This window comes from Vitis vinifera, chromosome 7, assembly GCF_030704535.1.
Source record: "Vitis vinifera cultivar Pinot Noir 40024 chromosome 7, ASM3070453v1".
NCBI lineage: Eukaryota > Viridiplantae > Streptophyta > Magnoliopsida > Vitales > Vitaceae > Vitis > Vitis vinifera.
In genome coordinates, this window is record NC_081811.1 from 20,259,162 (window position 1) to 20,372,147 (window position 112,986).

At 33.9% G+C, this 112,986-nt stretch overlaps 8 protein-coding genes and 1 long non-coding RNA gene across 18 annotated transcripts; 4 read left to right on the forward strand and 5 right to left on the reverse strand.

The window, feature by feature from the left end:
- The first annotated feature begins 1,695 nt into the window (after nt 1-1,695).
- LOC100853542 (FRIGIDA-like protein 3) lies at nt 1,696-8,216 on the forward strand. Its single transcript, XM_003634798.4, has 4 exons — nt 1,696-2,053; nt 4,377-5,436; nt 6,256-6,428; nt 7,539-8,216. Exons 2-4 carry the CDS (start codon nt 4,389-4,391, stop codon nt 7,953-7,955), a joined length of 1,638 nt encoding a protein of 545 aa, XP_003634846.1. The 5' UTR covers nt 1,696-2,053; nt 4,377-4,388; the 3' UTR covers nt 7,956-8,216.
- A 1,792-nt stretch (nt 8,217-10,008) lies between these two features.
- LOC100242929 (TPR repeat-containing protein ZIP4) lies at nt 10,009-15,655 on the forward strand. The gene is made up of 5 exons (XM_010647005.3): nt 10,009-11,422; nt 13,604-13,793; nt 13,921-13,953; nt 14,113-14,733; nt 14,832-15,655. The coding sequence occupies exons 1-5, from the start codon at nt 10,110-10,112 to the stop codon at nt 15,498-15,500; spliced, it is 2,826 nt and encodes a 941-aa protein (XP_010645307.3). The 5' UTR covers nt 10,009-10,109; the 3' UTR covers nt 15,501-15,655.
- A 1,339-nt stretch (nt 15,656-16,994) lies between these two features.
- Nucleotides 16,995-23,389, reverse strand: LOC100265221 (ubiquitin-like-conjugating enzyme ATG10). 9 transcript variants are annotated; one of them, XM_059738279.1, is made up of 9 exons: nt 23,283-23,389; nt 22,417-22,517; nt 22,276-22,319; nt 21,579-21,745; nt 21,428-21,478; nt 21,262-21,345; nt 21,032-21,131; nt 19,802-19,899; nt 16,995-17,533 (listed from the first exon to the last, which is right to left on the reverse strand). In XM_059738279.1, the coding sequence occupies exons 4-9, from the start codon at nt 21,729-21,731 to the stop codon at nt 17,327-17,329; spliced, it is 693 nt and encodes a 230-aa protein (XP_059594262.1). In that variant the 5' UTR covers nt 21,732-21,745; nt 22,276-22,319; nt 22,417-22,517; nt 23,283-23,389; the 3' UTR covers nt 16,995-17,326. The 9 variants fall into 9 exon arrangements, with proteins under 9 accessions (XP_059594262.1, XP_059594261.1, XP_059594260.1 ...); XM_059738278.1 differs by having other exon boundaries at nt 21,579-21,775; XM_059738277.1 differs by lacking the exon at nt 22,276-22,319.
- A 2,801-nt stretch (nt 23,390-26,190) lies between these two features.
- On the reverse strand, nt 26,191-31,906 carry LOC100260014 (rhodanese-like domain-containing protein 4A, chloroplastic). Its single transcript, XM_002270984.5, has 5 exons — nt 31,169-31,906; nt 28,898-29,000; nt 27,333-27,578; nt 26,607-26,693; nt 26,191-26,513 (listed from the first exon to the last, which is right to left on the reverse strand). The coding sequence occupies exons 1-4, from the start codon at nt 31,825-31,827 to the stop codon at nt 26,640-26,642; spliced, it is 1,062 nt and encodes a 353-aa protein (XP_002271020.4). The 5' UTR covers nt 31,828-31,906; the 3' UTR covers nt 26,191-26,513; nt 26,607-26,639.
- Nucleotides 31,907-36,013: 4,107 nt separating this feature from the next.
- LOC100254915 (uncharacterized) lies at nt 36,014-55,239 on the reverse strand. Its single transcript, XM_002271021.5, has 9 exons — nt 54,995-55,239; nt 54,798-54,879; nt 53,657-53,736; nt 39,836-39,938; nt 39,552-39,708; nt 38,673-38,801; nt 38,233-38,319; nt 37,802-37,846; nt 36,014-36,384 (listed from the first exon to the last, which is right to left on the reverse strand). Exons 1-9 carry the CDS (start codon nt 55,083-55,085, stop codon nt 36,256-36,258), a joined length of 903 nt encoding a protein of 300 aa, XP_002271057.2. The 5' UTR covers nt 55,086-55,239; the 3' UTR covers nt 36,014-36,255.
- A 10,061-nt stretch (nt 55,240-65,300) lies between these two features.
- LOC109121890 (uncharacterized) lies at nt 65,301-66,659 on the forward strand. The gene is made up of 4 exons (XR_002029168.2): nt 65,301-65,567; nt 65,676-65,704; nt 66,351-66,375; nt 66,583-66,659. It is a non-coding gene; the product is annotated as an uncharacterized LOC109121890 (long non-coding RNA).
- Nucleotides 66,660-71,228: 4,569 nt separating this feature from the next.
- Nucleotides 71,229-79,028, forward strand: LOC100244633 (uncharacterized). Its single transcript, XM_002271088.5, has 13 exons — nt 71,229-71,407; nt 72,776-72,830; nt 72,912-72,967; nt 74,006-74,106; nt 74,272-74,341; nt 74,994-75,063; nt 75,580-75,636; nt 75,765-75,832; nt 75,904-75,984; nt 76,487-76,564; nt 76,750-76,905; nt 77,731-77,883; nt 78,744-79,028. Exons 1-13 carry the CDS (start codon nt 71,258-71,260, stop codon nt 78,825-78,827), a joined length of 1,179 nt encoding a protein of 392 aa, XP_002271124.1. The 5' UTR covers nt 71,229-71,257; the 3' UTR covers nt 78,828-79,028.
- A 327-nt stretch (nt 79,029-79,355) lies between these two features.
- On the reverse strand, nt 79,356-84,886 carry LOC100266956 (uncharacterized). 2 transcript variants are annotated; one of them, XM_059738285.1, is made up of 14 exons: nt 84,692-84,886; nt 84,171-84,293; nt 83,965-84,024; nt 83,770-83,871; nt 82,982-83,065; nt 82,760-82,878; nt 82,561-82,662; nt 81,443-81,559; nt 81,129-81,194; nt 80,969-81,035; nt 80,482-80,703; nt 79,966-80,028; nt 79,849-79,887; nt 79,356-79,687 (listed from the first exon to the last, which is right to left on the reverse strand). In XM_059738285.1, the coding sequence occupies exons 1-11, from the start codon at nt 84,806-84,808 to the stop codon at nt 80,575-80,577; spliced, it is 1,086 nt and encodes a 361-aa protein (XP_059594268.1). In that variant the 5' UTR covers nt 84,809-84,886; the 3' UTR covers nt 79,356-79,687; nt 79,849-79,887; nt 79,966-80,028; nt 80,482-80,574. The 2 variants fall into 2 exon arrangements, with proteins under 2 accessions (XP_059594268.1, XP_059594267.1); XM_059738284.1 differs by lacking the exons at nt 79,356-79,687; nt 79,849-79,887; nt 79,966-80,028 and having other exon boundaries at nt 80,620-81,035.
- Nucleotides 84,887-96,231: 11,345 nt separating this feature from the next.
- LOC109121889 (uncharacterized) lies at nt 96,232-98,001 on the reverse strand. The gene is made up of 3 exons (XM_019217581.2): nt 97,642-98,001; nt 97,019-97,061; nt 96,232-96,768 (listed from the first exon to the last, which is right to left on the reverse strand). Exons 1-3 carry the CDS (start codon nt 97,781-97,783, stop codon nt 96,624-96,626), a joined length of 330 nt encoding a protein of 109 aa, XP_019073126.1. The 5' UTR covers nt 97,784-98,001; the 3' UTR covers nt 96,232-96,623.
- Between the last annotated feature and the right edge of the window lie 14,985 nt (nt 98,002-112,986).

The following is a 112,986-nucleotide window of genomic DNA, read 5'->3' on the forward strand; positions in this document are numbered from 1 at the left end:
ATCTTTCTATTTCTGAAGGGAAGAATGTCTTTCTATTTCTTTAAAGAGAAGAACGTCTTTCTTATTTCTTTGAATATATAAAAGCTCATAACGTGTTGTAAAATTATAAAGTGAAAGGAGAAGAAAACAAGAAAGAGATTAGAATGTAGAAAGAGAATAAAATAAATTTTCATTAAAGGTATCTCCCTTTTATAGGGAGTCGCAAAGAGATATACATCAATGTAGATGGTCATCCACAAGTTCTCATAATCCTGACAAAATCTCATATTTTATAACAAAACAAATATTTAAAGTCTAAAAACAAATTGCATTTAGCATTAAGTTAAACAAACAAACACCACTTAATTGGATAAGTCAAAATATAACCTTTACAAAAAGTAATATTTTCTTCTTTCTTTCTTTTCATTTTTTTTACGTTATAAGAAAAAATTCTATATGAAATAAAAAATTTATAAAAATAGCTTTTAATCCCTCAACAATAAATCTAGATATATAGAGTTTTAATAATATAATTACTTTTTAATATACTCATTCATAATCTCCCAACAAATATCATCATTTGTCTCTTCTAAGCATTATAGTTTAAATCAACATTAAGGGTGTGTTTGGTAAAACTTAATATTTGTTACTTAAATTGACTTTAAGTTAAATTATAATTAGGTGGTATTTGTTTTTTTGGTTTTTTACTGAAAGCAATTTGTTTTCAGAATTTAGGTTATTTGTTTTTCTATTTTTTCATGATTTATTATAAACTTTTTACTAAATAGATTAAACCAAAATATGTAACTTTTTCTAAATAGAAAAAATAACATATTGGTTTTTCTTTACTTTTTAATACTTAATAGAAATAAAATACTATAAAAACAAACAACCTAATATTTAATACTATTAAGCATTAAGATTCTATTTAGAATTAAGTAAAAAAACAAACACCATCTTAAGTTATTGACTTAAAACTTATTACTTAATTCTTACTTTATGTATTAAGGTTGTTTAATAAAATTAACTTAAAAAAATTTATAATAGATAATCAAATTGACATATTTATAGTCATAAATCATAATTAGAATAAAAGATGTTAAGTAATAACGAAAATTATGGAATAACAACAAAGATTAGGGAGGTAATTATGATAAATGAATGTAAAAATGTAAAATAAAGATGTGCACTTAAAAATAAGTTAATTATTTTTACTTATTACTTAAAATTGATTCTAACTTTAAGTTATACCATTAAGTTATTTTACAAAACATATTTAATGACTTAAATTAAGTTATTAAATCAATTTTAAGTTAAGTTGATTTATCAAATACTTACTAACTAAAATATTATATCAAACTTATTAAATTAAATATTCTAGGATTTAATTTACCTTTAATTGTGAAGATATTTTACAATTATATAATCATGCCAAAATAAATTCATATTTTCTAAAATTTAACAAGCAGTTATATAACAATAATCAATCAAATTCAACCATACAAAAATTAGTCAAAATGAAATAATAAAAAGGTACCTCAAAATCAAAATAATAATGATTATTTTATAATTATAATAATTAATATGCTTACAATTTTGAAAAGAATGAAAATAAAAATTTTAACATTTTTAATTAATGTATTTTTATGGTTTTTTTTCCATTTGTCTTATTTTTGATACCAAGGATATTCAAATAATTTTCCCTCATTTTCCAACATTTTCTTGGCTTCCTAACAAGATATTTGGCTCCATCCAATCCAATAACCTTAGTCCACTTTTCTTGGTCCAAACTCTATCGAGACCTCACGAGCGCCCCACATTCCGCTACTACCACTCCCATCGCTCTATCGATAAGAACGTAGGGAGAGTGCATTTCTGTGGTAGACCATGATCTGGCGGTAGCAGGAACAGGAGTGGCCGACAAAAAGCAAAAGACAGAGAGCCGTGTCTGAGTGCTGCGATATCACTTTCCTCTTTCGCTCCCCTTCATTGAGATCGCAACTGCGAACCCACAAACCCCTCTCTGCAAGATGGCTTGATTTTCACTCTATTTCCCCTTTTCCTCTTCGATCCGGTGAGTTTTCTTCCGAATTATGACTAATTTTGCTGGTTCTGTGTTTTTTTCCTGTTTTTCTCGTGGTTGTTTTGAGATCGGACGCGATTTTCCGGAGAAAATGATACGTTCTAGGGGAATTTTTTTGGGGGTTGTGCTATGGGTTTTTTCTGGTTTTGTTCTTGGATTGTGTGTCTTTTTGGTGTGATATCCTTGTTTTCTGAGTGTTTGCAGCTCAATTTTTTTGTGTCTTCTGCGAAAGTTGAAGATTGAAAACATCCCCAAGAAAAAGGGGTCTTTTTGGGGGTTATTTTGGGTTTGCTGGTTTTTTTCTTGGATTGTGCTTGTTTTGTTGTGGTTTGTCTGTTTGTTGATTCTTTTCTGCTGAATTCTCTTTGGGCCTTGAACAAAATTGAAGATTACAATGCCACTCACTAGTATGCTTTTGGGGCTTGTCTCTCTTTTTCCTTTTCTTTTTTTTTTTTTTCTTTTTTTTTTTCAGTTTCATTTGTAAGTTGATTGTTGAGTTGCATAAGTAGGAAAATAGGTTTGGAGTGTTGAGAATTTAGGGTTAGAAATTTGTTGGGAGTTTAAAGCGCTGAGCTCTTGAATGAGACCATATAGTCGCTAGCCTTGTGGATTTTCGCCGGTTCTAACTATGTAATTAAGTACCCGTATGTCAGTGATTGTTCAGGGTTAGAAATTTGTTTGGGAATTTGAAGGGTTGAGTTCTTTTTATGTCTTTATAGATGCTCAATCTCGGATCTTTGAGCTCGGCTCTGGCTAGAATGAGATTTTTTCTAGGGTTAACTAGTGTGATTGATTCCCATGTGAATATAACTGTTAACATTGAAAATGGGTTTGAAGCCTTGAGAATTTAAGGTTAGAAATTTAGTTGGGGATTTGAAGAGCTGAGCTTTTGAATTAGACTATCTAGTTGCTAACCCTTGTGGGTTTTTACTAGGTTTAAATATGTGATTGAGTTCTTATGTGTCTGAGATTGTTAGATTGTATTGGTGGGAAAATGGTTTTGGAATGTTGATAATTTCTGTTTAGAAATTGTTTGAGGATTTGGAGGGTTGAGTTCATAAATAAGACTATATGGATGCTCAATCTCAACCTCTTTGTGCTCCACTCAAACACTAATGAGATTTTTGCTGGGTTTAACTATTGTGATTGATTGCTAGTTAATCAACTAATGCGATTTCTAGGGTTAGAAATTTGTCTGGTTATATGGTAGCTCATTCTTAGTGTGTTTGAGCTTGGCTCAAGCTCTAATGAGATTTTGATTATGTTTAACTCATGTGATTGAAGGAAGTATTCAATATTAGAAGTTATTTTCTTAACAAAACAACTTATTGAAATGTGATAGATTAAGTAGAAAAAAGGAACCAATGCCCCACAAGGTGAACAAAGAGAGGGAAACCAAACAGAAATACCCTAAATCATACAGTGGCAAGTACAACCTTTTTTTTTTTTTGATAAGCACACAGAAAAATATTATAGATAGAATACAGTGGCAAGTACAACTGAGGAGGGTAGAAATGCCCCATGAAGTACTCTAGTTCAGTGGTCCCTTGGTTTTGCTAGGAAATCCACCCTTTCTTTTGCAAACCTTATAGTATACTTGAATTGACTTCCATCATGGAGCAATAAGCTCAATCTTTCTCATAAGGTGGATGATGTTCCAAGAGCCAATGATGATAACAGAATGCCCTTGTACCATTAATATGCAGTCACCAGTTGACATCTTCCCTTATGGCCTTCTCAAAGAACCTTGGCTATAATAGTACTTTGAATTCTTGCTGGTTTGGAGTAAGCCCAATTCCACCCAAGTGATCACTGAGAATTCCTCATTCGTCTAACCTCAAGTAGGAGAGACCACTTAGAGATTCTCTTTACCTATCAAAAAAAAAAAAAAAAAAAAGAAAAAAAAAGGGAAAAGAAAAAAAGACCACTTAAAGATAGGTGGTGAGGAATCTATACTTTAGAGGTTCCAATCTCTCATAATGTATCAAAGCGAAACTCCTATAAACATTTCCTAAACAAAATCCAAGGCTAACTAAACTGTTTTCTTCATCATTAACTACCCTTCATTATGGTTATCCTACAAATTCTGTAATAGTTGAAGCTGTAGGCCCTCCTTTCTTAATTTTAGTTCTTTAATTATCTCCTACTTGTTGCCTTTCATTTGATTCTTGACACTCCCATAAGTAAATAAGTAAACGAGTAAACAAACAAACAAACAATTAAATAAATAAAAGACAAGTGGCCTAGCTGCATTCAGTCTGGATTACCACTTTTATTGTGCTTACTCTCTTTTTTTTTTTTGTCTTTCTCCAAGGTCTTCTTTGCAATGGAAGGTAATCAATCAGTTGCTACCCTCATAGACTCAACAACCTGTAAGATTCAACAGCTTCAGAAAGCATTTGCTGAACTTGAAAGTCACCGGGCTTTAACACTTAACCTGAAATGGAAACAACTTGAAGAACACTTTCATGGTCTTGAGAAGTCCTTAAAGAGACGTTTTAATGAGTTGGAAGACCAGGAAAAGGAGTTTGAAATGAAAACGATGGAAGCCCAACAACTGCTGGAGAAGCGGGAAGCTGCAGTTGTGGCCAAGGAGCAAGATTCATTGAGGAGGCTTCAAGAGAAGAGAGATGCTGCAGTCTTTGCAATTGTTAATGCTTTGGGGAAGCACGACAAATTGTCATCTTCTGGGCATGCTGTTGTTGCAAGTGAGAACCGAGCTGGTGTGCCAATTATGGAAGAGAAACCACTTGATGCCATGGCTGCTGAAAGTAACTTGGAAGATGTAAAAGGGTCTTCTGAAATTGAAAATGTGGAGTTGAAGTCTTATCCCCAGCTCATCAAATTATGTGAAGATATGGACTCAGAAGGGCTTCACAAATTCATATCTGATAACCGTAAGAACCTTGCTGCCATGAGGGAGGAAATTCCACAGGCATTAAAGGCTGCAATGGACCCAGCCCGTTTTGTGTTGGATTCGCTGGAGGACTTTTACCGAATTGAAATACCTAATTTGGATGGAAAGAAGGATGCTAACCTATTAGGTCTCCGTCGAACCTGTATCATGCTGATGGAATGCCTTAGCATTTTGCTAACAAACCCAGATCTGGGACCTGTTTCTGAAGTCTCAGATGATGTTAAGGAAATAGCAAAAGCAATTGCTGAGGAATGGAAGCCCAAGTTGGATGCTCTTGACATTGATGCCAGCAATGGGAACTCCTTGGAGGCTCATGCATTCTTGCAGCTTCTGGCCACCTTTGGTATTGCTTCTGATTTTGATCAGGAAGAAATATCCAGGTTAATACCAATGGTTTCTCGCCGTCGCCAAACAGCTGATTTATGTCGCTCCCTTGGGCTGTCAGAGAAAATGCCAGGTTAGTCTTTCTTTTGTTTGTAAAACTAGCATGGCCACACGTTTATGGTGAGACATCTGGTCAATATCACCTTATTATAGGAACTTTACTGAACTGAACATTGATGCCCTCAACTAGTTTTTTCCCCATTTATTTCTCTGCTGGTGATCCTGTATTTGGTGTATTTCCATTTGACTAATGCTTTAGGTATTTTGTTTACCTCCTGGGATTATTCTGATTCTTTTCCCTTATGCATCTTCTGGAAAAAGTGCTGAAGTGACCAATATTTTGAGTCCAACTGCATTTCTATGTTCATCATTCTCTTTTACTAGTGTTGTATCGTGTAAGGTTACCCAATTGTTGAAACATTAAAATGACTAGAAACCCCTATTGGTGTTGTGGGGTATGGAGGGGGAGGTGTTGACATGTTATGGAGATTTGGAATGCCAAAGGAGGATCCAAATCATGGTAGGATATTATAAAAACATAGGGGATATCTGGAAAATACACCAAAAATACAGAGGTACCATTTTTCCAAAAAGAAAAGCACATAAGGATATAGAGATTGAAATCTTCTTAGTATCATCTTTCATCTTATATAAGTAGTGAGCCCGTAGATTTCTATTTCTTTGGACAATGCATTTATATCACAGAATAGAGATGAATGACATCAATCAAATCTTTTTTGGCCTCCACTAAACAATCACAGTGGATTTCCTATATTTTTTATGAGTGGTTCAACTTTTCACGTGGAATTTGGAAGTGATAGAAATGGATATTCCTTCTGTGTTAGATTTGGTCATTTTTTACTGTTTATTGTGCTTTGTTTTGACTCTTTAGGTGTAATCGAGATACTGATAAACAGTGGAAGGCAAATTGATGCTGTTAACCTGGCTTTTGCATTTGAGCTCACAGAGCAGTTCTCACCTGTGCCTTTGCTGAAGTCCTACTTGAAGGAGGCAAGAAAAGCTTCATCGCCACTTAAACCTGGAAATGCATCTCCCACTGCACAGGTGTGCTCCTAATACAGCACTATATCAAAATGAGATATGCTGTTTCCCAGTAATTCTCTCTTAAAATTTCAAATAAAGAACTATATAATTTATTTATAAATTCTTAATATGCAACCATCTAAGTAGGTCCTACTGAAATATGGCCATCAGGCTGTGATTTTATATACTGTGGGATCTAGTAAAGGGTCGATAATCTACCTTTTATTTGATAGGTAACGGTTCTTTCCTTCTTTTGGGAATCAAAACTGGGACATCTGACATCCCTACACCACTGCTTGCTACTTGAGCTAAGTTCAAGGCAAAGGGTCAACAATCAAGACTGACACAATATTAATAAAAATGGCCTACAAATCTGGTGAACCTTGTTTGGGTGTTAAATACACCAAAACTCATCAAATATAAAAAATTATTCCTTGTGCACACACAATTTTTAAACATACACAAATCACAGTCAGATTCACTTCATTTCTTTTGGAGCTCCAGAATTCATGCCTGGACTACTGTGGGATGTCATTCATTTAGGCTGGGTTTAATTAATCCAAGAGCAGATTGGGAAAATGGCGATGGTATTTTCTCTGTTCATTTTCTAATTTGAAATTAAGCATTAAAAAAAATCTTATATTACAAAATCAAATTCTCTTTAGTCTTTTCTCCAATAATCAGTAATTTCTTTCTTTTGATGTGGGAAGCTGCTTGCGAGGGCTAAAGCTGGCTATTTTCCCTATTTTTGTCATATTTTCCAGTATTTAAATATTTAATACTAACAGAAATTTGGCACTGTATTAATGTTGAATTGTTTCTGGAATTTACTTTTACTAAATACACAAATGCAATATAAATGATGATGTTTTTCTTTCCACCATCAAATTGATATGGGGTTGGCTTATGGGAATCTTTGTGTTTTGGTATATGTAGTTTGTATTTTAACTTCATTATCATATTAGTAACAGAAGTTTGCACTTGGGGTTCCAGCAGCAATATTGAAGTGTTTGGATCTGAATTCTACAATGTGGCCTGATGCTGGATGTTCGATGGGGTTTGCAAAAGACTGAAAAAAATTATCTTTTTAAAAATTTGATTCACCTAAGTGATTTTCTTTTTATTTTTCAGAATGAAGTCAATGAACGGGAGTTGACTGCCCTTAAGGCTGTGATCAAGTGCATTGAAGACCACAAGCTTGAGGAGGAGTATCCCTTGGACCCACTCCAGAAACGGGTTGTGCAGCTAGAGAAAGCCAAGGCAGACAAGAAAAGAGCTACTGAAGCTGCAAAGCCCCAACCCAAGAGGCCCCGTGCCAATGGTGTAGGATATGGACCCCGAGCCACTAACGTTGCCGCTGACAAAACCTTCTATGCTAGAGTGACTGATAGGTACCCACAGTACATATATGACAGACCCTATGTTTACCCCGTATCCACTGACAACCATGGCCCTTCACTTCTGGGTTCTGCTACTTACAACCTATCTCCCAGTCATGGCAACTACTTTGGAAATGGCTACCAGTACCAGGCCCCATATCTTCACTAGCTCTGTAGAGATGGCCAAATGATGATAATGATCCTCGCCTGTTAACTGTTAGTGTTAACCCTTAAGTTTGTTGGATGTTGCAGTTTATGAACAACTTTAGTATGTTTAAAAAAACCCGAAAAACAACAAAAAAACAAAAAACCAAAAAAAAAAGCAAAAAACCAAAAAAACAAAAAAAATAACTAGCCCTGTTGATTATTAATTTGGTGTAAAAGCAGATGTTTTGATCCTCTAATATATGCACTATGCTTTTCATGTTTATATGTTTAGATGGTCTTTGTGATTGATATGCATTTTCATTTTTGTTTCTCCTCTTCCTTGTCTACTTGATTCTTTGCTTCACTTTTGCTTTATTCACTGTTGTGTTGAGATCATGAGAAGGTATTTTGTGCTTCTGAGGAAAGTAGTTTGTCCATATGGAAGATGAAAACCCTTCTGCTAGAGAGGCTAGTTGTAGATTGTTAGGTCTTTTGTACACAACTGAGGCACATCACTTCTCAGACTGGGTTTTGCCTTGATGATTGCATTTGGGTAAAAGAGTAGTATATGAATATATTTGGAGTTAATTATTACAGGAAGATGATTGTATTGTCAGATGTATTTGGTTGTTTTTCCAAACCATTTTTTTCATGCGCATCTTTTTTGAGCAGTTTAAGAGTAATTCATTTAGTTGAAATTGCATGCATGAGGCACTCTTGTGATACAAGGTATTGGGGAGCTTAAAGGAAGGTTTGGAAAGAAGCTCTTCGATAGGTGTGGATCTTAGGGTGTCAAAAGGGTTTTATTCAATGGTTTTGTTTTTATTTTTATTTTTTTGTTTTTTAATAAGAAAAATTAATTGAACTCCATGGATGAGATATAAGAATGACAATGAGATGGGTTTTTTTTGGGTGTTTGTTTTGTTTCCCTTATCTCTAATAGGAAGGATTTGAGATAAAAATAGGTTTGAAATTGGGTTTGAGAAGTTTTTAAAAATATGGGATTTGGGTACAATTTTGTCTTAATTATAATATGTGATTTAAAATTATTTTAGTTGATTTTTTTTTTGAACTTATTAACCATAAATAAAATACTGTTTTTCATAAAAATATATTTTAAATATTTATAATATTTTTTATTTATAAATTATATTTATTTTTAATAAAATTTAAATCTTGAAAAAGATTTAAACTAAGTGAATATGAGAATTTTTTATATTAGTCTTGTCTCGTTCTATTTAATTTAATTTAATTTATTATTATTTTTTACATAGATGAGAATATATATAAATAAATAGGATGAGATTAGATGGAAGCTATTAATCTAGAACCTACCTTGTTGTCATCCCTATTCAGATATGAGTTTCTAAAGGTGGAAATTTTAATTAAATAAATGTTTTTTTAAGGTGAAATTGGTTTTTATTAGATGCATTTAAAAATTAATTTGATATTATAATGAAATTCGTATAATATGTCATTCCATATCAAGTAAGTTACAAATTATAAAAAATATAAGTTTTACAATAAAAGAAATTTAAAATCTAAACTAATTGATTTGAATTATTTAAGTAATTATATTTTCTAGACTTTTTTAAAAAATATGATTTATTGATTTTTCAAAAAATGCTCCCTTTTTTTGTAAGATAATTTTAAAAATATGTTTTTATGCATTATAAATGAATTCTAAAAATTTATAATTTGTTCATTATATTATACGATATATGTTAAAAATGAGAATAAATGATTTGTTACACCCTAAAAACCTACTTCAATGAAAACGACATAAACATTCTTGTTGTAATTTCTTATTACTAAATTCAAGTAGTAAAATATATAAATTCTATATCCTTAATTCTCAATTTTAAAACTAACACATTAGTTGGAATTGAGAAAACGATAAAAAGTATTTTCTAGATGATTTTCATTTAATATCCACGGGTAAATGAAAATCATAAATCATCTTTAATTAGTACTTAATAATGTGATGGATATTCACCGGTTCATTTACAATAATATAAACCTTTAAATTTTATTTTTTATTTTTTATTTTTTATTATTTGAAAAATTAAAATTTGTGTTTCGGAAATTAAAAAAACTCCAAATTAATTAAAAGAGCTTCAAATTTTATTCAAATGCCTTCAACGCCTACTTCGCCGGCAAGGTTCTCCCGCCAAAAATGAGAATAGCCGAGCTCACATCGCCGGAGATCCGGCCGAGCCACCACGACTCTCTGTCTCAACTTCTCTCGCAACTAGAAGCTTCAATCAATCAATGCGAACTCCTATCGCCGGAAAAACCCTTGCCGACGAACCTCTCATCCGATCTCCGGTCGACTCTCTCTCAATTGAGCTCTCTCGTCCCGTTCTCTAACTCCATCAAGCTTCAGATCTGGAAACTCAGTTACCGTCTCTGGAACGCCTGCGTCGACCTGTCCAATGTCGCCGGAGTCCGGTCCTCCGGCGATAAGGTTGGTGAGGAAGTGGTCAAGCTCCGGCAGGTCTCCGCCGACATGCTTCTCCTCGCCGGGAATGTCGCTGGAGTTCCCTCGCCGGCACTGAAGTCCGCATCTTTCTACTACAAGACCGGCTTGATCTGGCTCGAACTTCGCCGATTCGATCTCGCCGCGTCTTGCTTTGAGAAAGCCACCGATCTCACCTCGAAGCTCGACGCCGCTACAATCTCCGATGCCGGGGAGCGAAAACTGCTATTGGATCTCAACATTGCGAGATCTCGGACAGCGTGGGACGTTTCGGACCGAAATCTCGCGGTTACGTTGCTGAACCGCGCGAAAAATTTACTTTTCGGATCTGCGGAGCACTACAAAGCGCTCGCGAACCAATATTTGGTTTTTGGGAAGAGTGCATTGTCGAAAATTGAAGGCTGTGGTGTGAAGGAGGCTCTGAAGCTCATGAACGAAGCGTTGGATCTGTTCGAGAAGGGATTGAGTACAGCGAGAACACGAAACGGAACCGAAGATCTCAAGGCTTTGAGATCGAAGTGTCTCCGCTTCATCGCAGCTGTTCATTTGCAGGGAGAAGAGTTCGAGAGTGTTCTGAAGTGCATTAGGGTTTTGAGAGAAGGCGATGGCGATCGGCATCCGTGCTTGCCTGTGCTGGCGATGAAGGCGTGGCTAGGTTTAGGAAGGTATGGAGAGGCAGAGAAGGAGCTGAGGGGTATGGTTGTGAACAAGGGTGTTCCGGAGGGCATTTGGGTGTCGGCGATAGAGGCATACTTTGAGGCTGCGGGGACGGCGGGGGCGGAGACAGCCAAGGGCTTGTTTTTGGGTCTTTTAGGGCGGTGCCATGTCAGTGCCGGAGCTGCAGTGAGAATAGCGCATAGAGTCGTGGGTGAAGGCGGTAGCGGTGAGGGGCCTCGGGCGAGAGCCAAGGTGGTGGCCGAGCTAGTGTCGGATGAGAGGGTGGTGGCACTGTTTGCTGGCGAGGCAGCGGCCAAGGATAGGACTGCAATGCATGCTGTTCTGTGGAACTGGTATATGTTCTAATCCTTTGTCTGGAGCCAAACGATATTTGATTTTTAGATAAATTCTATACTTGTTAGAAACGTAACTGAAAATTATTGAAAATAATGGCATTATTCCGTTACAATGTATGGATCTTAACACTGTCAGATGGTTGCAGTAACTGGTTGGGGCGTCTTGGTACTCGATTGTATTCCTTGTATATGTTTCAGAATGACAAATTGTTAATGATTTAGTGTATTGTAAGAGGATGCATGCTGTTCAGTGGAACTGTTAAGTTCCTCATCTTTATAGTTGGAACAAATGATACAAGGTCTTTTGATGAATGCTTGAAAGTATTAATTTTGATCAACATGATGCAGGCCTTCACGATTTTCATTTAAAAATAAGAGCATTTATATATTGCTTGTTGTCAGAAAATTCCTCTGGATATAATAGCATTACCATTTAGAATATATGGATTATTGCAAGCTAGATAGTTGCAGTAACTAGCAGCAGGGTTTCGTGGTACTTGATCATGTTTCCTCCATATGCTACAGTTAAGTTCAGGGTTTCTTTGCTCCTGTGTCCTCCTTAGGGTTGCTTGATCGGCAGGTTGGAGGCCCCAGTATCATCTGCCATTTGTTTTCTAGAACCATAGGGCCTCAAAGGATAGGTCCCCGCTCCACCCTGGAGTTATTCTCACCATGCCTTTTTAGAACCTGCAATCATTTTAGGATTTTCCCTGCTGCCATCTCTAGAATGAGTACTTGGTGAACTTTGCTATTGGATGATTGCTTCTTGTCTTCTACTTGACGCGTCTACTTTATTCCACATTTGGCCAAAGCTTCATCCTCCTGGATTTATTGGTGTGGCAATGTATGCAGAACTTTTAGCAGGGTCATAGGGCCTCAAAGAAAGTTCAATCTAAGTATTCCTTATGGATAGCTGTGGAGGAATATGTGAACAGCATAATAAGAAGGGCAAACTAGATTCTAGTGATCCTTGGAGTGTTGTCACTAGATTAGAGAGGTAACTGCAGCTAGTAGGTCCACTTAGCTTCCCTGAGCAGTCAGCACTGAAGTGGACTTCTTGCTGGAAGAGGAGTTTCTTTTTGAAACTTTTAGTAGGACTCCTGCAGTGCCTTTCTAGTGGAAGTTTCATCTGCTATACCTTCTCTCTACTTTTCCCTGTTCTAACACATTTCATTTCCTCCAAAAATGCTGAATAAATTTCACAAAACATAGTATTTGATTCCTAAGATATCATAGCCTATAGGCCTGATTTATGTATCATTTCAGAAGCTAACCAGTATACTGGAAATGCGTTAAATCACAACCATGGTTTATAGCAACTGAACATCAAATTTTATTTTTCAGCTAGTGTTATTGTTGTTTCATGAGTTAGTCTCATATGTTGCTATATAGCAACTTGTAGTTGATTAAATTTTTTTCTTTTTTCTTCAAGGAATTAGCTAAATACGGCTTCTTTTTGGTAGGATAAACACTTCTAATTCTCTTTATATTAAGCTATGTGATTTGATAAAGCAACAAAATGCTGACACTCCCTTGTCAAAGGTTTATTGCTATTGAGTTTATTTTCATGGCACTGAACTGAGAACCTATCTTTTTCATTTTTCTTTGAAATAAGTCTTCCCAAAATACATATTGTTCTCGGGGTTTTGGATTCAACTTGAGGGATTTTTTTTTTTTCTTACATAAACTATTTTACGCTCTCAAGGGTTTTTCACAGGAAACATTTAATATGAAAGTTCAGTATTTTCCTTGTTTTCTGGTGTATGGCTGCAATTCTGAAAATCGTCTAGAAATACTTTTCAGTTGGTTAGCAAAAGGCCAAAATCTAACTGAATGAGCATGGTTTAGAAGTCCATAAGGTATTTTTGACTGGGTTACACTCTCAGACCTGCCAACTTGAGTTTGAACTGATTTGTAATTACTAGTTATTGTATATTTTATCTTTTGTATAATTTTATGATTTGATACTACTGTAATCTTATTTAAAATTATGATAAGAATTTTTAACTATTAGCAGGTTGGATTCAGGTTATCCACACTAATGATTAATCAAATTTATCATTTTAAATGTAGCTGTAGAAAAAAACCTATCTTGAAGGAAACAATAATTTAGGCGCAAAGTATCAACACTTGATGCTTTTTTCTGACTAAAAAGTTTGATTGTTCTGTTTGTTTCAGTGCTGCAGATCACTTTCTCTTGAAGGACTACGTAACAAGCGCAGAGATGTTTGAAAAGTCCATGCTTTATGTCCCTTATAACATAGAAAATAGAATTCTCCGAGCAAAGGGCTTTAGAGTTTTGTGCCTATGCCACCTTGGCCTATCCCAGTTAGATCAAGCTCAAGAATACATCAATGAGGCAGAAAAGGTGTTTTGAATTTTGGCTGTAGGTTGATGAAAATAATTCTTTATACAATAAATCAGTATTTAAGAACCTGAAAGCCACGCTCAGCTGACTAATATCTCAATCTGTTTATGCTTTTCCCTTATTGCAGCTTGAGCCCAACATAGCCTGTGCTTTCCTTAAGGTGTTCTCTCTCTCTCTCTCTCATCCCTTGTTTTCCTATAGAGCCATTAAATCAATGTACCTTTAACTTCATTGCTCAACTACAACATAGTCATATCACTTGTAAGACCATTTGATGAATAGGTTTAATCTAGCTTGCCATTTTTTCTGCCTTACACAGTTCAAGATCTATCTTCAAAAGAGTGACCATAATGCTGCTATTAGTCAGATGCAAGGAATGACAACCTGCATTGACTTCACTCCGGATTTCCTCTCACTTTCAGCCCATGAAGCCATTGCTTGTCGTGCTATTCCTGTTGCTGTTGCCTCTCTTGCCAATCTTCTAAACTTCTACTCCTCAGGAAAACCCATGCCCACGACAGAAGTTGCAGTGCTACGCACCCTAGTCACAATCCTCACTCAGGACTCTGGCTACGAGCAGGAGATCCTCAAATTCATGAAACGAGCTCATTTGCGGATATCTGAGCTTGGGCCTGACTGCTTCTTTGGAAAAGGGGAGGTTGGAAGACGAGAGCGGAATTGGTTTGCTGTGAATGCATGGAATTTTGGGACAAATACAGGGAAGGAGAAGAACTATGAGGTATGTGCAGAATTCTTGAGATTGGCATCAGAATTTTATAGTGTTGTGCTTGATGGGGAAATGGAGGAAAACAATGTCATGGTATGCAAATCATTGACATTGACTGTCTCCGCCATGCTGGCTGCTGAGAAACAAAAGCAGGCTCGATTGCTGGACACTGAAGTAAAACAAGCCATTAAACTGCTAGAACGGGCTGGCAAGGTATGAATGACAAGCTCTTGTTATTTGCTTTAACTTGTGGTGGAACCTGATTCAATTACCATAACCAAAGCTGGAACTTGCATTCCTGTTGGACACAGATTTTGTCCTCTATCTCATCTGGGACCCAACTAGACGATGAGCAAGTTACCATCATTAAGCCCAACCTCTTTTTCATATACACCTTCAATGCCTACGATCTTCACGGAAGGCTTAATGACCTGGGATCCCAACAGCTCCTGCTTGTAAAGAGCTTTGCCTCCTCAAAGTTCTGCAATCCCAACCATCTCCTTCAGATAGGCCTCAATGCCTCAGAAGGCCCCCAATCCAACCATGAAGTAGCCACATTTGCCTTAACTGAGTGCCTCTCAGCCTTTGTCTCTTCTCCCTCACCAGACTACCAAAACATAGCTCTAGTTGTCCGGAGGCTAATCTCAGTAGCCAGCATTCACAGGGGTGACACAGATGACGATGCTGTGTATGCTATGTACAAGCAAGCGTATCGAATCATGGTTGGTCTCAAAGACGGTGAGTATCCCACGGATGAAGGGAAATGGCTCGCCATTACGGCATGGAACCGAGCAGCCATGCCAGTGTGTCTGGGACAGGCTGATGCTGCTAAGAAATGGATGAATATGGGATTGGAAGTGGCATCCAAGGTGGCAGGAATGGACACATACAGGGCATGCATGGAGGATTTTGTGGCTGCCTTTGCAAAGAAATATGCTCAGATTGATGATGGTGAAAGCAAGTCTCAGCAAGTGGTATGATTGTATGTACAGAAGATTATTGGCATTTTCTCAACTTCTTTTTCTAGTATAGGCTTTCTCCTTTACTACTTGTATGTAGGAGGTTGAAGAACATTCAAGCTAAGTAGCCACTCATTGATTTGCTTCATCACTAACTTCATTCTAGTTTGCTGACACACTTTTTGGACAGTTGGCAGCTTCTGATTGTTGGATATTTTCAGCTTGAAGATTATTGACACAAATCATGATTAGGTTTTAAAAACCTGGATTGGTCGTACGATTAAAAAACAATTTTATATTTTTATCTTATACATAAATATATAATCTGTCTGGTCATCTAATTAAAAAAACAGTTTTCTGATTTTAAAAATTCATAATACCAATTTTAGTTTTTAAAAATAAAGTGAAATTAATAATAGTTTTTTTTTTTGAAGTACAAGTTGTTTCTATTTTATTTTAAAAATAAAAGGAAAATATATAGACATTTAAAAAAAAAATCATAAAAACAAATAAAATTAAACATGATATCATTCTTTTTTTTTTTTTCATGATCTAATATCAATATCAAAAATCTTTAAATATAATTTTTCTTTTAAATTATATATATGTTTTTCTAAATTTATTTTAATTTTTCTAAAATTTTTTATGAAGCAAATTAATTGTAAAACAAAGTATACTTGATACATAAAATTTATTAATTCTAAAAAATAATTTAAAACTCAAAAATTGATTTAATTAGTATTAAAAAGTCGTAGAACTCAATAACATTACAAAATCATACACTAAAATTTATTTCAAATTATTTGGTTAGTTACTTATTTACATATATCATATTTTTACAATTTTTTTCACCAGGCCAATAAGCTCTAAATTAAACAAGACTTATAAATCAAATAATACTTTTTGCATTGAATTTATTAATGAGTTTAATTTTTTTTATAAATAATTTGGAATTCAAAAAATATATTTAATCACAAAAAAAATAATTGATTAAAGTTAATATAATGTAAATCATGACTTCAATGTTTCTCCAATACACACAACTATATTTTTTGAATTTATTATTAGATGAATAGATTAGAAATTAGGTAAGACATAATTAATAACTTAAATTCTTTAAGGAGTCTTTTAATTTTTAAGAATAATTTTAAATTTAAAAAATCGATCTAATTACATATTAAATATTAACATTTTCAAATATTATATTCATAATCGGATACTAAATTGTAAATACACATATGTAATGAGAAATTTGACTCATTCATATGTTCAAAAGGTTAAACTTTATTCATTATTTACTTTAGATAAAATATTATTAATAATTATTATCCATTTAAAAAAAATACCAGAATTTTAATAACCCTAGGTTTCTAACATGTACTAAAATATTATTATTTTATAAAAAAAATATAATTTATGATTTTATTATAATATTACTATTCATGTTTTCTTAAAAGCTATCTATTTTTTAAATTTATTTATAATTATAAAACTCTTTTTAATTTTTAATAAGACTTGAATTAAAATTAATTAATATTATATAAATTGAATTTACAAAAGTGTCATTATCACTGATTCAAATTCATTGCTGATCCTACAGAACAATTCTACATACACACCTACAACTCTGGCTCAAGGAGAAAACCCTGAGACCCATAACTCTACTCTATACCACAATAAACCCTTTTGTCTTTTCTAGATTGCCTGTCATTTGAAAGAGTGAATCACTTCAGCCATACTATTGAAACGCTCACTACTTTCACTTTCACTGGATCATCAGAAGAAATGCCTTGTTAACCCCTGTCTGGAAGATTTAGGGCAAACCATTCTCATACAACTCGCCTCCTTCACTCTGTTCTTTTGTTGAACATTTCCAAGGGGACCTTAAGGCCAACCGCCTGCCCAACCATCGAGATCCATGATGAGAGATATAGCTCAACTGGCACCCCTTGGCTACCACCAAGGGAAGGGTCTGTGAGAAAAAGCAGCTTCATCCACTCACTGGTTCCACAAGGATGTAATTTGTACCATGGTCTGTTCAAGTATGGGTGCTCCTACAATCGAGGACATTGAAACATCAAAAACTTGATCATAATATTTTTTTTCTCCCTAACCAAACATGGATTTTCTGAAATTTTTGCAAGTAATATTTCTTTCCAGACAACACCTAGCATGCATAAACAAGCTTGGAAGGGAACTAAACATGCAAAGATGCAAGATGAAGGATATCTATGCAAGGTAAGAATGGACTATGAATGCTTGGTAGCACCAAGCACCTTTTACCATGCTTGATCATTTAATCAAAGGAAGAAACATTGGGAAGGCATATTTTTTCACAAGAAGACATCATAAGTTAATTTAATTTGGTCTCACTTCTGAATTCTACAATATGCTGCAAGATCTCCATTGTTAGATCACTTCTATTTTCCCTGTTTTTTTTTTTTTTTTCTCTCTTCTTGATATACAAATTAAGACCTGTTTTTTGTTTGTGATTTTAGCTAAAAGTTGATGCAGAAGGCAAAGCTTTAGTTTTCAAAGGAAATATTGATGTTCATCAAACACAAAATAACTTATTTCATAAGCTAAAATAGAGCAATTCCAGAACTCCTATGTTTTTAAAGTTCCAAGCTATTTTAATAAACTTAATAAAATGGTACATGAGCTTTTGTTGAGCTTAAAAAAGAGTTTTTAGCCTCTTAAAAGCCAATCTAAACAAAGACTTAAAAGTAAGAATATACATATGCACCTAATAAAGGGGGACACAACCCATGTACTCAAGGGATATAAGAGATTCACATAAAACAGTAAGAAAAAAAAAAGGAAAAAGACACCAAAAAGAAAAGGAAAATGTTTAAAGCAACCTTGGCTGTCTAAAAATCCCCAAAAGTGAAGTTGACATCTCATACAGAACCTTTAGACTACAAAAACAAATAATTTAGAAACTGATTCTCAATTACCAAAATTAAATCTCCAAGTCTTGAAAGGTTCATCTCTTCCCTCTTTTTCCAAACTATCCAAAACAAACATAATAGAGCAATTTTCCAACCCAATTTATGAATCGTTTCCTTGAAGCTACTATGATAGGCTAGAAAAACATTCCAAGAAAAGACAACACCAAAGATGACAGGCAAGAAATCCAGTTGCAAATGAATTAAAAATATAATCAACATATCCTCCTTCTGATTGCAAAGGCTACACCAATTAACATAAACCCCCCCTCATCTCATTAGCTGGTTTATGTTTAAGATTTTTGTCTATACCACCATCCAAAGAAAAAAAGGCAGCCTTGGAAGACACTTTTGGATCCCAAATCTGTTCAGCAGCAAAAGGAAGGGTTAAGTCTTGCAGAAAAATCTAACTGTGAACATGCCATTGCATGAAGCCTTAGAAACTAAGATACCCTCAACTCCACTACACCACAATCTCCAATTCCCAATCAAAGAAACTACTTCTATGATGGAACTTCAACTTCCCTGATGCCCACCTCCCTAGCATCCCAAATATCCCCCATCCAAGATGGTTATGATCTACAAGAATAAACAACCTGCGGAAACAATCTTTCGGAGAACACAACCCACCTTTTTTATCTTTTGTACTACATTTGACCTCAGTGAATTGTAGCCAGATTTGACCTTTTGAACTAGCATCCACTTATCCACCTTTTTTATTAGATGGTGTATAGGGATTGTGTACTTTGATGAAGGATTTTTCCTCCTTCCTTTTACTTAATAATTCGATATTAAGAGAAAATATTAATACTTATCATAATGCACTTAATACAACAAAATAAAATATTTAAAAAAATTAAATTAAATTAAAAGGAAAAAAAAAAAAGGATGCCCCACCCATCATATTAGTGAAAACACTAATTCCACTTGATCAAATTCAAAATCCAAAATTTTGGGAAATCATTTTTTATCAAGAGCAAGTTTTAAAACTTGGATCAAGGTAATGAACGCACAAGCTTTCCTAAGAGCTTGGGGTTATACAGTTGGATGAGACCAAGATCCACAGCTATTTTTTCAAGTAATTTATATTAAGCTTCATCTCCCAGCATTAGGTGGATCAAAAAATCAAAATCAGGCTGTGAGAGAGGGACTAAAACCCTGGCCTAGATGTTCTACGTCCAGAGACAAAGCGATGCACAGTAGCAGACACGTATTGTCAACTCCCAGTTAATAACTAGCATATGTATCATACAATCACTTTAATTAACAGTCACTTTCTTGTCAAATTAATAATCATTAATCAAGATTGAGAGGCAAAAGAAAAACCAAAATAAATAAAAAAATGATAACAAGAGGAAAATAAGAAATATGTACCTCCTGAGTTATGAATGTCCATTTTGATTCCATTAGTACATTTGTAGAGTTTCCAGGAAGTTCCTTTTCAACATCTTCCAACAGCAAAGGTTGGCCATCTACAAACTTACAATGATTAGTAAATTATTTAACTCAGAATGAACTCAAGGTTTGTTATGTTAGTGGCATTTTTCTGTTTCATAATCAAATAAATAAACAAACTTAAAACTAATCAGTATGCATAGGGAAAATAGAGGTGCTTTGTGTAACTATGGAAAATACAACTTGATTATTATTATTATTTTGATAGGAAATAACAAAGAGATATATTGATAGAAATAAGAAGTACAAAAGAAGGACGAGGAATCCTCCCACCAAAGAAATAACTAAACAACAAGAATACAAAAACAAGAAGCTACAATGTAAAAACAACGAACAATCTCTCTTGGCTAGACCATCCCGTTGGAGCTACACACTGCTAGCCAATCTAATTGTAACACATTAAGGGGAGTGCCCTTAAAAACCATGGAACAAAAAGCCCAAAGAGAAGCAAGGAAGTGAATGGAATTCTATAGATTCTCTGAATTCCTAGCTTTATCCTCAAATATCCTAGCATTTCTTTCCCGCCACACAACTCAAATTAAAGCAATGCACGCAGTTTGCCACAAAACTATCCCTCTCTTGGATATTTCAAAACCTTTATAATTGATGGCCATCATGTCGGAAAAATACAACTTGATTATCAACTGCAATTTATGTAAGGTCAATCGCTATAAGAATGGTTCAGAACCTAGACATAGCAAAAGCAATTTTGATACATTGAAACAAGAACTTGGATCAAGGTAGTCAGAAAAGACACATTGTACTTTGATTTAACAAGGACCTGGTCCTAGATAGAGCTACACAACAAACAAGGATTGCACATCCAACTTTCTAACCCAACAGTAGATTTATAACTCCCTGTGGTTGTACATGGGTAGGTTCATACTTATTATTGGGCTTTGGACAATCCCTGAATTGAATTACGATGGGTTAGAAAATCTAAAAAGAAGCAGCACAGAATCAACTCTAACATATTGTCATAATCAATTACTGGATAAATTATCAGAGCAGTGCCTAATGTAATAAAATTTGAATTTTTAATGTTGTAAACAAATGTCTGCTTGTAAAAAAACAATTAGAAAGGTATATTTGTCCTTTTGTGGGATCATCACCCCAATACAAATAATGGCTACATAGAGACGAACATACCACTAGAAAATGTGCGGAAATATAGCACTGGAACCCTATATGAAGCACTGTGCACTATATGGAAGTCAAAGTAACGTACATCGTGACTATAACTCTGGACCTGGCAAAATGAAACAAGAACATGGTCAATCTATTGTTCAGGAGTATTATCCATGTCTATTCAACTACCCTTCAAGGCTTCTACAAGAGAATGTAAACTAAGAGCAGAATATAGATAATGACATACTTACCAAAGTAGCATTATCAATGTACTCATCTTTCCCCGGACAATTAGGCTCTTCATTTCCCTTGTGACTTTTTTCATCGTGATCTTCCTGTACAAGACACAAACAGAGGTAGATTGTATCAATTCTGCTTACACCAGAATTTATTCTTCAATGGAACATCAAATCAGACCTCACAAGACCTGAGAATGCACATGTTCTCTAGTGACAAATAACCCTCTACCTGAGAGAGATAAGTAGCACAGAAGATAAGAAGCAGGAACAGGAAATTTATAGCATCAACCAATGCATCAGAGCATGAAAAAATGGTGGGCAAAACTAACTTCATGAGAAGTCAACCATGGTGATTTTGGCCGAGGTACCCATGACCATGGAGGGAGAACAGGGTTGATCCTTTTCCATTTCTCAGTGAAAGCATGAGCAGCAAGGCAGAAGTCACTTGATGAGAGGGTTCCATCCCAAGATGATATATCCATGGCCACCTTGCCACCTGAAGAGACAAGGAACACCCCACAAGAGGCTGCATTCGAGTCAAATTAACTAATGTTATCATCTAAAATAAAGAACTATTGTATGCTCAAAAATGTTCCAAAGTGGAACCCCAAACCTTTTGACACCTGAGTCACACCTCATGGTTTCCTTGATTCTAACTTCCTACACAGGGTACCATATCCTTAGTGTCATTTGTTGTCTTAGATTTTCCCATTCCTTTATGTTAATTCCTTTTCCTTTATCATAAATCAGTTTTCGTTCTTGCATTCCCCAATAGTTTTAGCTAGAACTTCTATTAATTTTAGATGCCCTAAGGCCTTTTTAAATCAATAAATGAGCTACGTGCCTAGGTGCACCTTTTATTAAGGCAACTTTAATATATATTCACCATTTTCCTGTCCAAAAGACAAAAAAGAAAACAAAAATTGCCCTAGGCATTTGGAGGACTATCCCCATGAGGTGCTCAAAATAGCTTATTTTTCTCTCTTTTTCTGGATTCCATTTATTGATGCAGCTGTTTGATCTTACCAGTATTACTAGCTTTTCAAAATATTCTTCAACCACACCCTACCCTGATTTTAACCAGGAACAAAGTCATAAAGAACCATGTGTCAGATTTTTATTTTCTATGCCATTGCAAGGTTTGAAGGGATAGTATAAAGAACTTACATGAACAATGCTAGCCCTTGAGGCCTGGCTCAAGTGGTAAAGGGGCGGGGAGGATTTGTGGGAGGTTCCAAGTTCAAGTCCCAATGGGGACAAGAATTTACCTATCAAAAAAAAAAAAAAATCACATGAACAATGCTAAAGATATTATTGGTTTGAACTGACCTGCCATTTGGTTATATTTTTATTTTCCTTGTATTTTCATAAAAATCTAAATAACATATCTCATTGTTGCATATCCACTTTTTGTTCATAAAGTTTAGCAAAGTAGCCACCCTAAAATTTTCCTTTTGACAGAACAATTGGAACATACTCTTGATTTTGATTTTGTGTAAATTTACATGTTGCACTACAGAGGGTGTCTGAGAAGCTGTTCATGCTGCAAATCATTTCTTGGAAATATGAGGAAAGAAAAATTCAAAATTCAGCACATTTCTTTCAAAAAAAAAAAGTTCAAAATAGAAAGAGTATCCAAAAAACACCTATAACATTTGTACATTCCTTATGAAAAATCCATCTCGAATTCTGCCTTTCTCTGCCACATGCCAGGTTTTGATATAGTTCAAAAAAGTTAGCGTATTTAATCCTATAAACACCAACCAAATTAGTAATTCTGAATTCTAATTCCTCAATCATGAAAACCCAAATCACCATTGTTTGACACCTGGAAACAAACGCTAATTCCTTAATCATCACAAAATATGGCAGAAAAATCAAGCGACTCAAAAATTGAAAACCTCGTCCATTCCAAACCCTAATTCTTACATCATAAAATAATAATAATACTAATAATAATAATAATAATGCAGCCATTCAATTACTGAAAACCCAATTGAAACACTGAAATCGACAGGGGTATGGGAACTCACCTAGAGAAAACGGTGTTGCAGGAGCTCTGAGCAGAAGGAGCGAAACCGTAACGTCCACTTAGAGTTAGTTTCTTTAGACGATAACGGAATTGATTTCGATTCACACTCTGGAATGGGTTCTCGGTATCTCCCGTTGCTTAAACGGCGTCGTTTCAGTTTCACCGTTTTAATGTTTTTTTTTTCCACCTGCCCCTCCTATAAAAATATTAAATTAAATGTTAAAGTTGGATGGTAAAATCAAATTTAATTTTTTTTTAAGGGTTTGATTATTGTATCAATACCTTATCAAAGAAGTATAGTCTACATGTACATCCTAATTCCATTTTCAACGATCCTTTTGTACCAAAACCCGATTACTTTATATCTTATATTTTGTTTCATTGCTAACTTCATTTCTAATCTTATTAGATTTTCATTACTTTTATTTTACATTAACTTTTTTGTATTTTAGTCTCATTTGTGTTGTATTAATGATATATGTTTGTACTTTATTCGATAATTCAAATTTTGTATAATATATAACCCAAATTTTTATCATATACTTGAACTTCGGGAATTCAAAATTTATATGACATCAATTCGCTATGATAGATTTTTCCCAAATGTATTATTTTACTTTAAAAGTATTACAATTTCACATAAAAATTAATTACTTGAATTATCTCACCAAATTGCATTAAATTGTTAAGAAAAAATAAAATAAAATTGTCCACCATTAGTTATTTTTGTTCCAAGGAACAAGAATAAAAGGATACCATCTCTTCCATCATGATTAAAATCTTTTCTTATATCTATAGAAATTAAGGGTTTGTTTGGTAATGACTTTCGAAAACAATTTTTTGTTCTTTGAAACAAAATCGAGAAAAACATGTTTGATAACTAGAAAAAAAAGTTTTTTATTCTTAAAAACAAAAAAAAAAAAAAATTATTATTTTCAAAAAAATATCTTTTAATTATTTTAAATTGTTTTTTGAGGGTTGTTTTAAAAAATAATTATACAAATATGAAGACCAATTAAAAATAAAGTACTACATGTTTTTTTAAAAAAAATATATTTAAAAACATAGAAAACAAGTTAAAAAAACAGCTTAGGTTTCAAAACTAACATTTGTTCTGCAAAACATCAAAAAACAGTTTTTGAAAACTATTACCAAACAAGACCTAAAACTTCATAAAACATGCAACTATCATAATCTTATACTAAAATATCTAAATATGACAAGCTTACATTTAAGTAGAAAACACATGCCCTCTTTGATAAGATTTGTTCAATCTCGTTTGAATCCTTCTACATAAAATGAGATACAAAAAATGTGATTAGTATGAAAAAGTTGATCCAAGTGATTTCATAAACAAAATACAATTGGGTCTCGATTAGCATAAAATTATTTAGTGATTAGCATAGTAAATCATACGAACTCGCAATAATTCACACATAAGAGTACACATTTACCTTGTTTTATCAATAAAAGGTGCATTAACCATTTTGTGAGTTTTGTAAGAAAAATAAAGGGAAAAGACAACTAAAACGATGCACTTTGGAAGGGTTAGTAGCCCTAGAAGGAAGCTTGCTTGCCAGGTTGCTGTTGGGTTGCCTACAAGAATAGTCTACTAGACACTAATTTCACTAGGCTAGGACCCTTGCAGTTAGAACTGCCCTTTTGCAATTTTTAGCCTTTTTTTCATGCATTCTCACTTTTTCAAGCTCATACAGGCTTGCAACCTCCCCAAACCTATTTTTCTTCGTTCCTAACTTTCCCTCTCTTCTCCCTACTGGAGATTTGAATTTTCAATCGTCAAATCTCGCTCACCTTTTCCTATTATCATCCTTCGTTTCTCATTATTCTTCAAGCAAAGCTCGTTAGGACCAATGTCAATGCCTCAAGAAATGAATTAGAGCTGCCATACAAGCTCCAACTGTCATAACATGCATGACACTTGACAAGGCAGATTTCCAAGAAACTGCACTCTCACCAAAAATGAAAACATATTCACTAGTGGATTTCATCTCATTTGAATTCGAGATCTAATTTGCATCACTAAATCCTTCAAGGACACTTGGAAATCCACTAAAGCACAAACCATAGTTAAGTATAAAAGGTTACCTCGTTCTTATTGGCAAGGTGAAGAGACATTTTAACCACCCTCCTAGTGGTGGCTTTCTCACCTTAGTCATTTCTTTTATAAATTGCAAGCATGAAAGGAGTATGGAACAACATAGAAGAGAAAATAGAAAGCAACGTCTAGTGATGGGCTTAGTTAGGATCTTTTCTTAAGTAATAAGATGCAATCCTCTCATTGACCAAGATGACCACTCAATTCTTTCATGTAAAGATTCAATTGTCATATTTTGAATTTCTTTTTTCAATTCAATGCAAGGCCCTTTCATTTTGAGTCAATGTTGGGACATTTGATTTTAAAATTTTGGGTTGAAGCATAGAGCCACAAATCTTGAAAATGATTTTGGATTAGTTAAGACAGGAAAAATTGCTTTATTGCTATCACTGCTTGCTGCCATTGCTTGAAAATATTCCAAATGGATGGTAGATGGTGGAGTGATCTTTGGGGCAATAAGCCTTTAGGTAGAGCAATACCCCAAGAAGGGAGGGGGTGTTGCAATCGTTTTTCTCAATTGTTTACAATAGTATTCCAAGCCACCAAAAAGAATTCACTACCCCCATGAAAAACAACACTCAAATCTCCTCCAACTATATTAGAATCGTGGTCCTTGAACTTGAAAACTGACTTGTAGATGTTTTGACAAATTTTCGACAAAGAGGAAATCTGATAAACTTTGCACTCTCACACATCAACATAGTCCTACAATTTCACAAGCACAAACAATATGATCAAATATGAAAAAAAAAAGTGACCAAATTAGAACTAATATGACCAAGTACGAAAAGAATTGAGGTAGCAATAATGCCACTAAAACAATATGATCAATTTACAAAACTATGTACGATACTTTTTGCAGCATACAAGAGGTACGGTAGAATTTACCAGTAAAATACTCATTGAATAACACATGAATAATCCGAAAAGTTTGAGTACTCAATAATGAAAGAGTAGAGAAGTAGAGGAATTCAACATCCATACTTTGGCCTAAAGAACAAGAATTACAGAGTTTTGGATCATTCCAAGGGTTATCATAAGATGCACTCAAAATTCTTATCTTCATGACTGCTATTACTCCAAAAACAATGGGCCATCCCATTCTACACAATCTCTCTGCAATTCAAGATAAAAGACATTAGCATTGATGCCCAAAATTACATATCAACTTCATCATCCGATTCATCAGTGTTGTAAACCCAACACCACCTTTTCCTGAAGATCAGATGAGCTTCAGCTCCATCAGGTTCGCGGCTTTGCTGGAGTTGGGGAAGATGGCGGTTTCAAATCTGGGTACTATGCCAAAAATACCAATAAATATGTTAGCAGCTTCTTTGGGAGGAAACTGTTAATGAACACACAGCAATGCGTGTTATTCAGAATGATGATTTCTAGACTTCCATGTATTGTGTAACTACAACACAGCATAGTTTTGGTTTTCAGTCAGGTCAATTAGTGTTGAGAACACTACAATATGTGAATGCATCATAGAAATTGAAGGGCTCATGGAATGCGATCAGTAGAATGTGTATGGTGCTTACCTCATAAACTGTTGAGAGGCGTAAGGCTTGGTAGTTTACATAGATTGCTCAATGAAAAGTTGGAACATGATGAGGTTTTTTTAAATGTAAAGCAGGCTTTTATTTTCAACAGGATGAGGATAAAAGATGAAATGTTGGCTTCAAGTGCATGTGGCAATGTGGGTGTAGCTTTCTTCATGATATAGATGATATAAATGATATTGAAATGGCCCCAAAATAAAATTAAAGTAATGCTTGTAAAAGATGTGGCAAAGAGAACACTGAAATTTGACTCCAAATTAAATTCGACTAGTAATTCCAACTTAAACATAATCCTCACTAGCTTCATATAATTACTTGAGGGAGGGAGTGAGGGCGGAAGGGAGAGAGAGAGAGTAAGTTAAGATGACCATACATTGGGATAGGGAGAGGATGATCTAGAACCAAGTTTTGCCTGTGGGGTGGATTTGATGGGCTTTTTCACATATCCATTGTCAACTGTTTCACTGCTATCCAGAGGTACACTTGCCGAAGAGGAAGCCTTGGAGTTATCTTCACCTTCAATAATAATGCCTCCATTTACCTCAGGCTGTCGTGACATTTTAACCTTCTTCTTAGGATAAATATGTACTGACGGTGGCAATAGGTTTTCTTGAATTGCCTGCAAACATGCATGTACAAAACTTAATACATAAACAACTACACATAAACGAATACAAAGATTCCTTAAAGCAAGATTCCTATCAAAAGAAAAAGATTTCTTAAAAGTAAAAACGCAAAATAAGAGTGAAATACAAGCAAATAATCAGGAATGCCCCAAACCCCTGCTTATAACTTTCCATATATACCAATTATTATTTAAATAAGAATAATACAGCAAAAATTCTCAATAATGCCCTATCAAGAAACGAATCCTCAATAATGAGAAAGAGCAAACAATACAAGGAACATGTAGTGCGTGCACGATATGTACTACATGTAATGTGTAGCACAAAGAAATAGATAGAAAGACCTCTTTCAGCTCAGTATTCTTTTCTTATTAACTTTTCAATAAAGCAGATAAATGCCAAGTTCAAACAAAACAAAGAAATTGAAACTTGGTTCCTTAGAAATCTCCCAAGTGCAACTGCAAATGCAAAGATCTTCTACTCCAGCATAAAAGGCAATTAAAGTGAAACACAAACCGCTTTCAGAACAAAATAAAAAATAAAAAATGCAGAATTACTAGTTTAACAAAGAAAAGAATTAAACAGAAAAGAAACCTTATAAGAAACTCAGAAAATAAATGGATACTTTTAAATAATCAACCATATTGAATGCATATGACACTACAAGAAAATCTAAATTTTGTCCATACACCCCACCGATGCCATAGAACAGATTATATGGGTAGAATCCACTATTGAACTAACCCACCCATTTAATTTCTTGGGCATATAACTGTTAAGAGTGCATGATATACATTGTGGGCTCAAATCCTACAAGCTTAAGCTTTTAAGAAAACTGGTTGTTCAACATGATATCAGAACCTTATTTGGTAAGAGGTCAAGTGTTCAAACCTCACCACCGCATGTTTATTTACCCAATTTATTCGACCCACGTGTAAGTCCCAAAATGGGGGGCTACACTTGAAGGAGGGTGTTGGAGTATGATATACATTGTGGGCTCAAATCCTAATGACCAAACCAAAAAAGGAGGCTACACTTGAAGGAGGGTGCTAGAATGTATGATATACATTATGAGCTCAAATCCTAATGACCAAATGTAACCTAACCATCCAACTACTTAAGTTCTTAAGACATTGTTGCTAATTTGGTCCACAAGACAATTTCAGTTCGGTTAATGAATAATAGATCTAAATGCGGTACAGTTGACATAGTGCAGGTTCAATGGAGTTCTACAAGAAGAAACTGAGACCCAAGCATGGATGGAATAGACAAACAGCGGTTAAAAAAAAACAAGAAAGATAGGGAAGAGTACCTGCCAGCCATTCTTGCCTCTGATCCCACCCCTGATTGCATAAGCCTCTTTGAATCCATTTTTGAACAATAACTCGGCCACTTTCATGGAATTACCATCAAAACTACCTTACAAGCAAAAAGAGGAAACAACAATGAGATAATAATCACAATCTTACTTGAAGAAAAAGAAGATAAGAAATATCAAAGCCTGAGTACAAGAATATAACTTGATATGCACTGCAGCCCTAATGTTCTATGTCCCCAACTGATTTGTTGTGAATTCATCATGTATTCTATTGGCTAAAACATTTATCTAGAAAAACATAAATGAATTGAGGAAGGAACATTAATATAACCTAGGAAGGTGATTGATCAGTACAGCGCATGTCATTCCTTTTTAGAGTCTAACAGATCAATAAGTGCTCAACTGAAACAGCACATGACATTTTTTTTCAATAATCATATAAAATACAGCAGAAAACGTTTAGATAAGGATACTAGTCTATGGAGAAAAGATCCTATCAAACTTGTTCATATTCACCAAAAAAAGAAGGAATCAAGCGCATTATACGTGCTTGACGCTCCATGTCAGTTAATGATACCCCATTCCTTTTTTCATTCTAGTAACAATAAACTTCTTCTGATTTGCTAAGACATCCAGGCAAGTCTAGACGTTGGGCATCTCTTTAGCTGTCAGCAAATGAAAGCAGAAAATCCATTACTCATTTTGTCTTTCATGGGAACTGCTTTACTCAATAATACACACCAACTAAACAAGCCTGAAACTCCAATCGATAAATAAAGAGAAGGATAGACTGGTCCTGAATACCTGGATGTTAGAGGGAACTTTGATGTAGGAACTCATCATCAAATTAAGAACCACCCTGCCCTTTAGAATGAGCAACTGATTTACTGTTCATTCATCCTAAACTATTTAAACCCCCTAGAAAAAAAGTGTCTAAGAAGAAAAAGGGGAAATGGAGGCCAACTGGAATCATTCATGTTCTGAAAACTCATCCAAACTAGAGAAAATAAACTTGAAAAATATGCTTCAACCAGAGGATTCAGTTTATTTGATGAAACCACTGTAGATCAAGGGTGAATCATACCTGAAATCCACAATTACCTAATCTAATAACTTGTTCTTTGTTCTGCAAAAATATACAGATCTACCTTGAAGCTTCATCAAACATCAAAATAAAGTTAAAAACGAAACCCCAAAAGCACACTTTGTTTCTAGTAATATTTATTGTTTTGGATTTTGGTCCTAATTATCTCAAGTCTAGCATGTCCTGTTGATGAATACCAAGGCACATGTTGGCACAAACCGTACCCGCAAATTCAAGTCCATGTTTCACCATGGCCCTTTAATCAGTAAGAAGATCTGAAATTGGGAGAATGGCTCTAGAAATATGATGTTACTGCCATAATCACAGGACAGAAAGAACAAAAGTTTTTGACAATATACAACCATGCAGAAAGCAGAGAAGTGGATTCCTTTTTTTCTTTGTACTGCAAGCTACTTTCGAAGAAATAGCCCATTTACCTTAACAACATATCACACGAAATTTTATTCAACAGCATTATTCCTGCCAAAATATCATTTTCATTAAAACAAATTGACCCAAAACACCCAATCTGCATTTGCAGTTTACTTTTAGTGTTCAAAAATTTCAGCCAGAAAAGAATAACTATAAGTAATAATTTCTTTATCATATTTAATTTCTCATTTTCCATCAAAAGGACAAACACCAACAAATTTATTGATTGTCCATTTTTCTTCTTCATCAATGCAAAATATTTCATAATTATTAAGAAGCTTGGCACCTAGCTTTTGTGTATTTGGAAAAGTGGAATCACCATTGAAATCTTTTCTCTCCAAACTATTAAGCATTCACAAACAACAAACTCGTCGCTGTTGAGGTGGAATAGAATTAAAAAAAAAAAAAAAACTATAGATTTGAAGATTATGGGCTGTTAATGAGTATCATGGGAGATGTCATATCCTCCATTGGAGCCGAGCCAGACCCTTAATTCTAAATAGCAGTATTGTTACTGTATTGTCGAGCTTAGATTAAGTCAAATTGGACCCACTTGTACGAATCCAAAAATCAGGAGATTTGAACTACAATTTTCTAGAACACAATCTCCATTCCCCTAACCCCTCTCTACAAATAACATATTTGAGCAGAAAATCTCAAAATTTTCAGAACCCATTTCTCAATTATGTTTAAATCTTTCAATACAAAACTTAGGTTCTATCCGTTTGAAAAGAATTTTCAGCACTTACTTGTCGAGAACACAGACAGTGGTATTCTTAGGATCAGCAAACTTTGTGGACACGCTCTTCAAGAACGCATCTTCATCATCTTGAGAAAACTGAACCTGAACCACTCCCTTATTCAAAATCTTCAAATTGGGAGAACCCAGATAGGCCAGGCTCTTCCCATCCCTGATATCCAAAAGCTGAGCATTAGGGTCATCTCTGAGCTTCCTAAAGGCATTAATAGCAGAAATGAATTTGAACTTCTTCAAATACTCCTGGGTCAGAGGCACTACAACTAGCCAAATGAATGTAACCCCAGCGACAAAAAAGGGGTTCCTGTTGAAAAAATCATCGATGGAAACAACTATAGACTCTAAGTTGATCTTGTCGTTGGCTGACACAACAGTTTCAGAAGCAAAGCAAGGAAGAGGAGTGAAAGAGGAGAGACCCAGTAGGAGATGAGGGATTTTATCTGGTTTTAGTGGAAATTGAGAGAGAAAAGCAGGAGAGGGAGAGGGAGAGGAGGTTTTGAAGATGAGAAGATGGTTAACGGGAGGGTGGGCAGTTGTGGGTTTGTTGATGGGAATGGAGTTTGGGACGAGACCGATGGGTTTGAGGGTTTTAGGGTGGTTTTGGAAGGGTTTGGAAGGTGGGAGGACTCTGTAACTGTGAAGGGACTCCATGAACGTTAGAGAGCTTTTGGATTTGATAACAAGATGATAAGATTGCAATTTCGTTTTATAGTTTCTGAAAACTCATCCACTTCCTCTCTCTCTTTATTTTTACTCTTTATTTTTATGTTTTTATTTTTTATTTTTTATTTATTTTTTATGTTTTGCCAAAATTCTTCTTTTCCTCAAATATTATGAATAATAAGGAGGTTTATGTTTATTTTTGATAAATTTTATCTTTAAATTTTAATACTATTGAGGTAAAAAGGATGGAATAGTTGGATACCATGGACTAGATTTTTTTAGAGTACTTAAAAATTATTTGAAAATAAAAAAATATTTTTTTATTTCAAACCTGCCTCTTCTTTTAATTTTAGTCAACAAAAGGTGGATATTTTGATTTTAATTAAATCTTGAAAACAGTTTAAAAAAATGTTATTAAACATTATTAGAACCTAGAATGCTATCTACAAAATTAACGAAACTTACTCTATGTATATGATAAATTCTCAACCTAGAGAAAATGACAAGATTCGATTATAAAATTAAAAAGAGTTCATTATATATTTTATGACCCTACACGACCTCACTTTCTCCATCTTTCCCCATGCTTTAAAATTTTCATCTTATATGATAGGTTGAGTTAGAATCTAAGTAAATACATAATGCTTTTATATATATATATATATATATATATATATGGAGAATCTAAATGAATAAACATCAATTAAAAGGAAAAGCTTTTAGCTCTATATGTTAGAAAATTAAGAAAAAAAGATCTCACTATTCTAATTTAATGAATCAAAATAGATTTATAAAACTCATCTTATGTCATTGTGATAAAGATCACCTTATGTAGATTATTCATAATGTTGTCTCACTTTGATAGCACTTTGTTACCTTGTATTAATATTGACATCTTATATCTTTTCTTTTCTTACTTTTTGTCTCTCTCTCTCACTCTTAATATTTGTACAAATGATAGGAAATCTCATAAACTTAGGATAAATGAAAAGGGAGACCAAGAACTCTTTTATATTAGGTCAAGTGACCTTCCCTCAAGAGTCACAAATGAACATTTTCTTCTAGATACTTGAATCTACATTTCTCAATTCCATATAGTATTCATGGTATATGAAAACATTAATATAGGTGTATGACTTTGGTCATTTTACCTTGTATACAATTTAGTAGGTTTATGACTTTGATAATGATACCTTGTTTTTTCCATATGCTTTATACATTTGATCTTCCAATGGGGGTGGCAACTTGGATAGGTTGGTTGGATCCAATCCAAACCCAACCCAATGTTTAACCAGATTTAGACAATCATTTTTAATATCTAGGTTAAGCTTGGGTTATATTTTTTCAATCTAAACTTCATTTGGGTTAAGCTTGAGCTAAGGTTTCAATAACTCAAGGTTAACCTGAACCCGATTTAATATTTTTATAATATTTATAATGTATATTATCCTATATAATAATATTTTGAATCATACAATCCGACTAATCCAAACTCAACCCGAATTTAGAAAAATGAGATTAGGTTGAGTAGCTTAAATTGGGTTGAGATTGGATTGATTGTTTGTTAATTTGGATTTGGCTCAGATTAATCATTAATTCGAGCAACTTGCCCCGACCTTAATCTTCCCACATGCATGCATAAAATGTACAATATGGGAAATACAAATTCATAACTTTGGTCATGAACCCTTAGGATATGGGGATTAACTTCATTACCTACTAAGATGGTGATCTGTCATGCAAGCTTGTATTTCAAAATAAGCAGAATGGTATATTTTCAAATTTGGGTGTAGGAATTGAGAAGAAATCAATTACTAGACCAACATCCGTGTGTCTTGAATCTATTATTTTTCTTCAAGGCCTATTTATTCAATATATCTCTTCAAGGGTTATTTGTTTTATTTGATCCTCTTCACGAGCTATTTGTTTTATTTGTGCCATTTTAGGGGCTTTTTAGAATTGATAAGTCATTTTATAACTTCTTTAAAATGACTTAGTTTTCAAGTATTTTCCTTATGTTTTCTTCTTATGGAGGATTGAATCTTTTGAGCTGATGAGCCTACTATGCTTTAGACTTGCCTTAGATTTATTATTTAATTGTCCTTAAGGAAGATCAATTCATACTAGAATATTCATGGTCGATATAAATGAACTTGTCACCATTTTTACATCGATGAATGCATTTGATAATTGATTTACAAGTTGTTACAAATAAATAATTTTTTGAACTTCCAATTCACATTAATTAATACAAGAATAAAGATGAGTCAAAATCAATGCATTCAAATAATTTATGTTGTTCTTATGGAATTGACTTTTCTCCTCTTAATAGTAGAAAAATTATCTTATTAAAATGATTATTTACACAACATGTCATTCTATCTTTCAAGTATATAAATAGACTAGTCACTAGATAAAAACTTCTAGTTATAATGTAAGTCCAAATGACTTTATAATAAATTAATGCATCATTGTTTACCCCGAAGGACCAAGTTGGTCTTTGTATAGACACAAATACTATTAGTGACATAGTATAAGTTCTTTTAAAGTATTTAATCAGGTTTCTATTGTCTAATATAATATTAATAGAATTTGTTATCAATGTTGTATAATTAGTAAGACAAGAGTTTTATTAAAATGACAAGTCATAGAACATGTCATAAAGACCTCATTCTTATAGAGTTGAAGAAATTTTATTATAGAGGAAGACTTATAATCAACAGAAAAATACTAGTTATTGATGAGAACTCAACTTAATAAGTTGTGAAAAAGCAATAAGAACATATAACACAACAAAACAAAACCATTATGGAAAAGATAGTTTGAAGTTACATATTTCTTATATATCTCACACATTTGATTTCGTAAGCGTGGAACAATTTATGCATGAAGTAACTAAAATGTATTTTAATAATTAAACCAATTATAATAACAAATCCATATTTTTTTATTCAAATATTATTATTATCTAAATCAATTTGCAAAAATTAATTCATAGTTCAAAATTTCAAATATTAACCGTTGAAAATATAGAAATCATGTTTTCATGCAACCTAAAATTTAACTTCTATACACATGCTTGTTATCATAGTTTCGGACTATAATATATTTTTATTATAATTTTTTGTTACATGAATTTCTTAAAGTTGTACAAAATTGTTAGTTAACAATTTTGTTTTCTATAACTTCTATCGATAAGAAAATTCATATTGACAACTTTAGCATATCCTTTGATTAGTACAAAGAATATTAATTTTTTTCATTTTCATAACTTCGGGTCATAAATAAAAATAATTATATAATTTGTGGTTATATAATACAGGTTTATAATAAAAAAATTTCATATAGCTTATGGTGATATGAGTTTTAATAATTATTAATTTATTAACTTTTTCTATATAGTTTTAGATTATGAATAATTAAAATTTGAGTAATATTACAATAACATTAAACAACTGACGATTGTATTGTGATATAACTTTTGATTATATAATAAAATTAAAAATTATTTTTGTAGCTTCTAACTACACAGTTGTTATTTGACAATTTTGTTTTGTATAACTTTTGGTTATATAAGAGAATTAGAAATTATATATATAACTTCTAGCTATGAAATAATTATCAATAAAGATTATTTCCATAATTTTTTATTATAAAAAATTGTCTATATTAACTTCTAGCTATTATAAAATGATATTATCAATAATTACAAACTTTGAATTTGATTATATAAAATATGACTTACATAACTTGTGACTATGAAGTAATAATTAATAAAGATTGTTTTCATAACATCTTATTATAAAAAAATTTCTATATAACTTCTGACCATTAGAAGATTAAAATATTTACAATTACAAGTTTTTGGCTTGATCATACAAAATATGACTTACATAGCTTTTGGCTATGAGATATAGTAAATAAAAATGAAATACAATGACATACCACTTTGCATATTTTGTTTAAAGAAAATAAGACTAGATATCTGTAAGAAATCTTATAGATAAATTCTCATCTTTTTCTATCCTGAGCATCTCTTTTTCTACATACCCAAAGCATTATGCTGATAATATGTTGTAAAATAAAAGAATGAGAATAAGAAAAGGGGAGAGAATAAACAAAATACTCGAGGAAAAGTAAAATATTAATATGGATGATCATTTATAAGTTCTCATAATCCAATAAATTTTCATATTTTATAACAAAGAAAACATTTTACAAATTATTCAATAGTCATTTTTCCTCGTAATCACTTTCCCTTACAAAAAAAAAAAATTACAACTGGCAATGTGCAATCACAAACCCTAAAAAAGTAACTGGGTTTTCTTTTGTGGAGATACCACATCTACTGCACCAGTGTCTTCTCATCCACAATACACTCTTCATCTTCTTTCATGGGTGAAGTTAATCTGCAATTTACTCGGGTTTCCGGGTAAAGCAAACTAGAAATTCTGTGTTCCCTTCAGCACCCTTTAGAGGAGATTCGATCCACCCTTTGCATTCAAATCCAAAACTCTCCACACCCTTAATGATCCTCTCAAGAACCTGCATAATCAAATATCATTAACAGAATATTTTTTCAATTTTCTTACCAGCCAAACATCAATGTGTGGTTTCATTGATTTGAATACACAAGGAAAAAGAATCTAGAAACACGGAATTAACCAGTTTTTAAGAACAATTCTAAAAGTAGTTCTCATGAAGAAAGTTCAGTTTGATAACTCAAACATGAAAAGCAGTTTTTTCAACTTACTCTCCATGAAGGTATTGTGTGCTTATGTTTAATGCAAAAATCCACAGCTTATTCTCCGTCTGTTCAATTGCTTCCCAAAACATTCTATAAAAAACAACTTAAATTTGTACAAGTTTTTATAATGCATTCTCAAAAAGTTGTTTCAGTTCAAAACTTGCCAAACGTGTTCTTGAAGTTCGAAAACTGTTTCGTATTACAAAAATAGGAATATGTTTTTAAGAATAGTTTCCGAACGGGCACTTTTCCTCCTAATTCCCAAGGGCCAAATCAAGCATTAGGTCAAGGAAATTAAACTCGAGAGAAACAATAGACAATCTTTAATCCACTCCCATCAAGGGAAGCATGGAAGGTTGAAAAGTCAAGACCTAACAATGCACACCAATGCTAAAAGAAATAAAACAATCCACAAAACTTTAAAATATAAATGCAGAAGAATCAAATCCATCACAGGCTGGTGTAATCCTAGCTATCCTTGCCAAACACAATTTGGCCCCTAAAGTCATTTTAATAAAGCATGTCATACTTATTTACTAAAAAGCTAATAACTATGACCTCAAAAGGTTTAAAAATTATGTGTTTGAGTCTAGCCTCTAGTTGTTTCTTCATTAAGTCCAACCCGTTCAATTCAAAGTTTCTTCATTAAGTCCAACCCATTCACTTCAGAGTTCACCTAACATAGCTCAATAACATCCATCAAGTTTGCTCTCTATTGGTTTCTTTATCAGCAACTCAATGATTCAAAATAATAACTGAGAATAGAAATCGGAAATTTCCCATGAGATACTTAGGGTCTATTTGGGAACAGTTTTTGAAAACTGTTTTCTAATGCTTTGTAGAACAAAAGTTTGTTTGGAAACCTTAAATGTTTTTTAACCTATTTTCTATGTTTTTAAATATGTTTTAAAAATAACTCTTATATATAGTGCTTTATTTTTAATTATTCTATATATTTATATAATTATTTTTTTAAACAAGTGAAGACAATTGAAACATGTTCTCTGAAAACACTCTATTCTTTGCTTTAAGAATAGAAAGTTGTTTTTGTTTTCTAGTTGTCAAACGGGGTTTTTTAGTTTTTTTTTTTTTTTTGGAGAATAAAAAACTGTTTTCGAAAATAGTTACCAAACAAGGCCTTATTCTCTTAACATTGAGCTGCCATGAAAAGTAAATTTACCAATAACAAGATATGGGAATAAAAAGTTTACGTACCTCCTGATGAACTAGGGGATCCCTCACAATTCCACCACCTCCCACCTGTATCAAGGAAAAGACATATTTAGTATCAAACTTCAATATATATACTAAAAGGGTTCATGGCCACAAGCAGTTGTGAAGCCTAGAGATGAGTATGCTCATAGAACAATTTCACCAAATTAACCTTCAACTATGTAGACTGACTGTCCAGGGTATTCAGTAAGAGAGCAGTTGTAAAATTGTCACAGTAACAACCTCAAGTTAGGGAGGTGGCTTCACTTTCTATAATGTGGTAATAATCCCTACTCTACTGTAGAATTTCGAGTATCCATTTTCAGAATGAACTTAACATAGACCATAGTCATAATAGCGTCTTCACTGAGAAAAGAAGTACGAAAGGGAGTCAAAAAATAATAATTAGAGATACAGAGAAGGAAGCTTCTTACTTGGGACCTGCGAGCCTCGAATTGAGGTTTCACCAAGGTAACTAATGTTGACTCTTCCTTCATAACATTGACAACGGCAGGCATGACCTGCATAAGTAAAAGAAAATTTACACCCGATACAGTGTGCCCAAAACAAAGCCGTAATAATCAATAGTTGTGGATGACAATGGAACATGCTAGACGATTTTAACTCAATTCATCTCACTCTTTTATACTTTAATTCACTGCATTTTCTCAAACATGTGATTAGATAAACCAAATCAAAATCCTCCAATAAGGTGCAATACCATTGCTTCCAAAATACAACAATTTGTCTATTGAGTACAATGCTGAAAAATCAAACTATAATAGCTGAGATTAACTGAATGAAAAGTAAAAAGAAAAAGAAAAAAAATCTAAAACAAAGGAAGGTGACACTTCAATGAGATTTGAAAGCTTACCAAGAGTATAGAAATGAATGAAAGGTCCAGTGTCACCAAATCAACTTTTTGAGGGAGTCCAGGAAGATATCTTAAATTTGTTCGTTCTACCACACTGACACGTTCATCTCGACGAATTTTGTCTGCCACCTAATGAAGATGAAGAAATTAGCATCCATTACCAAACATGAACCACTTGAAGATCCAATCATCCATAGTAGCACAGGTAAAAAAATTGGGTGATTAGGGGAGTTGGGCATCATTTGAAACATGTTCTATATTGGAGTAAATAAGACATACATAGGAAACAAACCAAAAAAAAAGGAAGAAGAAAAAACAAGGCACCTAACAAGGACTCTCACAATACTAGAAGAAGAGGAAGATGAACAGAGGAATTTCCCAGTCATCGAAACCCTACTGAAGTTTTATTAATTGTCTACTGGTTCTAACCGTGTCATGGACACCATGATGCACTTTTTGAATTCAATATAAAATTTCTTTCAGTAATTATTTAAAATTCAAGAAGCTTTCGCTTTTTTTTTTTTTGGTTTCTTATTTATTTTATCTATTTAATTTTTTCTGCCATTGGAATGAAACTCATAAGAGCGGAAGAATTACAGTAGGAAAATAGCTGACTTAGCAATTCTCTTGGATGCAATAAAAAAACTTATTTAAATCATTTTGAACCGGAGCTGTACAGACAGGCAATGCTCCCATCAATCACATGTGCACTGACGACTAATGTGGTATAACGCATCTGGATGTCTGTAAACATGATCATAACCAAGAGATCATTGCCACCTGAGTTTGTCTAATCAAATCTCCTATTATGTAAATCCTTGTATGCGTTTTCTTCTACACGCTATTTGTAAGATCTATCCAGAGAAAAAGTAACAATACCTGACCATAACCCACATCAACTCCATAGATGAATGAAGCACCATACTGAAGCAAGCAGTCGGTAAATCCTCCAGTGGACAACCCTGAATCAAGAGCTACTTTTCCACTAACCTCGACACCCAGTTGTTCAATGGCAGCCTCTAACTTATATCCTGCTCTGGATTAAGTAACACGTAATAGAAAATAAATAAATAAAATAAAAATTCTACGCCTTACTGCAATATGAAACAACTACATTTCATATAAAGAAAGTCCAAGATGGGTTTTTTAAGGGGTGTATTCACCTACATACATATTTTGGAACTTCAGCCATTATCTCTACAACAGCTTTATCTGAGACAGGAGTTCCAGCTTTGTTCACCACTTTTCCATCCACAAACACTTTACCTGAAACAGGGACATGTCAGAGAATGCAGAGAGACTGCTCGATGAAAATGATGAAGCAAACAGCTAAAGGCAACTCCCTATTCCAAAACACTTATTTCGATGCAAATGATGAAGTGTACACCACAAGTCCATCATCAAACCTTTGAAACAGAAAGCTCATAACTCATACGACAATTTTTAAATGATAAAATACAATGGGGCAAGACATTCCAATGGACCATCAAAATAAGACCAAAGTGGCACATGAATGCTCATTAGCTTACAGCTATATTCAGATTTAATCCAGAAATTTCATATCATGGGCATAAATTAGATTTGAATGTGTTGTTATCATCATAACTAGTTGATAGAAGTGAGCCCTTTTGGTGCCCTTTGTATGCTACCTATGTACTTCAGGTGCTCCTCTTTGTTTGGCACTGTTAATAAAATATTTGTTTGTCTATGAGGAAAACCCTAGTTGACAGAAGTGAGTCAAAAGTTGGACATTCTTCTGGAAGTACCCTGTACATAGAATGGCCTCATTGCAAAGTCACATGGAAATTGAAAACTGAAAGAACAAATCATGGAGACACTGAACAAATGGAACCTATCACTATAGCTCATGTTGTCAGATCAGGGTTTCATGACATGACACTGTTTAAAATTTTAAGAATATCTGCAACTATGACTGCCATTTTCTGTGATGAACCATTCTAGATGAAATATTTGAAATTTTGAATACAAAATGATGATCCAAATAATTTTGATCACTACCACCAGACCTCCCAAATAAACCCTAAATGCTATTTCTTATAACACCAGTGTCGCCTTTTCCAATCCTTGTAATTAGGAATAAATATTCACCTTTAGACATATTAGTGAAAAGTATGATACTGCCTGTAATAAAAATATGATTTGTTAGAAAGCATGAACTTTTTAGGAACAGGAAATCAAGGAGTTTATTTCCTTCCAGATTGTATATATCAACTGTACAACTATAGAATATTGTACTTGGTGTTTTTTCCTTAGTGTAGAATTATAAGAGTTAGTTTCCATTTTTTAGTTTAGAAGGTAGTCCATAAATTGTACTCATGTTTCTTCTCAAGTAACAAGAAATTCTGATTCCGACTTTTATGGTATCAGATCTGGAATCTTTTCTGATGTTTATCTTTCTTTCACAACCATAATTGCATTTTTTTTTTTTTTTCTTGGGAATTCATTTTTCCTAATTTTCTTTGGGTTTATGTTTTTTTCCTTGGCCTTAATTGCCATTCACTCTTTCTCTATCAAAATTGTCCATTTCTGAGGAGTCCAATTCAACCCTCACTCAAACCTCCGTCAAAATTAATCCTAGCCTTGAAAATCCAACCCTTCAAATTACCACTGAAAATTTGAATGGAGAAAATATTTTCTCCTGGTCTTAATTGACCAAATTATTCCTAGAGTCAAGGAAATATGGAATATGTTCTGGGGGAGTGTCAAAGAGACAAAGGAAACAGATCCAAAATTTGAAATTAGGGACGCTGAAAATTCTATGGTGATTTCTTGGTTGTTGAACTCCATGAAACCCAAGATTGGTCGACCCTTTTTGTACTTTTTAACGGCTAAAAAGGTGTAGGATGCTGTGACAAAAGCCTCTCCAAGAAAGGGAATGCAGCTCAGATCCTTGAATCGAAAACAACCATTACAGGATCAATTCTGATGGTGTTGTGGCAGGAATTAGATCTCCTCCAACATTTTGAGATGGTGGCACTTGAAGATGCTGCAACTATGGCAGAGATGCTGGAACCAGACCAAGTATTTGGCTTCCTGGCTGGCTTATGACCAAAATTTGATGACGTATGGGGTAGAGTCTTGGGTACAGAACCCCTTCCTTGTCTTAGTGATCTTTACTGATGGATAATGGTTCTCAAGATATCTTAACCCTTAAGAAGTTATGATCAAATATGAAGGTGATCAAAAGAAGGTGTGGCAACAGAAGAAAAATAGTTGGGAAAACTCAGGACCCGTCCAACACTTCCAATTCTTAATCCTTCTTTGCTCAAACAGGTAACACTATTTCAATTCTTAACGTTTCTTGTGACTCTAAACCTTGGATCATCAACTTAGGGGCTTCAAATCACATGACAAGTGAGCAATTTTTTTGTTTTTTTTTTCATTCTTATAAATCCAACTCTAAACCTAAAAAAGTTATTGTTGCTGATGGTACCTATTATTGGAAAAGGTTCAATTTCAGTGACACCAAGACTTACTCTTGATTTTGTACTTCATGTTCCTAAATATAGTTCCTATCTATTAGTTTTTTGATAGGTAAAGAAAATTCATTAAGAGCCAAAAGGCAAGAGAAAGGGTATACACGGAGTATACCGTATACGAGGAAGCAAAAACAAAAGAACAAACAAGCCTGACCCTTACTTGGTGGCTAACCAGTCAACAAAATCTATCAACGACAAAGTGTGATCCTCTATGTATACCCTAATCCAATTCACAAAAGTGTACAAAAAAATGGATTTAATATCTTGATCGTTCCTCTCAATATCATCGAAGGCCCTTCTATTCCTTTCTTTCCAAATGGTCCACATCAGGCAGAGGGGGGCAACTCTCCAGGCTTTCTCCCTTTTTTTGCCCACAAAAGAACCATGCCAACCCAAGAGGTTTCTTTTCACAGAGGAGTGCATCAACCAATGCACCCCAAAAAGGGAGAAGATCAGAAGCCATAACATTCTGGCTTTCTCGCAAAACAGAAGAAGGTGATCTGTGGTTTCCTCCTCTTGTTTACACAAAAAACATCTGTTGGGAATGCTCCATCCAAATCTCTTCAAGCGGTCAGTGGTGAGTAGCCTGTTCCAAGCCGCCTCCCACCCAAAGAAGCTAGCCCTAATTGGAACCCAAGGCGTCCAAATAGTTCTAGCCGGGAAGGGGGGCTTGGTGTCCCTTGAAAGTAAACTATAAAAGGACTTGACCGAAAAGGACCCATTCTTGTTCTCCTTCCACCGAAACAGGTCCTCCACACCTCTTCTAATGGTCAAAGGATGAAGCTTACATAATAAGCTCTCTACTTCCCCCACCTCCCAATCATTAAGGTGCCTATTAAAGCGAGGTCCCCAGCTTCCCCCAACTTCTTCTTCCTCCCAAGCCTCAGCGACCCAACCATCTTTGTTGACGGAAAGATTAAACAAAATGGGGAAAGCTTCCTCTAGAGCTTGATTTCCACACCACAAGTCCTTCCAAAATTTCACTCTAGTGCCATCCCCTATGATGAAGCGGGAATGAGAACGAAAGTTCTCCCAACCATTTCTGATAGCCTTCCAAACCCCCACCCCATAACGGTCTCTTACTCCTTTGGAGCACCATCCCCCCTCTTGAAGGTCATACTTACTAGAGATAATTTGCTTCCAAAGGGACTCATTCTCATTAGCGAATCTCCACAACCATTTCCCAAGAAGGGCCTTGTTAAAGGTAGATAGACTTCGAATGCCCAGGCCTCCTTTCTTTTTAGTAGCACAAATAGCCTTCCAACTCACCAAGTGGGGTTTATTCTCTAAGGCACCCCCGCCCCATAAGAAATCCCTTTGGATCTTTTCAAGTCTTGCGCACACCTTCTTGGGGATCACAAAGAGAGAAAGGAAATAGGTTGGGAGGCTAGAGAGAGTGCTTTTTAGCAAGGTAAGACGGCCACCTTTGGAGAGGTATTGCCTTTTCCAGAGAGACAACCTTTTCCTGAATCTTTCTTCAACTGCATCCCACACCCTGGTAGATTTGTAAGGGGCTCCAAGAGGAAGACCCAAGTAGGAGGTAGGTAAGCTTCCTATCTTACATCCCAAGACCGACACAAGAGTCTCCATAGGAATGCCTTCCCCCACTGGAATGGCCTCCGTTTTGCTCAGATTGACTTTTAATCCTGAAATCGCCTCAAACCACATGAAGGTCCAGCTAAGATAACGCAACTGATCTGCTTCGACGTCACAGAAGATTAAGGTGTCGTCGGCAAACAAGAGATGGGACACGATCAGCCCCTCTCTTCCTCTTCCTCCCACTCTGAAACCAGAAATAAAGCCTCCATTTCTTGCACCAGACAGCAATTGGCTAAGGGCTTCCATGGCAAAAAGGAATAGATAGGGGGATAGAGGGTCGCCTTGTCTCAATCCCCTAGAGCTACGAAAGAAGCCCGAGGGGCTTCCATTAATGAGGATTGAGAAGGAAGCCGTAGAGCAGCACCAATTCATCCACTTAATCCATCTATGCCCAAATCCCATCTTAGACATCACATCCATGAGAAAGTCCCACTTGACATGGTCAAAAGCCTTCTCAATGTCCATCTTGAGAAGGAGGCCCGGGTTGTTGCCTTTCAATCTAGAATCAAGGGCTTCATTAGCGATAAGAACAGCATCCAAAATCTGTCTCCCATGAACGAAAGCATGCTGAGAATCAGAAATCACTTCCCCCATCACTGATTTCAGTCTATTGGCAAGGACTTTGGCAAGCAATTTATACACACTCCCTACAAGGCTGATTGGTCTGAAATCACTTAGGTCTTCAGTCCCCTCCTTCTTAGGAATGAGCAAGAGGAACGTGGAGTTTAAGCTTCTTTGGAAAGTCCCATGGAGGTAGAACTCTCTAAAGAGACCCAAAATCTCTGGTTTTACAACGTCCCAACAAAACAACCAGAAAGCCATTGTAAAACCATCCGGGCCTGGGGCTTTGTCACCACAAAAGCTGCTTAGTGCTGCAAAAATTTCTTCCTCTGAAAACATAACTTCCAGGCTGCTGGCCAAGCCTTCTCCCAGCTCCTTGAAGTTAAGGCCATTAATACTAGGCCTCCAATCCCCAGAATCTGAGAGCAAGGACTGGTAGGCCCTACAAACACCTTCTTTTATATCTTCCACGGAAGAGAGATTCACACCATTCACTTTTATCTTAGACAGGAAGTTCCTTCTTGCCTTAGCATTGGCCATTTTGTGGAAATATTTGGTATTTTTATCGCCTTCTTTTAACCAGATTTCTCTTGACTTTTGTCTCCAAGAAGTTTCTTCCAGCAGAGCCCATTTCTTGTAGTCCTCAAGAGCCCGGTTTTTGGCCTCCACGTCTCCAGGAGTCAGAGGGCTTTCATTCTCCTTGGCCTCCCATCGCTGCAGGCGGGAAAAGGCCTCTGCTCTATTAAAAGAAACGTTGCCTACCACCTCTTTGTTCCAGTTTTTAAGGTCCTTCTTAAGAGCTTTGAGCTTCTCAGCGATGCAATGGCTGCTATAGCCTTCGACTGAATAGCCATTCCACCAGCATCTTACTAGGTCTTTGAAACCATCTAATTTCAGCCACATATTTTCGAAACGAAAGGGGCTTTTGCCTGTCGAGAATCCACCAGCTTCTAGAACTATGGGGCTGTGATCAGAGACCAAGCGAGGGAGAGCAGATTGAGTGATGGCAGAGAAGTGGTCCTCCCAAGGGTCTGAGATCAGGAAACGGTCCAATCTAGAGGCAGCTTGAGAGTTCAAACCCCCTATCCAAGTGAAAGGACCTCCAGCCAGTGGGAAATCCCTCAGCCCCAGCTCCCCAATCACTTCTGTAAATCTCCTCATCTCCGTTGTGAGTCTAAGGGCATTTCTTCTTTCCTCTGGAAATCTTACAGCATTAAAGTCCCCCCTTATGCACCAGGGGTCTTCCCACAGACCACGGATGGCTCCAAGCTCCTCCCAAAAATCTTCCTTTTCACTACCTATCACTGGTCCGTAAACTCCAGAGAAAATCCAAGAGAATCCATCAGCGCAATTTCTAAAGCGAACAGAGATGGAGTACTCCCCGCTTTCTATCTCTAATTTCTCCAAGACTCTGTTATCCCAGAAGAGGAGGAGGCCTCTTGCCGCACCCCTGGCGTCCACTGAAGCCCAATTGAGAAATCTTCCTACTCCCACACTTTTAACCAATTGCAGAGAAACATCTTTCACCTTCGTCTCCAAGAGGCAAACCAAATCTGGTTTTTGATTCCTCACCACTCCCTTAATCAGTTTTCTTTTTTCACAATCATTGATCCCTCGGACGTTTCAACAGAGAATTTTAATTCTCATTAATCAACTGGAATCAAATCCCAGGAGTTATGACCGGATCTTTTGGTTATCCCGGATGTCTCCCCATAACTAACAGAGCATTCCAATCTTTTTAACTCTCTTTCAAAGCGGGTGGTGCAAGATTTTTTCTTCTTTCTTCTCTTGCAGAGGGAGTTATTTCCAGTCCTCAGCTTCAGTTTCTTAAGCAAGGCCAGAATTTCTACTTCATGCCCTTCAACCGGCATTCCCAAGACACTACTAAAATGAAAAAGCTTGGAGAGCTCCTCATCTGACCATCCTTCTTCGCGTGGATGAGCAACCGACAGGTCTTTCTACTTCGCCACATCAATTTCCGGATCAGAGCTTGGGGCTTCCTTCAGAACCACTGTCGTCCCATCTCTGAGCATCATGGATAGAGGGTTCGGCGTCGCTTCCTCTTCCCTTGTCGTCAATTTCCACGGACTAGAGCATCGACCCTTACCCCTCTCAAGCCCCGAAACCCAGAATGGAGTAGAAGAAGAGGATGGCTCCCCTTTCGACGAGATCGAGGGTAGAGAAGGAGTACATTGTGGATTGCGAGGTTGGACAGGAGAGGAAAGCTCCTTCACAGGCGGCGATTCTTCCGAAAAAGGCGACGCCTGCCTTTGGGGTGTCTTGCGAGCTTCGGCGGGGAGGGAGGGCTCAATCGCTGACATCGACGCATCCAAAGGGGGCGACGCATGTCTCTGGGGAATTTTGCAAGCTTCGCCGGGGAGGGAAGGCTCGGTCGCTGACGTCGGCATGTCCAAACGGGGCCACGCTTTCATCTGGGGATGTTCTGCGAAGGTGAGAGCCGGAGCGGGGGCTTCTCTCCTTCGGCTCGACAAGCACTTAGGGCTTCCACGCCCAAATTCCTTTAAATGGACTGGATCGGGGGGCTTAGGGGGAGACCCCATAGAGGCTGAGACCTGTGCCTTCCCTAGCCCAGGCCCAAAGGAAACGCCACAAGCCAGGCCCGAATGGGCCAAGGCGCCCATACCTTGGCCCGTCTCCAAATCACTGGCAAGGGACAGGGGATGCCGGCCCGTCTCAACTTCGTGGGCGCGGGAAGAGGTAGCAGCTGCTCCTGTCTTGTCCGAGGTAGGGGCACCACTCCCCAAGGCCGGCGAGGGCAGCTTTACAGTTTGCAGGAGGACTGTGGAAGAGGGCCGGGAGTCCACGCTCCCCTTAGCGCGTGAAGGGGCCACCTCGTCTTCCCCAATCTTCCAAACACCAGGCCCATGGGAGGGGATCACGGGGGAGAAGCAGGGCTCTTCTTCCCACCAGAGTTGAAGAGCAAAACATGAGGGGCCGGCAACCACCTGCAGCGAACTTGGGTGTTGCCAGCCTCTGGTTTCGACGAGGACTCTGGCCCACTTGAGGTTCCGGCGATCAGCAGTGTATTCGTCCACAGCCACGAACTTCCCACAAGCGTCTCCAAACTTCTTGAAGAGACTTCTGTCCCAGAGATGCAGAGGAAGGCCTAAGATTCTGACCCACACGTGGCGCACATCCCCTCTAACACCCTCAAGGCATCCTACAGATGGCTTCCATTTTTCTAGGGAGAAGCTTCTTCCTCTGAAGCATCTCGACCCTGAGTTAAACACCCTCTCTGCTTCGTCCTCAAATTCAAACTCCAGAAGCAAGAGATTTGCTCTCATATTTGACACCCAGAGGTTCCCTTCCAAGAGCCATGAGTTCTTCGTCCACGGCCCGAAGGGAACGAGGTCCGGAAGACGATCAGAGTCTCCTTCCCAAGAGCCCACAAGGCATCTGCCCAGCAATTCCTTGTTCCTATCCAGAGTTGCTTTCTCCATTTCTAGCCAGATGGCATCTCGAGGCGCGGGGCAATCCCTAAGAGGAGATGTGTCTCTGACTACACTACTGCTGGGTGAAGCTTGAGAAGGTAAGTGGTTTTTCAACAGAGCTCCTTTCCATGGAAGGGGAGAGACTCCCAAACTTCTCAGTTTACTAGCGAGGATTTTCCAGCCTCCAACAAACCCTCTCCCTTCAGAAAAAGCCAGTGAAAATCTTTTGTTCCCCGCATCTCTTACAATGCAAAACAAGAATCTCCCTGCTCTATTATTTCGGAGCTCCAGACTGTATTCTCTATCTCTTTCCGACCATAGCTTCCTGAAGGGGGTTCTTTCCTTTAACCCACAACATGACTCAACCCCTTCTAGCAGCAGAGATAAACCTTTCCCTCCAAATTTGACCCATGAAGAAAACTTAGGGCCTCTTTCACTGATCTTACCGCTCACTTTTCCTTTGTGTTCTTCTATGCTAATCTCAAAAGTCTTCAACTCAACACCAAACCAGCACCGACCACCAGGGGATGTTACCGGCATTGTTCTGACTGGCTGGGTTGCATATACCATATAGGAATCTCAACTCAATATGCCTCATACAACATCAAAGGCAAACATGACATTTCCTTGCATATGCAAGAGCCACAAAGGAAAAACAGCAGAGCCTATTGCTTGGGTACATTGACTGCTTAGAAATCCAGAGAAAGCATACTCCTAAAGCACATGGAAATTCAAATGAAATGCAGAAGTGGTGATACCCTCAAAAGGAATTTCTAGAGTCAAATTATTATCTATTCTCCATTTTGGTTTTTTAGTAAACTTACAAAGTATCTAAACTGTCGTGTGATTTTTTATCCTTCTCATTGCATTTTTTTGGACCTAACTACAGGAAAGAGGATTGGCAGTGCCAAAGAGGAGGGACTGTATTATCTTGATTCCAAGACTATGAAGAATGCTCTAGGATATGTCGCTAAGGTGTTAAAAGAAAAAGAGGAGCAGATCTGGTTGATATACTAAAGATTGGGTCACCCAAGTTTCTTATCTCTTAAAGCTTTGTGTTTGGATTTCTTTGTTAATGTTGACGTCTCAAAGTTTCAGTCTCAAGTCTATGAGTTAGCTAAAAGTTGTAGTGTATCTTTCCCCTTGAGTAACCAATAGTCTAAAATTCCATTTTCTACTATCCACAATAATATTTGGGGTCCTTCAAGAGTAAACACTTATAATGGTTTCAAATTGTTCATTACTTTCATTGATGGTTTTAGCCAAATAACCTCGATATATGTCCTAAAAGATAAATCTGAAGCTACTCAAACCGTCAAAGCCTTCCATAAAATAATTCTAAACCAATTCCATAGCCAAATTCAAATTCTAAGGATAGACAGTGCGAGAGACTATTTTAATTCTATCCTAAGTCCTTACTTGGTGGAGAATTGGATTGTATACTTCTCTCAAGTGTAGACACCCCTCAACAAAATGGAATGACTGAGAGGAAAAAAAAACCGCTTGTGGGAAGTAGGGAGAACATTGATATTTTGTGGGGAGAGGTAGTTCATACAACAACATATCCCATAAACTGTATGCCATAAAAAACCACTTAACCTTAAAGTTCCCCTTGACCTTTTGAAAGTCTCTACTTCCTCGGGTATTTGGATGTGTAGCGTTTGTCCATATTCATGGGAAAGATTAGTCTAAGCTTGAACTAAGAGCCCTTAAATGTGTCTTTGTACAATATTCATCCACTCAACGATACAAGTGTTTTCACCCTCCCACGAGGAAAACCTTTGTGACCATGGATGTAAAATTCTTTGAGACCTCATCTTATTAATTTAGACAGGTTTTCAAGGGGAGGAAGGGAAAATAGAAAACCTACTATGTCTCAGCCAGAATAAACCTACAGCCATTATAATACTCGCTTTATTGGAATTCATACAAGCTGAGACTAACTTTGGAGGAATGATTGAAAATGAAAATCCAAGGCAGACAGTAGATAACTAATCAGGGAGATAAAATACTCATGAGCAACAGTTGGATAACACTCTGAGATCTAAAGAAGGTAACAAAGAAATCGAAAAAAACGCCTGTGGTCTAAACTAGAAGGAAAAGAGATAATCATCCTCCAGTTATAGTCCCAAATTTTCCTTCATGCAGAAAATATTTAACTTCAAAGAAAGGTATGAAAAATATTTCTTCTCCTTCTTCTTCTTCCACTTCATCTTCTTCAACTTTCCTCCAAACTCTAGAATCTAAACAACCTTGTTCTTCTTTAGATATCAATCTAGATATTCTCATTACTATTAGAAAAGGTGTTAGAACCTACACCCAACATCCATTAGCCAACTTTATTTCTTATTACCAATTAAAATCAACTTATAAAGCCTTCACCACAAACCTATCCCTAGAGCCTATTCCAAACATTATTAAAGAAGCTCCATTAGATCCTAGGTGGAAGGAAGTTGTCTTTGATGAAATGAGTGCCTTACATAAAAATGACACCTAGGAAGTGGTAGAATTGTCAAGTGGCAAGAAACCTATTGGTTGTAAATGGGTCTTTACCATTAAGTACCAAGCGGATGGATCTATAGAGAGATTTAAGGCTAGGTTAGCACTAAGTACAAACAAACTTCTGATATTGATTATAAAGGAACTTTTTCCCTAGTTGCAAAGATGAGCTCCATAAGAGTCCTTCTCTCCATTGCTGCAAATCATGATTGGAATCTACATCTTTTTTATGTAAAGAATGTTTTTTTACATGGGAATCTTGAAGAAGAGGTGTACATGGAATTGCCAGTAGGTTTTGAGAAGATAAATGGTTCTAGGAAAGTTTGTAAATTGAAAAAAAAAATCCTCATATGGTCTCAAGCAACCACCTAGAGCTTGGTTTGTGAGGTTTACCAAGTCTCTAAACTTTATGGGTTTTGTCAAAATCAAGGAGACTATATGTTGTTTTACAAACAATCCTCACTAATGAAACTTACTATTTTAATTGTTTATATGGATGACAATTGTCATAGGTGGTGATCAAGAAAAAATATATATGTGAAATCACTTCTTGCCAAGGAATTCAAAATCAAAGATCTTGACAATCTTCAGTACTTCCTTAGAATCTAGGTGGCAAGGTTTAAAGGGGGCATCTCGGTTACTCAAAGGAAGTATACACTCGATCTCAGTTATGCAAACCAAGCGAGACTCCTATAGATCCAAGCCATAGGTTGGGAGTCGAGCTAGAAGGTGTTCCAGTTGACAAAGGAAGGTATCAATGGCTAGTTGGAAAATTGATATGTCTTTCCCACACTTGACTTGATATTGCTTATGTGGTTAGCATTGTAAGTCAATTCATGCACTCACCCCTAAAACGTCACATGAAAGTTGTGCTACGGATACTAAAATACTTGAAGGCTACCCTAGGAAAAGGCCTAATCTTCAAGAAAAATGGTGAGTTACATGTAGAGGAAAATACAAATGCGGATTGGTTGGGTCAATCAAGGATTGAAGATCAACCACAAGGTACTACACATTTATTGGGAGCAATCCGGTCACTTGGAGAAGCAAAAAGCAAAATGTTGTGCTTAGATGAAGTGTAGAGGCAGAATATAGAGCTATATTACTATGCATTTATGAAGTTTTAAGGATTCGAGGTCTACTCAAAGTACTTGGGTTAGAATTCAATGAACCAACAAAGATTCACCATGACAACAAGCTTGCCATTAGCATTTCCCACAACTTAGTTCAACATGATATAACAAAACATGTTGAAGTGGATTGACACTTCAAAGAGAAAATTGAAGCCCAAAAAATCACAACACCCTTTGTATCTACACAACAACAACTTGTAGATGTTTTTACGAAGGGGCTGTCAAGTACTCTGTTTGATTTCATGGTGATCAAGCTGGAACTACACAACATGTATGCACCAGCTTAAGGGGGAGTGTTATAAAACTTGGATTTTTTTTATATTTGAAACAACAATGTAATATATTAAAATATGAAGTAAAAAGTACAATAAAAGGATTAGGAATCCCCCCACAAACAAAAACTAAACAAATAGAACCTCCAAAGTACTAAGTAAACCTAAACATTTGTGGTATACCTTAAACCATATGGTGAATACAAATAACAACCTCTCCTTACTAACCCACACCCTTAGAACTATACACTGATAATGTATCAAGTTGAACCACATTAAAGGGAATGCCCTTAAAAGTTGTAGTGTAAGAGGCCCAAAAAGAAGTAAAAAAATGAATGGTATCCCAAAGAATTTCTAAGTCCTTGCCTTGTCCTAAAAAATCCTAGCATTTTCTTTCAAGTAAGATAAGTTGTTTACCATAGTACTAGGTCTCTCCTGGAGCTTCCCGATCCCTTAAATGAGATTGTTATCATATCACAAATACTCCTTCAAGAACCCAATCCATCTTGGCCAATCTTTGTACCATAACTCCAACGCCAAAGGATAATATAAGAAGAGATGATCTACCAATTCTCCATGCTCCTTACGCAACTTATAAACATGAGGACTAAGGGCTTTGTAGGGTCTTTTCAACTGTAGCATGTCATTGGTGTTTACCTTCTTGTGTGCCACTAATGAAGCAAATGACTTGACCTTGAAAGAGACTTGAGATTTTCAAACAAAATTAGTAGGAAAAAAAAGAATTGGACCAGAATGGTTGGACAAGACTTTACTATAAAATAAACCTAAAGAAGATGATAAAGACCAAGCTCTTGCATTTGGAACGGATGGAGATAGGTGCAAACAAGTAAGAGAGGACATAAGTCTTTCTAGATCTTCTACCTCAAAATTAGAAAAGTTACAACGACAATTAACTTTCCAAGAGAAAAGGATAAGTAAAGCCAAGAATTGATGAAATATGATGGTTTTTAATTATGACTATTCTGAATAATCCTGGAAATGGAGAACCCAAAGGTTGATCTCCCCACATTGCAATAGGAAACCAGGGAATCTATCCCCTTTCAAAATAGTATATATCAACCGTACAGCTGTAGAATATTGTAGTTGGTGTTTTCTTCCTAACTTAGTGCACAATTATAAGAGTTAGTTTCCTTTTTTCTGACCGTATTCTTTAGTTTCCTGCTTTTAATCTAGAAGGTAGTCTATAAATTATACTCATTTTCGTCTTAAATAATAAAAAATTCTGATTTCCAACTTTCATGATCATATCTTAACACCAGCAGTTTGTAGGCCTATCAACAAGCTTGTATCAATTTGCACATGGATACAATAATTGAAACATTGTTGTCACTTAGATACAGTACCTTTTATGAAGTTCTAAAATAAGTGGCAGTATCTTCATGAAAAAACATGAAGCAAGAGAGAGAAAAGCACATTACTCATTAAGGAGAACACGGTAGCGTTAGTCTAACAATGTTGTTGGAAAAGGATTTTATGTTCATATTTCAACAGAACCAATAGAGAAAGCATCAAAGAATTATTTTAATGAAACCAACTTGAATGGAAAAATCAAGGAATAAGCTTTTGTCTTTTGAGCATACTTGATCAGTGATAGGATGCCCAATTAGGAGAATATTAGTCAGTGTAAAACTGACATTGCCCTAGCTGGTAAGGAATACCAACTAACTTCAGTAGGTCTGAGCAATAAGATATTGCAAATGTAAAAAAAGGGTTTGCTTACATCCTGACATAAATCCCTCCTTACAGTTTTGTTCCATGAACAATCTAGTTTAAACATGAAATTCCCAAAAGATGAGCTAGTCCTTGAAAGCTGAAACTTTCAGAATGCACTAAAACAAAATGCTTACTTTAAATTCAATGAGTTATGGGATGAGCAGAATGGTATTTGCTCAGCATGCTCCAAATTAAACACAGAAAGGATATTTTTCAGTGAAAAGTACCATGTACCTTGTAAAATCCATGACTGTATGAAGGTCCGGCTGTATTGCTGAAATCTTTCAAGACATACCTCATCCAGCCTCCTTTTCCTGAAAATGCAAATAGCAGTACACAGTGTGGTAAAAGCGTATATGAAAATGGAAAACAGATCTGTCACTAATCATCACTAATTTATTGGTTAATGGCAATTCCTTTCTAATCAATAGTGGTTTCTCGTTCGCCCCTAGCTGGTAAAGAAGCGAACAGAAAGGCTCATCTTAGCGATGAAGAATCTGCTGGTATACAAACTGGACAGATCGTCCCCAAAAGTTTCCATAACATATATGTGATTGCCTGATCCAGCAGGGCAACACATCTTTTCCGCCTTGATATAATACAAAAGAAGTTATTGAAATTGCAATGTATTATGCAAACCAATCCATAGCCTCATCTGTAATCTCTGAATTGCATCAATAAGGCACCATTTTGCTTTGGAAACCACCAAAAGAGAAAAATAAACATCAAAATAAAAATCATGTTGGGTAATGAACATAGGAAGAGTTTGCCATTGTTGCCAACATCAACAACTAACAGCTGCTCCATCAACACCAGAAATACAATTCAATCTGAACCACCGTAACTACAATTCCGCGGTTCCATTATCACAACCATAGTCAATATATACATATTAATTTCTTCCACACATACAAAGCTAACATCTTCATGAATACTTATAAAACCCCAACTGCGGCCAGCACTACCTCCACCACCGCCAACAAAATCACCAACACCACCTCTTTTATCAGCACAATCTAAACCCATGGAACTGTTACAAACTGCCACTTTAAAAAAAAGAAAAAATCACACCTTTACATGGGGTTTACTGCAAAAGAAGGAAGAGGCGTGCCCAAATAATTGATTTGGGCCTCCAATTAAATTTAAAAAAAAAATTGCTTTTCAATTTTGTTAATCGTTCATTGGTAATCAAATGACTATATACCCAAATGGAGACAATGGCATGTTCCAATGAAGAAGGTTTCCCCCATGTAATTAATTTGTATTTTTTAGATTAGAAGAGTCTCCATGACTGCATCAATCCCATCATTTATCAAAAACCCACAAAAAAATAAAAAAAAATCACATTTTTAGGACGAAGCTCTAGAAAACATACTTCTTGAGTGGTTGAATCTTCCCTGGCTTGGTAGTAGCGAAGCTTCTAAAGGAACTTCGCAGATGGGTTCTGACCCAGCTGGCTGAAAATCCAACGAAAGGTTGATATTCAGTATGGATTTCGGCAATAAAACAAAGTACCCAGAAACAAAACCCATAGTGCTGAATAAAATCAAGGGAATTTATGGGAAAAAGTACCATTTACAGGAGAGGTCGATTTGGAGAAGAAAAACAAGGTTGAAGAACAACATCGTGAGATTGTGGGCAGCTTGGGTATCTGCAGTGCCATTTGCTTTGATTGCTAAACTAACAGGCGGGAAACAAACGAGGGTGGAGCTCGGATATAACGTGGGTTCATCACCCACATACCGAATAAACCCAAAGCAAAAACGCTAGTGTGGAATATGATATTAGGGATAGTCCCATCCCAACCCCGACCCGTTTCTTCGAAAAATTCCCATCCTGTCCATTAATAAAATTAAACGGTCCGAAGCTATGCGAACGTCTTTTTTTTTTTTTGGATAAATTTTTAACTTTTTTTTTTTATTATTATTATAATTATATTAAAAATAAAAAATAAAAAATAAATTAAATTAAATATGTATAATAGGGGTATGGTAGAACGAGATAAGGCAACACTTGAATTCACCCAAGTACATCTTCGATTTTAAAAAGAATTTCAAACCAATCCTAAATCAATTTATGTAAATTTCAAACTTGTCCAATTATGGGCAAAGGTGAACAGGTATTTGAAAAAATTTATCCCATTGTCATCCTTATAAATGATAAAACCACAAGTGCAACTTCACAAGTTGACCTGACTTGACCCAAACCCAACCCAAATTTTGGACAAGGTTGGATAATTGTTCCCAATATACATGTTGGGCTTGTTTTAGGTTTTTTCAATCCCAAACTCAATTTGGGTTAAGATCGAGTTGAGGTTCAAACAACCTGAGCCTAATTTGAACTCGATTTAATATTTTTATAATACATATTATTCTATATAATATTTTTTTTCTATTTTTGAAGAAAAAAGATCAAATTATATTATATTATATATTTATGAGGAAAAAGTGGGTTTTGACTCACTAATTTGAAAAAATATAGAAAAAAAAAGTCATGTTAGTGCACGACCAACAATGAAGTATCCGACTAGCCTTTGTTCGATGTAGACGACCAATGAACCTGCACAAAGGAATGTCCAGATGGGTTTTTCGAACACACCTTTTCGAAGATTAAGTCATATAAGAAAGACTTGAGCAAGAGATTTGTGGCAAAAATGACAACATTCCTTCCTTTTGGTGAATAAGGGTTATTTATCCTTGCCCAAGTGTAACGTTTGCTCAATGCTTTTATTGTGCCTTTGATTACACTTTTATCATCTTTAACATCAATGATTGTTGACTCATAATGACTTTTGAGCCTTGATGGGCCTTGAAGCTTAACATTTTATGTTTAGTAATGGTTGTGACATTTAATGCACTTGTCGTCTACCATATTTAATGCTTGACAGACGGGAATGCATAGTGCCCGGATAGTTTGTATCCATCTATACTCTAAGGTGGACGAGGGCACATAGGGATCATGCTAGATAGCGGTGAGCATCCCACAAACCTCAACTTTTATAAATTAGTTTTATCTTCATCCATTTAAAAATATTTTAAAATACATACACTTTTTAACCAAATAATTATTTCATAATGTTGGAAAACCAAAACTGATATGGAAAGAAATAACTTTTAAAGCTGTAAATTAACTATTAGTTGTCAATCTTTGTATTTTTAGGAAAGTAAATGTTAGGAGTAATTCTTTCCCTTTAATAAGTAATTTAGTTTCCTGATTTGAAGGATTTGTATATGTTGTAAACTCTATAAAAGAATAATCTTAATGAAATATTATTATTCCCGTGAAACCCTATTTTTCAAGTTGGTATTAGAGCTAGCCATTTGCTTTTCGAAACCCTCCTTCTTCCTCTCTTTCAATCCCTATTATCTCTAAAACCATGTCGGATATTTCAAACAAGTCCACTATTGTTCCTCAACCTTCTCTGAATAATCCCATCATCACTAATTCTTCAAAAATTAGTCATACCACCTCGGAATCTCATTCTGTCCAAATCACCACGATTCGCTTGAATAGTGACAACTTTCTAAGATGGTCTCAATTAGTTTGGATGTACATCAAAGGACGTGGAAAGATGGACTACCTGATGGGTGAAAAGAGGGCTCTTGTAGTGGATGATCTGAACTATGCTATATGGGATGTTGAGAATTCCATGGTGATGACATGACTTGTGAATTCTATGGAAGAAGACATTAGCTCTAATTACATGTGCTATCCAATAGCACAAGAATTTTAGGAGAATGTAAATCAGATGTATTATGATCTAGGGAATCAATCACAAATCTTTGAATTAACCCTCAAACTCGGTGAGATACGACAAGAGGAGGACAACATCACAAAGTATTTCAACTCCTTGAAGCAGATCTGGCAAGACCTTGACCTCTTCAACACCTATGAGTGGAAATCTGTCGAGGATGGACGTCATCATAAGAAGACCATGGAAGACTATCGGATCTTCAAGTTTTTAGCTAGCCTTAATGTCGAGTTTGATGAGGTAAGAGGGAGAATCATTGGAAGACAACCCCTACATTCAATTGGTGAAGTTTTTTCAGAAGTTAGAAGAGAAGAGAGTCGGAGGAATGTGATGCTGGGCAAGAAGGGACTTGCAGTTTCTATTGAAGGTTCAACCTTGGTTACCACGGGGAGGCTATAATAAAGCCGTTGCGTTTCAGTGCAAATTAGATGAAAAACCATAGGTTTGGTGTGAGTTTTGCAACAAGCCTCGCCATACCTGTGAGAATTGTTGGAAAATCCATGGGAAACTTGCGAATTGGAAAGGAAAAACAAGTGACAAACCAGGCCGAGCTATTATTCCTACTGCTAATGAGGTTGAGACCAGCCCCTTCATCATTGAGAAAATGAAGCATCTTCTTGCACTGATGAAATCCAACTCGACATCCAGTACTCCTAGTGTTTCTGTGGCACACACAGGTAATGAATTATATGCTCTATCTTGTCGTTTAAAATCTACTCCATGGATAATCGACTCTAAAGCATCTGACCACATGACCAATTCCTCAAACAAGTTTGAATCCTATTCATCGTGTCTTGGAAATAAAAAGGTTAGGATAACTAATGGTAATTTCTCACCTATTGTAGGAATAGGTCTAATCAAAACCTCTGAGAGAATAGATCTTAAATCTATTCTCCATGTTCCTAAACTTGTAATCTCTTGTTTGTTAGCAAATTATCTAGAGATTCTAATTGTTGTGTTATCTTATATGAATTTCATTGTATTTTTTAGGACCAAAGCTTAGGGAAGACGATTGGTAGTGCTAGGATGATCAATGGTCTCTATTATTTCGAGGATAATTTACCTAGTAATAAAATTGCTCAAGGACTAAGTAGTATTAGTTCTCTTTCTGTTCGTGATCAAATAATGGTTTGGCATTGCAGATTAGGCCATCCTAGTTTCTCTTATTTAAAACATTTATTTCCAGTGTTATTTCAAAAGGTTGATCATTTATCATTTCAATGTGAAAGTTGTTTATTAGCAAAGAGCCAACGTAAAACTTACATTCCAATGATGTTTTTTCACAATGATGTTTGGGGACCTTCAAAAGTAACCACAATTTCAAGGAAAAAAATGGTTTGTGACCTTTATAGACGACCATACACATCTTTGTTGGGTATATTTAATGAGGGAAAAATCTGAAGTAAAAAGGATTTTTAAAGAATTTTATAGAATGATTGAAAACCATTTTCAAACAAAAATCAGTATTTTGAGATCTAATAATAGGACTGAGTACTTTAATAAAGTTTTGGAAACCTTTTTAAACGAGAAAAGAATTTTACATCAATCCTCGTGTTCTGATACCCATGAACAAAATGGAATAGTCGAACATAAAAATAAACACTTGTTAGAAGTAGTACGGGCTATGATGTTTTACATGAATATTCCAAAATACTTATGGGGGGGAATGTCATACTAACTACTTCATATCTAATTAACAGGATGCCTACAAAATTTTTGCAATATACCACTCCTTTGGAGTGCTTGAAAAAGGTATTTCCAGAATCTCGAATTAATTTTGAATTACCCTTGAAAATATTTGGTTGCATTGCATATATACACACTCCAAAAAGGTCAAGATCTAAGTTAGACCCAAGAGTAGAAAAATGTGTTTTTGTAGGATATACTCCTAATAAAAAGGGTTACAAATGTTTTAATCCCCTTACAAAACGTTGTTACTCAACTATGGATGTTTCCTTTATGGAAAATGTCCCATATTTTACCAAAAATTTACTTCATGGGGAGAAATTAGTGGAACCAAATTTTTGGGAAATTGTTGAACCTTTGCCTAGTGTAATTCTTGATATCACTCTTGAAAAAGAAAATTAGGAAACCAAGCCTACTGAATCTGAATCTGAAATTGGTATGTCAGAAGAAGAAATACTACGAATGAAAAAGAAAATAGAAACAATCTTGAGTCTGTGGTTTATTCAAGGAAAAAAGTCTCTAGAAGAAGTAAAGACCAACCGATCATCCCAACACATGGTCAACCGAAAGCCTTAGGCAATGGCTCTCTAAATGCCTTAGGTAACACTCCTACTCTTATACATGCTTCTTCTTCTCCTGTTACTGATCTAAGTTTACCATCGCACTTTGATCCAAGTCCAGAAATATCAGCACCCGAACCTGGTTTAGAATTAGCCCCAATTATTCCTACACAGGACCTTGACCTTGATCTCCCTATTGCTCTTAGAAAGGGAACCCAAGCATGCACTAAACATCCCATTGCCAAATATATCTCCTACAATAACCTTTCTGACAACTATAGATCATTCACTACAAATATTTCAAAACTTGTGGTACCTAGAAATATTCATGAAGCACTAGATGAACCGAGTTGGAAATTAGTAGTGTTTGAGGAAATGAATGCCTTAAAAAAGAATGGCACTTGGGAGGTTGTAGATTTACCAAGGGAAAAAAAGTTGTAGGGTGCAAATGGGTGCTTACAATAAAGAGTAAAGCAGATGGAAGTGTTCAGAGATACAAAGCCAAACTTGTGGCAAAGGGTTTTACTCAAACCTATGGAATATACTACCAAGAGACTTTTGCCTCCGTAACTAAAATAAACTCGATTAGAGTTTTGTTGTCCCTTGCAGTAAATTCCAATTGGCCCTTACACCAATTGGATGTTAAAAATGTCTTTCTTAATGGAGACCTAGAGGAGGAAGTGTTCATGAGTTCTCCACCAAGTTTTGAAGAAAGTTTTGGAGTTAGGAAAGTGTGCAAATTGAAAAATTCCTTATATGGACTTAAGCAGTTGCCTAGAGTTTGGTTTGAGCACTTTGGCAAAGTAATAAAGCATTATGGATGTACTCAAAGTCAAGTTGATCACACGATGTTCTACAAACATTCAAATGAAGGTAAAGTAGTCATCTTAATTGTGTATGTTGACGATATTGTGTTAACTGAGGATGATTGCAATGAACTAGAGAAGCTAAAGAGGAAACTTGCTGAGGAATTTGAGATTAAGGACCTAGGGACATTAAAATATTTTCTTGGGATGGGGTTTTCTAGGTCCAAAGAAGGTATCTTTGTAAATCAGCGGAAGTATGTTCTTGATCTTCTTGATGAGACAGGTATGTTAGGATGTAAGTCTGCTGAAACACCTATAGAGCCGAATGTAAAACCACAGCCTACAAAAGCCAAGAATATGAAGGACCGGGATCGTTATCAGAGACTTGTTGGGAGATTGATTTACCTATCCCATACATGCCCTGACATAGCATTCTCAGTGAGTATGGTTAGTTAGTTTATGCATGCGCCTGGATCAGAGCATTTTGAAGTTGTTTACAAGATTCTAAGGTATCTAAAGGGGACACCAGGTAAAGGCCTTCTATTTAAGTCACGAGGACACCTACAAATTGAAGCTTACACCGATGCATACTGGGCTGGAAGCATAGTGGATCAAAGGTCCACCTCTGGGTACTGTTCATTTGTAGGTGGCAACTTGGTTACGTGGCGAAGTAAAAAATAGAACGTGGTTACTAGAAGCAGTGCTGAGGCTAAGTTTAGAGTTGTAGTTCATGGTATTTGTGAGATTATATGGATAAGAAGATTACTGGAAGAGTTAAAGATGACAGGTTCATCTCCTATGAAGTTGTATTGTGACAACGAGGTAACAATTTCAGTAGCTCACAATCCGGTTCTCCATGACTACACCAAACATGTGGAAGTGGACAAGCATTTCATTAAAGAGAAGATAGACAACGGATTGGTTTGTATGACCTATTTACTACTGAGGAACAAGTGGTTGATGTCTTCACCAAAGGACTACACAAGAGGCAATTCGATTTTCTAGTTGGCAAGCTAGCTATGAAAGATATCTTTAAGCCAACTTGAGGGGGAGTGTTGGAAAACTGAAACTGATATGGAAAGAAATAACTTTGTAAAACTGTAAATTAGCTATTAGTTGTCAATCTTTGTATTTTTAGGAAAGTAATTGTTAGGAGTAATTCTTTCCCTTTAATAAGTGATTTAGTTTCCTAATTTGAAGGATTTGTATATGTTGTAAACTCTATAAAAAAATAATCTCAATGAAAGATTATTATTCCCATGAAACCCTATTTTCCAAGTCATAAAATACCATATTACTTGATAATATTAAATAAAATTATCAAAAAATTAATTTATCATTTATAATTTGATAAAAGTATCTTACAAATAAATATATTATAAAAATTTTATTACATAATATGATATACAAATCATTTTGAAAAACTTCTTCAAGATCCTTAAGTGATAAATAAAATTTTTCTAATTCTCTAATTAATAATAATTTTATATTTTGTATTATATAAATTCACTTATCTTCTCATCTTTATTTTTTTTTTTAATAAAATTGAATAAAATTTTTGTTAGTTGACATCAATAATAAAATAAAAAATTTTAAAAATTAAGAAGACAATTAAAACTAAAATACTTAAAAATTAAATACAATTAAAAAAACTTAAGAATTTAAAAATAAATATTCACTTCCATTATATTTCCGACTTTTTCTTGGTATCTATATTCTCTACTAATGTGCTTTAGCGAAGTGAAAAAGTTGATATTTTATTTTTAGCTTTAAATTTTTTTTTTAGTATTTTTAATTTTTAAAATCTATTATTTTATTAATTTCAAATAAGATCTCACGGTAAAAATTATCAATTGACGTTATAAATCTTACAAGCAAAAGATTCATTTTAGGAAATAATTATCTAACTTATGAAAAATTGTATGTATTTTAAACTATTTTTAAATGGATGAAAATAAAACTTCCATTTTATGATTATTCTCGCTTAACATATATTGCATTGTACATGACTTGAGTGCATTAGAAGTTACAGAAAGATCCAAGTTTTCGGTTCCTTTGCAAGTAGATGACTTTTTCATAGTCAATTTCATAGATTTAAGCAATCCATTAGAAATTTAGTATACTACCTCCTAATTGAAAGGATGACTGGTCTTTGTCATCAGGATGTGTTTCCTATTATGATTGTACTCCTGTGTATGGTTACATATTGGATAGAACCTATGATGAGTCATGATCTAAGACTATCAAGTAATCATGATTTCACTAAGTTGCTTCATTGTATTATCTCTCAACCTTGAGATAACATTGAGTTTGTGTTAAAGTTAGTAGTGATTTTGACCTACGCATGAGATTGTAAGTTGATAATATATTCCTTATGGATTGGGTCATTGTTGATAAAAGCTAGTAGTAATAGGTATTCTCAATAGAGACACGATAATATCTCATGGGATTGAGATAGTATCCCATTGGGTGATTCTAATAGGGTGTGTTCATGTAAACTATAGTCATAATAGTTCCTTAAGTGGAACTCGACATTAGCTCTTAGAAAGCTAAGACATGTTAGTTGAACACTTAATAAGAGGATTTATAACTCAAGGATAGTAAAGATAATCTTGAAAGATTGATAACTTTCACCTTGTTATACTATAAACGCCAATTCATAGGGAAACTGAATGTAATAGATAGTAGGTCATAAACTTAAGTACTTAATGTCTCATTGTTATTTACATAAGATAGTGGAGTGTAGTTGATTCTTTATAGTGGGATGCTAAATCAACTTTAGAATTGAATTTCAAGGGAGCTAGCATTGTTATATGGGTCTTAGTGGTCCTCACTTGAGCTCATATACCTTGTTAACAAATGGTTATGAGGGTTGGATTGACTCTATGTTCACTTTTGTGCATAAGGGTGTTTTGGTAATTACATAAGGTTACACAAGGGTAAGTGAACAATGTTTTTGAATTGAGTTAATTGATTAATTAGTAGGTCCTATTGGGTTAATTAATCAATTAAGACCCATTTTGAATTGGATTAAGTGACATAAACCTTTAGCAAGCTCAAGTCACTTAAACTTATTGGGGAATCCTAACATACTGCCTTAGGGATTAGGGTTTCCATATCTTTGTCTTTCACCTCTAAAAAGAAAGAGAGTCATAGCCTCCACCCTCCCTTCCCTCTCATAGGAATTGTGTGTTCCCTCTCATAGGAACTATGTCAAGATTATGGAAGAGTCATCAGATAGAAAATTGTGGGTCTACGAGACTTCCAAGAACATCGACTTGATTCTTCAACACTTGGAATTGAAGATTTGAGAACATCTAGACCTAAAAGTTAGTAATTTAACCCTAAAGATCAATTTTTTTTAAAAATTGTAATTACTTTCATTGCTTAAATCTAAGATGCCAACACAAGTAACATAATAACTTATGAATGATATTTTTTAATTAGGCTAATTAATTAATTAAGACCCTATAAGCTAGATTAAGGAACCCAAGCCCAAGATGTGCTTAAGTCACTTAAACCAACTCACAAGTTTATACTCCCTTATGGGTTTAAGGCTTATAGTTTTTGCCATTCAGTCTTTTAGATAGAGAGAGTTAAATCATTCATCCCTATGGAGAGGATTCCACCACCCTCACATTCCTAGGCCTAGGAGAGAACCATCAAACGGAAGATTAATGCAAAGTATTCAAGATCTACATGGCCCACTTAACCGAATGGAATTGATTTAAGAACATTCAAATAACATGTATTGTTTTTGAAGCGCCAAGATGTAAGGTTTAAAATTTTTAAATGCTTCTTTTGCATAGATCTAGTATCCCTTGGATGTTAGTAGCATGTACTTCATGATCCGGGGGCTTAGGAAGGATTAAACTAGAGATTCCATTATCTTTAATTGTTGACACTTGTTGCATGCTTACACATCTTGAGTATCTTCTATTCGGCTCTCTATATACGCCTGTTCCAACACCCTTTTAATTGGATCTTGATGTAGCAAATGGTCTGATCTATAGTAGCCAAGTAAAATAGAGAAAACTAGTTATGTTTAGACTATTTTTTGTTTTCATTTTCGAAGAACTAAAGATCAGGTTTGAAAATATATTGGGATGGTATTTTTCTATTTTTATTTTTTGAAAAAACTAAGTTTAGAAAATGGAAAAAGTGAAAAATATCAATTTAATGTATTCAAAATTTTCTAAAAAAAAAAAAATACAAACCATACTTCCAAAAAGTTGACAGAAAATGAAATAAAATAATATAAAAGATCTTGTGAGATCATAATATGAAAAGATATTAATATTACAAACATAAAGAAATATTAAAATAATATTTAATTACAATATTTGCAATATTTAATTACATGATTTTAAAATAAAAATATAAAAAATATAAAAAAATGCAATATAATAATAATGAGAAGAAAATTTCATCAATTTTTTTACAATTTGTCACGATCTCTAAGTTGGGGAAAATTGGATCTTTTGCCACTTAGGCTACTAGCCCTTATTATTTGTACATATATGCCATATTAAAGTAACACTCTCATATATCTATACACAAAATTAAATATTAAATTAAAATTTTAATAAATCAATTCATTCTAATTATCTTATTTTTTACATTTGATTTAACCATCAAAATTTAAAAAAAAAATCACAATTTTTTTAAATAAATCTTTTTTATATCTTTTGTATAGTAATTAACTATAAGTATAGAAATTAATTTTCACCTAATATTTTCGTAAAATCCAACCATTGTAATTTTTGATATTTTTATCCTTGTTCTTGACTTCTAATTATAATCATGACTAAAGTATAGCTTCTAGTGTAGACTACTTAAAGAATAGCTTCTACATGGCCTTCATTGTTTGGAAATCTATTTTATGATCTTTGGTAAAATTTTATAATACTAATGCTTCCTCTTTAAAATAGTTTTATCTAAAGTTTTGGCGTCTAGCTAAAGTCCAAAGAAGGAAAAAGGAGGAAAAACCTCAAAACCCTAATCCTACAAAAAAAAAACTCATACTATATATACTTAATATGATAGTGCGCATTTCTTTGAGGAGAGGGAAGAAATCAACCTCTTTGCAATCCAAACCCTGATTTCTCTCTTTTGGGAGAAGGAAGAAAGTATACTCTTGATCCCCTATCCCTAGTTCCCTCCTTCTTTCATCCTTTTTACCATTTCCTTGAGTGTAGATACTGGTAAGAGAAGGTGCAATCTCCAGAGAATATCAACAAAGTCACGTTGTAAAGATGACAAGTGAAAATGAAAGTGAGGATGATGATGACGCAGACAATGAAAATGATAATGATAGTTGATTGGATCAGTAATTTACCATTGTAATCCTTCACATCAAACTGTTTAATTTCTAAGATATTCATGTATTTAAGAAGTTCATATTCTCCAGTATAATTCTAACGATGCTGAATTCTTGTTTGCTGTAACAGATTTGCAAAGGGAAGGATTCGGTTGAAGTGTAAGTTTACAAGTTGCCTTGTACTTGCTTTTCTCACTTGTGATATAGATTATGGCTTTGGATCCAAAGCCTCAATCCAGGGAATGTTTTATTGCTTGTTTACTGTACCTTCTATTGGTGTTATATCTGGTGTGTTGTGTGGGAGTGAAATACTGATCCAAGACTTTGGAAAGATGAGTTGTTAAAGGATCTATAAACCAGCCATATTTTTTTTTTCCCCTAAAAGGATCCAAATCGTAATGAAAATTTAAGTTGAAAGATCTAAAAACCCTAATTTTTTTCCCTGAAAGGATCCATATTGCTGGTAGTTTATTTCCTAGTTTATATATGAAACGAAGATGAGTTTTATCACAGAAGGATCAAGAAACTCTAATTTTTCCACTAAAAGGGTCTATATAGATTTTCTTTCCTTAGATTACATGTGGAATCAAGATGAGTGCTGTGTGTTTTATTCCTTTGAGATGGGGTTGGTTATCACATGCGGTAAGAATGTAGCTAGCTCGTATTAGATATTTTCTTGATCTGCTGGCTTTGGAACAATTGAATGAATCTAGTTGATCCAACAGTAGCCTGATGACTGTATTGTGTACCATGAGAGTTCTCTGGCGACGGGCTGATACCTAATATTCACCGGTTCTTTGTGCAGGTGGAAAGGCTAGGAGGAGAAGAAAGTAAGTTCTTTGCATTTCTAAACATCAACACATTGATTGTAACAGTAATTGAAGTCTAATTATTCCATATCTTTTCTCCTTTTTTATTGTTCTATGATTAGGAACCTTCGTTTCTTTGCCAAAGGTTTATCAGATAGAGAATCCAGTACTTCTTGATATCCCAGAAATTCTAAAAATGTCAGTCTAATTATGGGTTTTGATTTCCAGGGGCTACTCCTAAAATGATTTGGCAGAATCATGGATGTGAAGGGACTTTCTATACCTCAAATAGGACCCATCTTCAGGTTGAAAAAAAAAAAAAAAATCCTTCTTTTATGTCCCTTTCCCTATCCTGGTTTGCATGTAGGTAGAATTTTAAATTACTGATTTTCCTAAAAGTTTAAGCTTACAAAATTTGAACTCACAATATATATCACTTTTTAACAAAAGGTACCAAAGGAATTGTAAGAATAAATTTTTCGTATAGATGATATATGTCCTATTCGATTTCCTTGTCATTATGAGAAATATGTGGAACTCTTTGTTATTTTCTGAACTATATGCATGTCCCCAATGAAGTACTTACTATAATCCTTGCAGAGCTAATTTCTTTTACCAATTGATATCTTAAGAAAAACTCTATGGTGTTATATCTAAAGTATGAATTAAATAGTTATTACTATTATCATTTCCAATTACCTCTTTAAGAATTTCATCTGTGAGAAAAGAAGTAATTAATGGAATATTATGCATGCACATGTCTTCTCCTGTTGATTTTGAATATCTTGCAGTATCTGCAGCTCTGAATGTAAATACTGAATATAATACTACGGCACCATCCGCTTGAAGAAGGAAGTGTACATACATCCTCCTATTATCATGCTCGGCGAATGCTTCTGAGCGGTAGAGTATTCAGTCTCGATACACTTGCAGGTAAATTTGTTTTGATGTCATCTTCAATTGTTAATTTCCTGTGTTCATTTTTGTCATTAATTTATCGATTTTTATCATTAGTTACCTTGTATCTGTTAAGCTATATGGCAAAGCTAATAAATAGAAAATGACATTCTCTTTGTATGATCTGAATTTTCATCTTACATCCATACAAGCTTTATTTCTTATTACTTTTTCCCCTACTTATTGTAAGAATCATATGTAATCTTTGATCTTTGTAGATCTTCCTTTTTACTGAACGGAAACATCACTTTGGATCAAAGCATCGATACATGGATTATTATTTTCAATATTGCAATTATGCTTGTTGTGTTTGGTGAAATTAACTTGAGATTACCACTCTAAACTTGGTAAAGATCTGAGCTTTTATAGAGGATTTAGAAAGCTTAAGACTATGTTCCTTCTTGGAAAGCTTGAGGGAAAGAAGACGAAGAGGAAAAAGAGAATGTTATCGAGAAAGTATTATTATCGAGAAGCCCTAGAAACAAAGGATGGAAATGATGTCATATGACATGACATTATTATCGAGAAAGTATGTGGTATCTACCGTGGATCATATTAGCATGTTGATTGGTATGACTACCTACTTATATTTTATCATCTCAAAACTTAAAAATTAAGTAAAATGATGAGAAAGTTATTTGGATCTAAAAATAATTAAGAAAAAAACTTGAATTATTAGATAAATAAATTTTGATGTTTATTTTAATGAAGTATCATTTTATTTATTTCAAAGTTAACTAAATCTTGATGAGATGATGGAATATGAATTAATAGTTGTACTATATCAGCATGTTGATGTAATAAAGTGGAGGTATACAATACTTAATTTTTCTTTACCAATGTTGGACTACCCGACTTGTATCCTTATTGTGAAAAGGACAATGTATGAATTGAAAGTATAAATTTACAAAGTACCTATTTATTTCCTCTTTGATTTCCCTAGTTATATGAGAAATACGTGAAATTTTTTATCATTTTTTGCGAATTATACATGTCAAAAGTCAGTTTGGTTGGGTTCTTGCATGTCATTTATAAATAGATTGTTTTTTCTCATTTTAGTTTCTAGATTTTTTGATTTGCATTTCTGAAGTAAGCTTTGTTCTTTTTCATTGGACAGAAAACTTTGGCTTGATATGCTCACAAGACATTGTGTTTTGCTGCTTAGAAAACATCAGTCAGTATCATCCATCAAAGACAACCCTCGAGTAATTAATTAGCTAAAAGATGAGAATGTCATGTATTTCTTGGTGATGACCATCTGATTAGATATGTGTGTTGTTGATTGGATTAGTGACTTACCATGTGTAAGGATTTTGGATAATCTTGATGTCACATTTTAATGAAATGAAATTATATGTATTTTATTGCAATTGTTGTGTTTAATTCAAAGCATCCATGGATATAGGTATACACCTCAACATATATTATATATTTCGCGATTAACTTTCAACTTTTACCATTTGAGTATATTATTTACCTAAACACTGGTCGAGACGTCATAAGAGAGATCATTAGTTCATAGAAGGGAAAGTATGCATTATTTCATTTCACTCCTATACACATACACCAAAGAATTACAAGTTATATAAGCAAATGATTAGTTATCAATCTTCCTAAAATTCAGTGTATGCTAAAAGATCTAGTTTGTTATAACTATTTCTAGGGACTTTTAAACACTTCCATTATTTATGGAGTTCACTTTGCCCTAAAAGTTCTCCTAATGAAATACCCATTGATTGGGATGAAAATGAGATATCGTTCATGGTTCATCATTAGATGTACTCAACCACATGCATAGGTAATGTTCTCCATGGATACTACATTGGGTAGGGAGAGAGTTTTAGTGAACACTTGTCATAGATACATTTTAAAGTCATGAAAGCCTCAACCAAAAGCATAGACACATTTTAAAGCTCCGAAGCCTTGGGCCGAAAACAAATAGCATCTACGCTAGAAGGACAAAGTTATTACAAATGGTATCACAACCAATTTTCAACCTCGGTTTTGGAATTTGTGTGAATGCTCTAATTGGCCATGGGACATAACCTGCATGAGGGAAGAGAGTGATTGTGATATATATGCACATCGACTACTTAGGAAGAGAAGTTCCTAACACTATGAGTTATTTCGATAAGTGAGTCAAAATATTCACCAAATTGCAAAAATGACTCTCTTATTGGTTTTGTTAAAATTTGACCAATTTAGACAAGTTTGCCCTTTGTTTTATTTCCCTCTAATTTTTTTTCCCTATCATTTTTTAATGCACATTAATTTCTCTACCAGTTTGTATCTTTAATTCTCCAAAGGTACCCAATATAACTTCATCTTTAACTTAGTCTTTCAACACTAGAATTTTTTTTCTTGTTGTCTTTTTAACTTTTATTTCTTTTTAGTCTCACTCTCTTTCTTTCTTAATGGATAATGTTCTAGAAAGATCTCCTTTCATTTCATAATGTCTCAATCATACTTTTTGTGATAAATTATGTTCTCACCATTATTAGCAACTATTAAAAAACTAAATAAATGATGAAAATAAAAAAATTGAGAGAAACATATGACAAATCACTCTTTTATTTTTTATTTTTTCTCATTCAAAATATTATCGGTTCATATACTTAATGTAAATTAAGAAAAGTTTTCATGATGTATAATGGTTAAATTCATTTATAAAGAACTTAACGAAATATCCTTATATTTATTAAGTTTTTTTTTAATTATATGATGTGTTTTAAAATCATGAAAATGAGGTCGCAATTGTCACATTTTTACTAAAGCTAGATATGAAGTTTAATACAAAGTCATTATTATTGATTGATATAATTAATATAATGAAGGAAGATATCTCATACTCATATTTGAACATTTGAAAAACCTTAAAGTGCTTTAACTTTTCTTTTTCCTTCTTATGTTTTTGAGTGGATAAATGTATGTTGCAAATTTTGGTCGAAATTAAGAATATGAGTTTTATTGATACTTCCCTTGACTTTGTTGTTGAAACGAGTTTTTGTTTTTTCGTAAAATCTTCGCGATAGAGGTATGAATGTGAGAATTTGGGGCTATTTTATTTTAACGTTTTATATAAAAATATCTTGAGTATATATTTCTTAAAAAAAAAAAGAATATAACTTAAAAATTGTTGAAAATCATGAAAGGGAATGAGTAGGTGACTGATAGTAACTTGGGACTTTTTATATCGATGGATTGGTTCCTAGCTCAATTGATTGGCATCAATTTTTTTAAACTTGGAAGATTCGCCCAAGTTGCTATTTTGCTTTAGATTCGAACCTTTATTGCATTTAGAAAAGATTTCCCTTTTTCTTACTATCTTTTGGGAGCCAAATACCAAATAAACTTTTATAAATTTTCATCCATAATTGAAGTTCCTTCACTTAGCCACTAATTTCCATCTTAAAAATAAAAAATTTTTGTTATGATAATTTAGTCTTATGGTTCTTCATTATATGCATATGATCATTTTTTTTTAGGTGTTCATTTTACACAGGCTTTTAATTTAATGTTTCTTTTCAATTGGGCATGGTGATGAGTGATTTTTAGTGGGTTAGTGATAGATTAATTTTTATTAACTTCATTTATCATATTGACTGTTATTATTTTTAAAGAACTTAGAAATTAGGGTTTACAACTAATTAGAAATTTAGAACTCGTTTGATAATGATTTTAGGAAGTGTTTTTAGTATTTTTAACATTTGAAAATTTATATTATTTAAGTGTTAGAAAGACTATAAACGTTTTTTAAAATCAATATAAAAAGCACTATATATATATAATTTATTTTTGATAATAATTTTATAGTTTACATTATTTTATTATATGAAGAAAAAGATGTATATGATTTTTAAAATGGAGGAGGACCAAACAAATCCTATCCTCTTAACCTTAAAAACATGTAACGGTAAAAAACTAACCACACAACTGCCATAGTGCCATGGCCTTTCAAGCTCCTCATCTCTCTTCTCTTCACTCGCTTCACTTCTGCATCGCATCTCCATCATGCCTAGTACGGTCGCCCAGATCAACGGCTCCCATTCGCCGGACCAAGTCTCTCCGACTTCGCATCCGATCCAGCTCCGACGATGTACGCTTCTCACCTTTATCCTAACTAAGTCGCTACCTTTCTCAGATTGATCAAATTTTTGGGTGGATTCAGATGTTTTGATTCATTGTCGTCTGTTTGGTTTCCTTGAAAATTGAGGAAAAGGAAAGGAAATAGAAGTTTGAACTTTAATGATTTGCTTCTATTGTCGGGCTTAAATAGTTGTGTTAGGCTCGGTGGAACTGGGTTTCAAAAGCTATGGTTGCTGTAGCCTGTATTGGTTCATTATCCTTTGTTTGATTGCTCAGAAAATTGCGGAAACGGGAACGAAGTAAAAGTTTTTTAAATTTATTTTTTCTTTTTTGTTTTGTTCTGTTTTTGTTGTTGTTTCAGCTAACAACTTCTTGTGCTAGGCCAAGTGGAGTTGAGTTTCAGATCTTAACTACTTTCTTGCTGAACTTATTGTGCTGATTGATTGTTCTCTGTTTGCGGGCTGATAAAAGTGAGGAAACGGAGAAAAAAAAAAAAAATAGAAGTTTGAACTTTTAATTTTTTTTTTTTAATTATTTTTGTCAAAGTAGTTATATTAAGCTCCGTGGAGTTGGGTTTGAAATGGTGTGAAGAGATTTATAGTAACCTTGTTGTATTGGTTCATTCTGTTCTGTTTGGTTGGCAAGCAAATTGAGGAGACGGAAAGAAATTCAAATTTGAACTTTAATATTTTATTTTTATTTTCTAGTTAGGCTCGATGGAGTTCTGTTTCAAATGATGTGAACAGATTTGTAGCTAAGCTTGTTGTGTTGGTTGATTATCCTCTGTTTGACTGCCTAGAAAATTTGAGGAAATGGGAAAAAAATAGAACTTTTGAACTTGAAATTTTTGTTCCAGTTTCATCTAAAACTAGTCGTGTTAGAAATAGGTTTCAGATAATCCAACAAAATTCTAGCTGAACTTTTTGTATTGATTGCTTGCATTTTATTTGGTCTGTAAGAAAATTGAGGAAATAGAAAGAAAATAAATATTTGAACTTCAAAATTTTTGTTTTTAGTCAATATTAGTTGTGTTAGGCTCACTGGGATTAGGTGTCTAATAATCCAAATAAACTTGTAATTAATTTTTTGTTTTAATTCTTTGTCTACTGCTTAGTTTCTTAAAGTAATGTTTTGCTTCTGTTTTCAGTCAGTGGTGGTTTCAAGTAATATGGACAAATTTGGAGCTAAAATTTTTTTATGGTTCAGTATCATCAGTTTGGCTGCTGAGCAAATTGAAAAAACAAAAGAGAACAGAAAGTATTGAACTTTAGTGTTTTGCTTTTGTTTTTTCCTGAAAGTGGTTGTGTTAGGCTCAGTGGAGTTGGGTTTCAAATAATCTAAAAGCATACTAACCAAATGGGAACATCATTTTAAGCAGGATTATTATATAGATGCTCCTGTTTCAGTTGGAGATGGCTTCTCCTTTGGCGGAGGTATGCCCCACTTTTTATTTGAAAATTCCAAGCATTTAAGCTTCTTATAATTTGCTTAAAAATTTCTGTTATTTCTGGCAGGAAAATACTCAGAGGAGCCAAGCCCTTCTGATGAGTGGTTTGAGAAAGGAAATATAGTGAGTTCTCTCTCTCCTTAATTTTTTTCATTTGGGTAAACTGTAAGAATAAATTGCCCTTGTGCTTATAAACCTGTTCTTTAAGAAGTGAGTTTGTCATTAGGCATCTCTATATAATCATGACTTGATTAGAAAGGGATATTCTTTAATCACTTTTAGTTTCAAAAGATATATTAACCATTTCTTGGCTTTAGCTGATCTTGCTTCTAATGACAATTTTAGTTTTACCTAGCTTTGCATGTTCATACCAATCCCTTCAGGGGTTTTATAAACCACCATTAGCCAGGACATATTTCTTTTAAAAATTGATGGCATTGCAATAGAGAGGTCTTATAAATCACCTGAGTCTGTGAAACACTAGAAGGCATGAGTGCATCCTTTGTTTTGATGTAACTGCAGAAAGGGTGGACATGTTATGAGGTAGCAGTGAAAAATTGTAATATCATTCTTGCAACTCAGCACGACTCAACAATCATTTTTGAGGGTTGGCTGCACTAATCCTATTTTCCTGAAGTGATATCCTAAACAACATTATTATTGAAATTCTGGAAAGGATTCTATACATGCAATAAAATAGGCTGATTTCAAATGCTGTTGTGATTGGGAAATGCATGTAGGTATTTTTTTTTAATACTCTTCTATTCTATTACTGTAATTTTCTTGTTTTCTTAACTTTTCAAACTAGATATCATGGCCTAACCTGAAACTTTAATGCAAAAAAATCCACTTGCTAGGCTCGGAAAAATAAAAATATACAAAAAAGGAGAGAGAAAGGAGTGGTAGAGAAGGAAAGATTATTTTAATTGAGCACTTCATTATGTCACATGTTCATATAATTTGCCTCATTTTCAGCTTAATGTGAACTATTAAGGATTATTTCCATTATTTGTATGAATCATCAAATTAAATTCTTTTACTATCATATTTAGTTATCTTAGAGGCATATTTACCATCTTCTTAATTTTTCATGAGAACTTATCATGTTATATTTTTCAGTTGATGGACATCTGAGTATTTGGTCATTTGTTTTTTTTCTAGGTGAAAGCTCATCCTGTTCTTGGCTCTGGCAAGAAGGCAAGTGATCCAATTTTTGGACTTAAAATGGGTGCTGGTTCCCAGGCCTCTGATGATCTTTTCAGGTATTTCCTATCTTTAGAACATTTGAAGTTAATTCAGGATTCTAACATGCTTAAATCCTGGTAATGTTGTGGCCTTTGATCCATGGTAATGCAGAGATTGAGGATTGATTATTTGCAGGGATTATCGATTGAAACATGCTATGTATCTATGATTTTGTGCAATAGATGGTTTTGCATTGAAAGCGGAAGTCCAGACAACCATTCAGTTATTCTTATTCATGGTTTTCCTTCTCAAGTGAGTCCTATTCAGATGCTGGCTTTGTGAATAAATTTGTTGTGTTTTAGAAAGTACATAATTCATGAAGAGGACAATGAGATAACTCCCATTTCCTTTTATGATTCTCAACATGGAATTAGCTGTGGCACACATTTATGCATCAACTGACCGACCAACTGACCGACCACTCTATTCATGATTATAGTACAAATGAAAATTTCTTTAGTTTTATAAATCCATACAATTTATTTTTTCTGTTGTTCCAAATGCATCATTTTCACGCTTATCTTTTTCACAATATATTCCTATCTCTCAAAGGATCCTAAAATTGAACTCTTCCCTAGCATCTAGTATTTAATCTTCTAATTATAATTGCATCTTCTTCTTTTCTAACCTAAAATTTTAGATTTGGTATGTTTTTAGATATACAGATAAGGGTCATGCTAGTACAGATGCCATTTTTAAATCCTCATGTTTTCCAATTTCCATTTTGTTAGAAGTTCTACTGATTTATCCCAGTGAGTTTGTCAATTCAGAGGGCTGTTGTGTCCTATGTAAATTGTAAAGTCTATGAAAAGAATGTGAGATGAATTGGAAATTTTTTATTGTTTCCTTAACATATACTGATTGACTTTCTTATAAGCAACTGCCATTTTGATGCTGTTGACAGGCTTACTCTTACCGCAAAGTTCTTCCTGTACTCTCCAAGAAGTACCATGCCATTGCTTTTGATTGGTTAGGTAAGATCGTGCTTCAAGTTTGTGAGCCCACTAAAACTGTCTAGGAAGCTGAAATCCAAGGGCAGATATACCCTTAGGTTGGTTTGTTTGAAATATATTATAAATTAGTTAAACCAGAATAAAAAGCCCAAACTTAACAGTGAGAAAATTTTGTAATGGTTGGAATGTAAAGAGATGGAGGAAACAAAGGAACTGTAATGGCTGTTATAAGCCTGCAATTGGAAGTTGTGACTCTGAAAATATTTGCTATATAAAAAATTTCAGGGTAATGGTTGCCTGATAGTATCTTTTATGTAGGTTTACAACTTTTCAGTGTGATTCTTGCTTTTCACTTATCTTCTCTTTGCTATTTCTTGTTCCTTGATTTTAGACATCAAATTTGTTATGCTCTAATCAATGCTTTCAGTACAATGATTCAGAGTTCACTTCAGTTCTGAGATCACATTTTTTCATGATAATATTTATTGATGCTGAGCTAATGAAGGAACTTTTCTTCCTTTCCCTCTTCTTCTACAGGCTTTGGATTTTCAGATAAGCCTCAACCCAAATATGGTTTTGACTACACCTTGGATGGTAATTTCTGTATCAAACTAATGATGGCTAGATAAAAACTATAGATAGTCTTTATATATTAATACGAGTCAAAAAAGGGGAAAGATTGAATAATTTTTTAATAATAGATCTTTGCTAATGGTTCACAGAGTATGTATCATCCTTTGGATCTCTTATTAATGAACTTGTCACCGACAAGGTTTCACTTGTTGTCCAGGTATGCTTGCTCTTTGCAAATGCAGAAGCATGTATTGTAAGCCAGGTTTCTGATTAACTAATGTGCTGCAGGGCTACTTTTCACCAGTAGTTGTTAAATATGCTAGCAGTCATCAGGAGAAGATTAAGGATCTTATACTTCTCAATCCTCCTGTATGTATTACTTGTAACTCTACCATTCAGTTCTCAACTTCTAGATCTAGTCATTCTATTCTTTTGATCAATCTAGCTTCACTAGAAGGTCAAGTTTCATAATCAAGAAAATGGGAAAATTACAGATTTCTCCACTGGGGATTTTGCAACAGCTCTGAACTCTGAGGTTTCTGAAACAGCACTGTTTTTATTGAGTTTCTTCAAAGTAACATGGAGCTCCTAAGCTTTGCACTGCCTTAAGCTTACCTCCTTGACTCCGAGGTTTTCGTGTTATAAAACACATCCCTAATATTTCCGTACCATAATAATATTTCTTTGCCAGGATGGCTAAATACCTAAGAGGAGTTGACTACTTGATTAACTTTAATGAAGGTCAATATTGTGTTCTGAAACTTTATGGGAGTTTCAGTACTTTTCCTTAAGGATGAAACCAATATACACATCTCTTTAATGGCTTTTACAAAAAGAGCTAACATGAATGTTTTGTCCTTATTTGCCTAAGCTGACGGCCAAACATGCCAACCTGCCATCGGCGTTGTCAATATTCAGCAATTTTTTGCTGGGGGAGATTTTTTCTCAGGTAGGAAAGCTACAGCACAGAATTTGAATTATTATCATTCATATACATGCACACACATTTTTGACTGAGTTAATGGGTGCTTGTACACGTGTGTACATTCATATGCTTTCTTAGTTTGTGATGTCCAGATTGATTGCAGACCATAACAAACATGATTGATGAACTTGTGCTTTATATCCTATCAGGATCCTCTAAGGGCTAGCGATAAAGCTTTGACGAGCTGTGGTCCTTACCAAATGAAAGAGGATGATGCAATGGTGTATAGAAGACCTTATCTTACATCTGGTTCCTCAGGTTTTGCATTAAATGCAATTAGTAGGAGCATGAAGAAGGAGCTAAAGGTGAAAATTTTCGTTCTTTTTGTTCTAAACTTCCTATTGATCATGTTATTTTCCTTTTTCCTCCAGACTTCTACTTCTATCATCACCTCTGCTTTAACAACATAAGAATCCATCAAGCAGAGGGCAAAGTTAGCTTTTTTGCCTAATGCTATTTAGACCATGGCTGGAATAATTGTGAACAATTACAAAATCTGAGCACCATAAATATGATTTACTAAACTACCTTTGTTCGATATATGACAGAGATCATTTAAAAAGCTTTAGCTCATCTCAAAAAGGATTTCACATTGTACCACAGGGATCAAGAAACTGAACAATTGAGGGAAACAAATTTTTTGCTTGATATACTCGGTTCATTCCCCAACAGCTTAAGCTTTTGGAGAAAGAGGTGCTTAAACAACAATTGCTACATTCACCTTAGTGTCAGGTTCCACAAAGTTGGTGTTAAGTTACTCCACACAAGGTTTAATTCCTTAGAAAACAGCACCAATTCAGTTTTGAAGTTTGTAGCCTGACCAAAAAATGAGATGCCTTAACCAAGATGACCATTTGCATCCTGATAACTCCTCCCAAAGCCGAAATGCCTCTACTAGCTGCATCCATTTTGTGCAATCACTAAGAGTAGCAACAGAGTTCAATCTAAACACCTCCCAGATGGATAAAATCTGAGTTGCAGACTTCCAACTTCCATCCTTAGATGTCCATCTCATATGAAAATCAGGCATGATGGGAACTCAAAGCATATCATGTTGTCATGAAAGAAGCTGGACAAGTTGCTAATGCTTCTCCTATTTTTGTTTTCATTCTGGTCACTTTACCTGGCAGAAATATGTGGAAGAAATGAGAACGATACTCATTGATAAAGACTGGAAAGTTCAAACCACAATATGCTGGGGTGAAAGAGACCGGTGGTTGAGCTATGATGGAGTTGAGGATTTCTGCAAGAGGTCAAACCATAAGCTGCTCAAACTTCCAATGGTACCAACTGTTCTAACTCATTTACATCTATTGGGAAATATCAATTTTAGATACTGCATGCTCTTAGAAAAAAAATCCTTCATAGATATTAGACAACTGGATGTCTTCAACTCTTTCACATGTCTAAACACTGAATTCCTATTATTCATTGCATACTCATCCTTTTAAGGAAGTGGACTCCCTGTAATCTAAGTTTTACTGCAATAGTTGCAAGATCCTTCACCTGTCACAATGCACCACAGCACATGATAGAGGGGCAATGATGTTATTTTGTCACAAAAAAACTAAGTAAAGGTGATTTATATATACTTTCTAATGAAAAAACTGCAATGCTGCTGAGAACTGTTAAGCAATGTGATAGGAAATCTACTGGAAATTGCAACAATCATGTGGAAAATGATTGTTATGGATCTTAAGCTTCATAAAACATGACAGGTTATGGTAAATGATTCATCAAATATATATTTGATTCCTGGAAAATCATTTCAGTACTGTTTTTCCTTAATAACGAAGGAATGGGAAAGCTGCATTCAGAAAAATCCCTTTACAGAAGGAAAAATCTTCAAAAATTTCAGGCCATCCATTTCCCAGGTGCCATTTCCATTACAAAAGACATGGTGGAGGAACTGTTTGTTTATGGGAAGGGCTTTTAAGAATATTTTCTTTGTAAAATCCCTTGGTTAGATTCTTTATTTGTTTCACTGTTCGATATCTGTTTTGAAGCAGTTTGCTAGGTTTTCTGATTTGAATGGTTGACAGAGTAGGGAACTTCTTTTGCCATCTCCTAAACTATTTTACATTCATCAGTTGTTAAAGCTATAATTTTAGGACAACTGCAGATAAATTGATGTGTATTGCAGGCTGGGCATCATGTACAGGAGGATTGTGGGGAAGAACTTGGACAAGTCATTAATGGAGTTCTTAGCAGAAGGGTTAGAATTTGATGATGCTTTATAATAGTTTCCTGAATAATCAAAAAATGCTTCAACCGGTGATTTTGTGCTGCCTTTTTGGAAATAAAAAGCAGTGTTCATTCTCTCACACACATTATTTATTTTCTTGTTTGCATAGTTAGAGTTAAAATGTACCTGGATTATGGACATCTAAAATAGTCAACTGAACCGAGAATGTGATATACTTTCTTATCTGTTTGCAATTAGGATGCAAATCTTGATCTTTTCTGTTTTTGATAGCCCAAGTGTTTCATGCCATGGAGGCAGTTAATTGATAGATAGGAGTACCCTACTAGACCATGTTTTGGTTCTCCATTGATAAGAAAAAGATTCCCAGAAATTGGGCAAATAAATAGAAGTCAAGTGACACCAAATAATCTGCCAGCTAAATCTCCAATATTTTTCAACTATAAGAAATATGGTGAAACAAAGAGAATTATTGTTATAATCTAGAGACTTAAAGGTTATTATTTCCTACTCTCATGAAGTGAATTACATGTTAAACAGTGACAAAGGATGTATAAATATGGGTACAAGCTTGCGTAAAATTTTATTATTATACATGGAGGGTTATTGTCCCTCCAATCTCAAGTGTCCTCCAAACTGCAAAAACACCTTATAATGGTATTTAAATTCTTTATATAAAGAGGTATGCATACTGTTAAACTTGTCTATAGGCTAGAGACCAACTTCTCATCATATGGAAATTGACGAGTGTTGTTCAGTCAGTGCTAGAAATTGCTCTGCCTTGGTGGTTGCTTGTATGGATCAACCCAACATTCATCTTCTTCAACTGATTTATTCCATCGCTTCCTGAAAATGGCTAACTCAGCAAAGCACCGCTTTCTCACCTGCAGAAAACAGAATGAGAGGATAATGATATGTTGAGTACCAAAGTTTGTTAAATCATTTTTAATGAACTTAAATCAGCATCATCTGATAATGGCAAAATAAAATATTTAGGAAAAACAGTAGAATATTTTTTGACATTAAGAGTTGTTTCAAGACTTACTTCATCTCTATCATTATGCTGAGTGGAAACAGATGGGACCTGAAAGTTCAGAGGTGGTTAGTTCACAGTAGAAAAGTGGAGAATGCGATGAGGGAATATATGGTTTTAAATGGATACCAGTAGTTCTGAATTAGGTAAACTTGTGTTTTGAGCAGCTTGGTCAGGTACTTGAGGATTTGTCTGCATTAATGAGTATAGCCAATACAATTAGTCAAAGAATTAGGATCTTGGACAAGACAAAGTAAGGTTATGGTACAAAATTTTGTGTAACAAATGAACAATGTGAAAAAAGGACAGTCTCCTAAATGAGGATGTTTAGATAGATGGTAATATGAGAGAAATGGAATAAGATAAGGTCTAGGTGACACCATATGAGGAGAATATGAAGGACAGTCATGAATCATGTGCAAGGAAAACCTCAAATGCACCAACACAGACGAAGGATTTTATTCAAGACCATGGTATGTAAAAGATATTAGGTAATATGACATGCATTGGAGAACAATGCAGCACTAAAGTAAATAAGGTAGCATTTGTCCAACCTCAACCAAGGCACTACAGAGGTTTCAAAATCGAAATTAGCTCGCTGCTGAAGGCAGTCTTATGATTATGCGATATGAATAAGGTTTTTACCTGATTTTCAGGTGAGCCCCCAAGTGTGGGAAGAGCATTGTGAACTACATATTCTGAATCAACAATCCCAATATTTTTGGTTCGGTTACCCTATTAAAAGAATATTTTGTTGATTAGAAAACTGTCAGAGATAATAAATAGAAAGTACCAACTGGAACGGAAATTTGCCTTTACACAGTAACCAAGCTGCTCATCCACACCCCATCCATGAATCAAGTCACTCTGTCATGAAATTAGAACACAAGAACAAAAAAACAGTAATATCATAGGTGGGACAAAATTTGGGAAAATCCTACATGCAAGAACCTCTCAATCACCTGTCAGCTTCAACTAGTGCTAAAATCTCTAATCTTAATGGGAAGACTTGGTAAATTAGTAAAACCGGCAATTTTATTAGCGACAGTTCAGTCCAATCAGATTTTTTCTCCTCATAGGGGATCTGATTATTTAAGAAAACTTCTTGGTTCATATGGTAGAGATACCACACCTGAATCAAAAGCCATGTACAGCGCCAGGCAGCCTTTGAGAAAACAGGGACCATTATTTCTACCCACCTGTAGAATGCTATATTATTGTCTTTCACAAGAAGATGAATGGATGTGTTTGAAGATGTATTTTCAAACTAGACATATATGCAAATTTTTTACCCGGCACATGGAGGGCCTGTGTTGTCTCCATCACACCTCCTTGCACCTTCACGCCTGTGAGTCTTCCTGTTAACATAATTCAAAACCAACCACATAGACCTTTTAACAAAAGAACTCCCACAAAGATACATTTACCTCAACCAAAATCAAGTTGTTAGATAACCATGAGTAATGTGTATTGAGTATTAAAATAAAGTAGCATTGTAGTATATACAAATAGGATAGCTCTTAACAGGATGGAAACTGCAGCATATCATGCTGAGACCATACATTTTCCCGTTTCAAAACATCATTTCTTGTAAAAGAGATATGACCTGTGTACTTTTAATGTCTTCTCTCGTAATGTAAGTGGATGATGCACCACTGAATTATAAGGATCAAGTGCTGGTTGTGATATTTCAAGCTCTTCTTCTTTAACGATTGATAGATATCTGCAGGAAAGTAATCAGTTCAAAATACATCTTTGAATACTCTAGAGACATTATCATGGTATTACAGGGAAACTACGTATAACAAACAATCATGAACTTCAAGCATGAATAGGTTTCTCTTGAATAGAGAAATACGGAGGCTTTTTGCACTAGCCCTTCAAAAGGTAAGGCTTTCTTCTCTGAAATTTGGCTACCTGAGACCATTCATTATCTATCAGTCTTTTCCACGACTCTTTGGACTGAGCTCAGATTGGGTAGTAGTCATAGGGCCAAGGATCTAGTTATGCTATGCTTTGTGGATCTTGGCCATAGAAAGCAAAGTGAGTTTACAAACAAGGGTTCTGTCTATATCCTTCATACAGGGCTGGATTTGAGAAGCCAAACGTTTTTAAATGATCAATCCAAAACACTTAAAAATCCCATTAGTCATTCTGCTATAGGAAGCCTTATCTGTAGACTAGACCAGGCAAAGCAATCTAGTGGATGGGTTGCATCCAAGAAAATGGTCCTAATTGAAGCCCAAGTGGAAAATGAACAGAAACAGGAAGCCTTCGAAAACTGAAAGTCTAACAGAAAAGCAAGAAATTTCTAACAAATAAAACTTTGCAAGCAAAACTGTTGACATAACCCCAACAAAGAAAAATGCAGTCACCTAAAAATCCAAATATAGAATCAGTAAAAATAAAATAAAATCATGCAACTGAAAAAATTGAAGAAGATAATGGCATTGCTTCTTCATTGGTATATGACACATAATCCTTAGCTTGGCTTCCAAAAGACAGTTATATGTATATGTACCATTGGAAACAGAAGAAAACACTAGAAATGTATTAGGAAAGAGACTTCTAATTGGTGCTTCTCAAATTGCCATAGATGTGGAAATATTTTTTCAGCTATCATAAATCCCAAATTATTTTTATCAATTACCATTTTTACAAAAGTTTTATTTAAAAAGGGGGTAAAAATGTAAAAAAATATGCTATATACATGCTCATTCCTACCTTCCCACATCAAAATATTCAACTCCAATGTCTTCATCCCAAATGAAAATATAAGCATATTCTGAAATAATATCTGGATGTAAGAACCGCTTTGCAAACCACCTAAATTGCCAAAACAAATCACAGGTTACTGAAAAATGAGTGAGCCTATCTGAAAAACAGCGTAACTGTATATTAAGTCACGGCTATGAATTGATACCACTTGGTTTGATTCATAGCAGACACATGTATGGCTTGACTGCTCCATTCGAAATCCCTCCAGTCATCCACGATGCCATCATAGTGAAAAAGCATTAAGACAAAATCACTCGATAGAAACTGTGATGTGGGATGAAAAAGAGAAATTAAAATCCAAAAAAGAAATGTAAAATATAAAACTATTATTGGACAGGGGTGAAGAGTGTAACCAGGGTATCATCACCTTCGTTACGATTTTATTCACACTTTCTTTTTGCTTGATTCCAGCTGCAATGGCCAACAAGTTGGTTGATGTCTTTGAGTTCTTCTAAACAAGTTAAGTGTTGGAGACATGTTACTATCCAAATCAGATAACCAGCATATGAAGAAAAACTGTTACAACTGAATACTCAAATGAAATGAAAGATTCTGGATTAACCAATAAACGAGTCTCACACACAACTCCAAAGTCATTCTCCCCTTCAACTAAGAATTTCAACCTATGATCAATTACTTCAAAAGGAAAATGTGTGATAATGCTGCATAAAACTACACCATACTGTTTTACAAAACAGATATAAGACTAGGTGTTCTTCACAAAAATATTAACGTCGGTTCAGAAGAATGTGGAATAGTCCTGTGACAGGGGCGGGGAAGGGCCTGGAACTTGACATTGACTGAGAATAAGTTCTCTTATCTTGATCAAAATTTGACATGATTCAGAAAATTTGTATCTGAACTAACTGGGTTATTGGTATTTTGTGTTTAATACATTTTTATTCCAATGACCAAATCTAACATCTAGAGTAAGATCAAATTCAGGTTGGGTACTTCTTGAGACCAATACAGAGTCTGGGACTCTGGGAATTTTGTTGCAGGCCCGATTAGCAGGGTAAAGTTCTAGTAAGTAGATCAGGATTCCTCAAGCCTGCTAAAATTCTAAAGCACCCGGAATATTAGTAACATTTGTTTTTCACCTCAAGCTCTGAAAAACTCAAAAAATCACTGACTTTCACTTGTAAATTTGCATACCTTTCTAATGGGGCCCCCCTGTAAGTATTGCATTTCCAAGTCAGAAGTCCTGGAAACAATGCCTCTAGGTAATGCCTCACTCTCATCAGTCCTGCATTGAGCCTAAATACATAAAACAGAGTAAATAAGAGAATACTAAAACTGAAGCTTACATGCTACAACCAAAACAAAGAAGGATGTATGGTGATAACAAACCTGGCAAACCTTTGCTCCTGTAATCTGCATTGCACTAATTGATATCCATCCAGAAAGTCTCTGCACATAATTATTCTCAACAATGACTTAAACCACTCCAAATTTTCCCCAATTTTGGGATCAAAGGATCGAATTCATGTCGTTTGTAGATTTCTCAAAATTCAAACGAAAATCAAATTATGGTTTTTGTATCAGTAAGCATATACCTCTTTATAATCTGTGACCATGAGCACATTCCCCATGAAGAAAGCTGCAGAAACCAAAATTGCTGTGGGCAGAAAGCAGCATAGAAAAAATCTTCCACTTTTTGATACCACCATTGGAGATATCTGAGAGCAAAAAGGGATTGAGAAAATTAAGATTCAGTTAGTCAATCGGTTCGAAATCCTTGGAAAATAGCATGAAAATTGGTAATGAAAAACTTCAGCCAAAGTATGGCTAATAGAGTATAGAATATGATGATTAAAAGATTTCAATTCAGTTGATTGTTCTCTAATTTTACAACCCATTAATTCACACAAGCTTTGAACCAAAAAATTTGTTTATTTATCACCATTAAGCTGCCATTAATCTGAAGTGCTACAAGATAAAACCCAGTATTTTTCAAGCAGGAAATAACCAATGAACTGCACTGAATATTTTCATTTTCTTTCCTCAGAACCAAACAGAAGATAAGATGTTGCAGTACTAGAATTCTAAACGACAAACCCTGAGTTGAGAGACTCACAGAATTTGGGGTTTTCATCCGTGATGAAAGCAGTGAGATGTAGAACAAATCTGAAAGAAGAGATGATGGGGGAGAGACAGAAAATGCATTTGATTTGTTGTTGCTTGCAACTTCCATAAGCCATGAACGGTGACGGAGGAGTAGGGAAAAAGTGAATGAGAGAAAATCAGGGGAGTGTAGTTTCAGTTGAGTATAATGCAGCCAATGTTTTAAAAATAACTCTCCAGCTTCCATGCAGTTTCTCATTACCCACCTTTTTTTTTTTTTTTTTCATTTTTTGAAAAATTTAAATAATATCCTTTAAAATAGAATTGGTTGTAATTTTCATTGTCCTAGTTGATGAGACTTGTCTCTTAAAAATTATAAAAAGAAACCTTCTATAAAAAAAACGTTTTATAAAACTATTTTAAGAAACATTTTCTTAAAATAGTTATGTTGTCAATGTTTTATAAAACTATTCTAAAGTACTATAAAAGTCAAATATAAGAAAATTCTAAAAGAAAATATATTTTCAAATCTTTCATTCTTTATATAAGATTAAAAAATTAAGAAACAAATTTAAAGGGGGTTGTGAGAAAATTTTATTAAATTTAATCTATTTTTATTTTAATTTTCTTAAAACTTTTCAAGATTCAAAATAAGTCTTGGGCGTTTGTTTTTTTTTTTTTTTTTCAGTTTTTTGTTAAAAGTACTTTACTTTCAAATTTTAAATGATTAGATTTTTTATATTTTTATAACTTATTATAAACTTTTTACTAATTAACAAATAAACAATTTAATACTTAATACTATTACATTATTGAACATTAAACTTCTATTTAGAATTAAGTAAAAAAAATAAACATTACTTACTATTTATCGTTTTATCTTTTTCATTGAAAATAATTTATTTTCATATTTTAAGTTGTTTTTATTTTATTTTTATTTTTTCATAACTTATTATAATTTATTTGTTGAATAGAAAAATTAAAATATTTAATTTTTTTAAAATAAAAAAATAACATATTAATTTTTCTTTACTTTTTAATACTTAATAAAAATAAAATATTATAAAAATAAACTATTTAATACTTAATGCTACTACTATTTAATTTTAAGTTTTATTTAAAATTAAGTGGAAAACAAAAAAGAGCACCACCGGTCAAATCCGTCAAATATCTCGTATTGATTTAACAATGCAAATAAAAAAAGTCTCTCAGGATGTTTAGATTTAAAATAATTATTACAAAACAAATGAATAACGTAAAAAATAGTCTAACTTATTTCCCTTCATCCAATGTGTTGACCAGCTATAATAGAATGTGAATAAGCACATGGAGTTCGTGAATTTGTATTATATCTGCATGGATGTTGGAACCCTAACATGCCCACATCAAGTTTAGTCAACATGCTTTTGCACTCATGGGTGGATTTGGTTCCACTCTGCTCCCCAAGTATTTGATCATATATTATTAAACCTTTTTTTTTTTTGAAAAAAAAAAATTGGGTTATGTCATTTCTTGAAGTGAAATTATATTTTTAATTACATTTTTATATATGAAGTTATTTTGGCAGTCCTATATTTTTTTTAATCAATGATACATTAAAAATCAGTTTGATAGTGATTTTAAAAAGTATTTATAATATTTTTAATATTTAAAAAAAAATTATTTCAAGTATCAAAAGGGTTAGAAACACTTCTTAAAATCATTATCAAATGCATTTTAAAATTAAGTGTTTTTAGTATAAATGTTTTCTTTAAAAGTGTTTTTAAAAGAATTACTTATTAAATATTTTTTTTTTCAAAATATACAAATAATTTTTTAATATTATAAGTAATTCTTTTATATTTTTAAAAGTGATCCCTAAATTTAAATTTTGTCAACCTCATTATTAGCTTTGATTTTCATACTGTTCTAATATTTATAATAAAAAATTATCCAATTAGTAGAAAGACGATGGCAATTCAAGTTAGGACATAAAACAAAATTCTCTCTATAAACTCTATAAGAAATAAAAAAAAAAAAAAAAACCACAAATATATTACTTTGTTTATCATGAAAAGTAGGGTATCAGTCAAATATAAGAAAAATTATTTAAAGAAATAAAATTTTAAATCCTTCACTCACTCTTGATATGAGATTAAAAGATTGAAAAATAAATTTAAGCATGTGAGAAAATTTTAGTAAAGTTAATCTATTTTTATTTTTAGTTTTCTTTTGGTTTTTCCACTTTTCAAGATTCAGACTGAACCAAAATTAAGAAGTATGTCAGATATCCTATATTGATTCAATAATGCAAATGAAAAGGTCTCTAGGGTTATTTAGATTTAAAATCTTTATTGCATAATATGAATCAGCACATGAATGTGTATTATATCTGCATGGATGTTGGCACCTTAATATGCGCACATCAAGTTAAGTAGAACATGGTGATGAGTCAACTACTTAGGAAAAATGCTTCTGCACTCATGGGTAGAAATCCTCAGAGTCAAACCCTTAGAATAGTTTTTTTTTTTTTTTTTTAAAATATCAATAAAGTGGGAAAATCATATATCTTCACACATCTTTTTTTTTTTTTCCTTCTTCTTTCTTTTAACCAATGATACACCAATTATGATACATTAGATTAGGGTTTGAGACCATCTATTCTAATATTTATGACAAAAAAAAAGTATTGAATTAGTATGAGATGATGGTAAACCAATGATGTCGTAATATTTCAAGGGAAAAGTGAGTTTTGACTGATTAATATGAAAATATATGAAAAAAATTTAAATTTTTTTAAATTAGTATTATTTTTATTTATTTAAAAATTATTTGAAATACATATATTTTTAATGAGTCATCTAATTATTTCCTAAAATATCCATTTTACATTTACATGTAAAAGTCTACTTATCAATTAATGTTGATAACATGATCACAAGTAAAATGAGTATTTTAAAGAAAAATTAGATGACTCATTAAAAAATGCATATATTTCAAATTATTTTTTAAATAGATGAAAACAATATTGATTTAAAAATTTAAGATTTTTTTTTCAAATATTTTCATATTAGTGAATCAAAATCCACTTTTCCCAATAAAAAAAATGTTCTATTTAAAGTGGAAACTAAAGACCATTTTCTACAAGAGTCTATTTAAAAAATAAATTTTAAATCAACACAAGGAACACTAAATTTAAAAGTGGAAAAACCCTCCCATAGAAGGTAAGAAACTACTATCAAGTTTTCTTAATTTCCAAGAAATAAAATAGCAATACAAAATCTCACTTAGCCTCTCCTTCGAGAACTAGTGGAAATATATAATCTTGAGATGAAAGCAACTACTTCAACAATAATGTAGGGATTTTACCAAATACAATGAGCCATAAATAGGAGAGGAACCTTTTCTTCTTGTTGGATTTGAAGAAGTTTGCAAGAGTCTCTACAAACTCGCTCACAATCCCTACTAATGAGCAATATTTGACCTTGTGCATACTATTGCATACATCAAGCCCCCTATATATAGTTGAAGAATAGGGAATGCTTCCTATCTTCTTCCTTTCATCATCTACAGTAGAACAAGACTTCTTGCTTAGCTTAAAGTAACCACCAAATGGAGTGTTGACGGACTTAATTAGAGCTAGTAATTCTTTTTTGAACAATCCTTACAAGAAGAAAAAGGCACATCAAAGGTGTCATAAGATAGATTAGAAGAAAATTGTTTCATATTTGGGTCTTTAGATTATGTGATGCAACAACAATACATGTTTATTTGCCACGGTTTATGATATTCTCTTTAGTTTGTAAGGAATATTTGGTGATAAAGACAAGTAAGCCAGACAAGGAACGCAGGGGTTTATTTGATCATCAAGACCTTATTAGATTCCTATGGAATAGATAAAGGGATTCTCAAAGATAAAAAAGGTATTCATATGGAACTCAAAGGGTTCTTTAGCCTCTTCTACCAAGAAGAAGAATAATAGCATCCAATAAAGAAAGTTCAAAGGAGAGAATGAGAGAGCAAGTTTAGGGGCAAGTGATTCTTTTGTGGCCTTTGAGACATAGGAAAAGAATGTCAGGATTATCTAAGGAAAATGAAAGAATACATCATATTATCATTGTTGAATATATAATAGTGGATAAATTCCGAGTCTACTATCTGTAATTCTTTATATGGTTTTCAATAAGAGACGAGATTGCATGATGGAGATGCACTTACCTTAACTTCAATTGTAAATAAAAAAAATAACTAATCCAAAAGAATTTTGTTTTCCATTTTTAAAAACAATTTATCAAACACCTTTATTTTTATAAAATTCTAAAAAACTGTTTTTTTGTTCTCTTAACATAAAACTATGTTTAAAAACAAGAAATCATCGTCAAACAGGACATAACTTTTCTATGATAGGGTAGCATATTCTTGATGCATAAAACAACTAACAACTTATATTAATTGATTTTTTGGTTTCTAGTTGTCTGCATTCTTAGCAAGGATAGTCTATCAATGGTGTTCTTGTATTAAAAAATAGGGAGAGGTACACTAACATGTGCTAAGGTTTAACAAAATTACCAAGATGTCATACGACATATGAAATGGAGCACTAATCTTTATAGAGGTTTCATTTTTTTTTCATAACTTTCCCCTTCTTCTAAACATTGGTGAAAGAACACATTTTACTCTTTAAATTAATCTATTAAAGAGTTGAAAACAGTGTTGTATCTTTATCTAAATCAACCCGACATTCTCAAAGCATTTCACAATTATTCTTTGACTTCGTTGTAAAGGATCACATTCTCTTAAAATATTAAGGAATCGATTAACACAAAAGTACTCCATTGTGAATGTGAGAATACAGTAAGTTGGTCACAAGGAGTGGCAACTTCATAGTTAGTGAATTTTAATTTTGTACTATCTGACCTTATAGTTTTTACATTCACATAAATTCGTTCTCCAGTGTACTTGAGTGACTAGAATTCTTAGATTAATTAATAATTATCAATTTAATTGGAAAATCCATAAAAAAATTTTAAAATTGTAATCTTTTGGCTAAATAAAGTGTTAATGTTACTATATACAATTTAGGAAGTTATATAATTTAGGACTATCAATATTAGCTGTACAGATTGGCTTACCATGTATAGATGCTGAATATCAGGAATCAGTTAGACTCCGTGTATAACATATACTTTTGTATATAGATGGATGCACAGGATAATAAATGACAGGTGAGTTCTCGGTTTTTGTGGGGTTTTCTAAGTGTTTTGACATGGTATCAGAGCGAGGTTTCGTCGCTTTTTGAGTGGAGTTCGTGCTTCTTGGAGGTTTCGACACTTCCTATTAGTGCATTTGTGGTTTTTTTGGTGATTGTTGTGGGTGTTTTTCTGGGTTTCGATCCCTTCAGTAGCTGCGTTTGAGGGGTGTATCTCGGCAGCTGTTGGCTCATTGATGATACGCATCATGTTGAGGCCAACACTGAGAGTCATTGAAGTAGCCAAGCACTATAACAACAACGTTTTTCACAGTTGAACCGAGGTGAATGAGATCTTGGGCTTGTTACCAGGACCAAGAACGACCTTGAATGACCAGTGCTTAAGATCACTCTAAATTGAGGCATTAAAGAATCTTTTACCAATCAAATGGTTGGCATTAAAAACAATGTTGATCGGGTTCATCGTGACCTGGTTCATGGCTGTTTATGTTCCAATTTTCTGGTGGGTTATTTCCTTGTCTCTCGGTTGCATCATGTCATCAGATAAGTTGAAATCGTTCCCTATTAGATTTATTGGAAAAAATTATTATGCTTAGGAGTTTCAATTTAAATTATTTGTTAAAGGAAAAGAATTATGGGTTCATATTGATGGGAGTAATCTTGTACCTTGTGATGCCGAGATTTTGTCTAAGTGGGAAATTAAGGATGCTTGGGTTATGACCTAATCCTTAGCTCGGTTGAACCTCACCTTGTTCTCAATCTAAGGCCTGATAAAACTGCTGCTGCTATGTGGAATTATCTCCACACGGTTTACAATGAAGACAACTCTGCTAGGCGTTTTCAATTGGAGTATGAGATGTCTAATTTCACACAAGGAAGTCTCTCAATTGAGGAATATTTTTCTAGTTTTCAAACTCTTTGGACTAATTATTTCGACGTTGTTTATGCTAATGTTCTCGCTGCAGTTCTCTCTACTGTCCAAGCAGTGCATGCAACCAGCAAGCGAGATCAATTCTTGATGAAGCTATGCCCCGACTTTGAAATTGCACGGTCTAATATGATGAATCGTCATCTTGTACCATCTTTGGATGGCTGCTTGAGTGAACTTATGCGTGAGAAGCAACGTATCGTAACTCAAGCTACCATGGAACATCGAGCTAATGTTAGTGCACTTGTTTCTGTGGCTTATGCAGCACAGGGGTGGAATAAGGGTTGAGACATGTGTGCTGTCCAATGCTTTAGTTGTAAAGATTTTGGTCATATTGCTTGGGATTGTCCCAAGAAGTTCTATAACTATTGCAAAAAACAAGGTCATATCATCTCTGTTTGTCTCATTCGGCTTGAAAGGAAGCAGGGTATTGCTTATCATGCCTCCATTGGTGTCTCTAGTTCTTCTGCATTGCCTGCTGTCTCGTCGGTTGTTCCTATTCCTGCTCCTACAGCCTTAGCAAACCCGAACACACTCACTCCTGAAATGGTACAACAAATGATCATTTATGTTTTTTTTCCTTTTGGGCTCTCAGGTAATCATATGGTTTCTTCTAAGCCATGGTATTTTGACTCTAGAGCCTCTAACCATATGACGAATAATGTTCTTTCTCTTTCCAATGTCATAAATTATGATGGAAATCTGAAAATTAACACTACTGATGGCAGTTATCTACCTATCAATGCTGTTGGTGATCTTTCCTATTCCTTCACTGATGTTTTTGTGTCTCTTGACCTCTCCACAAATCTTATTTTTGTTGGTCAATTGGTTGATAATAATTGTAACATCAATTTCTCTTGTTCTGGTTGTGTTGTGCAAGATCAAGTGTCAGGGAAAATAATAGCGAAGGGGCCTAAAGTGGGACGACTCTTTCCTCTTCATGTTTCTTCTTCCATTATTATTCCTAGTTTTCCTTTACTTTCCTTTGCATGTAATGTTGATGGTTTTGGACATAAGATGTGACATAGACATCTTGTCCACCCCAACTCTGATGTACTTCGTAGTTTGTTTAATTCTGGATTATTGGGAAATAAAACATGTTCTTCTCTTGATCTTTCTTTCGATTGTATGTCATGCAAACTTGGCAAAAGTAAAGTTCTACCTTTTCCTCATCCTACAACTCGTGCCTCACAATGTTTTGATATTGTTCATAGTGATGTTTGGGGGATTACACCTATTGTTTCTCATGCACAGTACAAGTACTTTGTTAATTTCATTGATGACTTTAGTCACTTTACTTAGGTTTACTTCCTCCTGGCTAAGGCTGAAGTTTTTTTAGTCTTTAAGTGCTTTCTTGCACTTAGTGAGACTTAATTCTCTGCTAGCATCAAGGTCTTGCACTTTGATTCTGGCGGCAAATGCATGTCTAATGAGTTTCATGACTTTCTTCAAAGCAAATGGATCATCTCTCAGCGTTCATGTCCTTCAACACCATAGCAAAAAAGTGTTGTTGAGAGGAAAAATCGCCACCTTCTTGTTGTGGTAAGAACTTTTTTACTTGACTCATCTATTCCTCCTCGTTTTTAGTGTGAAACACTTTCTACTGCAGTTCATTTGATCAATCGCTTACCCTCTCCTATGTTAAATCATGTTTTTCCTTTCTCTAAGTTGTTCGGTCATTATCTTTTATATTCTAATCTTCGTACATTTGGTTGTGTTTGTTTTGTGCATCTTCCTACTCATGAAGGACATAAACTTACTGCTCAGTCTGTTAAGTGTGCTTTTCTTGGTTATGCTATCCCTCACAAGGGTTATGTTTGTTATGATCCCCATGCTTGTCGTATACGAGTTTCTTGAAATGTGATTCTCATGTTAAGCTGCCATTTGCATCTATATCTCTTCTGCCTAGTTTTTTTGAAACCCTAACAATTGTGGAAAGGTTCAAACCTGGTTTTGTGTATGAAAGACGTAGTCGACATGAGTCAGGTTCCACTTCCTCTATGCCCTATTCCAATCTTGAACCGACGGTTGATCTTGCTCCTGGTTCCACTACTCTTCGTCGGTCTACTCGTCTTAATTTCTCGACCCCCTGATTGGTATGGATTATTCTCTCTTGTCTCTCTTGTTGCTACATTATGCACTATTTATATTCCTTCTTGCTACAAACAGGCCATGGAACATGAGTGTTGGCAAAATGCAAAGCAAACAAAACTTCAAGCACTTGAGGAGAATCATACTTGGGATATTGTTCCTTGTCCTCCTACAGTAAAACCTATTAGGAGTAAATGGGTTTTCTCTGTAAAACTTCATTTTGATGGCTCTTTGGACCGGTACAAAGCTCGCCTCGTAGCTCTGGATAACAAACAGGAATATGAGGTTGATTATGAGGAGACATTTGCTCCTATTGCCAAAATGACCACAGTTCGAACCATCTTAGCTATTACCACTTCACATGGATGGACTGCATCAGATGGATGCGAAGAATACTTTTCTTCATGGTGATCTCTAAGAAGAGATTTACATGAAGCTTTCCTCTGGTATGACTAATTCTTCTCCTAATGATGTTTGTAAGCTAAAACGTTCTTTGTATGGGCTCAAGTAGGCGCCTCAGGATTGGTTTGAGAAGTTTCGTAGTACAATTCTTTCCTTCAATTTTACCCAAAGTCAGTATGATTCTTTCATTTTCTTCCACATGTCTGCGTTGGGTATACTCATTCTCTTGGTTTATGTGGATGATATTATCATTACTGGCACTGACTGTGGTTTGATTACTAACCTTCAGCGGTTGTTACATACAACTTTCCATATGAAAGATCTTGGACAGTTCACATACTTCTTAGGATTGGAAGTTCATCATCGAGCTAGTGGTATTTTCGTGAACCAACATAAGTATATTCAAGATCTTATCGCTTTGGATGGTTTGGAGAACACTTTCTCTATTGATACTCCTATGGAGGTAAATGTCAAATACAGGAAAGATGAAGAGGACCTTCTGGATGATCCTACTCTCTATCGGCGCCTGGTTAGGAGTCTTATCTACTTGACCACTACTCGACCTGATATCTCGTATGTTGTTCATTAGGTCAGTCAGTTTATGTCTTCTCCTCGGCATCTCCATCTTGCTGCAGTTCAATGCATCATCCGCTATCTTCGAGGTTCACCTACTCGTGGGTTGTTCTTTCCTATCGGCTCCTCTCTTCAACTTGTTGCCTATAGTGATGCTGATTGGGATGGGTGTCCAAATACACGTTGATCTACTACGGGTTGGTGTATGTTTTTAGGTGATGCCTTAATTTCTTGGAGATGTAAGAAACGAGATCGTGTTTCTAAATCCTCTACTGAGGCCGAGTATCATGCCATGTCTATTGCTTGTTCTGAAATTGTATGGCTACGTGGTCTTCTTGAGGAGCTTGGGTTTCCCTTAGACTACTTCAAGCCCTCTTCATGCTGATAACACTAGTGCTATTCAGATTGCCACAAATCCCATTTTCCATGAACACACCAAGCACATTGAGGTTGATTGTCATTCTATTCGAGATACCTTGGAAAGTTGGGTGATATCTCTTCCTCACATCTTTTCTGATATCCAAGTGGCTGATGTCTTCACCAAAGCTTTGACTCGACAACGACATCAATTTCTTGTTGACAAATTGTTGTTGATTGACTTACCAGCATCAATTTGAGTGGGGATGTTAATGTCACTGTATACAATTTAGGAAGTTATATAATTTAGGACTCTATCAATATTAGCTGTACAGATTGACTTACCATGTATAGATGCTGAATATTAGGAATCAGTTAGACTCCGTGTATAGCATATACTTCTGTATATAAATGGATGCATAGGATAATAAACGGCAAGTGAGTTCTCGGTTTCTCTGGGGTTTTCTAATTGTTTTGACATAAAGAAGGGTAACATGTTCACATGCGCTCAATTCCATGATATAATATCTCAAACCCTCAACTGGCATTAAAGTATGAAAAGTTCAAAAATTAATTTCTTTGGATCCTACTTTCATGCCAACCAACTATCCCCACTAGATAAGCGCGTTTATGCAGAAAGCAATGACTGAAAGAAAAGCCCTAATACAGAAAGCAAATCAAGAAAATTAATCACTTGGATTCTGAATGCACTTCACTGACGTGAACATTCCCATTCCTTTTATAGTGAATGTTGTAGTACTCAGAACTGGGGTCGTCATTGCGGAAAAAAATCATATCGTTGCGTTTCAGTCTGTGATCCTTCACAAATTTGTCCCAGTTCAATGAAAGCCCTTGGTACGTAGTCTCCATCTCCCAGAGCTCTCCCTTACTGTCCATAAATGGTACCATTATCCTGTCATGTTTCCCTCCACGTCTCTTTAGTAAAAAGACTCCTGCAGATTCTGTCGGAATCGTAAGCTTGCCGGTGAGGACATCATCGTAGGTTAACCTCTTCTTGTAGAGGAGGGTTGTATGACTTGATCCAGATCGGGGAGGAGGCGTAGAGGATTTTGGAGAAAATGGAGAATGAGATGAAGAGCGTTTAGGTTTGGTGGTGGTGCTCATGGTGGGTTTGGAATTAAGAGAGCGTTTAGGTTTCGTAGCGGTGCTCATGGTGGGTTTGGAATCAAGGGATTAAAACTTGGTGATGAGAGATGATTGAATTGATGATTAGAGAGGGTTTTCAAGGGCTTTATAAAATTAATTTTTTTATTCCGAAAACTGCTAATTGTTTTGACTTTTTGTTAAAAACATTAGAAAATAAGTGAAGAGTCAAGTAAAAGTTTTAAAAATTCATGTGAAGTTTAAAACCAAATTACTTTTAGTAATAGCTTAAAAAAATAAACAGCAGGATTATTTGGTAAAACTTAATACTTATTGCTTAATGATTTAAATTGATTTTAAATAAAATTATACTTAAGTTGTTAACTTAAAACTTATTACTTAATTTTTATTTTATTAAATTAACTTAAAACATAGTTTAAATCATCATATTAGTTAAAATAATTAGGATAAATAAAGATACAAATATAAAATGAAGATGTAGATTTAAAAATAAATAAATTATTCTTATTTATTATTTAAAGTTATTTTTTTACTTTAAATCATATCATTAAGTTATTTTATCAAATATACTTAATAACTTAAATTAAGTTATTAAGTCACTTTAAATTATTAAGTTAATTTACTAAATGATAATTAACTTTTTTTACTTCGGTTTAATTTGGTTACATGCAATACTAAAGAAATTAAGATTTTTATTAATCAATGATATTAAAAGGAGTACATTTGATCTCCGATACACTTTTCCAAGAATATGTTCAAATTAAGAATAAAATATTTTTTCATTAAAAATAGAAAATTATTTTTATATCATGTCAGTCACAAGGATCTTGGTTTTAATAGTGTAAATATGTACGATAATAACTGAAAAATTGGAGAAAATACTTCCAAGAACTTTATCACTTTCCACAACCAAGAAACATATATAAACAATATTAGGCTATGAACTTACAATTGATGGAATCGAATGCTACGAATGAAAGAATCAAGAGAGATACCACTTGGGAAGCCCCAATACCAAAAGCAAATTAAGATCAATCACCTGGATTCTGAATGCACTTAACCCATGAAAACATCCCCATTTTTTTCATAGTTTATGTTGTAGTAATCAGAACTGGGGTCATCATCGTAGAAGGAAATCGCATCGTTGGGTTGCAATCCATGTTCCTCCACAAATTTGTCCCAGTTCAATGAAAGCCCTTGGTGTGTAGCCTCCATCTCCCAGATCGCTCCCTTATTGTCCTTAAATGGAACCACCATGATCCTGTCATATTTCCGTTTAGGTCACTTTGGTAAAACGATTCTTGCAGATTCCGGTGGAATCGTAAGCCTGCCGGTGAGGACATCTTCGTAGGTTAATCTCTTCCTGTAGAGGAGGGTTGTATGAATTGATCCAGATCGACTCTGGGTTGGAGTCTGATCTTTGCTGCTGCAACATGGTAACAAGGAAGATGAACTGCATCAGTAGAATTTTGTGACCATGAAAAATGTATGAAATTTATTGACTATGATCATAAAATGTGATTCCACAAGATCAGAGAAATTCTCCCACTGTTTGGTTGTTGAAAGAACCTAGCTAGGAATCAAAATTTCCAACTCTTGTACATAGTGTACAATGAATGATTCTTTATTTTAACCATTTCTTGGCAACCATGCTTGTATATCAAGGATAATCTTACCTGGATCTTTCCCACATTTGTTCCTTTAAGCTGTCTTCATCAGCTGCCCTTGCAGATGTGAATCAACAATAAACTTTAGAATTGTATAAAAGTATTCAGCTTGATGAGATGAGATTCTACGTATAAAAGATCATACATGCAAATACCCTGGGTTTGGATGATGAGACAGAAGGAAGAAAAATGTCAACTAGAAGAGATGGCTTTATCTTCACTTTTCTCAGTCCCCACTATTCTAAAACTTTCAAAGTTTCTTGGGTTTCTTGGCAAACTTTTGCCATGCAACATCATGATCATTGTGTTTATACCATTCTTGATTTTTACCAGTATTGGTAAAAGGAGCCTTAGAAATATTTTGGAGAATAAGACTGGAGAGAAATTCTTTTAGACTCAAAAGCTAATCAATCGCAAGTGGATCATATGCCTGATAAGCTATATATGTGAAGGATTTTTTACTTCAGTATAGTCTGCCAAGCTTTGTTGAATGGTGGAAACGATTTTCTGATTTTCCACCATTTCTTGGCAACCATGCAGAGGACGAGAGAGAGAGAGGAAAGATATCAAATGAAATCTTGAAAAAGAAAAACCCTAAACTTGGGTTTCTTGTAAATGCCAAAGGTACCTACCTTGATTTCTTTTTCTTTTTCCTTTTCCCCTTGAAGGCTTCAAGGTTTCTTGATTAGCAAGTGTTCCACTTGCAGATCCATCCAACTTCAACTTTTTCTTCATTCCTTCATCCAGTCCAAAATTTGGCCTTTTCTCAGACATTTTCTTGATTTGAGGGAGACATGTATCGACTTTGAAGTATGTGTGTATATGAAATGGACAATGGACTGTGGACTGCTTGTAATTTCAAGTTTAGATGGTCATTAATATTCATATGTGCAGTGAGGTGTGTTATGGAGACGGGTATTTCATTATAGACTAACCAATTAGTTTCAAAATCAGTCATATCTAACTTCCTGATCAGATTACAAGGAGAGCCGCTTTTGCCATGCCACATCACTGCTCCTGTGTATAATTAGGTGTTTATTTATTAGGAAGAAAAAAGAAATTTGGAATCACTGCTCCTGATCAGATTTAATTTTTTATTGTGTATAATCAACTCTGGGCAACTAGGTATGACTAAGTTAATAAAAAGTTAATTGCATTGAAAGTGTATAGATTGGATAAAAAGGGAAAGCTGCGCGTGTTAAAATAAAATTAATTTAAAAAAGAATTTAATTGAGATATTTAGAATAAAAAATGGAAATAGAAATTTGGGCACCAAAAAATAGTTGAAAAAGGAAATTTTGGCAGAGCGCTTAAGCATCCTAGAATGGGGCTCTAGTACTCAAGATCAAATCTCCCTAGTTTTAAGGGTCTTTCTAAATTTAATTTGATTGGGATTTGGGTTCCAAATTTCATCTAGTCCACTAGGTTCAGCTTGTATATACATGCCTAATATCTAGCAATTTTGGTCTTTAAGTGCCTACCTTTTGCGTCCTTACTCTTTGCTTTTAACTTCATACTCTCAAACTATTTCATCATCATTTATTGAATTTGTGGTAGAGGATCACATCTTTTTAAGATATCGAGGAGTTCATTAAGGAGCACTAGGATGCTACATCACATTTCTAAGAGTAGGTGTCAGTATTGATAATGTAAGTCTCATGGACTAACGACAATAAAGTAAATTTGTGTACTTGTTTCTTCATAGTTAGTGGATTTTAGCTCATTAGTACTTTATGACCTCACTATTTTTATATTTGCAAAGTCTCCTAGGGGCTTTATATGTGTGGCTTTCCAAATATATTGCTTGTGTACCTATGTGATTGGAAATTTTAGATTAATTAATAAGTGTCAATCTATTTGGAAAATCCATAAAAAATAAAAATTATAATCTTTTTTGTCAAGGCACGAGGGGGTTGTTGTGAGGGTAGTTGCCTTTTATTTTTTATTCTTCAAACTTTCTTAAGATTAAATATTGATATTTATATTTAGTATTTATACCACTTATTATTTTTTTCCCATGGATTTTTGTATGATAATATAAATATAAAATCATGATAGCAGGTTAAATCATTTCACTCCATCTAGGCTAAAGCTAACAATGTTGTATAAAATTCCATAGAAAAAGGAAAAGGAATACTCATAGCTATAATTTAAATAAAATCATGTATATATATAATTTTAGATAAATTTAATTAATCTTTTAAAGGAGTGACATATTTTAATTTTAAGAAAATAATTTTTTTCCATTATGGATAATATTATAAAAGAAACATTAGATGAAATGAGATAATCCAATTTTTAATTGGAAAAATAACTTTCACTATTTCTCACATCTGATCAAGTTTAAATTTTGTTGTTATTATATTTCAAATTTTGAAATATATCAATTATCTTTTTAATAGGTAATTTTTTTAATGAAATATATCAAAAGTTAACGAAAACATAGAAATAATCTCAAACGAATCAATAAATACAATAAATGAAGAAAAAGAAACTGTAAATGTAAAAAGTGAAATAGTAAAATATAATAAGCCGTATAGCAAGCCAAAAGGACCTCAATGGAAAACTAAAACAGAACCTTCTAGTTCTTTGCAACCAATATACGAATATGGAACAATATTAGATATAGATAGTGCACAAGATCTTAGAAAAACCATAGAAAATTGGGAGCAATCTTTAAATTCAGCAGGTGTGGTAGTATCCTTTGAAAATCAACAAGAAATTTATGAATTTTGTAAAAGCACCCTTAGAGGAACTGTACTACAATTTTTTAGAAACATGGAACAAGAAAACAGCAGTTATTTTCAAGAAGTTAGAAATAATTTTAGCATATCTGTATTTATAAATCTAATAAAACTTTATTTTTTAGGAACAACACAAGAAGATGTAAAGGAACCTGCAATATACCTTCATAAGTTAGAACAATTGAAATTATGTAACCTTTCATATATAAGAGAATATGAACAAAAATTTAGGAAATATGCAATCCTTGCTAGAGTAGACAGAACCCCTGAATATTTAAATAAATATATATTAAAAATACAAGGACCCGTAGGACTTAGATTATGGAATGAATTTACAACCTCCGAGTATAAAAACTCTCCTTATATAGGTGCTAGAATAGAATTTGTAAAAAATTGGTTAGAAAGAGAATGTGTAAGCATAGGAGAAAGAAGTTAGATAAAGAAACAAGACATAAATCAACAACTTTGTAGAAAATTACATATAGGAGAAAATCTAGATATAGGATGCAGAGAATATAAGTTTAGAAAACCTAAGAGATATAATAAATTTTTAAGAAGAAAGTCAAGAACCTTTTATAAAAAACGACCATATCATACAAGGTATAAAAAACCTGGAAAGTTTTGGATAAAAAGAAAAAGAACCTCAGAAAGAAAAAGACAGTGTAAATGTTATTTGTGTGGTCAGGAAGGCCATATAAGACCTGAATGTCCTGAACTTAAAAAACCATTAAATGAACGAAATAGAAAAACCCAAGTAAAAATAAACCTAATAAATGAGTATCAGCTAGATAGTGAAGAAGAAGAACTTATCAGTGAATTAGACTTTGAAAGTGAAAATTCAAGTGTATATAGTGTAGAAGATAGTGAAAATGAAAAAGAAGAAATTTGTATGATTATTGAAAAAGAGGAAAATCAAGCTAAGAGAACCCCTTTAAATTTAGAAAACCTTGTACAACCTTTAGAAAGTAAAATAAAACCTTATAATATATGGAAAGATTTACAAATAATAATCAAAGGAAAATTTTCAAAAGCAGAAGAAGATAGTAGTTCAAAAACTAAGGACACAGAAGAACACACAGAAGAACCAAAAAGTCCTGTAAAAGAACCAATGAATCCTGAAAAAATAACCATACAAACAATAGAACAAGTAAATATGGCAAATAAAGTTAAATCTATTATTTTTCCAACAACAATTAAATTAAAAACCATAGAATTAAAGGTAGACGCAATGTTAGATACTGGAGCCAGTAAAAACCTTTTATTTGAAACCTTAGTACCTCAAGAAGATCAGCAAACATTAGTTCAACCAGTAGAATTAATCCAATACAATCAACAAAAACTAATACTAACCAAGTATATTTCAAACGTACCAATCCTAATTAATAACATAACCTTAGTATTACCTCAAACTTATCTTGTACCTATTATAAGTTTATATCCTTTTATTTTAGGTTTAAATTTTGTACATTCTTTACAAGGAGGGATAACAATACAAAATAACCAAGTTAGTTTTCATCCTAAAACCACAACAATTGTTTATACAAACATAGAAAATGTATTAAATAAAAATCATAATGTAACATCTCATCAAATTAGCAAAGTGGAGGCGCAAAAGGATAGCATAATTAATGACTACTCAGAACAATTAAGAAATGCAAATAGATTAAAAACCCTTATATTAGAAGCAGAAAAAATAGGAATTATAGAAGAAGACCCACAAAAACATTGGAATAAAAATAAGACAACCTGTAAAATACCAATTAAAAACCCAGATTTAACAATAAAAACTGCAGATATAGCATGCAATCTTATAGATACAAAGGAATTCAAAATTCAAATAGAAGAACTGTTACAAAATAACCTCATAAAACCAAGTTTCAGTCCCCATAGATCCTCAGCCTTTTTAGTTAGGAACCATAATGAAGAAAAACGAGGAAAAGCTAGGATGGTTATTAATTATAAAAGATTGAATGATAATACATATGATGATGCCTATAAAATTCCAAACAAAGATTCTTTAATTAATTCTATTCAAGGATGTAAATATTTTTCTCAGTTAGACTGTAAAAGTGGATTTTGGCAAATCAGATTAGAAGAGGATAGTAAACCATGGACAGCGTTTTCATGTCCTTGTGGATTATATGAATGGAATGTAATGCCATTTGGACTAAAAAAATGCTCCTCAGATATTCCAACGAATGATGGATAATATTTTTGGAAAATATTCTTTTGTTCTTGTATATATTGATGATATTCTTGTCTTTTCATATACTCTTCAAGAACACATAAAGCATTTAGAATTGATTTTTGAAAAATTAATTAGTCATGGATTAATAGTAAGTAAAAAGAAATTGAAATTATTTAAGACTCAAATAGAATTTTTAGGATTAGAATTAGAGGATGGACAAATAAAATTACAAGAACATATAGTGCAAAAAATAAATAATTTTCAAGACAAACTCGAAGATTTAAAAACCCTTCAAAGTTTTTTAGGATTATTAAATTATGCTAGGCCATATATTAAAAACCTTAGTAGATTAGCTGGACCTCTTTATAGTAAAACAAAAAACACAGGGCAGAGATATTTTAACCAAGAAGATATTAAACTTATACAAAAAATAAAAGAACTTGTGAAACATCTCCCAACCTTGCATTTACCCTTAGAAAATGAATATAAAATAGTCCAAACTGATGCTAGTCAAACAGGATGGGGAGGTATACTTTTAGCAATAACTAACATAGGAGAAGAAAAACTTTGTAGATATTGTAGTGGAACTTTTAATGATTATCAAAAGAACCTTAGCTCTACAGACTTTATATGGGGTAAGATAAAGTTCGGTACTCTGAAAATTAATTTGAATCTACAGTCTCCTTTCCTAATTAATATACTGCAATACACAGAGAGGGGCTCTGATACCAGCTTTTCCCATCACCAGTTTCAACAACAGTTTGTTAGTAAAGTTTCTTTAAATCTCCGTTAGCAATGAGGGTTTGATTAAAGTTTTTTATTGAATTAAAGTGTGAACACATTTATTACTAGTATTAAAATAATATAAAATTTTACAAAGACTTATTAAAATAACAAAAGGGTTCTGTGCTTATAGTGAAAGTTTTTGAACGTATAAAATTAAGTTTTGAAATCTTAAATGTATAAAATTTAAGTTTTTGAAATCGGATATCTCGAAAATTCAAGTAGTAAAATTCAAAATTTTTTAAAACATCACTTCGTGTCAAGGTAATACCCCCCTTCTGACCAGACATAGTCTCCCTAAAACGCCAATTTTCTGGCAAAAACGGGTTTGAGGTCAAGGGTTAAGACTAAAGACTCTAGTTTTAAAACATGATTTTACACCCAAAATTTTCTAAATAAACCGATTTTTTTTTTTTTTTTTTTTTTTTTTTTTTTTTTTATGTTGATGGGAACATTATATAAAAAGGATCCATGTATATTACATATATTAACTAGTAAAGAAAACTTAAAAATAATTCAAATAATTTTCATTTCCCTACTTTACCTTTTTACCCCTTTTTACCCCCTAGGGGTAAGAAAAATACATAATACAGAAATTTAAATGAAGGCAAAAAATTTTAACAGAAAATTCTTACTTTCTTATTGATTGCTGATGAATTTACAAAGCTGAAGATGATGGAGCTTCTTTTTACAGACAACTTTGCACACTATTGCACACACTTTCTCGGGCACACTTTCTCTTTTACTACCACTAATTTATAGGCAAAGCATTTACAAGTGACAGGTGAGAATACAGGTGAGAATTAATTTCAAGTGGTTGGATGGTAGGAAGAATATTTACGTTGTTCAGAGGTTTAGTAATAAATACAAAGACTTTTGAGACTTGTGACTTTTATTCATCCGTTCTTCTCTTCCTTCTTTTCTCTTTCTCTTGTTGTCCTTTTCTTCTCTTTTTATTGCATGCATAATACGTGGCTTGTGGATGTCTTTACTGCTTCTGAACTTGTACTGCCATATTTAATTTTTGTAGTTGAAGACGCATTTACTGCTTCATTGTCGTCATTGCTGACATCATCCTTCCATTGCATTTTGTAGATTATGATAACTTTCATCGTCCAGGTTGTCCCAAAATAATGCGTCATCGCTGAGGTAGGAAGATGGTTCTGGTATATCTACACTGAGTTCGGTTATAAAATCCTGTTCTTCAGAAGTAATAAAAGGGTTTGGAACAATGATTTGTTCTAAAGGTTTTACTCTCCATATAGACATGGTTTTTGTTTCGCCAATGAGATGAAATAATTTATTCCGAGTTGGTCTAAGATCATAGATTTGAAAAGCTCTAAAGCGAGTAAAAAATTCTGGAAATTCATCTGAACGGGTCATTTCCCATTCTGGTTCTTGTTGAGGGATGAGTGGTTCTTTATTATGTTTTATATATACATGATGATAGGCTGGTACTACTGATCCATCGGGTTGAAATAAAGGTGGAATGGTTTCAAAAGAAATATCTATATATTTTTCGGCTTTAAAAAGATAAGTTAAAATATCTTTCAATTTTTCTGGGAAATTTTCAGGGATTTGAGATATATGGTTCATAAAAACATTTTTTTAAAATTCCCTGATCCATAAGTTGCGGTACTAAATCAAAATTTTCTTTATTTACAACAGACATATTTACATAAGCTAGATATATAACAAAGAAAAATTCAGGGTCGTGATATGCCATATACCCTGTTTTTATCCCGTCATTTTTAGTTCTAAAATGTTTATACAAAAGTTCTTGATTTTTAAACACTTTGTTATATTGGTTTTGTAGAAAAAAGGTTTTGACGAAAGAGTAGTTATCAACTCCAATTATATTTTTAACAACAAGCCTTTCATATTGTTCAGTCAGAAGAGCTGATTTCTTAATTAAACTAATTACTTCAGGTTGACTATTTGAACAACTGGTTTGATTGGTTGACACTGTACTGGTTTTCAAATCTTCTATCAGTTTTTCTTGATTTTCTTGGATTTTGAGGTTTTGGAATTTTTGGGTTTCTAAAGCAATCAGTTGGTTTTGAAGGTTTTGTAAATGTTGGGCTAAAGCTGACACTGTTTTTCCATAAGCGTATTCTAAATTTTGGTTCGGAAAACTTTGTGGTTTTAAAGACCAAAAATTATCTACAATAACCTTATGTTCTTCAAAAAGGTTTTGAGAAAATAAAGAGTTAAACCTTAGGTTTGGATTCAACACTTCGTTTAGACATATGGTTCCATATTGAAAGGTTCTAGCTTTCGTGGGTTTTCTTTGAGCCATGTTCCTGTAATCATGAAATCAATCATTAGTATTATTGACATTATTAATTATTTGTCTACTTAACCAATCTGCTAATATATTATCTTTTCCTTTAATATGTTCAAATTTAGGTTTGAAACCAATTAAAGAGTTTTGAAACTTTATCCATCTTTTGGTGGACAGTTTTGAAGAATTTTTGTTTTCAAAGAATTTTTTAATATTCTCGCAATCGGTTCTTAAAGTAAATTGTTCTTGGTTTAAAAATAATTGAAATTTTTCTAAGACTAATATTATTGCTTCAATTTCTAAGTCTGTAGAGCTAAGGTTCTTTTGATAATCATTAAAAGTTCCACTACAATATCTACAAAGTTTTTCTTCTCCTATGTTAGTTATTGCTAAAAGTATACCTCCCCATCCTGTTTGACTAGCATCAGTTTGGACTATTTTATATTCATTTTCTAAGGGTAAATGCAAGGTTGGGAGATGTTTCACAAGTTCTTTTATTTTTTGTATAAGTTTAATATCTTCTTGGTTAAAATATCTCTGCCCTGTGTTTTTTGTTTTACTATAAAGAGGTCCAGCTAATCTACTAAGGTTTTTAATATATGGCCTAGCATAATTTAATAATCCTAAAAAACTTTGAAGGGTTTTTAAATCTTCGAGTTTGTCTGGAAAATTATTTATTTTTTGCACTATATGTTCTTGTAATTTTATTTGTCCATCCTCTAATTCTAATCCTAAAAATTCTATTTGAGTCTTAAATAATTTCAATTTCTTTTTACTTACTATTAATCCATGACTAATTAATTTTTCAAAAATCAATTCTAAATGCTTTATGTGTTCTTGAAGAGTATATGAAAAGACAAGAATATCATCAATATATACAAGAACAAAATAATATTTTCCAAAAATATTATCCATCATTCGTTGGAATATCTGAGGAGCATTTTTTTAGTCCAAATGGCATTACATTCCATTCATATAATCCACAAGGACATGAAAACGCTGTCCATGGTTTACTATCCTCTTCTAATCTGATTTGCCAAAATCCACTTTTACAGTCTAACTGAGAAAAATATTTACATCCTTGAATAGAATTAATTAAAGAATCTTTGTTTGGAATTTTATAGGCATCATCATATGTATTATCATTCAATCTTTTATAATTAATAACCATCCTAGCTTTTCCTCGTTTTTCTTCATTATGGTTCCTAACTAAAAAGGCTGAGGATCTATGGGGACTGAAACTTGGTTTTATGAGGTTATTTTGTAACAGTTCTTCTATTTGAATTTTGAATTCCTTTGTATCTATAAGATTGCATGCTATATCTGCAGTTTTTATTGTTAAATCTGGGTTTTTAATTGGTATTTTACAGGTTGTCTTATTTTTATTCCAATGTTTTTGTGGGTCTTCTCCTATAATTCCTATTTTTTCTGCTTCTAATATAAGGGTTTTTAATCTATTTGCATTTCTTAATTGTTCTGAGTAGTCATTAATTATGCTATCCTTTTGTGCCTCCACTTTGCTAATTTGATGAGATGTTACATTATGATTTTTATTTAATACATTTTCTATGTTTGTATAAACAATTGTTGTGGTTTTAGGATGAAAACTAACTTGGTTATTTTGTATTGTTATCCCTCCTTGTAAAGAATGTACAAAATTTAAACCTAAAATAAAAGGATATAAACTTATAGTAGGTACAAGATAAGTTTGAGGTAATACTAAGGTTATGTTATTAATTATGATTGGTACGTTTGAAATATACTTGGTTAGTATTAGTTTTTGTTGATTGTATTGGATTAATTCTACTGGTTGAACTAATGTTTGCTGATCTTCTTGAGGTACTAAGGTTTCAAATAAAAGGTTTTTACTGGCTCCAGTATCTAATATTGCGTCTACCTTTAATTCTATGGTTTTTAATTTAATTGTTGTTGGAAAAATAATAGATTTAACTTTATTTGCCATATTTACCTGTTCTATTGTTTGTATGGTTATTTTTTCAGGATTCATTGGTTCTTTTACAAGACTTTTTGGTTATTCTGTGTGTTCTTCTGTGTCCTTAGTTTTTGAACTACTATCTTCTTCTTCTTTTGAAAATTTTCCTTTGATTATTATTTGTAAATCTTTCCATATATTATAAGGTTTTATTTTACTTTCTAAAGGTTGTACAAGGTTTTCTAAATTTGAAGGGGTTCTCTTAGCTTGATTTTCCTCTTTTTCAATAATCATACAAATTTCTTTTTTTTCATTTTCACTATCTTCTACACTATATACACTTGAATTTTCACTTTCAAAGTCTAATTCACTGATAAGTTCTTCTTCTTCACTATCTAGCTGATACTCATTTATTAGGTTTATTTTTACTTGGGTTTTTCTATTTCGTTCATTTAATGGTTTTTTAAGTTCAGGACATTCAGGTCTTATATGGCCTTCCTGACCACACAAATAACATTTACACTGTCTTTTTCTTTCTGAGGTTCTTTTTCTTTTTATCCAAAACTTTCCAGGTTTTTTATACCTTGTATGATATGGTCGTTTTTTATAAAAGGTTCTTGACTTTCTTCTTAAAAATTTATTATATCTCTTAGGTTTTCTAAACTTATATTCTCTGCATCCTATATCTAGATTTTCTCTTATATGTAATTTTCTACAAAGTTGTTGATTTATGTCTTGTTTCTTTATCTGACTTCTTTCTCCTATGCTTACACATTCTCTTTCTAACCAATTTTTTACAAATTCTATTCTAGCACCTATATAAGGAGAGTTTTTATACTCGGAGGTTGTAAATTCATTCCATAATCTAAGTCCTACTGGTCCTTGTATTTTTAATATATATTTATTTAAATATTCAGGGGTTCTGTCTACTCTAGCAAGGATTGCATATTTCCTAAATTTTTGTTCATATTCTCTTATATATGAAAGGTTACATAATTTCAATTATTCTAACTTATGAAGGTATATTGCAGGTTCCTTTACATCTTCTTGTGTTGTTCCTAAAAAATAAAGTTTTATTAGATTTATAAATACAGATATGCTAAAATTATTTCTAACTTCTTGAAAATAACTGCTGTTTTCTTGTTCCATGTTTCTAAAAAATTGTAGTACAGTTCCTCTAAGGGTGCTTTTACAAAATTCATAAATTTCTTGTTGATTTTCAAAGGATACTACCACACCTGCTGAATTTAAAGATTGCTCCCAATTTTCTATGGTTTTTCTAAGATCTTGTGCACTATCTATATCTAATATTGTTCCATATTCGTATATTGGTTGCAAAGAACTAGAAGGTTCTGTTTTAGTTTTCCATTGAGGTCCTTTTGGCTTGCTATACGACTTATTATATTTTACTATTTCACTTTTTACATTTACAGTTTCTTTTTCTTCATTTATTGTATTTATTGATTCGTTTGAGATTATTTCTATGTTTTCGTTAACTTTTGGTTGAATAGTAAATTGATTTATCATTTCTATATCCATAAGTTTTTTGATTAAATTGGTTTTATAGAGTTGTTCTATTATTTGGTCATCTGTATAGTTGTTACACATTATATTAGCAAAGTTTTCTTGATCCATTTGTTCGTCTAGTAATATTGGATTACTAAATTCTTCTAACATTATATTTACTAACTCTGAGTTTTTGTATAGGTTTTCTACTGTCTCAATGTTTAGTAAAATATCTTCTTGTATAACATTTACATTTTCTATCTCACTATCTGACTCTACCTCTACATTTACAGTTTTATAATTTCCAAAGGTTATACTTGCACTTCCATCTTGGTTTTCATATAAGCTACTGGATGTTGGATATTTTATTATTGGTTTATTTATTTGAGGTAATTCCCATTCTCGTCCTAGTAAATAGTCTATATTTACAAGTTTTGCTTCTATCATATTTACTGTCTTACTTCCAAAGGTTTTTACTATATCATCGAATTCCATCATACATTTTAAGCTTAAAGCATTAGTAGTTTTTCCTATAAATCCTATAGCTATGCTAAGGTTTTTACTTCCTAATTCCATATCATAACCTTTAGTATTTACAGTTATTTTTATTTTTTCTGTGAATTCCTTAAGATCTATACAAAATTGAGGTATACAACCAATAACTGCGTAATTTTGGTTCATATTAACTTCTGCACTAGCTAAAAGAGCTCGTCCTACTGTATTGTTTCTAGTATCTAAAAGGTTAATATTTATAAGTGCTCCAATTTCTTTACGATGAAGTCCTATTATTCCTATCAAAATTATTCCTAAGTGCATATATTTATCGGTTTTATTTTTTAATAATTTGTGTTTTGTTTCTGGAGATACTAAATCTAAATATACAATATTTCCTATTGAACTTATAGTATGTTGATTTAAAAATCTAGTTATTTTATAATTTTGAACTAATTGTTTTTTGTAAGGTGTTACTTCCTTTACTGCCTTTTTTAATTTTTCTTCAATAAATTCTTTTACATTATCTCGAGGGTTTATTGCTTCTACTATTTCCATGGTTTTATTGCTAGATTTTTTGGTTCAAAAGGATTTATTTTTCTTTCTATTTTAATTATTGGTTTTTCTCCTAAATTAAAGTTTTCAAATTGTTTTAAAAGGTTATTTAATTTTTGTTCCTCTGATATTACTATATTTCTTTGTTCTAAAAGTTTATCTACTTTTTGGTTAATTTTTTCTAAAGTTTCTTTTAAATTTTGTTGTTCTAATTTTATTTGTTCTATTTCTTTTCTAACAAATTTTTCTTCTCTAGCTAATTGTTCTTTAATATAATCTAGGTTATTTCTTAGCAAATTATGGTTCTTAAAGTCTTCCAGCTTCTTTTCTAATTCCTAAGACCGTGTTTAGTTTTTCTACAGATTTTATTTGCCTTTTCTGGATTTCTTTTAAAATATCTATATTGTTTTGGTTTTCTTTCTGAATATGTTTTTTGTAATACTTCGTTTGTTATTTTTAATTGTGTCTCTACTAAAAATTTTAACTGCTTTACCTCTTGGGTTTGTAGATGAGGGTTCATTATCTCTAATATGTTTTAATTAGATGAGCTAGCATATAAATTATCAATATAATATTTTATAATTTCTCTTCTAATTATGGTTTCGGTAGCAAAAAGTTCATCAAAAGCTTCTTGTATAGCTACTTCGTATTCATTCAAATATTTAAGAGAAGTTAAGTTTTTAATATCTGTGGTTAAATCTTTTACAGTAGTTCTTAAATTATGTAATTTATCACAAGTTTCTCTAAATTCTTTACGTTGAGCATACAACCTATTATTAAGTTCTTTTACACGATCATAATCTATATTATATATACCAGGAGGATAAGGAATAAAAGACATTAATTCTTATGAAACTAATTCATGTTAAGTAAGCAGAGCAAATAAAGATTCAGAATAAATTAAGCAAAATTAATCAGACTTTATATGGGGTAAGATAAAGTTCGGTACTCTGAAAATTAATTTGAATCTACAGTCTCCTTTCCTAATTAATATACTGCAATACACAGAGAGGGGCTCTGATACCAACTTTTCCCATCACCAGTTTCAACAACAGTTTGTTAGTAAAGTTTCTTTAAATCTCCGTTAGCAATGAGGGTTTGATTAAAGTTTTTTATTGAATTAAAGTGTGAACACATTTATTACTAGTATTAAAATAATATAAAATTTTACAAAGACTTATTAAAATAACAAAAGGGTTCTGTGCTTATAGTGAAATTTTTTGAACGTATAAAATTAAGTTTTGAAATCTTAAATGTATAAAATTTAAGTTTTTGAAATCGGATATCTCGAAAATTCAAGTAGTAAAATTCAAAATTTTTTAAAACATCACTTCGTGTCAAGGTAATACCCCCCTTCTGACCAGACATAGTCTCCCTAAAACGCCAATTTTCCGGCAAAAACGGGTTTGAGGTCAAGGGTTAACACTAAAGACTCTAGTTTTAAAACATGATTTTACACCCAAAATTTTCTAAATAAACCGATTTTTTTTTTTTTTTTATGTTGATGAGAACATTATATAAAAAGGATCCATGTTGATTACTACTCAAAAAGTGCTATTTGATAGCCTTTAATTAATCCTTTTTAACACTTTTGAGTAGTAGTTTAGGCCTTTTAACTCAATTGGCATGTTAAGGATCCTTTAAAGCAATTTTGATCACTTTGTGTAAGTTTTGGTGTTTTTGTTAGTATTTTGATCACCAAAGCAAGTCAAGACTGAGGAGAGCTATGAGGAATCTTGGGCAAAGCTTAGAATTCAATTGCCAAGAGTGAATCCGGATTGCAAGGAGAAAAAGCAAAGAGAATCTGCCATGAAGCCTATTCTTGATGACAGTCGTAGCAGCCACTTTTGGAGCACTTTCTGAAGTCTAAATGATGCATGCTATATACCATTTCAAAGCTCAGGAAGTCAACAATCCAATGCTTCAAACGGTGCACGATTCGGAGTTGAAACGAAGAAGTTGCAGCCATTACAAATCAATCATCCTAAAGTGTTGCGGAATCAGCCTTTTGTTGCGAGAATTTCGCAGCACTTTTGTACAGTAAGGTGTTTCTCCTTCTGACGATGCACGAACCATGCCGCGAGAGGGAAGCTAGGAACCTCAAGATGGAAGCCAACTTTGCAGCCTGGTGAAGATAGCTTGGTGTTGCGAAAATATTTCGCAGCCCTCTCGGGTGTCTGCGAAATTTCGCAAACACCATTTTACTCCTGCGAAATGGTTCCTGAAGCCTTCCGAAGCTTGCTACCGACATTGGGAGATATTTTCCATTAGATTTTTGTTGTCTAAATCCCAAAATACTCCTTGTAAACCACCAATTACATGATTCCTTAGTTTTTAAGTTAGTAAAAAGACCAAATATCTTGGTAACAATTAGTTTTATATTATGTTGATATATATACCTCTCGAGAGCCTGTTCTCAGAGAGGAGTTCCTTCTGTAAACATTTGGTAAGCAAGTAAAGGTCTTTTCTTTCTATTGCCTTACCTTCTCACTTTGTATTTTCATTTTATTTCTAAGTTATGAATTCTCTGAGGAGTTTTCCCCAGAGAATGAGTAACTAAACCTCCAATTCCTTGGAGTTAAGGTTGCCGGGGAAGGTTCCAAGTGCAAGAATGCAAAGCTTTGTGGTTTTAGCTAGTAATGAAGAGGAAGTGAAATCCTTTAGTGATTTCAATGTTTTTAGTTAACTTAAAACACCTTGGAGTCACCTGGGCCAACACTTGGTAAGGCAAGTGATTCCCAACCATGGAAATGCACTAGTTTACCCCTTGCGAGCCTCTGGTAGGTGACTTCAGGGTAGGATTTTCTAGAATAGCCAACACTTGATAAGCTTTTGGACTCCTAGGAGACATCCATTAGTTATCTCTTGCGAGCTTTTGACGGGTAATCCAAGGTTAAAGATCACCTTGAATGGTTAAGGCTTGGTGAGAGGCTAAAACCATTGCAAGTTGCATCAGTGAGAGAATTAAAGTGAAATCTAATTGAAGGAGTCTCTGTACATCACCGGTTAGAGAATTGACTATATATTGAATCTCTAATGCAAGGAAATGAACCATCTGACCGGAGCTATGTCTTTTGCATGAGGAACCACCCCAGTGAATCTAAATCTCCAAGGAATGCTTTTCTTCCTAAATTATTCCAAACTTCTGTTATGTTAGTTAGTTTAAGTCTCAACCTTTACCAATCAAAGTTTGTGTTTTATTTCTTAAGTTAACCGTGAAATGAAACAAGACCAAGAAGCTTTTGATGAACTTTTTGCTACCGAAACCATAATTAGAAGAGAAATTATAAAATATTATATTGATAATTTATATGCTAGCTCATCTAATTAAAACATATTAGAGATAATGAACCCTCATCTACAAACCCTTTATTTGAAACCCGATGGATCAGTAGTACCAGCCTATCATCATGTATATATAAAACATAATAAAGAACCACTCATCCCTCAACAAGAACCAGAATGGGAAATGACCCGTTCAGATGAATTTCC

Excerpts from the sequence above, each read along its gene's own strand:
- LOC100260014 (XM_002270984.5), bottom strand. The coding sequence starts at position 31,827 with ATGGAGTCCCTTCACAGTTACAGAGTCCTCCCACCTTCCAAACCCTTC. Across the intron at positions 29,001-31,168 it reads ACTGTCTGTGTTCTCGACAA|TTTTGATGGTAATTCCATGA; the intron begins GTAAGTGCTGAA and ends CTTGTAAGGTAG. Across the intron at positions 27,579-28,897 it reads GAGGCAAGAATGGCTGGCAG|GCAATTCAAGAAAACCTATT; the intron begins GTACTCTTCCCT and ends GCATGTTTGCAG.
- LOC100254915 (XM_002271021.5), bottom strand. The coding sequence starts at position 55,085 with ATGGCACTGCAGATACCCAAGCTGCCCACAATCTCACGATGTTGTTCT. Across the intron at positions 39,939-53,656 it reads ACAGTCATGGATTTTACAAG|GTAAAGTGTTTGTGGATGGA; the intron begins GTACATGGTACT and ends TCCCTGTTTCAG. Across the intron at positions 39,709-39,835 it reads GTTCCAAAATATGTATGTAG|AGCAGGATATAAGTTAGAGG; the intron begins GTGAATACACCC and ends TACTTAATCCAG.
- LOC100242929 (XM_010647005.3), top strand. The coding sequence starts at position 10,110 with ATGAGAATAGCCGAGCTCACATCGCCGGAGATCCGGCCGAGCCACCAC. Across the intron at positions 11,423-13,603 it reads CATGCTGTTCTGTGGAACTG|TGCTGCAGATCACTTTCTCT; the intron begins GTATATGTTCTA and ends TGTTTGTTTCAG. Across the intron at positions 13,954-14,112 it reads TAGCCTGTGCTTTCCTTAAG|TTCAAGATCTATCTTCAAAA; the intron begins GTGTTCTCTCTC and ends TGCCTTACACAG.
- LOC100266956 (XM_059738284.1), bottom strand. The coding sequence starts at position 84,808 with ATGGAAGTTGCAAGCAACAACAAATCAAATGCATTTTCTGTCTCTCCC. Across the intron at positions 81,560-82,560 it reads GAATATTTTGATGTGGGAAG|ATATCTATCAATCGTTAAAG; the intron begins GTAGGAATGAGC and ends ACTTTCCTGCAG. Across the intron at positions 81,036-81,128 it reads ACAGGCCCTCCATGTGCCGG|GTGGGTAGAAATAATGGTCC; the intron begins GTAAAAAATTTG and ends AGCATTCTACAG.
- LOC109121889 (XM_019217581.2), bottom strand. The coding sequence starts at position 97,783 with ATGTCTGAGAAAAGGCCAAATTTTGGACTGGATGAAGGAATGAAGAAA. Across the intron at positions 97,062-97,641 it reads AAAAAGAAAAAGAAATCAAG|CTGATGAAGACAGCTTAAAG; the intron begins GTAGGTACCTTT and ends CTGCAAGGGCAG. Across the intron at positions 96,769-97,018 it reads CAAATGTGGGAAAGATCCAG|CAGCAAAGATCAGACTCCAA; the intron begins GTAAGATTATCC and ends ACCATGTTGCAG.
- LOC100244633 (XM_002271088.5), top strand. The coding sequence starts at position 71,258 with ATGGCCTTTCAAGCTCCTCATCTCTCTTCTCTTCACTCGCTTCACTTC. Across the intron at positions 75,637-75,764 it reads TTTTGACTACACCTTGGATG|AGTATGTATCATCCTTTGGA; the intron begins GTAATTTCTGTA and ends AATGGTTCACAG. Across the intron at positions 77,884-78,743 it reads AGCTGCTCAAACTTCCAATG|GCTGGGCATCATGTACAGGA; the intron begins GTACCAACTGTT and ends TGTGTATTGCAG.
- LOC100853542 (XM_003634798.4), top strand. The coding sequence starts at position 4,389 with ATGGAAGGTAATCAATCAGTTGCTACCCTCATAGACTCAACAACCTGT. Across the intron at positions 5,437-6,255 it reads GCTGTCAGAGAAAATGCCAG|GTGTAATCGAGATACTGATA; the intron begins GTTAGTCTTTCT and ends TTGACTCTTTAG. Across the intron at positions 6,429-7,538 it reads ATGCATCTCCCACTGCACAG|AATGAAGTCAATGAACGGGA; the intron begins GTGTGCTCCTAA and ends TTTATTTTTCAG.
- LOC100265221 (XM_010647007.3), bottom strand. The coding sequence starts at position 21,731 with ATGGATATATCATCTTGGGATGGAACCCTCTCATCAAGTGACTTCTGC. Across the intron at positions 21,132-21,261 it reads ACATTGATAATGCTACTTTG|GTCCAGAGTTATAGTCACGA; the intron begins GTAAGTATGTCA and ends TCATTTTGCCAG. Across the intron at positions 17,534-19,801 it reads GGACATTCATAACTCAGGAG|GAGCACCCATACTTGAACAG; the intron begins GTACATATTTCT and ends CCTCGATTGTAG.